At 43.7% G+C, this 105692-nt stretch overlaps 4 protein-coding genes across 13 annotated transcripts; 3 read left to right on the top strand and 1 right to left on the bottom strand.

Annotated features, from left to right (window-relative positions):
- The first annotated feature begins 653 nt into the window (after positions 1 to 653).
- GPR61 (G protein-coupled receptor 61) lies at positions 654 to 9243 on the top strand. Of its 4 annotated transcripts, none has more exons than XM_017666614.3 (4): positions 654 to 1013; positions 3524 to 3637; positions 3875 to 6102; positions 6734 to 9243. In XM_017666614.3, the coding sequence occupies exon 3, from the start codon at positions 4498 to 4500 to the stop codon at positions 5851 to 5853; it is 1356 nt and encodes a 451-aa protein (XP_017522103.1). In that variant the 5' UTR covers positions 654 to 1013; positions 3524 to 3637; positions 3875 to 4497; the 3' UTR covers positions 5854 to 6102; positions 6734 to 9243. The 4 variants fall into 4 exon arrangements, with proteins under 4 accessions (XP_017522103.1, XP_036860757.1, XP_017522104.1 ...); XM_037004862.2 differs by having other exon boundaries at positions 3875 to 6278; XM_017666615.3 differs by having other exon boundaries at positions 3429 to 3637.
- Positions 9244 to 9952: 709 nt separating this feature from the next.
- GNAI3 (G protein subunit alpha i3) lies at positions 9953 to 40187 on the top strand. Its single transcript, XM_017666629.3, has 9 exons — positions 9953 to 10204; positions 25285 to 25327; positions 25443 to 25584; positions 29418 to 29575; positions 31329 to 31457; positions 34525 to 34654; positions 34961 to 35114; positions 38741 to 38950; positions 39041 to 40187. The coding sequence occupies exons 1-8, from the start codon at positions 10087 to 10089 to the stop codon at positions 38929 to 38931; spliced, it is 1065 nt and encodes a 354-aa protein (XP_017522118.1). The 5' UTR covers positions 9953 to 10086; the 3' UTR covers positions 38932 to 38950; positions 39041 to 40187.
- An 8022-nt stretch (positions 40188 to 48209) lies between these two features.
- On the bottom strand, positions 48210 to 62660 carry GNAT2 (G protein subunit alpha transducin 2). The gene is made up of 9 exons (XM_017666630.3): positions 62529 to 62660; positions 56191 to 56371; positions 54460 to 54502; positions 54034 to 54175; positions 52975 to 53132; positions 50981 to 51109; positions 50634 to 50763; positions 48937 to 49090; positions 48210 to 48400 (listed from the first exon to the last, which is right to left on the bottom strand). Exons 2-9 carry the CDS (start codon positions 56306 to 56308, stop codon positions 48210 to 48212), a joined length of 1065 nt encoding a protein of 354 aa, XP_017522119.1. The 5' UTR covers positions 56309 to 56371; positions 62529 to 62660.
- Positions 62661 to 62687: 27 nt separating this feature from the next.
- AMPD2 (adenosine monophosphate deaminase 2) lies at positions 62688 to 74364 on the top strand. Of its 7 annotated transcripts, none has more exons than XM_037004845.2 (18): positions 62688 to 63094; positions 67814 to 67944; positions 68173 to 68303; positions 68804 to 68872; positions 68954 to 69065; positions 69308 to 69494; positions 69764 to 69905; positions 70013 to 70102; positions 70270 to 70399; positions 70566 to 70760; positions 70846 to 70977; positions 71186 to 71349; positions 71638 to 71764; positions 71854 to 72017; positions 72286 to 72412; positions 72687 to 72860; positions 73021 to 73131; positions 73284 to 74364. In XM_037004845.2, exons 1-18 carry the CDS (start codon positions 63085 to 63087, stop codon positions 73488 to 73490), a joined length of 2403 nt encoding a protein of 800 aa, XP_036860740.1. In that variant the 5' UTR covers positions 62688 to 63084; the 3' UTR covers positions 73491 to 74364. The 7 variants fall into 7 exon arrangements, with proteins under 7 accessions (XP_036860740.1, XP_036860738.1, XP_017522111.2 ...); XM_017666622.3 differs by lacking the exon at positions 62688 to 63094 and adding an exon at positions 63147 to 64041; XM_037004842.2 differs by lacking the exon at positions 62688 to 63094 and adding an exon at positions 63150 to 64041 and having other exon boundaries at positions 72286 to 72406.
- Positions 74365 to 105692: the final 31328 nt, after the last annotated feature.

Raw genomic sequence — 105692 nt, 5'->3', positions numbered from 1 at the left:
AATGTTAGGATCCTATCTGTGCATGTCAGTCATGTACCTGGGAGAACTGGCCACTTTCTTCCTGGTGAGTGGGAAGCCATGCCCCTTTATCTCAACTCCAAAGGCTCATCACATGGCCTTGGAGCCTCTGTGGGTGGTGTTCCTCAGCGCTGTCCAGCCCTACAGATCTGGGCCATTCTGAGCCCCCCAAGGTGCCTGGCCCCCGCTCTCCCCTCAGGGAGCAGTGTCGTGGCAGCTCCATGGGATGGCTGCTGGGGCTCCTCTATCTCCATCAACACTCCCAGCCCCATACCAAACAAACATACAGTCTAACAATAACAATATGCTTCCTAAGGGGTACAGGGTTAGGACAAGACCTTCAGCTCTGCTGACTCCCACTTGTAAACCTGTCCTCTATGTGCATTTGGCAGCTTCCAAAGGAACCAGACCGTGGATCATGCCCTGGAGCCTGGCCCCTGCCAGGCCTAACTCTGGGTGGGGCCCTGAGTCTCTACTGACTGGCCAGCTGCAAAAGCACCTTGCTTCTAATGTCACACAGAACCAGCAGCCTTAAGGATCATCTGTCCTATATTCTCTTTAACAAATAAGAAACCAAGGCCAGAAATGGGAAGTGACTTGCCCAAGGTCACATAGTTAGCACGTGCCAGAGCCAGGCCTTAAACCTTGATTTTTGACTCCACATGCTCTTTTTACTTCATCAGGCTGGCCAAGAAGGTCTCCCCTGCCTACCATCACCTGGCTCCACTAGCTTTTGAGATGCCACTCCAGCAACCTGAGAAAAGTGAGCAGGGCTGGGCATACTCCTGGGCCTTGCCTGGGTGCACTGGTGTCTGGCTCCTGGCTCCAAGGGGCTGGGTGGGAAGCAGGAGGCCATTAGGACCCAGAAGCTCTCAGAGCATCCTGCTTTGCCGGTTGCCTCTCACTGATCACTGCAGTAGTTCAGGCTTCAGCAGCCTTGGAGAAGCATCAGCTGAGAGGAGCTATCACATGGGAGCCAGAGCTGCTCAGCAAAGGTAGGAGTTGCCGACTAGGCCAGGAACCAGGGCCAGTCCCAGGGCCTGGTGCTGAGTCCTGACATACCCCACAGAAAGGTAGCTCCGCAGCCCAAGGACCAGTCCACCCTACCTTATGGTGGGCAGTTTTGTCAAGGGGTGGGCTCCCAGGTAACCCAAGGGCGGCACGGGGGTATGGGCATCTCGGAAGCCTAGAGATGGGGGTTGATCTCCTTCCAGCAGGAGTACCCACATCCAGCAGGCAGACAGTTCCCTGTCTTTCTCCATGTCATAGAGATGGGTCCCCCACATCCTAGGAATGAGTCCTTTGCCATCCAGGCTGATGGGCAACTCTGCGTTCCTGGGTGTGGGCAACTCTATTGGGGAGAGGAGTGGTAGCCCCTTGGAAATCTCCCCTAGCTTAGGAGGGGCATGCTCTTGTCTGAAGGAAGGCTGGGCTTGGGTCCTTGAGATGGAAGCTCTGTATCTGGGAAACAGGTGCATGTGAATCCCAGCGACACCTCTGTGATCTTGGGTTGGGCACTTACGTACACCTTGCATCCTGAAACAAGGATATTTGTAACTTGACTGTGCCTGTTAGTGGCCCATACCTTAGCCCCTATGGTGGCAAAACATTCAGGTACTGAGAGGTCCTGGAGGTGAGGGAGGGGTTGCTGGAAGGAAGCAGTGGGAGAACAAGAGCTTCTGAAAAGGAATGATGATGTGAGCTAGGAGTGGAGTCAGGCTCCCTGAGCTTCCCTCTGAAACCGCTGTACCACAGCCCTCCCCTTCATAATCCCAGTCCATCAGCACGGGAGTGCTGGGAAACAGGTATATTGTTCTGCCTGTTAGGAAGAAATTTGGAATTCTGGAATTAAGGAGTCAGTGTGGAGATACCGGGAAGGCTGAGGGGGCTATGGAAGAGAGAAACGTACAATGCCTCTTGCCTGGGGCTCCATCATGGCTGCAAAGTACCCCTTCCTTCTCCACGTGGAAACCATGTCTGCTTCCAACAGTCTGGGGCCCTGAGTGGGCCCTCCTGGTAGACTCTTGATGTCCACGCAGACATGGGGGGCCTTCACTCACTTAACTCGCCGGTCCTTGGAGCCACATCTTTGGAGGCCCTCTCCTGGCTAGAAAGGGTGGGAAAGTCATGGCATAGAAACTAAAGGGCAAGGATGCCTGACTAGTATTTCTCTCTGTATTTTTTGATAGACTGCTGATGTCTCCACTTTGGGGCCCTCTCTTCACCTTCTCTGCAGACCCTGAGTCTGTGTAGCCATTTTATCTGTGAAATGAGCTTTCTGTTATCACTGGGGAGAGGCACATCTCTAGACAGCTGTCCTACATCAGGGCTACCTGGAGTTCAGGAACCCAAGTTACCCTTTCCAGAAGAGATCCCCTGGCTGGCACCCAGCTGAGTGAGTGAGTGTTTTTGGAGTAAGGGGGCAGAAATTCAACGGATTAATTTCAGTTTGATTCAATTCACAAATTTGTATTGAGCACATATTGCATGCATGGCATGTTAAAAGTTAAATCAGTGCAAGTTTGGTGGTAATGCCAAAAACCAAGGGTGATCGTAAGGCTGTAACTATGGAGGAGGAATGGGGACTACCTGCCCCATGTAGTCTTCTTTATCACAGAAAATGATAATTTTTTAAAATTTAGCAAACCCCAGAGCCCATAGCCTAGAAACTCAGAGAATCATCAAATGTTATCACACGTGGAAAACTTGGAGGTTCTCCAGTCCAACTCTCCCATTTTACAGTCGAGGAAACTGACCCAGGGAACTGGTGATTTGCTTACAGAAAGCCCATCAGACCTGGCATGCCCACAGCTTGCCTCTAACTGGCATACCTTAGCACGCTGTACTGAGGGAATCTGGACTGCAAGAATAGTATACGGAAATGAAAAAAATTACTACACTGGGCAACTTACTTCAATTATGTGAAAACTCAGCACAGATAATGAGACACATAAAACAGATTTGATCTGCCATTTGATCAAGAGAAATGAGACACTGAGACTCCAGACTAATTTCTCTCCCAGTTTCTTCCAGTTTTCTTCTCTGCTTTATGCTCACCCACTTCCACAATCATAGTTACCTAACTACTCTTCACACCTACCCCATCTCTTGTATGGATGCCTAATCCTCCCTCCTCAGGGTGTGACTGTACTCACAGTCCAGGATCAAGAGGGCTCTGGGCCAGGGACCCTCCAGTCCCATGACCAGAGATTTGGGGAGAAGGGCAGTTTTCAAGTGACTTATGCCCTTCTGCCTTTGGGAGCAGTGGAGGCTGGATGAGCTGACCTCCCAGTTTCCTCTCATCAGGGACGTTGTTTTCACTGCTCCTTCTCAATACTGTCCCAGTGGCAGCTGTGTCTCTGGGGTGGTGATGTTGATGGAGACGACAGCAGAGTCTCTCCCGTTTTCAGGTGATATCTTCCCAGTGGCAGCCTCAGAGCACTGAGACACTCTTAGGAATGATTCAAATCCAACAACTCTTTACTGAATGCCTGTTATGTTCCAGCTGCTGTGGGGGGCTCCCTCAGGCATGGCACCAGGGGGCTGGAGGACCGGCCCTGGCGCCAGACCCCCCAGGTGTGTACCAGGACCTTGCCATGTACTAGCTGTGTGACCTCTGGTAAGTTAACCTCTTTAGACCTCAGTTTTATCAATTGCAAAATGGGGATTAGAATAATATCTACCTCATGGGGTTGTGTGAGGATTAAAATGAGTTAATGTATGTAGAGTGCTTGAAACAGGGCCTGGCATGTGAAAAGTGCCATATAAATATTATTATTACTAGTATTGTTATTAATAAATCTCACAGGATCCTCTGGACAGTTGTGAAGTAGGTATTGTTCCCTTCATCTTACAGATGATTTTACGAGGAAACTGAAGTTCAGAGGACTTGTGGAGTTAATAATTCCCAGACCTGGGACTGGAAACCAAATCTTGTGTTCCTTCTACACCCTGACAGCTCTTACCATTCTGAGGAGACAAGAAATCAGGAAATTTATATAAGCAACTTTAAAACTGGGGTGCTATCCCAGAGCCCAGCAGGACTCTGGGAAAGGGAAGACAGAGGATTTAGAATCTCTGGGTAACAGTCCTTGAGAGAGGAGAAGGGTATGGAGAACAGAGAAAAGGAAGTGGAAAAGGAGCTGGAGACCATTCAGAAGGTGGGATGAATGGGCGAGGCACATGCACCTCTCTCTTCTGCTTCTTCGAAATCATCAAGGCAGAGCCCAGCAGCTTCCTGCCAGGAGAGATGAGCTCCTGAATCCTCCATTACTGGTCTGGTGCTCTGTTGAGAGCAATTCAGCCCCAACGGCTGGTGATAGGAGCCTGCCAGAAAGGCTGCAGCAGGAGGCACCATCTTCCCCCACCTCTCGGCCCCCACAAAATTGCGAAGCCTGGGCTCGCCATCCCAGGGTCACTGGACTAGGATGGGGGATGGGCCTGTGACAGGAGGTGCCCTGGGTGTCCTCTTTTGGCCCCATGGAGTCCTCACCCATCCCCCAGTCATCAGGAAACTCTTCCACTCTGGGGAGGGCCCCTCAAACCCCAGGTCCCCCTACTGCCAGTGGGGTCCCGGAGGTGGGGCTTCAGGATGTGGCTTCAGAATCTGTGGCCCTCTTCTTCATGCTCCTGCTGGATTTGATCGCTGTGGCTGGCAATGCAGCTGTGATGGCTGTTATCGCCAAGACACCTGCCCTCCGAAAATTTGTCTTTGTCTTCCACCTCTGCCTCGTGGACTTGCTGGCTGCCCTAACCCTCATGCCCCTGGCCATGCTCTCCAGCTCTGCCCTCTTTGACCATGACCTCTTTGGGGAGGTTGCCTGCCGCCTCTACTTGTTCCTGAGCATATGCTTTGTCAGCTTGGCCATTCTCTCGGTGTCCGCCATCAACGTGGAGCGCTACTATTATGTGGTCCACCCCATGCGCTACGAGGTGCGCATGACGCTGGGGCTGATGGCCTCTGTGCTGGTGGGTGTGTGGGTAAAGGCCTTAGCCATGGCTTCTGTGCCAGTATTGGGAAGGGTCTCCCGGGAGGAGGGAGCTCCCAGCATCTCCCCAGGCTGCTCACTCCAATGGAGCAACAGTGCCTACTGTCAGCTTTTTGTGGTGGTCTTTGCGGCCCTTTACTTCCTGTCGCCCCTGCTCCTCATCCTTGTGGTCTACTGCAGCATGTTCCGAGTAGCCCGGGTGGCTGCCATGCAGCACGGACCACTGCCCACATGGATGGAGACACCTCGGCAACGCTCTGAGTCCCTCAGCAGCCGCTCCACTATGGTCACCAGCTCAGGGGCCCCCCAGACCACCCCGCACCGGACGTTTGGGGGAGGGAAGGCAGCAGTGGTCCTCCTGGCTGTGGGGGGACAGTTCCTGCTTTGTTGGTTGCCCTACTTTTCTTTCCATCTCTATGTTGCCCTGAGTGCCCAACCCATTTCAACTGGGCAGGTGGAGAATGTGGTAACCTGGATTGGCTACTTCTGCTTCACTTCCAACCCTTTCTTCTATGGATGTCTCAACCGGCAGATCCGGGGAGAGCTCAGCAAGCAGTTTGTCTGCTTCTTCAAGCAGACGCCAGAGGAGGAGCTGAGGCTACCGAGCCGGGAGGGCTCCATTGAGGAGAACTTCCTGCAGTTCCTTCAGGGTACTGGCTGTCCTACAGAGTCCTGGGCTTCCCAGCCCCTACCCAGCCCCAAGCAGGAACCACCTGCTGTTGACTTTCGAATTCCAGGTCAGATAGCTGAAGAGACTTCTGAGTTCCTGGAGCAACAACTCACCAGCGACATCATAATGTCGGACAGCTACCTCTGTCCTGCCCCCTCACCTCGGCTGGATTCGTGATGGGCTGCTGGACACTTGGAGGGAGATGGGCTTGGGGCTGGTTATGACTGCAGGGAACACCTTGTGGAATTACCTTTCCCAGCCAGCTGGGGCTGGGGCTGGGGTCTCTGCACACAGCTTTTACTTAGTGTTTTCTGGGTCAGGAGCCAACAGGATGGATGTGTGCCAAAGCCTTGGACATGGCTGTGATCCTTGACTACTGGGGGAGGGAACCTGGTGAGATGATAACGAGAGTAAAGGATCATGAAGGTGAGATGATGCCTTTCAACCAGTGAACTTTCCATGCATCAGGGATCAGGGAAATTCTCAGGATAGAAGTTGGAGGATATAGGGCAGCAGGCCAGGTTTGGAGTTATTCTGTGGACCCTTTAAGATATTTCATTTTTCAGTGTTGTTGTCCAGGGCAGTAATTTCACCCAAACAAGGTAAGAAAATGACCAGTGTCTTCTTATTTCTTTGCTAGGTTTAAAAAGAACTAAATTATAATCAAGTGTTTCCATTTGAGTTCCTAGATCTTTTTCTAGTTTTAGATCTGAGATTTCCATAATGTGAGATCAGCTAGGTATATTCCTGAGTTTGACCAGAAGCAAGGGGATAGCAATAAGGGTACACAGAGTAGAAGGCAGGAGAGCCAACTGCAGCTCTCTCACTCTTCAAGAATAGCCGTTCTGTTGTATTTTCCTGCCTCCTGCATATGGGAGGTCTGCTTGGGGCTTGATCCCAGCAGAGGCAAGAATAAGATAGGATGGTTCTTTCTGCTTGTTTAGGATGAAGTGGAAAGGCTGGGGTTGGAGGGAAGGGGGGGTTAGTATTTGAATTGCTAAGGTGGTTGAATACAGAGGCACCCTAACCAATAATATTGTCAATCTTTTTTTTCTAGGATTGGCCTCCCTGATCTCTCTCCTCATGGCAGTGACCCACCTCCAGCCCCCTGGACAACCGGGTACAAAGACTAAGGTTGGGATGGGAATGGTGGGGTTTCCATAGTCCATTAAATGCCTCTCTACTCCCATTCACAGTTCTCAAAATTTAGCTTCAATAACAAAGACTCAACTCTCTCTCCTATCTGCAGCCCTGGGTTGGAGAGAGGGCATAGGAGTTGGGCTCAGCTGTTCATTGAGACTGTAGGAACTGTCTTGGTCTTGGTGGTGGTATTTTCAAGGGAGGGGTAATAATTGCAAACTGGATAGGACACCCACCTGGGACTACCTGTCCATCCACTTCCCCCACTTGAATCAGGTAACATTAAAATAAGGTCAAGGCAGGACCAGAGGGTGGTGTGGTCTATATTTGAACACATTCCCAGCTCTTTGGGTATCAAAGGGGAAGACGGGCTGGTGGGAGTGGGATAGTTTCCCCTTTGAACAGCCAATAAATAATTTTTATTATAAAAGCTACACTGATATTAACATTGACTCCTTCAGTTCAATGAAGTATATAATAGCTGGATGGCCAATATTCTCTGGGATCCACACAGAGGATGAGGCATCACTGCCTTCAAGGAGTTCATAGTCTAATCTGATCAGGCATCTTGTACTTTTAGAGCATTTACATCTGGTAATGCACTATAGAATATGTGTTGAGAAATATACTGGAGAATGTTTATGCTTCTATCTTCTGAGTTCAGTACATTGCAGCAAGATACCTACATGGAGGCTTCCTACAGATTGTGGAAAGTGTGGGGGTTGTAAATGAAACTCTAGTTGAAGAAAATATTAACTGAAGCTGGGCAAATAGCTTTCCACCTTTAGATCTAGGAAACTTTCCAGGTTTCTGTCTTCCCACTAGACTTACTCTAGTCCAGGACCTATTACGTTGAGGAAATCTCTTAGCATATAACCCAGGAGAGTCTTTGTGACTGAAAAATGTTTTCTCTCCCCTCCCCTTGTAAGAGGAATGTCATTCCTAGATAGGGGAAAACTTCCAAACATCACTCATCAGCTAGCAGGTCTTAAGCATTGCCAGCAGATGGCAGTTGAATCCAGTAGAAATAGGGAAGGAGAAGGTTTGAGACAGGGGAAAGGGGAGAGGGGAGGGCATTAAACATTGCTTGGCAGCCATTTTGTTAATTTATTTTGCCTTTTCCTTGACTTTGCCCTCCAACCCTTCCTTTTTAAGTGCAAGGATATCTCTGATTCAGGCTGAAATTTCCTGATTATATGATCTCAGGATTTTATTACAGAATTGACATTTGCTGGTTCATTTGCCATTTATTTTTCCCTGTGCAGATCATGAAGGAAATAAAATTTTTTCTTGTTGAGAACTTTGCCAACAATTTCTGCCTTGACCACCTTTCAGGAGTTCTCTAGGTACCAGGATCACTTGGTAAAGTTCAGCATGTAACTTTTAGCTGTGAAAGCTGTTCCTGGACAAAATCTGACCTAATTTTCCCTCTCACTGAAGAATCAACAGGCTTAGACAACCATGTTGCCAGTTACTTCTTTCCTGCACCCTAGTGGTGATGGTGTAACTTTCAATCTTAAGACGTGTCAGGTCTCCCCAGGGAACATCTTATAGTGCCAAGGTAGAAAAGGGGTGAATTTGGAGTCAGACATCTACTTACTCACTGTGTGAACTTGGAAAAGTTGCTTAATTTCTCCAAGCCTATTTCCTCATCTTAAAAACAGGGCTAATATTACCTACCCAAGGGTTATTGTGAGGATTAAAAGACATGATACATGGCAGCACCTAGCCATACCTGGCAAATGGGTACTCAATAAATATTGATTTTTCTTTCCTTTCCTCTTGCCCTTTCCCCCCCATAAGTACCGACTATGGAAAAGCAGTCTCTTTTATTCTGTCATTTGGGAATGAGTAGGAGAGTTTTCAAACTTTTAAGAACTGGCATTGATAAGTTATGGTGGATGAGGCTGTCTAAAGGAGCTTCTAGATTTCTCTCAAGAGATCTAATTAATGAATTACTATACAGACTTTTTGTTGGGACCTTACATTTTATTAGATTTTATTAGGGAAATAATTTTTAATCACAGGTAAAGGTTTTTGGCACTACAAGAGTTCCCCTGGGATGTATGGTGAGAGTATTTGTGTAGCTGTCTGGCAGTAAAGGTAATTTAGGGCCACCTATACTACATGTAGTCCCCAGAATTATTAGTCAAAAAGGCTATCAATCCGGCATTTTCATAAAAGATTTATTTTCAAGTGATGCTAGAGCTGAGGCAAATTTTACTAGAATTTTCCTTTTGTATGGTACCACAACAGGAAATTTTAGGAGATTCACAGGATGCACTGGTTTGTATTGGGGTGTGGGACTGAGGCTGACTAATCCTGGTAGAAGTCCTAAGTCTAAGACAGGGCGATCTATAAGCGCTGAAACTGACTTATATTGGAGAAAGGTAACATGGAAATTTTATGGAGGAACTACATGATTACCTTTCTAACTCACACTCAGTTACCTATTTCAAGTGGCCCTCTGCTGGCATAGTAGCTGGGCAACTCTCAAGCCCACAGAAATTCGCACATTAACTGCACAAGGACCAGAGTACATTTTGAGAGCAGTAGGCGGTGGGCCAGAAGAGAGGGCAGAAAGGGATCGCTTAAGTCCTAGGCACGGTAGGTCTTAGAGATCGCAGACGTGAAACGTGGCCAGGGCCCAGGCTCTGTAGTTTGTTCCCGTCCGATAGATCTGAGACGATCCCAGCAGAAAGAGGGTCCTACACTTAGGGGGCAAGGGTCCCAGAGCTCCACAGCCAGAGATCAAAGGGACTTTCTGGCCAGTGAGACATTTCCAGCAGAAATTCCCGTGCGGACTGTGGGCTGTCAGTTGGAAATCCCCACCCACTCACCTCCCCATCCAAGACCGGCTATGTGACTGCGGCAGGGCGCCTTGAACTGGAGAAGCCAGTCCCTGGTTTTTCTAAGTTTATCCAAATAAGGCAGCCGAAAGGTGAAAAAGGACTAAGGTTGAGCGGCGCGCAGGGAGCTCGACAGAACCTCGTTACTCCGCGAGAGCGCTTCTTCGCCTCATCAACCCTCTCTCGCGAACTTCCGCTTTCGATCTCACCTCTTCTACCCCGACTGGCGAGGATCTAAGAGTAACCGCCGCGGGGCGTTGCCGGAAGTGTCGTAACGCCGGATATCCGGGTTCTTCCGCCGCTCCTGAAGCTGACGGAGAGGGCCGCCGCCCAGCAGTAGGAGCTGTCTCAATCAGCCCTGCTGCACAGTCTCAGCGCTGTGTAAGTGAGCCCGGGCCCGGTCCGCTGTCCCGCCGCCGCCATGGGCTGCACGTTGAGCGCCGAAGACAAGGCGGCGGTGGAGCGAAGTAAGATGATCGACCGCAACTTGCGGGAGGACGGAGAGAAAGCGGCCAAAGAAGTGAAGCTCCTGCTACTCGGTGAGGGGTCTGGGGGCGGGGCTGACGGGGAAATATGGAGGGCCTAGGCCCTTGGGAGCCCTGAGGGGGTTCCGCCGACTGGGCGGGAAGGACCCCGAAGGGATCTGGAGGACGTGACGGGCACGCGGCGGGGTGTTGGGTTAGTGGCTGAGGCCGTGGAGAGCGTGATGAGGGGGTGGGGTTTTGGGGTTGTAGGAATTAGGCTGGAGAGAGGGTGTGACTCCACCTTGGAATTGGGTTTAGCGGGGAAAGCTTGGGCAGCAAGACATGGAGACTATGTTAGAAATATGGGGAAAACTCATAAAGAAAGAACTGATCTTAGGTAAGGTTTTCTAAGAGATTGGAATGTGTTGGTAGCAAGGAGGACGGGATAGTGTGTTCGGCTTTTATAATGGCTTGTGAGTTTGGAGCGTGGTGATAGTGTGTGACAGGATAGAGCTGGGAGACTTGAAGATTAATATAAATAGAAGGGCTGGGACAATGGCCACATAAGGACCCTGTCATCTGTTAGAGAGTGGGCATTTTGAACTATTCGTCATGTGGAGGAACCCTGGATTATCCAGAAACATGAAGGTGTGTGGTTAAGATAAATGACAAGTTCTCAGGTATAAAGGAAAAGAGCATGGCTGCAGTAACTAGACTTCTCCACTCTTCTCTAGTATTTTTAATCCCTTAAGGTTTTATAACTCCTTTCTTTGTTTTTGTCGAGAGATGGGGTGAGCTGTGGGAATTTAAGGACTGGCTTGTTTGAGGTTTGTGGCCAAAGTCTTAGTGGATAATAGAGTACACATTGAGAGTTACTGAATAGTTGCTAGGGATGATAGTGCAGTGGGAATGGAGTTATTTTAGGATACATTAACAAAATTGGGCATACTTACTGTAAAAGCTGTGACAGACTTCTGGGGAGCTGTTTTGTTTTTTTTGGTCCCATTAAACTAAAAATACTGTCTTCAAGAATTACTGTTTATTTTACCTGATACTCGTTTTAAGTGGCTTTTGCATACAGTCTACATTTTACTCAGCATGATTTGTTTCAAAAATTTTGAAAGACTGGCTTATAGAGGCTAGTAAATTATATGAAGTATGCTGGCATCAGCTAACCAATAAATCAAGTCACATTTTTCAATCCTGGTATTTTCTAGGGATTTGTTAGAGAAGAATAAATAGGAGTAATGGATTCTGTAACCAATAGAACTTTACTTTATAAAATGAGAAAAAGAAGTTGTTTTAAGAAAAGTGCCAAATTTCCATGTGTAAAGCTCCAGAGAACAGACTGCATCATCATAATCCGAGGTTTATTTTGTTCTCCAGAATGTTCTGGGTGCCCAGGTAGTCTCTTGAAATTACTTGGTTTGTAGATTGCAGGAGCACTGTTAACAGCACTTTGGCTGTAGGGGGGAAAGTTAGGCGTTGGAGCTTGAGCTTTCAGTTTGAATACCTGGTCTTGCATAATGCATGAATTCAGGTTGTAGTTGTAGACTGCCACTCTCTGTGTAACAGGTATTATTTGTGGATGATCATGGTCTCTGGTACATAGTAAAACATTCTTGAATACTTACTGTTAACCAGCATGAGCCAGCCAATGTTGGACATTGCTCCTTGTGGCCTTTCAGATGTTTGATATAAACTGTAATACTCAAAGCATTAGCACTGTCTGTATTGATTGATTGGTATCACATCAAAGGGGTGTTTTCATTTTCTGAGTGTTTGATTTACACTGACCATCAGTTATAAATTCCGAGGCTTTCTTCCAATTGGCAGGATTTGGCAGGCAGAATTTAGGCTAGAACTTGTCCAAATGTCTAGAAAAATCTTTATTCAGGACTTTATAATAGTGCATTTACATTAAAACAAAATTAAATACATGGTGACTTAGAGAACTTCAAAAGCAGTAAGTGAAAACCAAAGAACTAAAGCATTTGCTTTTAATTTTTATCAATTTTATTGTTTTAAGATTTTAAAAATATTCTTGACCAAGTTAAATCAACAAATTTAATTAGGTTGTGGAGACAGATGCTCTTGCTTGAGCCATTTCATAATGCACATATTAAATTAAGGCTATCTTCCTCGCTATGTCTGTAAACAGAATTGCACCCATCACAGTATACAATTTCTTTTTGCTGTGGAATATCTTTGATGTACATGCAAGTCATTTTTACTTCATCACTGTGAAACTATAGAACTTAGTCTTAAGTTGAGATGTTTACTTACCCTTGTCTCTCCTGGCACAGAATAGGTATTCATTAAATATTACTGTATTTTCTTCTCTGCAGGGATGTAGTTTAGCATGGTGATAAACAACATGGGCTCTGAAGTCAGACTGTTTCAAATTATTATTCCCATTCCCATATACCACCAAATAACCTTGGGAAAGTTACTCAATTTCTCTCTGCCTCAGTTTCCTTATCTTTAAAATGAAGAAAATAGAGGTACCTAACAGGAGTGCCATGAGGATTAAATAAGATAATAATGTAAAGTACAACTTAGCCTCGTGCATAATATTAGCTCAATGAATATTAGCTGCTATTATTACTAAATCAAAATGAATGTTACAGATTATAGGTACTACAGAAATTCAAATTAAGAAGCTAGTGTGGGCTGAATTATTAAGGAATTATTATAATTCTCTGATACCTTTGACTTGAATTTCCTCTAAATATGTTATTGGGAAAATCTTCATATACTAAATCTGTGTTTAATCAGAATATCTCCTTTCCCAACCAGAATGCATTGCATAGGATGATGTACAAATGTGTTGTTTGCAAGTTTTTTATAGTTTTGAAATTTCAAATTATTTTTATACTTCAGAATTTTACAACTGAAATAATGTTTGAATATTTTTGTTATGATTCCTCTGTAAACTTTCTGAATTTGGCAATTGAAAATATTTCATTTATGCCAATTAGTATTTAATGTCATCTGTAATACTTTGTATTTTATTATTCATGCCATGATTTTATAATGTAAAGAAAAAAATACCATTTTCACTAAACCCCTCCAGCTCACCTCAGTAAGCCTTACAAATATTATCATTTGTAGTACATGTCGTGATGTGTTAAAAGTTGGGAAATACTGACGTAATGGATAAGAGCACTGCTTTTGGAGTCACACGACACTAAATTCAATTCCCTCCTCCACTTACTAGCTGCGAGACCCAGAGCATGTGACTTAACTATATGAATCTTAATTTTCACATACCTAAAGTGGGGATGATGATGCCTGTTTTATAATATGACATGAGATTATGTATAATGCTTAACAAATAAATGTTCAGCACATGGTAACATATGATTACACTGATGTTTGTGAAGCTTATCTTTTTAGCTACTTTTTTAAAGGGTGTTTCAAATATGTTTGATTATTTTTAAAATGAATAGACCCTTTTCAAAGCTCTGCAAGGAATTTTAATAGTTACCATTTTCTGTGATAAAAGAAATTAAGTATCATTTAGTTTTGTAAGTTATTGAATGATCTCCTGTGCTACGTCTAGTTTTCCATTTCTTGTTTAATTTCCATTTCTTGATAGTTCCCTTCTTGATAGTCCCCTTATCAGATCTTGAGAAAACATTATTATACAAAGTAAGATTAATGCTTTGTTTTTAGGATTTTCCTGGTGGTGGTATGGCAAAAGTTTAATTGTATGTAGAGAATTGGTATCATCTAATTGACTTGCACACTGTATTGTGCAAGTGATTATTTTCATTTAAATATCTGCAGTATTACTGGATGGATAAGCTTACTATTAAAAATGAGACTGTTCTTTGGTAAATATGCTACTACATTATATTCTTGTAGAATGATATTCTTTCTAAGTTTGCCATTTATCTGTCATAAGATTCATACTTGTTAAATTTCTTGTGAAGATACATCTTGTGTCTGGGCAAGAAAAAAGAAACTGGCATAAAAAAGATATTCAAATTGCAAAAATAGGTTTGTTCTTTATAAGGACTTATTATTATTTGTGTATTTTATTTAAATGCCTTCATCACTTCTGCAGTCTGAAAATACGGTCCTTTCAGAAATTACAATATTATAAACTTCCTTGACTATGCGAATTCTATAGTAAGTACAGTGATGACCATAGAATAGGAGATTAGTACTCACTCGATTTGACAGGGCATATAACCTTTCAATCAGGGCTGCAACTATCCATGCTCGGTCTTATCCTTATGTTTATAGCCTAGTCTAGTTTTGTTTATTAGGGAGTGGGTCTTGTTGGGGGAAGTGGGGAGGAAGAGATGATTTAAGTATTTAGGAACTAGAATATTAGCAGTAAAACCCAAAAAATAAAAATACAGGTCTCTAAAGAAATGTCTAGAGCAGTGGACATTACATTTAGATTACTGAAGTTTTTTTAAAAAAAAAATGTTTTCTAATCAACAGATACAATAGACTAGCACTAATAAATACATCTCTTTAAACTGGTAACTCAGTTCAGAGATAGGAGACAACCATGTAATGTAGGGTGAAGCGCAAAGAGACTGAAAATTGTGAGATTAGTCCTAATCTCTGAGCATCATTTTCCTTTTTCTGTACAGTGAGGTGTGACTTCAGGGTCCCTTGTCTGAAAAGTTAGTATTACCAGATGGAATATTTTAGTAAATTATAATGAGGGCTGTTGTCATTTCTCTTATTCTTGACTTTGATGGAAATTAGTTTAACATAATAAGGCTGTTTAGGTAGGTAGTTAAAAACTGAAGTTAAAAATCTGAAAGACATAAATTCATAAAGTACCCATAATGTAAATGTTCAGGAAAATATAAAGAAATTGCCCTATTATTTGATATCCCCTCAGATTTTAACTATTTTCATTTTGGAGTAATTCTTTTTCAGTGTTTAGCACGTCAGAGTTATCTTTAAGCCTCCATCTATCCAGGCTATCTTGTTACCTGCTTAGCAATCATCTATATCATTTCTGTAATTCAAGCTGCTTGAACTGAATAACATTGTGTTCGGATCACTGTTTAATTCTTCCAGTTTTGATATAGTGGTCTACATAAAAGAAATATCCTATTTTCCGTGTCTTGCTGTTAAGTTGTAGTAGAAATGAATGTATCTGATATGAACAAAGCAAAGAAGGATACCGAAAGACCAACTTTACTTGACTTGTTCCTGAATGATGGCCTAGTGATTTTAGAAACAATTTTTAGGAGGGTATAGTCTTTAGACATGAATTTCCTTTGAGTTCCTAGTTAGACTTGGAAGATACTTAAAAAGTTTAAGAAAGATTGTTAAGGATTAGCTGAGATGGTATAGCGTTCATTGTTCCATTACTGTTTCACTGCTGTGGGCCTCTTTTTGTCATCAAGTCTAATTCTGTGCCTGAAATAGGAGGTAGGTCTGTAAAGGTATACAGGGAATTTGGAGAACGTTGATAGGAATTTTTAGTAGCTGTAGTTTAGGCCATATTTTATTTTATAGATAGAGATAAATACAGATATAGCTTGAGGAAAATCATCTAGAGACTGCATTTTCCTCCCTCTTATTACCTGACTTTTTTTGCTATCCCCCCACTAATTCATGCTGTAACCAAAAGGTGAGTAGAAGTAAAACATATGCAAAACCCAAGCTCTTTTGGGTTTTCACTACAGCATTAGTGAGCATTTATATGGTAAAGGAAATTGAAATCGTAGGCATCCTTATGGTCTGCAACTCAAATTATATTTTGCTAGTGGTGAATTTTTAAAGTGTGGCATTAATTTACATTTGATTAAATAGGATGTAGAAGTACTGGATGCTGCCATCAGTGTTTGAGAGCCTTAGGTAGGGATATGATTCTAACATTTCTAGATGTAAAATTTTGGGATATATGGGTTTTGGTGAATAGATTTAATATTACAGTTAACTTTAGGGGATATATCTAGTACATATGAATAATTATTTGTATGGATTAAAATTCATATTTTACATGACCATCTCAGAAGGAAATTTTGAGGCAGAGCTGAAAAAAATACACCTTTGCAAAAATCGTTTTCAGTCATGTCATACATACATACCATATGATTTAGCTTTAATACCAAAATGGCCTTTTGTTGCCCTATTTTCAAAGAAGTGAAAAACTTATTCACAAGCAGCAATTAGAACATTGAGGCAGCCAGAGGATAATCCCCCTCCTTGCTCAAAAATGACTGCTCGTCTAAACTTTCATTTTATGTTCAGCAAAAGTGCAAAAGAATCCCCATTTCTCTCTCTTAATTGGCTGGTTACCCAAAGAGAACACATGATCTTTAGCACCCTTAAAGTTAACTTACTCATATTCTCAAGTGATAACATTTTGAGAAGAACTGTTTGGCTAAGTGAACCGCCTTTTTCCCTCTTAATCTAGGTTTTCACACATTGCGATATAGTTTAGAATGACTTTGAATCTCCTAGTGCAGAATCCTCAGGTATTCTGATTGGTTCTATTCATTTTTTGGAGCTAGGCTGCACAAGGTATAAGCTCTTTGGCAGCCAGCAACTAATGACTCTTGTGTCATGTATTTACTCCTGATCCCATCACGGAGAGGGGCATGATCCATATCGCCAGGAGGCTAAGCAGAGATTTTTCTGGAAGGGGTCACAGGCAGGCAGATATTTTGAAGTTCTGTCTAATAGATCAGATAAATTTAATCAAAAATTTATTCTATGTGCTTTAAGCCTTTTTAGTGATTGGTATGTAATTACATCCTAGAATAATCTTTTTTAGAGAAGAGCTCCATTATCATTGTCCCACTAGCAACTTATTTCCATCTTCTGCCCTCACATACTCATTCTTTGATTTCACTGAACAAATATTTGAGCATTCGCTGTTTCATGCATCTCTTTTACATGTTGGGTTCCAGGGTGGACACCATAAATTTAGAGCAGTTATGCCACTGAAATGGATAGTGGGTGCATGGGAGCTGGGACAGAGTTTGAGAGTAAGGTTTAGAGGGGTAATAGGGAGAATAGGAGGCTTGTGAGTCCAATTTATTGTTAGGTGTAGTTGTGGGGTGAGAGTTGATGTCCAGGAATGGGTGTGGGACTGAGTAAAGAGAGCAGAGGAATGGAAATCTGCTTCTGTTAACTGCCCACATTGAAAATTCCATCCATTGCAACAGGCATTTGCCAAATATGATTAGGCAACTACTAAGCCTCATAGAAACTCAAGCCATTCATCCCACAGTTGTTATGTGCCTACTCTGTCCTAGATTGTGCTCTCGATGGGATTGGAGGAGGGGTTAGAGACACAAAAAGAGGCACTGTTGTGTTGTGCTTTCGAGAAGTGTGCTTTTTTCCCCCCCTTTTAAAAAAAATTTTGGTATCATTAATTTACAATTACATCAAGAACATTATGTTTACTAGGCTTCCCCCATCACAAAGTCCTCCCCACAAATGCCATTACAGTCACTGTCCATCAGTGTAGTAAGATGCTGTAGAATCACTACTTGTCTTCTCTGTGTTGCACAGCCCTCCCTGTGCCCACCCCCCACATTACACATGCTAATTGCAATGCCCCCTTTCTTTTTCCCCCGCCCTTATCCCTCCCTTCCCACCCATCCTCCCCAGTCCCTTTCCCTTTGGTAACTGTTAGTCCATTTCTGAGTTCTGTGATTCTGCTGCTGCTTTGTTCCTTCAGTTTTTCTTTGTTTTTATACTCCACATATGAGTGAAATCATTTGGTACTTGTCTTTCTCCACCTGGCTTATTTCACTGAGCATAGTACCCTCTAGCTCCATCCATGTTGTTGCAAATGGTAGGATTTGTTTTCTTCTTATGGCTGAATAATATTCCATTGTGTATGTGTACCACATCTTCTTTATCCATTCATCTACTGATGGACACATAGGTTACTTTCATTTCTTGGCTATTGTAAATAGTGCTGCAATAAACATAGGGGTGCATCTGTCTTTTTCAAACTGTGCTGCTGTATTCTTAGGGTAAATTCCTAGAAGTGGAATTCCTGGGTCAAATGGTATTTCTGTTTTGAACTCTGAGGAATCTCCATATTGCTTTCCACAATGGTTGAACTAATTTATATTCCCACCAGCAGTATAGGAAGGCTCCCCTTTCTCTACAACCTCACCAAAATTTGTTGTTGTTTGTGAGAAGTGTGCTTTTGAGTTTAGGACTAGTGGAGTCCTAAATAGGCACAAACCCAAATAATTAGAATATTTAACCAAGTGTTAGTGTTACAGTGTTTGACACTAACTTGCAGGGCCAGGTTGAGTCTGGACAGAAGTACAAAGGTGTGGAAGGGTTTTTAGATTGTACCAAAAAGAGGTTCATTACCATTTTAATGAAATCAACTAGTAGTTTATGAAAAAACCAGATAAAGAACTGGAAAGATAGTCGAATAGTTGTTTTTTAAGAGTAGCTACAGCTAGCCAGAGATAAAAGGAGGTGAGGTGGCTGGGAAGGACTGTTTGGCATTTAATCTTGACCTCTGGGATTTATGCTGAAAGGGAATAATCTATGCCAGCCATCATTGGGGGGTAATAACTTTTCCAGAGGGAATGGTGAGGGCTTCAACCAAGAGTTGAAGTTTGAGTTGAACAGGATTTTCAAGGATGTTCACATGCAGAGGCTTGGCAAGTTTAGAGGGACAGTGGGCTGGGTAAAGAAATTACTCTGATATTTTAGGCTGTGGATACTTGCTAATTTCACAAGAGAAATAGACTAACTTCTCCCTTGAGACCATAAATTCCTAAACTTACTTGTATATGAAGTCTCAGTGTCCAGCAGCTCCAGGCACATATGAGATATGTTGGTTTAAAAAAAGAATGAATAACAGTTTGTATTTGCTGCATGACATTTTTCACATCTGTAATTGTGCTAATCTTTTCATTCACTGAATTAGCAAGCAGCTGGGGTTTTCTCTATTAAATATGGTACTTTGAAAAACATTTTCAATGAAATGTAATTTTTAACCTTAATCTGAATTTTTACTCTGTTAGTTGCTTAAGCTTGTCAATAATAAGTACTCAGTGGCAGCAATAGATGATCTTATTATTGGAAATAGCATGAACTGTGCTGCTGTGATCTTTAGTTATAGATACTCACGTTTTTTTTTTTTTAAGAATAGCAGTCTAACTCCAGTGTTCTGCTAGTTTGAGACTATACCATTATAGGATATCCTTGAGCATGAATATAGGAGGCTGGTTGCTAGACAACTGCTCCTTCCTTGCTGCCCTCTAATTCTTTCTACTCTGTCCCTTCTTGATCAGGAGGGCATAATTGGAGATTTTGATTCACTGTATTATGGTAGCTATTTTGAATGGTTGGGTTAATAGGAAGATGTGGAGCCACGGTTTGATTTGAAGCCTCTGTGTGCCAGAATTAGAGATTTAGTCTGCTTTTAGTGTTGTAATAATTACAGTAATAGAATTTTAGAGTGCAGTCATAGAGCACATCTAGACCAAAGCTGCTTACATGACATTAGTTGACTTGCCCAAGGTCACACAGCTAGTCATGGTAGAGCTAGGACTACACTTTACTCTTCCACAGAGTTTGTTATCATTGACAAAACTTTTTTTTTTTTTTGAGAGGGCATCTCTTATATTTATTGATCAAATGGTTGTTAACAACAATAAAATGCTGTATAGGGGACTCAATGCACAGTCATTAATCAACCCCAAGCCTATATCTCAACAGTCTCCAATCTTCTGAAGCATAACAAACAAGTTCTTACATGGTGAACAAGGTCTTACATAGTGAGTAAGTTCTTACATGGTGCAAGGGCAGTCATATCACAGAAACTTTTGGTTTTGATCACGCATCATGAACTATAAACAATCAAGTCAGATATGATAATTCGTTTGATTTTTATACTTGATTTATATGTGAATCCCACATTTCTCCCTTATTATTATTATTATTATTTTTTAAATAAAATGCTGAAGTGGTAGGTAGATGTAAGATAAAGGTAGAAAACATAATTTAGTGCTGTAAGAGGGCAAATATAGATGATCAGGTCTGTGCCTATAGACTAAGTATTAATCCAAGCTAGACAAGGGCAACAAAACATCCACGGATGCAGAAGATTTCTCTCAAAACAGGGGGGTGAGGTTCTAAGTCTCCCCTCTGTTGGTCCCCAATTTCTCTCCTGATGGCCCCCCTGCGACTGTGCCTGTCTTAGGTTGTTCCTCCCTTGAGGAATCTTACCCGCATTGACAAAACTTTTTAAGTGAAGTTAGAAAAATCAAATTTAGAGAAAAATCAAATTTATTTGCTGACCAGGCTTTCAAACTGCTATGGGAGAGAGGCTGTCTATGCCTATTCTAGTCATATCTTCCCATATGTCTGATAAGGAGTTCCTGTAGAGAGACCAAGAAAGTGACTTGTTTTAGTACTGACAGGGTTACCCAAAAATAGTGCTGTAAATTTTCTTTGTCAAAATGAAAGAGAAAAAAGGCATCAGTGATGACAGTGTTTTTGGGGATCAGCCATCTCTTAGAGTTAATTTTTAAAATCTGTGTGTGTATATAAGCTGAATATGTTTACTCATATATGATAATATGATAATGATTTGTTTATAATTAGCTGCTCACTTGCCTTTAAAAAAGAGTCATCACCATCTCTCATTTTTCATACCCATAATGAATTATATATTATGGGAGGAAAAAGGGGGGCATGTGATAATGGTTCCTGCTCTCAAGGAGCTCCTTAAAAACAAAATTGAGAATGTACTTAGGTAAATATAATGATTCTACAGTGGAGTATGTACTGGTAAATTGTTTTTCATCTGAAACAGTGTTGGTGATTATGTATGCTAATGTGTACACACGTCTTGTTCTATTAGATGTTTATAAGAAGATTTTCTAAATTGATTCTACCCTTTTATCTTTGCAGATTGCCTTCTTTTATTGAAAATGAGACCATCTAACTTAACTATTTCTCTCCTTTTCTCGCAGAAACCTCTATAGATTCACCCCTCATTCTTTCTTCCTTTTTATATAGGATGTCCTTTAGATATATATCGTTTTAAGGATAAATCTTCTAAGTTGAACTGGTCCCATTCCCTCCTGTCTCTGGGACCTTCAGACGTTTCTCCCCTGTCTTTCTATCCCCTATCCAATTCCATCCCTTCTGCCTATAGAGTCATCTTCAGTTCCTCCCTCTCCAAGTCATAGATCGGTGTCTTTGCAGTTCCTCTGTGTCTATCCCATTCTTTATATCCTTACAATTAACTACTGTGGTAGACTGAAGATGGGCAAATGAATCTCCCCTTAAACTTGTGATGAATTTTTAAGGAAGATAGGTAAAAAGATGCAGGTAAAATTAGGAAGTTCCAAACACCACATATGTATTGGGTGAGGGAGGTGAGACATGGGAAGCAGTATGGGGAAAACCTAAGAGACCTAAGAGTGAGATGTTATTAAGAGGGAATTTACTACTGAAGCAATGGAACACAGGATTGAGGTAAAAATGAAGAGTTCAGGCCTAAGAAGAAGGGGTTATAAAAAAATTGTTAGAAGAAGTTAAAGAATTACTAGATGAACAGATGCTCTTTTAATAGTGCCATTTGGAAATGATGAGAAGGAAGAAGGGGCTTTGAGCTAGAAGTTTGAGAAAATTATAGCTCTAACAATAGGGGCAGTGTCAGGCTCAGCTATGTGGGGAGTAGAAAGGATTAATTTGAGAAATGCATAAAAGAGAGAAGATGTTGTTATAGCTTGATGATGTAAGGAGAAAAGAGTGAGTGGGTTCCAGATGATTCTTAGATTTCCTCCTTGGAGGAAAGGTAAGATGGTGGCACTTTTCATGGTGATCTAGAAGCTGTGAATGGGTCAAAGACTTTGGGTATAAAGCAGTTCATTCTTTATTTGTGTAAAATGCCCTGGAGCACCCACTGAAGCAAATCCTGTATTTAGTTTGGTGGTCAGTAAGACATGCCTTTTAAGAGATTGAGCTAGATGCCAGATAAAAGCTTGGGGGAATATATAAGCTGTGATAATAAAGAGAAGAGCAAACTCACATTTTATCAGGGAGTCTTGGAAAAACATGAGAGAGGTAGGGCAACATAGTTTCTAAAAAGTAAGTACCTTTATAGGGTAGAACTTAATGAGATGGGTAGAAATTAATTCTGAGATTAATAGACTTATTATTTTACTCAAAATAATTCAGCATAAATGGTAAAAGTGTTTTCAATGTATAAAAAAATGGTGTACATTACTTCATTGATTTCTACTTATTTAATTTAGTAGCTGTTGCTAACATGGAATAATCTGGGAATTCTGTGTTTTAAACTAGTATTTAAGTATCAGTGACTTGCTTTTGTATTCTCTTCTCCAGAACTGAATTGTAAGGGGTGTTTTTTTTTTTTTTTTTTTGATATGCTTGGGAGAACTCAGTACTTTCTAATAATGTCATTAGAAAAGTTGTTTTTGTGCTACATGAGTATTAACTATATTTTAGTGCTACTCCTGAGGATCAGTTAGGTGATACGAGCAAAGATAAAGTCAAATACAAATGCCCCTCTTAATTCTATGTAGATGTTTGGAATTTTTTAATTACTTGAATTTTATTTTAACATTTTTAGTTGATAGAATTGAGAAATATTTATTAAAGGATCATGCTTATTAAACTCATTCATCTGTTCAACAATAATTGTATAACCAGTTTATGTCAGTCCTAGTTCTAGGCCTTGGGAATGAATAAATCTTTGTGGAGCTTATATTTTAGTGGAGAAACAGGAAATGAACAAATCTGTAATGTGAAGAAATGATAAAGGCTTTGAAAAAATAGAACACAAAGTAAGGGGAGTGAGTGTGATGGGGCAGGGACTATTTAGATAGATTAGTCAGGAAAGGCTGTTCTGAGGGAAGCAGAACCCTGAGTGAAGAAGAAAATCTTGCAGAAACTTAATCCAAGCAGAGGGAATAGTAAATGTAAAGACAATGAGTCAGGATCTAGTGCATTGAGAACCAGTTTGGTATGTTGGAAGAAAAGCAAGAAAGCTGGTCTGACAAGAGCAGAGAGAACAAAGTAGAAAATAATATGAATTCAGGGGGAGGAGGTAGGCAGGGGGCCAGGGCATATTGGTTCTTATTGTCCATGGATTTCATTTTTTGAGTGTAATTGGACTCTGTAGAGTTTGGGGGCAGAGTTGAGACACGATCTGATTTACATTTTATAAAGTTCATTCCAGCTACCAAGTGGAAAACTGACTATAGGAAAGGTGAGGTCTGGAGTATCGGCCCATTTTAGGAAATTTTGGCAGTGATCTAGGCCTGTGCTTTCCAGTGTCCTCATGATCCATTGTAGTATAAGAAGAAACTGTTAAAATTATATTTATCTTTATTTTTAAAATTAAGCTTTACTGATATTTAATATACATGTTGGTACTGGCACCCACATTCCATCTGTGTGTTAATTACATGTCACCATTTTTGGCTTGAACAGTTGGATGAATGCTTGTCTCATTTACTGAGATAAGAAAACAGGATGGAGCAGGGTTTGTTTGGGAATAAGGATGGGGAAGCAGAAACTAAGCTTTGGTCATTTTAAGTTTGAGATGCTTATTAGAAATCTAATGAGATTTATCAGGGGTTGGTTTAGATATATGATGCTGGAGCCACAGTTAGAAGCCAAGATTAGGGATCTAAATTTGGAAATTATTAACATAGAGGCAGTGTACAACAACTTTGGAGCCAGACTGTGTGAATGCATATTTCCACTCTGCCAGTTATTGTCTGTGTATTCGTGGACAAGTTAACTTGACATCTCTCTGTTTCATTTATTTACCTGATCGATAAAATGGGGTTAATAATAGCATCTATTTTATCAGGTTATTGTGAGGATTAAAAGAGTTAATACAAGCAAAGTTCTTAGAACAGTTATGTAGTGCCCACTAGACGCTATTATTAACGGCTTATGAGTGGTGTTTAAAACTGTAAGATGAGATGACCTAGAGAATGAATGTAGGGAGAGAAGAGGGCCAAAGAAGAAGCACTCAAGCAGCATAACCTTTACAATTCAGAGACAGGAGGGAAGACTGAGAAGTAGTGGGGTAGGAGTCAGACCAGGAGGATATCTAGAAGCCTAGCTAGTGAAGAAAATATATCAAGGGGAGAAGTCATCAACTTGGACAAATTCTGCTTGAGAGGTTGAATAAGATAAGGACTGAGAATTGACCACTGACCACGGTTTTATTAAGGGAGAAGTTGTTTGAGACTTTGAGAAGTGGTTTCAGTAGAGTGGTAGGTATGAACGCCTGACTGGAGTGGATTAAGGAGAGAATTGGTGGTATAGACAGCTCAGAGGGGTTTTGCTATGCAGAGGAAGAGAGAAAACGGAGTGGTAGCTAGAGGAAGAAGTGGAGTCAAGGAAAGGCAGGAGTGGGGTGTGGGTGTGTTGATTTTAAGATGGAAGATTGTACACTGATCAAAGTGTCCTGGTGAAGAGAAAACTCGATATTTGAGTGACATGGGATAATTGCAGCAGCCAAGACCTTGAGTATATAAAATGAGGTGGATAAGTGCACAGTTGGAGGGGTTAGTCTTAGACATTGGCAGAGATAGTTCATTTACTGATGAAGGTAGGGAATATTAATGTAGGTGCAGATAGATGGGTGGATTTGGTTATGAGAAATGAGAATTTTTTCTGAGTGCTTCAATTTTTCCAGTAAAAGACAGGCATTATCATCAACTGGGAGTCGTAAGTGGGAAAGGGTTTTTAAATTTTGAAAGAGGAAGTGGTGTGAAATAGGCATTCCTCAGTTGTGGTGGTTTGGTTGCTGACAGAGGAATTAATAAGAACAAATGAACCAAAAAGTAATTAATAATTTGTTCAATGTTTATATCATAAAGTTTCATGTAGAGGATGAATTCCTGGAGGTATTTTATGTTGCTACATCTTGAGAATGCCTGCTTTACACAAATGTATCAAGTAGGCCATTTGACACTTGCAGTGAATTACGTTTGGTTGCTGAGTTATGTAAAACTTTAATGGAGAAGCTCTGTTGTCTTTCCTGATAGAAAGCAAGCCTTGCCAAAGTTTTTCCTGGACCTGTAGTTTCCATTAATTATGAGAATTATCATTCATGTTGATCTCACTCATGTTTTTGTGTTTGATTACAAATGAAGTAATCAAAAATCAAAGTCTGGTTTCTTTTCTTTCAGGTGCTGGAGAATCTGGTAAAAGCACTATTGTGAAACAGATGAAGTAAGTTGGAACATGGCCTTTTGAAAGACTACATTTCCTTACAGTGCATAAAAGCCTATAGTATCTTTTCATTTTAGGTCCCTCGTAATGATTTGTGGTTTCCTTTTTTTTAAAGAATCATTCATGAGGATGGCTATTCAGAGGAAGAATGTAAACAGTATAAAGTAGTTGTCTACAGCAATACCATACAGTCCATCATTGCAATCATAAGAGCCATGGGACGGCTAAAGATTGACTTTGGGGAAGCTGCCAGAGCAGTAAGTGTTTCTCATTTCCTCTTTACTTGCTCTTTTTCAATAGATGCAGTTAAGCAAAATTTGCTTTGTGTTTTAGGGAAATGAATTTAAGCAACAAGGTAAGATGTAGCAAAGTACTATGTGCTTTTTGAGAAATGTTGGCAATCTGCTTTAGGAGATAATTAGATGATTACCATAAGAAAGAGTTTAGGAGATGGGATTCTGTGCATATACTGTAGGTTTCTGTGATAATGTTTTTTTTTTTATTCACTCGCTTCTTTCATGGCATCATTGACTTTAATTTTATAGTAGCAAATGATAGTAAATTGGAGTAATATAGAGGAGGTTGCCTTAATTTGTAGCTCTGCTTTCTGAGATGTAGAGATTAAAGGCAAATACCAGTCTTCCAGAATAAACTTGGTAAGGACATGAACACTAAGTCCAAATTTCAGAGGTCATTTTTAGGTATTCAGGAATACTGAACCCCTATACTACATTGAACTCCAGGCTATAGAATTGGATTATACTGTGTCCTAGTATAATTCGTAAACATGTCAGATATTCAAAAGTTGTGTTGATTAATTATGATTCTTAGTGGATTTGGAAAGTCTAGTTTGTAAATTAGGATATTTGATGCAGTGGGGAGAGGATCAAAATGAAGGCAGGGGATCTTTTATATCATCATCAGCTAAATTCCAAGAGAAGGTTGGAAATGTATAGAATGACTTCCTAGAACTCATGGAATCATCATCTCTGTTCAGAGTGTCATATTTACCCTGATATGGGTGATGGAATGCAGTAGTAACTTGGGGAGGCTGCCTGGAAAGACAAGGTCTATATGTCTGGGAAGTAGCTTAGGAACTCTTCCAAGCATCTCTTAATTACTAAATGCAAATTAAGATTCAGTAATGGTGGAAGGATGGTTATAATTGGATGGTACTAGACTAGGAAGTCTTAGAAATGGTGAAAGGAAGATGAGCTAGAGCGAGGGTTGTTGAATGACTGGAGAGGAGGTTAGCAAAAGAAGAGGGAAAGAAATGTGTGCAGGACTTTACATAAAGAGGTAGCATATCCCAGAAATTAGAGACTCTGAGCAGAGAAAACATAAGAGCTAAGTCAAGAATAGGCAAAGTCTGTATTTTTGTCTCACTCCTTTCTGTCCCTTCTTCACCTCCTGCTTTTCTATCCTTTTCCTTTTCTTCCTTTTCCTACCAGCTCTCTTGTATTATTTTCTCCCTCTTCTCATTCCTTCTGTCACCTAACTACTCTGTTGTATTTGGTGTATCCTATGACTGGTCAGTTATACTGTATTTATTCTCTTCCCTGTCTTTGTTGTTTTTTTCTTCCATTTCAGTTATTTACAACTCTTAGTTTCTTCCTTTTTTGTTCCTCACCCTCTGTCTGTCCTCCTTTATATTTCTTGATCATCCCACCTTCTCCTTTAATTTCTTTCCATTATCAAATCAGTTGTGATTAACTGCTTTGTCACCACATGCAGTTGACATTTTCTGTCTTAGTCCTTTTGGGTTGCTATAACAAAATTCCACAGACTTGGTAGCTTACAAACAACGCATTTATTTCTCACACTTCAGAGTCTGGAAGTACGAAATCAGAGCCACTGCATGACTGGGTGAAGGCCGTCTTCCAGGTTGCAGACTTGTGTCCTCACATGGCAGAAGGGGCAGGGAGCTTTCTCTTCGGTCTCTTTTATAAAGGCATTAATAATCCTATTCATGAGGGCTCTACCTCACCTCAGCACCTTTCAAAACCCATCTCCTGATGCCATGACATTGGACATTAGGATTTCAACATACAACCTTGGGGGAACAAACATTCAGACCATAGAAGCCTTCCTCCTTTGATGTCTCTCCTTTATCAAATAAGGATCATTTATCTCCTTTATCAAATAAGGATCATTCCTGTGTCACCAGATGGCAGTTGACATCGTTAATTCCTCTCAGGTATCCTGAGTCATTTAGCTTTCCAATATCCACCCATTCTAATTTATAATCTTGTATAAATTTTTGAAGTTTTTCTTTTTCCCTTCATTTGTAAGAATTTATATTTATAGCTCCTTTCTTATCCTCTTGGTTTTTTTAATGGTTGGTCAGAGAGTGAATGGAAAAGAATAGAGCTGGGTGTGAGATAGGTTGCTTTTTCATATGTGCTTAAGGTGGAGGTATGAAGTTCATTGTAAAGAGGGGCCTCTTTATAGGCCTGTAAAGAGGGTTTATTGTGGGGAAGCAATAGGTAGCCAGTGGAAGAGATTAAGTGGAAAGGGAAAAGTGTTTCCTTCTGAAACAGTGTTTACAAAGTCAGGACAGCAAAAATATGTAGCAATAGCTCTGTCTCTTATATTTTCTAAAAGGAGAATGATGGTATTTAAAAACAAATAATGCTTAAGGAAGTTTTTGAATACTTGCATGTGTGTAGGTCAAATTTCAGAACCAAGGAACCATAAAGTCTTGAGATGTTCAATAAAGCTCTGTACCGTACACATAGAAGGACATGCTCATTGTTGAGTATGTTTGCCAATTTGTATAATTTTTCAACGTTTCTCACTCTGGTTCCTTTATTTAAAATTGTTATCTTTATATAGATGTTAGATAAAGTTTCTTAGAGAAGGTTGGTCTTAAAGTATTACTAGAAAGAATGCAGGTAAGATCTTCAAGGAGTGTTACTCTGCAAAAGCCATTAAGGTAGAACACCCTGAGTTTGGCAGAATTAATTGGTGTGCACTGTGGTCAGTGCTGTGTTGCTGAGGTGGAGGCACAGGTTTTGGGTGTACACAAGTCCTAGGAGTTTTTGGTTGTGATTTCACTGAAGGTCTGAAATACTTTTTTGCTTGCTGGTTTGTCCTATGACTACTTGTGATATGATTGATTGCTTCCCTTCTCCTTTTACTTTTTCTTTACCCAGTATATGCTGTTTTTATTATCTGCATTTTCATAGTTATTTGGAAATCTCCTGAAGCAGATAAATACTAGGTTTGAGGTGGGGCAAGCATTTAGTAAGCCCTTTGTTTATTTTTAAACTATCTGGGTAGATTGAAGAAAAACAACCACAGTTCTCAGAGCCCTTTTCTGTCCTTTCTACCTCTCACATATTTTAGGTGTAAAAACTATACCACTTACAAAGCTATGTCTGTGACTCATGAAATTTTGATCAAATCTGTCTTTATAACTTAGTTTTCTTCCTGCTGCCTTTCCCCCTCTTATTTGGAGGGTTATTATTCCTGTGGGGAAATCTGGAGTTGGTCTGAATTTTTCCCTGGGAGACTTATTTCCCGCACTAGGCTCCCAGACTTCTGAAATGCCTCAGTCTCTTCTTCTGGTTCGTCTGAACTGAAGTGGGGAGAAGAGAATCCTTTTTTTTTTTTCCCTTAAGCTTGATTAATGCTATACTTCCTTTGACGTGTTTAGCCTTTACCTCCTACTTGCTAGTGTTTTTTTCATTTCTATTTTTACTGTAGGCTTCCTTTAGCAGAATGGGAATGTATTACGCAGGCCTGTTTCACACACCAGTTTTTATCTGTCAAAAATCATGAGTAAACAGTGGAGATGAGTAGGCTAATCAGAAGAGATCTTTCCTAGGGGATGGTGGCCTATGAAATGGTAGGGGGAGTGAAGTCTTTGCTTAGCTCAGGTCTGCACTTCTAACTGGTGAGAAGGGAAAAGGACCTTGTTTAGATTCTCAGACCACTGTGCCAGGAAAGGTCTCTTTAATACCTCTTTTAAAATAATATAACAGATATTGTATGTGTGTGTGTGTGTGTGTGTGTTTTAAAGAGACTGTTGTCAAGTCTTTATGAAATGGAGAATCATTTGTCTCTCTTTCTTAACTGCTTTCTTCAGGATGATGCCCGGCAGTTATTTGTTTTAGCTGGCAGTGCTGAAGAAGGAGTCATGACTCTAGAACTAGCAGGAGTGATAAAACGGTTATGGCGAGATGGTGGGGTGCAAGCTTGCTTCAGCAGATCCAGAGAATATCAGCTCAATGATTCTGCTTCTTAGTAAGTTTCTTTGCTTCATTTTAAGTTTCTCTGTGAAACTATAACAGAAAATAACTTGGTGACCCTAGAGAAAGTTCAGTGCCCATTCTTAAGGAAATGTGAGTGACAGACACTCTTAGAAGTCTATAGGGTCTTTCCTGAAGATTGTTTCAGTTGAGGTATAGAGCCACTGGTTGTTAGGACTTGGGGAAAAATGTTTTCTCTTGGAATGTAAATGGGAGACTTGGCACCATGAACACAGCTCGATGTTAATTTATAATAAGCAAGTCAAAGAGGAGAGAAATCTATTGTAGTTGGATCCTGGATCTCTTCCACCTCAGTAAATTCCCTCTGCATAAGGGCTTTGCATTGATTGCCAGCTAGTGGGGAAATCAGAATTGTTATATCCCTTTTTATGAACCAACTGTCTGTGGCTTTCTCTGCACTGTGGATTTCTCTGGGACTAGTCACCACTTACAAATCTTTTGCCAGATGACGAAGTAGACTTTGTATAGAAAAATGTTGAGTCTTAGAACACAGTTGGAACATCTATTTGTTAAGGAAGTCCTCTTGAGTGTTACATAGTTTTAGACATTCATAGTCAGTACTTCTGTTAAGCTATTACATGCTATCCTATTTTGCTTCTTTTATAAGATGTCTATTTATAAGATGTATGTTCAGAATATATTTTTTATAAATGTGCTTTTTGGGAGCTTGTTAATTCTTACCACCTTTATCCATCTCTGTGCCAAGTGAAAGCATTTTTAAGCATTAAGAGATCTTTTCCTATTTTGAAAAACTTGCTTAATCTTTAAATGAAAATTTGACTTCAGAAACATTTAAGAATTTTGCCCATCTTTTAATAATACTCTTTAGTTGCAAATATTAACAGTTTGAATAATCCTCTCAGTAGTCATCAAGGCTAGATTTTAATTTTTTTCATCATGCATTCAGTAAGCTCTGAACTTCCTAACTACACCTGAAGATAATAAGATTTGTGGTTTTTTCCCCCATAATTGTTGACCTAATCTTAACTGGTTCCTTAACATTAATGATACTACTTATTTTTATATAAAATCATTAATGATTCACCTATAATAGTGCCAACTGTTCTTCAGTTTTCTAGCAAAAAAAAAATCTTTAGGAACCCTGAAATCATGAAGAATTTAATTTAGCTTTGAAACAGTCTTTTAATTATTTCAATGAACAAATTAAATTTGTTTGGGAGTATTTACAGTTTTTTTATTTGGCTTAGCTTTAACCCCATTATCCCCCAGCTTTTACATTTCATGAATGAGAACAGCAAATACTCCTTGAGCATAGTTCTCTTTAGTTTTAATACTTTGAACAACATTTGCTAATGTCCTGTCAAATGTTTAAATATATAAATGACCCATTTACTTTAAACATCTAAGGGCTTTGGTTCAGATTGGCTTTGTACTGTGCAGTGCAGTTGATTTAGTATTAAATTAGAGGAATTTCTTTAAAATGAATAACATTTTCATGTTTGTTTTTTAATTGGCTTTCACAGTTTAATTTTGGCAGAGTTAAAACCACTTTTGTGTAGTATATGTAGAATCTACTTTAATTGTCCTATGTTAGGTTCCCATTTTTCTTATTGTCATTTCTATGATACTGAAGATCTGACTACTCTGCCACTTTAGTCACAGGTTCAGAATCTACTTTTGGCAAGGAACTAGTTTAGTCTGTTGACTTGCTGTGCACATGGTTAATTTCTCCAGGTAAAAATAAATTACCGGTGTGTTTTATTTAGTTACCTAAATGATTTGGATAGGATATCCCAAACCAACTACATTCCAACTCAGCAAGATGTTCTGCGGACAAGAGTAAAGACCACAGGCATTGTGGAAACTCATTTTACATTCAAAGACCTATACTTCAAGTAAGTCATTAACCTTTTTACTACATGGGCCAAACTCAAATATCTTTCCTTCAGTTAGTGTCTCTTAATGTTATAATTTCTCTAGGCAATATTCCTTCGTTTAGAAAGTTAACTATAATATTCATCAGCTAGTATTTGAAAGTTTCTAACTGAACGGGGTCCTCAACATTTCTTTCTCCAAGCAGCATCAAGTATTTTTGTCTATTTGGAGGAGTTTAAATTCAAAATTAAATTGTAAGTTAGGTATCAATAGAAGTAATCACATGGTTTCCAATTTATTTTATTTTTAATTTTATTTTTTTCAGCTACTTTTTTGTTAGAACTGCCAAAACAGGTATTGAAAGTTTGCTGTTTAGGATGGTAAAACAATACTAAATGGACAGAAAACCAATGTTGTGCTCTAGTTATGTGTTTGTTCTGTCATTTTAATACTAAAATAGAAATGCTTTTCTCACACTGTTATTTTTCTTACTGCATTGCATTTCCCTTTAACTTCAATGGGGCTCTTGGACTGATTTCTGCCCAGTATTATGCACAACTAAGTTCTTATTATAGTGCACAGTGGAAAATCAATGTGGGGATAGAGGTATTTTGGGGAGGTATGATGACACATAAAGTGATATTTTAGAAAGAGAAAATTCTAGTATTCTAATCCAAAGGATTTTCTGAAGCTTCAGCTTGTCTTCTGTGTTAATTGTCTTTTGCAAATATTAGAACTGTCTTTTTGGTTCCTTGTTTCTCCTTTTGTGACTTTTGAGATTAGGAGTAAACTTTTCCCTTTCAATAAATGATGTCCTTTTTAGCTACCTCATTACGTTTGTATGTAGAATGTGTTATTTAGCATTCTTGCATGCAAATTAACTTCTAGCTCTGATCCTCACAGTTTTCTTTTTTCTGATAACAATTGCTTCACAGGATTTATGAAATCCACAGTTTAATTACTACTAGATAGATACCAGCTGAGTTCTTCAAATCTTAATACTCAAAACAGATTTGGAAGCTGGTGCAGGAAAACAGCAGTTCAGCTGAATATTTTTAGAATGGAAGAGCTGCTTATCTTTAGTACTGATAAATTTACTTAACAAGAGTAGCAAAGGCCACATGGACTTTTCATCTATGAAACCATAAGAATGAGAGTCTCATTGTGTACTATGAAATTAGTAATCATTAAATGTTTTGACTTTATTTAGTGTGGGAAGTTTTCTTGTGGATGTCATAGATTGATCTTTAGTTAGGTAAATCTTGCTGGTTGTCTTATTCAGTATCAATAGCCAATGAAATTAAGGTGCTGCTCCCACTTTATCGTTGGCATGTAGATATCTTATTATGAAGTACTATCATTTCTTCCTTTTCCTCTTCTCTTTAGGCAAAAACCACTATCCATTTATTCAAACATTTGCTGAGCATCTACTATATGCAAGGCAGTGTGTAATTGCTTACTTGCCTCTCAGTTATGAGGTAATGTTTATAAAATGTTGATCTGTTAGTGAATGATACTGTAAATGTTAATATAGTATGTGCTAAGAGCCCCCCTTGAGAGCTTAAAGTGTTCTACCAGTTTTATGGACTTTGTAGAAGAAAATGGAGGAGTAAACAAATTTTTGACGTACCAGTGTGTATCTCCCTTTGAATGACTTCCATGGTGAAGTATATGTTAGCTTTACTAAAGCCTGCAAGATGATCATGTATTAAGGCCAGCTTGTGATTGCATCATTCCAGGTGACATGACCAAAGGTTGAAAAGAACTGTGCATGTTCAGCCAAAAGGAAAACCTGGGTCATGAAGAGATAAGATGACTTTTCTCTCTCAAACATGCACTAAGAAGTTACTCAACTGTCTTATTCCTCTCAATCTCTGGGGGAAGAATTTTCTAGAAAGAACCCTGGTCACTGTAGATCTGGCACCGTCAACCAGTGTGGCAGAGCTTAACTTTAAAAATGCTGTTGTCGTCAAACATATATCTTAAGAGTATCTAACCATTTGTATGTATACCTCCTTTGACCCTAGTAAAAGCCAAAGCAAGGCAGGTGTTCCTTTACTGTAGGGGTACTGGGACAGTGTTGACAGAAGTTGAACAGTTGACTCAGGATATCAGGTAACCCCCCAGAAGGGAGTAGTGCATTAAAACTAGTCTGGAGTGAACAGAGAGTGTGTGAGCAATTGAGGCTTCATTGTTATAATTAGGTTCAAATAAGACTTGGAGTTGGGAAGTACTAGTTAAGTTTTGTTTTTAAGATACTGCATTATTAGAGTCCTATCATAAAATATAATTTACTTTTTTCCATAATTAATCCTTAAACTATTTTTCCTTAAAGTAAGGAAAACATATCTCAATTATACCTCAATTTTAAAAAAAAGAAGAAAAAGGTAAGGAAAACAAACTTTTTAATCAGTAGGGAGAAGTTATGGAAGCAGATTGCAATTTGGGGAATTACATTTTTTCATTGCTCACTTTTAACTAAAGAAGTAAACCATTTTGAGAGGTTGAGTTTGTAGATAAGAGTTTGGGTGCTGGAATTAGAATACCTGGGCTCAGATCTCTAGCACCCACTTGCTAGTACTGTGCCCTTGAGCAAATTTTTCATATCTGTGCCTCAATGTCTATCTGTAAAATGGAGATAATAGTATAGGAGTGTTATGAGGGTTTAATTAGTTAATGTACTGAAGATGTTAAGTAGATGCTCATGAACAAGAGTTATTGTTACCTTAAACTACATTATTTAGGTGTTCATTTTTCCTGTCTTTTCCCCTTCTTCCTTTAATCCATTTCAGTGCTTATTCTGCTGACTTTTGGCACGTCTGATACAAGCTTTGATAGAGAGGAGGCTCAACTACTTATCTACAATGAGAATTTTGATTATTCCTAGATCTTATTTTCTCATGTTCTCTTTTACTTTTAACCACAGATAGTTATTTTGACTACATTTTATCTGCTCCTTGTTTGTCTTTTCTATTATAAATGGGGTTTTGAATATGCAATAGTGGGAAGTTCCCTAATCATTTCAGTTTAGGGAGAGGTGTGTGTGTGACCTTGCTTTTAATTCCTGCTTTCTTTTCCCTTACTCAGGATGTTTGATGTAGGCGGCCAAAGATCAGAAAGAAAAAAGTGGATTCACTGTTTTGAGGGAGTGACAGCAATTATCTTCTGTGTGGCCCTCAGTGATTATGACCTTGTTCTGGCTGAGGATGAGGAGATGGTATGTTGGAGCGTCTGATAAAAAAGTCTAATAAAGACAGGAAATGGAAAAGTAACTCTTAGGAAGACTTTGTGCATCCATTTGCCCATTGAACCAAAACTTTATATCCTTAATTTTTCTCCTTTCAGTGAGATTAGATTTTTAAAATATGGATATATGGACTCAGCTTTTGTGTTACCAGTGTCTGACTTATTTCCACTAATGGCATTTAGTGCTTCTAAAACTTGTCGGTGTGTTTTTTTTTACTAACAGTTAATCTACTTATGCTTTTTGCTACTGACATATCATCCTTTATTTGTTTTTCAGAACCGAATGCATGAAAGCATGAAACTGTTTGACAGCATTTGTAACAACAAATGGTTTACAGACACTTCAATCATTCTCTTCCTTAACAAGAAAGACCTTTTTGAGGAAAAAATAAAGAGAAGTTCATTAACTATCTGTTATCCAGAATATACAGGTAAGGTGGTCATGAAAGGTTTTGTACACATCTTAGATCAATACTTCAGTGACATTCCTTACTGCCTTTTATTTGAACAGTGTTTGTGTATCTTTATGGAGAGTACTCACTGATAGTGGTATCAACATTAAGTGTTTGATGAAGAATCTTAAGTCCAAAATGCTATTCCAGACATAATCGAGTTTACTGTGTTTATTTTATATTTCTGTCTTCTTATTTGAGGAAAATAAAGATAAAATGAAAATTTGATATAAATATGTTTAAGAAAATACAAAGATAAGTTGCAGTTATTGTACTCAATAAACATTATTAATGTTCATTAATGGAAAAACAGAAGACCCCTATGGGCTCAATGTAATCTTTTTTTACAGAACAGTGACACTTGGAATTCCATACTAAGAGGATGAATTAGAAATTGCCAGGCAATAGGGAAATAAAAGCATTTTAAGAAGAGGGAATAGCATATGTTAAAATATGGGGGTAAAAAAATGACATGATATCTTTTGGAACCTAGAAGGAATTTGGTATTGTTGGAGCTTAGAGAAGTGGGAAGGAATGGTTGGAGAGATGGGCAGGGGTGCTTATGGAGGGCCTGGTGTCTTGTGCTGAGATAGTGGGGAGTTGTTGAAGGATTTTAATTGGGATATAAGATGTAGTAGAAACTGTGCTTTATGAAGATTATGCAATAAATTACAATATAGATAGGTAGTAGGGGAGTTGAATTAGGACTCTCATAGTATGCAAATAATTTTTGGTAAATATGTAAGAATATATACCATAGAAGCCAAGGGTAAGAGTGCAGACATGTTTTAAGAATGCAGTTAGAAATAGGAAATTTTTGTCAAGATCCCTCCTGAAAGCACTTCTCTCCCAGTCTCTTTTCTCTCCTCCCTGTGTGTCTTCTTTATTCTTCTCTTTCTCCTTACCAACTTTCTGCTACTCAGTTTATATGATAAAAGATGGCCCTGCCATAGTTTCTGTGTCTCCTCCACTTGAAAGACCAGGCTAGACTGGGATTGGTTGGGCTCAGGTTCAGATTCCTAGGAAAGAGATTCTGGCCAAGGTTAAGTCAAGCAGAAATCTTTAGCCCAGTCAGTCAGTCAAGGTCAGAGATGCAAACATAACATCCCGGGCTGCATACTATGTATGACCTTTAGGCCAAGGTTGGATATTTCCAGAGCAGAGAAAACTCTTGTTAGCTGAGCAGACACTGTAAATGCTTTTCAAAATAAAGTGAAAGGGTGTAGCTAGGGTAAAGAAGGGGGAAGAGTCAGAGGTACTCCCAGAGTTCTGCCTTGACTGGATTCATATTTAGGAATGTTGATTTTGAAGTATCTGTGGAACATCCAGATGGAGAAATCTACTAGGCAGTTATATATGTTACTTTGGAGCTCTGGGAGAGGTTATGTATTAAATATATTGTTTTGAAATCATGTGTAAATAAAACATGGAAGTGGATGAGATGATTTAGGGTGATGACACAGAATTAAGAGAGAAAAGGATCTGGGTAGAATGAGAGAATACTAGCCTGTACAGACTCTGTTGGCAGAGGACAAAGAAAAGCTTGCATAGGATCCAAAGGGAGGAAGAACCAAAGCATCAAAAACTGGAGAGTTTAAAAGTGAGGGGTCTTGGTTAACAGTGTCTTGTGCAGATAAAGTAAGATACACATTGAAAAGTGGCCCTGGAGTTAGCAGTCAGGCGATTGTGCTGTCATTGAGCGCAGTGCTGGGAGAATGATGAGAGTAGAACCAGGTTCAGTGAGTTGTTGAGTGGGAAGTAAAGGAGAGAAGACAATTGTAGCCTTCTCTTGAGCAGTTTGGATTATAGGGGAAGGAGAGATTGAAGAATATTCACAGGCTTAGAGGTAAAATCCTGTAGCAAAAAATAAGTTATAAAAAGTGAATGTCAGTGAAAGAAGCCAAACACAAAAGGTCACATTTATGTGAGTTCCTTTGATATGATATGTCCCAAAAAGGCAGATCATAGAGACAGAAGCAAATTAGTTGATAGTTATCAGGAGATAGGGGGTGGTGCAGAGGAAATAGGCAGTGATTACTTAATGAGAATGTGAAGTTTTTCTGGAGTGGTGGAAAAGTTTTGAAACTAGAAAGGTGGTGGTTACATAACATTGTGACTATACTAAATGCTACCATCTTGTACACTTTATAATGGTTTATAGTATGTTACGTGACTTTCACCTCAGCTTTTAAAAAAAAATCTTGGTAGAGCAATTGAATTTTGAATTGGAAGAAAGACATCTCTAAGACCAAAGGTACAAATATGTGCAGATATAAGCAACTTTTTAAGCAAGGTGGGCTAAAAAGTTGACATGTAGTTTAAGTCCCATGGCTTTCTCAGAGAAGTTGGAAATGTGGTCATCTGTTCAGGGTGAGGAGGGAGATAAGAGTTAGCGGACTTTAAGAAAGTAGCCACGTTTTAGGACAGGAGAGAAATCTTAAGACAAATAAAAAGAATTGTCATTAATGCTCTAGCAGGGAATCTTCACACATAACAAATATCCCTCAGTATCATATACTTTTTTTGTGTGTGTGGTGGTGGTGGTGGTGGGGTAAACTTGCAAGTCTATCTTCCACTGACTTGATTCTTCATAAAGATTTTCAAAAGTCCTAATTTCCCAAGTATCACTATCTGTTCCTACCAGATGAATTTGTCTGACAGACAATTATCTGTCTCCTTTACTGTGTAGAAGTTCTGCAGATCTCAGGAAACCTATTTCGAACACCTCCCAAGCTGTCTTCCTTCAGTTCATTACTATTCTGCCTAAATAACATTCCTCTCTTTCTTAAGCTTTTCTTTGTTATTTAGTCTTCCTGTGTACTTAGTTGTTGGTATTTTTTCTTGTGCTTAATGTCACTGGAAATAGCCCTTTGTTCACAGGAATAAACTCTGTGTGTTGCCTTTATTGAGCCTCCCTGGCTCTGCAGCCAATTTCTAGGCTATTCTAAAGGCTCACAGGTAGACAGGATGGTACAGGAAACTGGTGATTAAGAGTGTTAATTACAAATGTTTTGAAAATAGGGTTTACTTTGGCTCCTCCCCTCTTTTAAAAAAATAACAGTTTTATTGAGATAAATTCACATATCATAAAATTCATTTCAAAATGTGTAATTCAGGTCCCTTGTTGCATATACTATTTGGCTATTTAAATTACTGGCATAAGCCCTCGTAAAACTGGAATGATTTTGGAAAGAAGCATGACTTATCCTTTTGAATTGTTTATTTCAAGATTACTCCAAGGAACAGAGGCTCTCTGACCTTTTAAACAATTGTGTTCTTCTAGAAATGCATACTCCTAATAGCCTAGTTTCCTTTTAATACCTTTTAGATTTTTTAATAAAAAATCTAAATGAAAGGGGAAAGAGAAAGTTTTGTTTTCCTGGATTTTTGTGTACGATGATTTTGTTTTACTTACAATAAGAGTCTGCTCTCAAGAAAAATCTAATAATTATTAAAAAAACTAATGATTATAGCAATATAGAAATCTGTCTATATTCTATTGGGTCATATTTCCTCTCTTCATAAGTAAATGGTAGTGGCCTGACTCAAGTTGAGTTCAGGCAGCTATTATAATTTGAACTGACAATATTGAGTGTCTGCTTCAGGTTCCAATACATATGAAGAAGCAGCTGCTTATATTCAGTGCCAGTTTGAGGATCTGAACAGAAGAAAAGATACCAAGGAGATCTACACCCACTTCACTTGTGCCACAGACACCAAAAACGTGCAGTTTGTTTTTGATGCTGTTACAGATGTCATCATTAAGAACAACTTAAAGGAATGTGGACTTTATTGAAGAGGGTGGTTATTAAAAGGTAAAATCTTGAACAATTTAGTAATCATGCTATAGTGATATCTCTTGACATTGTAAGCTTCTTCTAATTAAGAATATTCTTCTTTTCTAGTTATTACAATATGGAGTGTTGAGACCAGACTTCTTTTGCTGTCTCATGGGGCAGCTTCAAGCATGAACGGGACCAGGGAATGACAGCAGCATGCAAAACCTTAGTACTCTAGCACAATCTTCTGTATTAGGGAACTCGTAATTGACACAGAGGCTAAAGTCAGACATTGGAATTGGAACAACTGTATAGTATGATTTGATCATCAAGACATCGCTTGGATTTCATAATCTCAAAAGTGTAGGACAAATATGAAATTGAGGTGCTGCATTCCAGATCTTCAATATGTAGCTTATTCTTTTTTCCCCCTCTTCTTAACAAACCACCAGTAGTTCATTTTTAAAGTTCTTTTTCATCAAGAGAAGAATAACTTTACTAAATTTTATTTCTTTGTTTGCAAAAGAATCTTTATTAAAACACAGTCTTAACTATGCACATGATGTGACCAGATCATCTTGAAAATATTCCTCTTAGTAGGAACTCTTTGTTTTTAACTCTTGGTATGGTCAGAATATAATATTTCCATAATTAGAGCTTTTTTGGATGAAGTTTATGTTACTGTCCTGTTCAGAGTATAATTGTGGTTTCTAAATTGTAATTACTTTGGAGAGCATAGTCTATAATAAGAGTCTAGCTCTCTTTTTTTTTTTTTTAGTTTATGGTTGAAGGTTAACCTGTTTCATGCTGATTACCAAATTATTAGATAAATGCTGATGTGGTTATGGTAAAGTCAGCTTCTTAGATACAGACACACCCAGGGCACCTGCCAGTTAGAAATGCAGATTGCTAAATTCTAAACAGAACCAATGATTTGCTGCTACACATCTGCTAAATTGACCACTTTGACTCTTGCTTGTCTGTCTTGGTCATAGGGAGTTATGTGAAAGATGCCCCTTGTTTTCCATCTTCCATGGCCTTTTCTGTTGGGGAACATCTAATGTATAAACAGTGCATGCTTTTACTTTGTAAATGTGGTGCCAAATCCCTGTTTACCATTGTTTTTATTGTAGCAATGTTAATTATAGTAATCCTTAGTACCTTCTTTTGCCGAAACAATTGCATTTTGGGACTTTCTTCCACTTTGTTGTGTGTTGTATAGATTTTAATCTGTTGTAGTTGGCAGCAGTATTAAAATGGTGAGTAAAGAGTCCAGGTTTGTTCCTGTTTGTAACTAGTCCTTTCTGGAAATATGTTCTTCTGTTTCTTTTCCCTGCCTTGGCTCTTGTCTAAGAATGGGTTTAAGTAGAAGGGTTCCCTGAAAGCCTAGTCTTTGGTGTAACAGTACTGTTGAATCTTGGCCCGACATGGTTTTATGTCATATCTGAGTAAGTGATACACAGTCACAATTCATTTTCCAGGTTTACGTTGTTGTTGCGTGGAGAGCTGTATTCACCTCAGCCTGCAGGTCCTTTTGTACAATGAACAGCAAATATCGTTAAATATTGAATGGTCCCTTGGGGGAAGGCAACCGAGGAGAATGCATTTTGAGCATTCTACTAGATGAGTAGTTTGAGCAGTGCCTTTTGGGGTCCAGTCTTTTGGATTGGATTTGATTTCATCTTTTGATAGAGCCTTTCATTAGTTAAATAAGTTGGTGACCATTGAAGCTAGTTCAGAGGGCAAGCTACGGCAGCTCAGTGCCTTTATTTGTAGTTTTTTTTCTTCTTCTTACTCTCTTTGGAAAAGTATAACTATGCAGATGGTATAATTGTATTATCTAGCCAGTTTATTTTTAGGGTTGGGAAAACTGGATCTAAAAGAAAATTATCACTTTCAGTTGGTTATTGACTTAGGCCCACAGTGAAACTGGGTTGATAGTTCTTACTTGATCATTTTGAAAATTTCTTTACCTTATTGTATTCTGTAATATAGGATCATCTGGAAGTGAGAACTGGTGGAATGTTGTTTTAACTGAAGTCTTTCTATATAGCCCGGGCTAATGGGTTGGTGGTGTTGATAACCCAAAATGCCAGATAATCAAAAAAAAAATCATTTTGCTTTGAAATGCATTTTGTATTTTCATTTGAATATGTCTATCTGATATGTTCAGTTTCTAATGAAAAGTAGTTTTCCGCTTTTCTGCCTCTACACCATTTATATTTGTTCTATATTTACATGAAGACTCCCCCTTCCTCCAAACCCCAAATAGCTTATCTAAATGCTCATTTCGTGAGTACACAGGAGCACAATTTAAGTCAGTGGCTTTCCAGTATGCCTTAAATCAAAATCACCTGGATACATTTTAGAGGTTGACTGTTAGTTGGTGAGCTGGCAATCTGTAATTTTAAAAAAGATAACCCTGATTGTTAGCCTTGCAAATTGCTTTTATATTTTGAAATAAAATATCTTTTCTTATGGTAAAGCTAGAAGGTGGGTATAAAACATCCTATCTACTAGCCTGGAGAAAAACAATTGATATTTGTAATCATTGAAACTAAAAGTTGCCTTGTGTCTTTTCTGTGGAGACATTTGTGATAGAACATGTTACAGAATTCGGATGGCCCGTCTTTTGGATTAAGAAGTCAGCACATTTAAGAAAATTTAGAATGAATAAAGAACAAGAAATAGGTCCCAGCAGGAAGGACTACAATACGTTTATTCTGTTGACAGTCATATCTTCTCCACTGTTATTAAAACCTTGGGTGTAGAATTGCCATCCATTAGGTTGTGTAAAGAGGAAGTATTCTGTTCCTTAATGGCCAGTCTTCTGTAACCTTATAAATTCAGCCTTGCAACAGATTTCACCTCATGGCATGAAAATTTCAAGAACTTTTACTGTTATTTATAAGTGGATCTTGAGATTATATTTTCATCTTGGACAGTTCAAATTCTAAATCTCTAGTTCAGTGTATCTTTTTTAAATATTATTTTCGCTGATGGATTGTTACTTTTCACAAGGTGCTGCATTCTAAGAATAGATGGACCAAATTTTTGAAAACTGTTTTCTTGCCTTGTTTGTTTTATATTCTCATATATTCTATTTGTGTTTTATTATGTGCACATTTTGGAGTATTTAAAAGTAACTGCTGGTTCTTCTAATTCATTTGCCCACCATATATCCTTAAATCCTGGCCACTGTTCTCTGATTAGTAGATCTGACTTTCTTTGGACATTGTTTGACTGGCCTGACAAATTCCTTCATATATTTATTTTTGATTAACATAGTTCTGGAGTTTCCTGTTGCAGAGCTCCTTGCTGTATGGCAGTTATATATATAAGGTAAAGTCAGTCTCATTCTCAAGTAAAACCTTTCTTGGATTGGTATTTCCTTTCTAGATGTTCAAAAAAATCACAGTCATCTACTCATTTGTATAAACCTAAAATAGCATTAATTCACTCTTATTCTTTGTGAACTCTTTCCTATGTGATACTGACTTTAAGAACAAAGATATCTCAGTTTCCCAGTGTTGCTAGGTAATATTTGTGTTCTTCAGGCGTCATGTACATCACAGATGAGACCAGGACTGGCCACAGCTCTCCACATAGCTTTATGGCCCTCCAAGCCCAAGAGAAGCCGGCTGCTTATAGGCCTGAGATTGAAAGTTGATTTTGCTATGAGCTATAGAAAGTAAAAGATTTAAGTGAGGTACTGGAGAACTAACTTCCAGAATGGTCAAGATCTTTGTTCCTTTACTTTTGTTTAGGTTATTTCACCCCAGCCCCCTGTGACCTCCATTTTCTCATGACCTTTTTTGAGTTACTTCAGCTGAGGAGAGCATACTGCAAACAACTCAGGGCAGGACAGTTTTTTCTGGCACTGTCAGGCCTAGATGTGGCCTGACTCAAGTCTTAGCAGAAGTAAGAGGTAGTAAGGAATGTTACACAGCAGTAGATACCTTAGGTGCAAGATTAACATACAGATTCCCTGGCTGTCCTGGTCCAGGGAATTAAGATGAGACTGGTCCTGGGAATGTGTATTTTAAAAGAAATTACCCAGGTAGTTCTGGTATAGCTAACATGGGCCAACAATTGGGAATGACTGAATAGGACCTAGATTAAAGATCAGCACAAATAGTAGATAACCTCAAAATCACTAGGGAATGAATGACTTATTTTTTATTTGCCAGTAAGTAGGAAACATCTTTTGTACATGACATAAAAGTGCCTTCCATGACTTTAGTGAGTATGAGGACTGTGGCCAAAGGAAACACTCATACATTTAGATACAGAGTATTTTGTTTTTATAAAAAATTAAGACAAAACAAGAAACTTGAAGTTTCCAAATATTTGTTTATTTCACTGCATCTATTTATGCAGTGAAAATGGAAAGATACACACCAAAGTAAAGATAAAATACTGCGACCAAAGTAACTATATGTAATAACATGAATATTCATTTATGGTTGGATAAGGAGCAAAGCTAGCTAGCTCTAAATTATAGAACTAAAATCTTTGAGGGTTTGGGGAAGGGCAGGTAAAGGGAATGATTGAGGAGTCAAATACAGAAGTCTAAAGTGCTTAGTGCTAATGTTTTCCTGAAATCTAGTGGGAATCAACAAGGTATCAGAAATGATGAGATAGTATTAAAGAAACATTGCTGGGATACACCATCTCAAGTGTATTGGCATTCACTAAACTAAGATATTTGGCAGGTGAAATATTAAATTCTGTACAATCTGGTTTATCTATCTTCTGTCCTCTACAATCTTCCCTCTGCCCACCTTTTGAGTAAATACTCCTTTGGGTTATCCAAACATTTTTACCAAGAGGCTTATTAATATGTTAGAGAGATTGCCAGTAGATGTAACGAATTGCAAGAAATTACCTGTTCTTTCTAAACTTCATCCTTGCTTATGTAAGATATAAGTCCCAAGACCTCTTGTGAGATCTTAAGAGGTTGGAGAGTTTGTTTGACATACCAGGTTTTGACCCTTTCCCTGCTTCCAACTAGCTATGAAATCTTTCAGTCTTAATATTCTCTTCTGTTACCTAAAGATGAACTAAATTATTCCTCCCAGCTATGATGTTCTGTGGTTCTGATCAGATAGAAATAACATATTTAAAAGTGCTTTGTGACTATTCTTTATGATACTCAGGATTACACTGCACTGCAAAAAAGTAATCTAAGGCAACACCAGCAAATGGATTTGCTGTAGCTTGTTATCTTTTCTCAGCATCACTTTGCCCATACTTTGAAGATCCAAAATGAAGTTCAGATATACCTTGCTCTGAAATTTGGAAGCAGAGTGAAAAAGTCTTTGCTTTACACTTAAATCCATTTATTTATTTTCTGTCCATACTAGTGCTTACCTTTTCGTAGCCAAAAGGCTGAAAAGTACCCTTCCTCAGTCTGCAGTGTGGCTATCTGACCTCCCAGAAAAGTCTTCATGCTTTTACCTAGCAGGATCACCAGAGGCTCTGGCCAGATTGCAGTCCCTGGCCCAGCACTGAAGGCCTACTGGAATCTGTGCTCTGGGGGCTGTGCCAGGTAGAGAGGGCAGTGGGAGGTAAGAGCTCTTTGCCCTTCACCACCTTCTCCACCCAGCATGGCCAGCACATTTTGGTCTACAGGACATCTCCAAGTATAGAATGGGTTTTGAATGCCACTATTTCTCACCATTGGTCTGGGGCTACCCTGGTTTGAACTGTTTGGGGTACCTGTAAGTGACTTTTTGATCAGAGTAGAACTATTACAAGTAAATGTGTTTTATTTTGCTTCTAAGACTGAATTTTGTACTTCCTCTTAACCATCCTTTTATCCACAAGACCATAAAAGCACATTTCTAATTATATTGTATTTTTTCCATTTTTTTATTGTGGTAAAATATACATAACATAAACTTTACCATTTTAACTATTTGAAAGTATATAGTTCATTGGTATTAAGTACATACAAACTGTTGCACAGCCATCCCCACCATTCATCTCCAGAACTGTTTTCATCTCCCCAAACTGAAGCTCTGTGCTCATTAACCAATAACTCTCCACTCCCCTTCCTTGGTAACCATCATTCTACTTTCTCTCTTTATAAATGTAACTATATTAGATACGTCATGTAAGTGGAATCCTATAGTATTTTCTTTTGTGTCAATCCTGTATTTTTGTAAAGAAGGGAAAAGCAACTGTCAATCAGACAATGTGAAATGGAATCTAATTTATGTTTAGTTTACTGTCATTGGTGTCTAATCACACAATGCAAAAGCTGCTCTCTAAGGATATGAACAGGAATTTATACCATCAGCAAACAAATTTAAAGCTCTTTGTTATTTTACGCTAATTTCACATTCCATTTTGAGACCAATTTGTATTTAGTTCGGAGATGATTTTGTTGTGTATCTAGGAGTTGGAGAAGACATAATTTAAAACTAAGCAAGAATTTGGCTGGGATTGGGATGAGCATAGGGGAATGAGAAGATTGCTTTACCTCCAGGTGGCCTGTCAGTAGCACAGTACACACAGAAAGACGACTGGCTTTGGATTCAGAAACCCTGTTTCAGAGGGGTAGTTCCGCCGCTTCCTGGCAGTGTGATCTTAAGACACTCCACCTCACTGGGCCTCAGTTTCTTACCCATAAATTGCTAGTAATGGGTCTGGAGTATCTTTTTAAGTTCCTTCTAGCTTTATTATTATAAGAATTAGGATTGCAGTTTAGGAAAATAGGGTTGAATATTTGTTTCTGATCTACCTTGTTAAAAAGAATTTCTGATGACGTTACATAGTTCAGCAGCAGAATGTAAATTTAAATGAAGTAAAAGAAGACAGTAAAGACATCAGAGTGAATATATGGCTTAATTTTGGTTTTAAGTTTTTTAACACCTATTTTATGCAAAGAGAACTTTACACACACACAGTCAAAATGTCCATGAGATAAAAATAAGCCAGTTATAAAGGAGAATTACCAATGCATTTTGTCTCTATCTCTAATAGAGTTAAGATTTGGGAACCATCTCTAAGCCTGACAGTTAAGCTGGTTAAGGATTAATGCCTTTTTTGGAAGCCCCTCCAGAGCATTTGAGGGGAAGTCCTCTTACCTTTACTCAGAGGAGAGCCCAGTGTTGGCCAAGACTTTGAGGATTATTTTGATTTTGTAGTTACAGATGAATGGACAACCAAGGCAACAAACTTTTATGCCATGTAGACTCACCAGAAGAGTTTCATCTTGAAAACATTGTAAGATAAATAACTAGATCCTAACTTCGGCAAGGAAGCTGTAGAATAATACATTGCTTTACTAGTACTTCCCCATCCAACCGTCAGACTTTTTATGAAGTGGTCATACAAGGTGGCATGTGTGAATTTGTTCATGAACCAGCTAAAAGGCTATGTACCAAGCAAAAGAAGAGAACTAAAGTACATCCTGTTTTACCCTGTTAGTCGTTGTTCTGCCATAGGAACTGTCTGCTGGCTCTATTTTCATGCTAGTACTGTAGGGCAGGTTCTGTATGAACATCAATAACCAAGAAGTCTGGGTTAGGCCTTTATAGTTTGGCTTATAACCAATTCCTATGTAGAGTCGAAGATCAGAAAAGATAATAAAAGAAGCTAATTGGTATGATTTGGGGGAAGATGGGAGCTACCCTAATTTGAATATGGAATAAATGAGTTAAGTTACATTTGGGGCCCAAATAGAAAAGATAATAGCTGAAGTGAGCATTCTTAACCTGGGGCTTCAGAGCTCCAAGAGAACTGTATTCAGTATGTTGGTTTCCTTTGTAATTCTCTATTTTATGCATTTAAAAATAATTAAGTCCACAGGTTTTTATCAGACTGACGGAGCAATCCATGATACAAAAAAAGACCCAGAACCCCTGTTTGTTGAGTTAAAGGTTAGTTGCTTTGGAGCTTGGAGCATGCCATTTAGAATAGTCCCTGAACAGCTCTTGGATACAAGAAATCTTGCCCAGGTTTTTTTTCTTTGGCTTTAAGTTTTTAAATCAGCAGTTGGCAGAGTAGTTTCCCTTATTTCTCTGGTAATTCTCCTAAGTTGATTTCTTCTCAAGGAATCAGAAAGACTATTAAATGAATCCAATTTTAGCTGCTACACATTTATTCTTCAGTGTATTTCAAGCTCCTACGGCTCTCTAGTATTCAGTATTGCTTGTAACAGCCTAAGTGTGGATGTGTGCTTCTGGCAAGGAGCAGGCTTTCATTTTAATTGACTCTTTTATATACTAGATCTTGGATGCCAAGAGCTTTTCTCATTAGTGGTTGTAAGTGCTGTATCTGTACTTGACTTCACCACCTCCTGTCAAGATAAATGCAAGGTTCATTTTCCCTACAATGAGTTCAAAGAAATAATTTACTTGGCCTATTTGAGGAGATGTTTTCAGCCAGGCATCCCAGGGACCCAATTGCAAAGATTTTCAGTTCCTAAAGCAAGGTCAGCTGCCTTTCTTGTTGTCCTGAAACATGTAGCAGTTGAAATGAGACTTTTAGGATTGCTCACTTATTCTAAATTCTCTGATAGAGAAGTGGCAGCAATAAAATCATTAATACTTCAAGTAGGAGTGTGTTGATATCCTCCAAGTTCATTCAGAAAGTATAGTGTCTTGTATAACTGAGAAGCAGTTACTTATAAAGGAAACAGTCTTTCGGGCAGCTCGTGAGGCAGAGGGATAGTCTATGCTTAATAAGGATGATCATTTTTAGATATGTGCCTTAGAAACTAACAAACACATCTATTCAGCATTCCAGATTACTGAGCCGAGGCATATAGTGGTCTCAGTAAAAAGAAGTGGTAGGTTTATCGAGTTTTGTTTTCAGGTTTGCTGTTTTGCTTGGAACAGTTCATCTAAAAACCTGATGTTGAATTTCATAAATGGCAGCTTTTATATAGGATTTCTTTCTGTAACTACATAGCCTCTCTGTGCCTTACCTTCAGTTATGTTTGTGATCATCAGAATAACCCTGTGAAGTGGAGGAGTTAATCTTCATTTTATAGATGAAGGAACTCAAGGCTCAGAGAAATGAAATATTTACATTTTTGTAGTAAGTTGTAGAGTCAGTACTGGAAGCTGGGTTTCTGACTCCTGGTCTGGCATTTGTTAAACTGTACTGTCTATCCCACTTGGAAAAGAACATGAGAGACACAACTGGAATCATGCATATACTCCATCGCCCAGGGAAAAAGGATTCACTCTTCATGACATGATAATATTGACCTAATTTTCTGCTTGAATTTACCCAGATTCCAATCCTATTTATAGATGGTATACTTGAGGAATGGTCAGGATTAGAAGAGTCCACAGTCCTTGAGATTTTCTTTGATGATGATATCTGTAACTGCATCAAATACAAATTTGACATTCTGTGTGTCTGTAGCACAGGTCATATGACTGTAGATTTCTTTAATGTCTTTTTGCATGTTGAGGTCAAGGAACTGACTCTTGATATAATTTCCTGCGTCTTCAAAAGAGTTGTTTCCTGGTTTTCCAGAAAAGTAGTGAAGAAGTGGGATAAATTAACCCTTCTTAGTTGCTTGCTTACTTTTTAGGTGACCAGCTTGATCCTTGAAGCCTTGTGTTAGCTGCAGTTGGGGGCCTGTTTCTAAAGGGAAGGTTCTCTCTATTGTACCCCAGTGTTTCTCACTTGAGCAAAGAAATTGAGGAGAGAGGTCTCTCTGTGTCTCTACCCTCAGTTTCTTGTAAGTATCATTTCAGCAGTCAGTGGCTCTCCTGCATCTAATGGCTGCTCTATCCCCAAGACATCTGAATTTAAACCTGTAACTGAATGCCCAGGTTTCTCAGATTAGACATCAAATACCACTTGGACATCACAAAGCTCCTGAGAGGAACTGAGCATTAAAGGGAAAACGGATCATCCACTCAGCAAAGCAAAGGAGTTAACACTTGGTATTCCTTAAAGACAAGTTCTTTTATGTCTCCTTTGCATAGGAAATGAGGCAGTTGCCAGTCATCACTAAGAAAGCATTACTGTTGTCTCCAGCCCATTACACTTACCATCATACTCTGGAAAACAAATGCTGAGGTGGACTTTCTTGATTTTTTCCTCAAAGAGGTCCTTCTTGTTGAGAAAGAGGACAATGGAAGTAGCCGCAAAGAACTTGTGGTTACATAGGCTGTTGAACAGGTGCAGTGACTCATGCATACGATTCTATTAAGAGGAAACACCATCAGAAAGATCAGATTGGGCTTACGGTGTGTCTGCCTACCCTCTTGTTCACCTTGGAGAGACTAGTGCTCCAAATGTAGAAGGAAAGATAGGGAACAGCTCTCTCTTTGAATGTGGTAGAGTCAAAGAGATCTGGTTTCCCTCGAATCTTCTTTTTATCATAGCTGTGTGACTTGGGGGAAATTCCTGAGCTTCTCTGAGTCTCAGTTTCCCTATCTCCTAAGGTTATGAATGTTAAAGAAGTTCACGTATGTATAGTATGCACGATAGTGACTGGCATATCAAAGTCCTTAGCTGTGTGTGCCCTGGCTGCCAAGACCTTCATGACACTTACAACTTTGATATAAGTAATAGGAATTCTTTGGCCCAGGTGCCAAGTGGTGAAGGCTAGAGAATTTCTTGATGCCACACCACAAGCACCTGATTTCCTTCTCTGATTGCCACTTTGAGCAAGTGAGAAGCACTAAGTATCTGTAGAGTCCAGATGTCCATCACCCCAGAACAACTTGTTTTTAGGGAGCAGGTCTTTAGGGTCTTAAAGTACACAACTGATTTGGGCTCAGTCTTTTCATCTAATAAAGAAGAAAACAAATCTAATTTGTAGCCTTTTCTCTTAGCTAAAAACCCTTTGCTAAACTGCATACCCTTTAAGACCTCAGACTTCAGGGTTAAAGATGGAAGAGATATTAGAAAATGAATGCCCCAGTAAGACATTTGGGCTAGAAGGTACTCAGTGTGCTGTAATGTGTGTGAACTTCAAATACTAAGGAGAAGGGAGATGAATTGCAAGGGAAACGGAGGACAGAAGCTTTGTCTTCATTTATGAAGCAGCTACTTATGTGAAATAAGTGTTTTCTATGCGTTTGACACCCTCCTATCTCAAAATAAGAACTTAACTGGCTGGGCTGATTCTTGTCCTGCAGAGTTTCTGTCATAAAACTACAGGCTCAAGAGAATCATCCTCAGGTAGTCCTCCAGTTGCCAGTTTAAGTGGCATGTGAGTAACCTGGTTTGCCAGTCACTCCTTAGTCCTGTTGACACTTAATACAGATTTAGTCCTCCAAGTAATGTTAGTGGTTCAGCTCCTCCATCATGCTGCATAAACATACATATCATATACTGTTTGTTTCTGCTCTATCATTTTGATCTCCTTTACTTCCATAGATAGTCTGGGAGAGTATTAGATATAACTCCTTTGCTTTGCTGAGTTGATGATCCCTTTTCCCTTTAACACTCAGTTCCTCTTAGGAGCTTTGTCATGTCTGAGTGGTTCTTGGATGGTAATCTGAGACCAAGATAATGCTCAGTAAATCTGGGGCTCCAAAGTACTAACCTAGAACTGACAGAAGAAGAGGCTTTTTTTCTAGAATTATTTGCTTGAGACATTGGTTGATACACTAGAGGACTGAAATTATCCAGGTATTAGCTGGAGTCACCCAAGTTGGGGCAGTGGAGTGACACAAAGCTTAGCGGAAAGGTCATGAGGGGACTATCTGTCAAAACTGCTGGTGTGAAGGGCACTCACCACTTCGTCATCTTCCACCAGCACCATATCATAGGCACTGAGAGCTGCACAGAAAATAATGCAAGTGACCCCCTCGAAGCAGTGGATCCACTTCTTTCTCTCTGATCTCTGCCCTCCCACATCAAACATCCTAAGGGAAGAAATAGCTGTTCTCATAGGTACACCTAGCTTATGACCCACCACCCCCTTGGTTTTTACCCCAGAGAGTTGGGCACTTTGGGGCCAGTTAGCAGTAAGATGGAAAGGGGGAGACATAGGATAGTAATTCAGATTGGGCTTTCATGAAGGCCAAGAAGCATGCCCATGCTTTTTTGGTATTTGATGCACCTTGGGAGCCGTGTACTCACCTGAAGTTCAAGTCTTTTACAGAAAACTTGGTCTCAATGATGCCTGTGGTTTTGACTCTGGATCGTAGCACATCTTGCTCATTAGGCAGGTAGTCAGGGGCTGTAATACGGTCTAATTGGTTCAGGTAGCTGTGATTGGCATTAATGACATTAAATTTTCCACAGCCAAGGCCAAGATAGATAAAAGGTCTTAGCCAAAGTCAGACAGCTAGCTTGGTGATAGAACCAGGACTAGAATTCATATTGTTAAATCTAGGATTCTTTCCTGCAAACTCTTATGTGCCCTTACAGAAGGAATTGTGGGATGGGCTGAGAGACAAGCCCATTTGAGGCAGGGGTTCCGTCCCATTTAAGTCAAGTCAGACAATTTTTCTTTGCAGTTCGCCTGACTACAGGTTTTCTAGATCCTTGAGTGAGATTTGGTGGTTTAAATGGGTGCAAAAAGTTCCATCAAGAAGCAAGAATAGATTAAAAGAGACCTTAGGGACACAGGAAACAATCAGTGTAATGCACCGACCTTGTTTAAAGGTGAATCAAGTTGGGGGAAAAACAGTTGAGATAATGGGACATTTGAATGAGCACCAACATGGATATCTGATGATATTAAGGGGTCATTAAATATTTAGGTGTGATGATTATGTTGTGATTTCTTTTTTTAAAGAGTCCTTATTTTTTAGAGATACATAATGAAATTTTAGGATGAAATCATCTGATATCTGAGATTTATTTCAAAATAATGCAATGGGGGAAGGAGGTACAATGAAATAAGAATGGCCATGAGTGGACAACAGTTGAAGCAAGGTGATCACTGTATTTATTATTCTACTTTTGTATATGTTATTATAAAAATTTTGTTTTAAAAAAAGGCAAGAGGAAGGTAGATGTAAAGTGAAATGACTAAGAGGGAAGGAAAATTAACATAAGTGCCCACTGGATGCCCTGCAGTTTCTTATTTAAATTCTCATTAGCCTCATATGCCTTCAAGTTTCATATTCCATTTTACAGGTGAAAGAAAAAGTCAGAAGAGTTAACCTGTCCAAGATCAAGAGGCATCGTGGTGTATCGTAAAAATATTCAACTTTGTGGTCGAATACACCTGGATTCAAATCCAGCCTCTGCTGTTTATGTGACTTTGGGCAAATCGATTGAATTCTCTGAATCTCAGTTTTTCATCTTTAAATGGAACTAATTAAAAAGCACTATCTACCTTTAAGCCTTATAGTGCAGATTAAACGAGATGGTGTACCTAACGTACCTAGCAGGGCCTGCACCTGAGTGAGGGAGTGAGTCTCTAGTGGTAGTAAATGATAACCTTTCTACAAGATCAGGTGAAAGAATAGGTGTTAAACCCAGATCTATTTGACTCTGAAGCTCATGCATGCTGTTTGAGGATTGATACTCTGTGTACCTTGTCTTTTTGGAACCAGCTTTGCAAAGTTGGTTTTCTCTAATCCCTGACCAACTTGCCTTGTTTTGCCCTGGCAGTTTCTGTGTCCCATCCCTGGACATAAGATGCTATGGGTGAAGGAGACTTTAATTTCTGATTAGTGGTCTAAGTAGTGCCTGAGTTCAGCTAGAAAATTCAGCCCTGAAGGGGCCATCATGAATCACATGCCTCCTGGGACAGTGTGTGGCAAAACTGCAGGAATGTCTTAATATAGTGTTCATGATTCTGAAAGCAGTGGTTGCATTTTTGACTTAAGAGGACAGGCTGAAGACTGCTCAACAGAGGACCTCTGTTTTGAATTCAGGTTTTCAGCTTTATAGGTGCAGTGAGCCAGTGTAAAGCAATACAGAGTGGTGTGAACCGTGGGCAAATATCTCTATTGAGAGACAATAAATTCAAAGCATAGTAAAACACTGCTCAAGGCTAACAAAACACACGTACAGGTTGAATTCAGTCCTTGGGTCTCCAGCTTTCAGTGTCTGAAATTTTAGGCTGGGTGTGACTTCTAGAAAGTTGCTTTTCCTACCCCTTCCCCAATCAGTCTTACTATGATGCTGAGTCATTGAGCTGGTATTCTGCAGCTCTATCGAGGCAGGTTTGCACCCCACCATCCTTCCACAGCTTCCTGATGACCTCCACCAGCTCAGGAGGCATGGTGCCCTCCTCAATGGAGTCAGCCAGGCTGTTGAGCTGTCGGCCATCATCCTGTAAGGCAAAAACCTTGCTGAGAACTACATAGGAGCAATGGCTTTCCAGGAGGCTTCTGGGAATACTGTTGGAAGGGAAGCATTTGTATTGCTACCAAAGCCTAAGGTGGAGACAGTGTCCAGTAAAGATTCTAAGAAAGCATGCTGATTAATTTTTGAGTGTGCTGAGATGTAAAGGGTAGCTATATATCCAGGCCTGGGATGCCTAGCGGATGGCAGAGGTCCCAGGGGCTTCCTCTGCTATCTCTACCTTCTACCCTCAGTCCAAAAGAATGCTGCAGGGAGATTGAAACTTTAAAGACCAGATTGACCATGAGATAGACAAGATGGTAGACAGAACCCATCACTTTCATTCTTTCAATGATTCAGACCTAGGAAAAAGGCCAAACTTTAGGGATTAACTTATAAAAGTTCTACGGCCAGGACAAGGAGCCCAAGGGGAACAATTTAAATGGTAAAATAAGACAGAAAGGCAGAGGAAGCTGAGCACACATTTCTGTAAACATTAATTATTAAGATAGGGACTGCATACTGTTAGGGGGTGGGCACAGGGAGGGCTGTACAACAGAGAAGACAAGTAGTGATTCTATAGCATCTTACTATGCTGATGGACAGCGACTGTAATGGGGTATGTGGGGGGGACTTGGTGATGGGGGGAGTCTAGTAAACATAATGTTGCTCATGTAATTGTAGATTAATGATAACAACAACAACAAAAAAGATAGGGACTACATTCTTCTCCAGGCCTGAAGTAAAAGATTTGAAGCTCAGCAGGTGGGGTTTTAGTTACATGAGACCATTTTTCTGACCCATGTCTCCTCATAGTCTGTTGGTTGCTGGTCTGTTTGTTCTCACTGGCCTTTCCTTCTACCCGTAACCACATACCATTAACCACGTACCGCACAGCTTGATTCAGCATAGTCAATGCCCAGTGTGGACATGGCCCTGATGATAGCCAGAATGGACTGCAGCACATTCCCATAGATGATGGACTTGTACTCCAGGCATTCTTCTGGTGAGTAGCCATCCTGGTGAATGATTCTGCAAGGAGAAGACATACCCAGCCTTTAGTTGGACCTGAATAACCAAACCTAAAGGGATCGGGAATCTGGAAGGCTCCACAGGGGTAATAAGAACCTGATCTCTAATCCTATTGTTGTCCCTAAGTGGAGAATAAGGGGCATGCAGATGAGGGGTACTGGGAACCAGGTTGTTTCTATTCTTTACATGTGGGATCCTTAAGGCGAAAGAGTCCATCCTCCAGGCCTGCACCAACTACTGACTTCTTCACCCAACCTCAGTCCTTTGGCTTTGTTCGTACTCACTTCATCTGTTTGACAATAGTGCTCTTTCCCGACTCTCCGGCACCTGCAGGGAGAAATGCTTGTGTTTCAGGTTTCTGCCTGTCGGCCCCAGCCCTCCGCTAGATGGCTTGTGAGAAGTATATAGTTCACTGCTTGCTTGCGAGTTTTGTTAGGGGAGAGCACATAAGAGATGATTGCTGCCCTCAATTTCTGCCAACCCTGAGCTCAGGGCATTCAATCTGGATTTAGAGCAGAGTTGCTCACCTTCTGCGCTACTGACATTTTTAGGTGGATGCTTATTTTTGGTAGGGGGGCCTGTCCTGTGCATTCTGGGGTGTTTAGCATTCCTGGCCTCCACCCCTACAGGCCAATAGTATTCCACTCTTCAATTGTGACAACCAAAAATGTCTCCAGACAGTTCTAAGTGTCTCCTTGGGTGGGGGGTAGAGGCAAAAACTCATTTGAGCACCAGTGACAGATTCAAGGGAATTCCTTTAATGTTTCTCCTCTCTGCCCATTTTTACTCAGAATGATCTTGGGGCAGATTGAAGAACTGGACACTTCACTGACATGCTTTTTTTTATCACCTTTATTGACTAAGATGTTGGCATATCCTCATTCATATTCTGCTCTCCCTCCATCAAAAACTCACATACCCTTCAATCCACTCCCCCCATCTCTATCACCCTAATACCTTAACCCCCTCCAACCTAACCTGTGCTTGTTCCCTCTGAGCTTCTTATTCTGAATGAAGAAGAAAGCTGCATAGGCTTAAAAGATCTCTCAGCCTTGCCATCACTGTCTCCCATTTTGCAGCCTCTGGGGCTCCTTGGAGTCTGGGTCCAGCTTGCAGAGGCACGTTCCTTTAGTGTGTTCTCAGGGCCATGCCACAGATCAGCTGGAGAAAGGAGGTGCCTTAACCTGGGGCTCCAGTTCCCAGGTTCATGGCTTGGAAACCCAGTCCAGCCAGCTAGTCTTCTACATGGACCCCCACTTGCTCTACCTCTATAGTACCACTGTGGTCTTCTTCTAAGCCAGGTGTTCCAAACTCTTATTCTGTTTACAGCCATAATCAATTTCTCTGACTGATCCACTGAAGTGCTTTTCTCTTTTTAGCACAGACCTGTGATCTGCTTAGCAACTCATCAAATTGATGAACCTTCCATCTGGCAGGGGCTTTAGAGGCAGCTACTAAAGAGAAGCCAGGAAGGACTGCTATAGACAAAGAGTCCATTTCTCCCCCACAGGGCTCCCTACTTCTAATATTTTTACTGAAAGCAAAGAGAAGGAACCAGTATAGTTGGCAAGAACCAGTGAGCCTATCCTTGGGACTACATGACGCTGATTCTATGGCAGGACTTCTGAGTCCACTGCCTGCCTCTGAGTTCTTGATTCAGAGTTCTCCTACTGCTGATTGGGTAAGTGTTTGCAAGCCCAGGGTTCATGGTATTTACGAAGCTGTGAGGTGTTAGGTTTGGTTAGATTTGGAGATGGGTGGGTTCATCTTGGCCCTTGCACCATTCTCAGTTCAAGGAATTGCAGAACAGTTCAAGTTGCTTTGGCATTCTGCATTTTGTTGGGGCATGTGGGCTCAGCCCTAGAGTTCTGGATCTAGCTTGAGACTGGGTGGGGAGAGGAAAAATAACCTGCCATCCCTCCTCCCCATGGGGTGAGCTGAACCCACCTACCATCCAGGATAAGAAGGATGGATCAGTTCCTTCTCCTTCTCTGGCTCATATTCTCATAACTCACCCAGCAATAGCAGCTTGACAGTCTTGGCTTCCTTATCAGCATCTTCCTGCAGCTTTTTTTCTAGTTCCTTGGACCTCTTGGCCAGTTCTTTGTCCTCAGCACTGACTCCACTCCCCATTTTTCTTCAGTCACCTCTGGCTGCTTCCTCCTGTCCACAAGCTTCTTCTCTAGGGTTTCCTATCTGTGAGATGGAAGATAAATAAGGAAGAAGTAAGACTGCACCAAGTGTCAGTTTCTTAGTCCTCCCAGAAAGCTGGTCTGTAGGGGGCTGGATGAGGGAGCGGGCTCTAGGTTCTTGTGTGCTGCCTGTCTTGGCTGAGACTCCCTACCCCAGCTAGAGTCCTACTTAATCTAGGAATAGTAGTTTTTATGTCTGGCAATGTGATAGGTCAAGCCAATTAAGAGCTCAGTATGACAAAGGGCAAAGACTCAAGTGTTTCTGTAATTAAGGAAATGATTTGTTGGACTCTGACACGAGGACAGGATGTGAGTACTGGAGCTCTCTGGAATAAGACCATGGCTGCCTCATCCTTTCTGAGGGGCTGATCCCCCAGAAGTCTCTTCCTTCCTTGGATTCACGTGTGTCTTAGAGCTAGAGACCGGAGGCACAAATGTAGGACCTTCCTCATGTTGAGACTGCAGATGATTGGGTCTTGGTTTCAAGGCATCAAAGCACACTTCTCCATTGTATCAGGCCAGTCCTGGCAAGGAATTTTTTTTTTGTTTGGGGTGGTGCCCTTCCTTGGAAGGATTAGAAATGTTCCCTCCAGCTTCTGCCGTGGCTGTTGCACCAGGCAGCTATAGCACTGTCCCGTTATGTTGGCTTATCTCTTTGTATATACTTCTGTGATTAGCACTCATCATTTCATATTGTACTTTGTTTTACAAATGGGTCTCCCACAGATTGAATTCCCTCCCCTGGAGATCAGGGACAAATCTGATTCTTCTTTGAATCCTTCAGACCTTGTGACTTATTATTGGATCCTCAGTAAAGGTTTGGTGAATGAGTGAATGACTGATGGAAAAAACATGTGTTAGAGAGAATGGGGTTGCTTCCCCTTGACCCACGAAAGCCACCTGAGGTCCAACTTCACTTGGTGAGTGAACTTCACTTGTATTTAGTGGCGTTTGTGCTGCTCACATAATAAACTGCTTCCTTGGGAAATTGGACTCTAGCCTCCAGCTTTTCTCAAAGGTTGGGGCAGCCTAGCCTCTGGCCCTCATCCCAGCTGCCCCTTCCTGGGGAGAAATGAGAATGCAGTCTAGCAGTTGCCTCACAGACATCCCCAAGACTCTCTACATTGTGCCAATGATTGCAGTTTACTTGGATGAGTTGCTGGTAGAGCCTCTTCAGAAGATACTTTTAAGAAAAATGCTACCCAAAATGTGGTGCATAGGCCCAGCACAGATCTCCTAGGAGCTTCTTAGACTTCATCTTGGGCCTTAACCCAGACCTTCTGATTCAGAAGCTGTGTTGCAACAGGATCACAGGCGACTCTAAGGACATTTAAAGTTCAAAAGCACTGCCCCAGGGGGTACTAGGGAACTAGGACTTTTCCTCAGGCCTCCTTAATCATAAGAATCACCTGGGATGCTTATTTCTGTATTTCATCAAATCTTAGCTGCCACTGATTGGAAGATTACACTGATTTCAAAGATGTTAAAATACATGTTTTTAAAAGGGTGTGTTTTCGAATCAGTAAGTTCCAGTAGTAGTGCTAATTCCAAAGGAACTCTTTTAAACTAACATAGGTGGTTATCATCATCTGGCAAGTTTAAAAAACTGATGATTGAGAACAGTGGTTTCTCAACTTTTGGTGTACATTGAATCTACCTAGAGAGCTTTTTAAGAAAATACTGATTTGATTGTTCTGGAATAGTCTCAGCATGAAGATTTTTAAGTTTCCCAGGTGATTCAATGTGCAGCCAAGGTAGAGAACCACTGAGCTGGAAGGATTTAACTTGCTCTTTCCTTTTGTAGTGGGATTGTGCAGCAGTGGCCAGTCAGACTGAGTGGGAAGTAGACCTAGGTCTCCCACCTGCCATTGTGTCATCCTCCCCCTCCCCACTGCCTTTCAGCTGCATATCTGGGTTGGGTACCTGACTGAGAAGCCATGGTCCTGGACCCCGACTCCCAGGGCTGCCAAGGTGCTTCCCATGGGGATCATGTTTTCCCAGTCAGATACTGGCAAGTGCTTATTGACTTAAGGGAAAACAGGAGAATGTCTTTGAAATTGTGACTGTCTTGGAATCTTGGCTCTAAGGTTTCAGTAATTATACCTCACCAGCCCTGCCCTCACCTACCCACAATACCGGTAACTTACACCTAGCCAGAGCTGCACCAAAGCCTGAACTGTCCACACTGAGGGACTGCCAGCAACTGTGCTAGACAATTGATGGGGCTCATATCAGTTAATTCTCACACTAACGTCAAGGTGAGTGCTCTTGTCCCCAATTTACAGACCAGATAACTGAGACTTGAGGGATAATAACTTGTTCAAGGTCATATTACTTAGTAAACACACAAGCCAAGTGATCTTTCCACTCCCCTCCCACAGTGGCCAGTGAAAGAACATCTGGGCAGAAAAAATGAGCAAATGCATGGGCTCAATGCCAGCAGCACTTGTGGTGGTGAAGGAACACTGGCTTGTTTCACACATGGGGAGATGTTTCAGCTTGTTCCTTTTCCAGCTACCACCTCTGCAAACCTCTGTGCTGCTCTGCTTATTTCCTAGCTTGTGGGCTCCCCATTCCCACTGCTAAGCTGAGTAAGGGAACTTCTGGTCCTCCCCTGGCCTCTGACTGCACATTCACTACTGTGCACAGAGATGTCCTGGTACCAGTGACCCCCTGCCTCCCACTCTCAGCTCCCGGGCCTTTCCTATGGCTGTTCTACATTATTAATGCATTTGGGTTCAGGTCCTGCTGGAGTAGGTAAAGCATGTAGGTGCTATGCCCATTTTAGAGGTGAGAGAACTGAAGCACAGAAAGGGGATCTTCATATTAACTGGTTATTTTATTACTAACAGCCAAAGCTCAGGAATCCTAGTTTACAGCCTTGTAACTCAAACATTTTCCCATGAATTTAGTCCTGTTTCCTGAGTTAAGGGGAGATCTCAGGATTTGTCTTAGATGCAGTGATAGGGCTTGTGGTAAAGCCTTGTTCCAGCTGGAGTTGGAGGGTCATGAAGAATGAGGAACTGTTTTCAGGACTTTCTGGTCTAAAGGAGGAGGTGGGGTAAACTTAGAATTTAATTAAAGGAACACTGGGCTAGTATTGGAGACTTCAGAGCTGTTTAAAACTTAGCCTCCACCCCTGAAAGGAAAGTCAATTACACATCTAACTGTCAGACTGATAAACTCTATAGTAGAAGAAAGGAAGAAATGATTGTAAAATGAACAGATTTTCAACAGAGAAGCAGAACAACAACAGAAATGGGGGACTAGGCATTTTGGGGAGAGGAAAGAGCATGAGAAAAGGCATGGAGGCAAGAGGTATAAAGTGCTCAGAGAAGAGTGGGAAGTTTGATGTGACTGGCCTGGAGTCACATCAGAAAGAGTGCAAGGTGCCCAGAGGGAGGCCTGGGAGAGGAGGACTGGAAAGGGAAATGGGGCTAGCCAATGAAGGGCCTTGAATTACAAAGGGTTTGGCTACAACCTCTTGAAGACTTACAAATACAGATGGATACAGCTGCATGGTGCTGTGAACAATGCTGTGTGGCTGGGATGGGGGTGGTAGAGCTGGCTGCTTGGACCAGCTGAGAGATAAGAGTTGAACAGCTTGGTTTTCGATGGATCTAGGCACAGGGATTGGTTTGGGAAATTGTCCTGGCCAAGGATCTTTTTGAGGCTGCACATGGTTTTGCCCAGGTCAAATATCTGCAGAGAGTGGTTTGGCCTAGGTAGAAGGCTGACATCACAAGTAAGCTGCAGGCCAGAAGCGAAAAGATGCAGATCTCAGAGAATTAAACAGTGTGCCCTCAGTAAGGAGCTGGGGTTCCAGGAGGGTCTTTTGAGGAACCATCTGGCAAATAGGCTATGAGGGGAAGAAGCTGTGTTTAGATAGAGCTAGGAAATGTCCTAGAGGCTTAAAGACAACATTAAAGCCCCAAGATGAAAAAAGCTGGAGTCATAGGGAATGACTCACTCCCGTTTCCCAAACACTGTTCTACACAGACAATGAAATCCCACTGAGATTGCTGGTGGTGTGTGGGTGGGGAGATTGGAGCTGAGCTGTAGTCAGGGCAGACTTCTTAGCAGCATTACCAAGTAGCCTGGAAGCAGGAGGGGGTTACTGGTTGAAGGGTGTGTTGCGGATGGGTCTAGGGAGGAGCAGGAAGGAACTAGTGAACCAGTTTGCCTGAGTAGGGTGGAGGGCAGGGATTGCCACCTATGGGCTGGTTACTCACGATACGGGTAAACAGGTAGGTAGTCTGAATTAATGGGGATTCCTGAAGAGACCTGGCCCAGTGCAAGACACCACCCCTTAAAACTATGTTGAAGTTTGCATTTTATCAGAATATAGATGACATTTTACATTGTTATCTGGTGCTTGATTTATAATTTTGAGATTTAAAAAGATTTTTCATTGTTAAAGCTCAATTAATTTTAAGCTCAAAATTCTTAAGGGACCCAAGACCAATTTAGTCTGGGGTTAAGACCCAGGAGAATTTTTTGGGGGTAGGGGAGGCCATTACAAATTCTTAGACTTTTGTTGCTTTCCATTCCCTTGATTATAAAAGTAATGGATGTGCATTGTAGACAACTTTTGAAATGTAGGTTAAGTATAAAGTAAATATAACCCACAATTCTACCACTCACAGGTAATCATTTGTAAATTTTTTGATATATCTATTTTCAGTACATATATTTCATATAATTAGGGCCATACTGTATGTACAGATTTTTGCATCCATTTTTTCTCCCTAACTTTACACTGTAAACATTCTTTAAGTACAGTTTTTAATGACCATTATTTCATTGTATGCAGATGACATAATTTAAACATTCTTATGCTGGATGTTTACATTTCCAACTTTTCTATGTGATACACATTTGTAGTGGTGAACAACTTTGTGTATATTTTTCTGGAAGCTCTTTTTGGAAGAGTTTCCTAGAAGTGGGATTACTGGATGAAATAATAACATTTTTATAACTCTTGATTATATATTATTAAATGGCTTTTAGAAATACTATATCAATGTTTATGCCCTCCAGTAGTATATGTGTAATAACTGCATCCTTGTGTGCATTAGGATTTTTTCCTCTTAATCTTTGCAATTTGATGGGTAAATGTGGCATCTCTTTGTTCTCTTAGTTTTACTGATTCTTTGTGAGTTGAACTTTTTTACCCACCCCATGTTCATGGAGGCCATAGTTTTTTGAGTTTGTCCAGGGTGAGGAGCAGTAGGCAGGGATGAATGGAGGCGACACTAGATGCAGGTAAAGAACAGAGTTCAGGGTCCAGAATCCAGCTTGGGAAGAGATGGGGGAGGCAACATCTGAGAAGGAATTTGGCTGTGGGGGTGGTGGGAGGAGCTGGACAAACAGCATTAGTACAACTGGGTGTGGGGGACAAAGGGCTCCCACAAGGTAGAGAAATAGGAAAAACTCTAATTGCTGCTAATACACTTAATTATGTTCAGTGAAGTCTTAGGGACTTCCCCCAGGTTCCCTTTAGGTAGGTTTCTCTGTCAGGAGGCAATGGGGCTGCCGGTTGGGTAGGGGTGTCTGCAGCCCCCAGACAGCCAAACTCCACATCTTTATAGATTACAAGATGAATCGACCTTATGAGTGTGTCAATAGGGAACCAAGGCCAAGGACATGGCAACGATAAGGCAAGAACATTAACTGAGCAGTAACTACGAGCCAGGCATTGTTATAAGCACTTAATTTGTATTAGCTCATTTATCCTAACTACCACCATATAAAGCAGGGTCTGTTACACTCATTTTATAGAGGAAATGGAAGCACAGAGAACTTCTGTAGCTTTCCCAGTGTCAGTCAGGAAGTAGGTGGAGGATTCTGGAATTGACCCCAGGCATTCAGGCTATAGAGTTTTAAGTTCTTATCCAACAAATACAGAAACAAATGTGGGAAGGGGACCAAGAACTGCAGGGCACACCTGCCTACGTTTGCCTGTCAGAAGAAAACAGACGACGTGGTGTGATAATGGCGACATAGGACTTCTGCTAAAATTGAATCCTGCACAGTAATAATAGTTATGTTTATTGGGCACTGACTTTGTGCCAGGCACCAGAAAAAGGTGTTAACGTTCAATTCTCACAGTAACTCCTTGGAGTGATGTACTGTGATTACCCCCATCCCATTTTACTTACAAGGAAGCTGACGCACAGAACTTGCCCAAGACCCGGCAGGACCAACAGCGGACCGGCCGCTGCCCACTTGGCGCCGGGCCAAGGAACATGGCGGGGGCGGGGCCGGCTGGCGGGGCGGGGCCGCGGTCCTGGTGGGGCCAGGGGCCCGGGAGACGCGTGGCGCCGTCTTCGTGGGGTCGCACCTGTTGAGTGACTCCTCCACAGTCCAGCCGCAGGAGTCCGGCCCGGAATACCCGGAGAGCGTGGAGAGAAGCCCGGCCGAGTTCCGGGTCCCGCTCTCTGGGGACCACGTGGTCTGCCGGCTTCTCGAGCGCGGGGCTGAGGGACGGGACTCCGGGGTCTCCGAGGCCAGGGAGCCGCCGAGGTCGCCGGGGTCCCGCCTCCCGCCAGCCAGCAGTTTTGAAATACTACCTTACACTCCACTTCAGTGCTAGGAGAGAGACCCGCGGAGTGACTTGGCCGGGGTCTGGGCCACAGCCCTCCTCCCCTCCCCCGCCGCCCGGCTGTGCAGACCCTGGCGGGCAGACTCCGCGGCACCCCTCACGGCACGGGCAGCATGGCTTCAGGTGAGTGTACGCGCGTGTGTTGCTGGGAGGCTCTCTGGGACAGAGAAGTGCAGTGGCCATGATGAGTAAAGGATGGGGGGTCCCAGCACAACCAGTAGACCTAGGGAAGGAGGCCATCTCCTCCCGGGAGAGCCTGGGCGTGGAGAGACGGAAAAGTCAGAAGATGCTGGCGTCGCTTACTCAGAAGCCCCTGCCTCCTGGTCTTCCTGCCTTCCTGAAAGGTAGCTTCTGCTGGGCAGTAGAATTTTCCCAAGAGAGGCTCCTGCCTGCTGGGCCGGGATTCTCAGTTCTACCCCGTCCTCCCAGAGCTGGGTTACCCCTGGGGTGGGGGGTCAGAGAGGAAAAGGGAACTCTGCCCCAGAGGGACTGGGTTTTCACGGAGTACGCCTGCACTGAGGGAAAGGTGTTCCGAGCTTGGGGAGCCCTCATGGGATTCCTGTTTATTATTATTATTTTCTCCCAGGCTGGCTGGACCAGCTGGCCTGGACTTCGGCTCCTTTGCCCCAGAGCCCTGGCCAGGGGCGATGGCTCCTGAGGGGGTTAGTGGAGCATGAGGGCTGGGCTATACCCATCTCGTGGGCTCATCTCGACCCCCAAGCCCAGCTACCCTCTGTGCCGCACTCCAGGGATTGAAGAGGGGAGGGGAGGGATTAGAGGCGGGGATGGAGGCTCCCTTCCCAGAGGTTGCCTAGACAACATCAGAAATCGTGGCCAGGGCCTCTTCCGCCTGCGGGGCCTCTGCTTCCTGCATCAGTCACTCCCGCTGGGGGCGGGGCGGAGGAAGGGGTTGGATGTGGCAGAGCCAGGCCCAGCTAGTGCGGCTCAGACTCCCCCCGCCGTCCCCGCGGCCGGAGCCATGGCATCCTATCCATCCGGCCCCGGCAAACCCAAGGCCAAGTACCCCTTTAAGAAGCGGGCCACCCTGCAGGCCTCCTCTGCAGTACCAGGTGAGTGACTATGTGCTTCCTGGCCTCAGGCACTAGGGGCCCACCACCTCTAGTCTAGGCCACAGGTCCCCTGGGCCGGGCAGGCTTCCTCTGCACCGTCTCTGCAGTGGTGCCCCTTGTGCTCAGTCCGAGGGATGGCTGGCTTGGAAGGTGGTATGGAGAGGAAGGTGTGGTGGAAGGTGACAGTTTTCTGTTGCGGATGCTGTCCTCTGTAATGAAGAGTGGGTGTGGGTGTGGGTGTGGGTGAAGGTGCAGCAAGAGGTGTGTTTCCACACGTGTTAGCATGTGGATGTGCGCAGACTGTGTGTGGATGTGTGTGAATGGCGTGGGGGATGTGTGGGACTGGCTGGTTTGTGCGCTGGCCACACTGCTGGCAGCTGCACCTTTACCAGGCAGGCTCAGGCTCCTCCTGCAGCTCGTTCCTCATTCTAGGACCCCAGATCTAGGGCACACTCATTGCTGCTGGGCGTCCCGGGGCTGGCGGCTGAATTGTATCTGTTGTTTTTCGTTTGCTCATTCCTGGTCTGTCTTGTGAGCAGAAGTATTGGGTGTCCTTGGGCTTGGCCCATTTGGGGGCTCCAGCTGGATCTGCGGCCCCCTGGTGTGCTCCGGCAACCTTTGGTTTGGCTCCCACTCTGGTAGGCATCTCTGTATCATGTGGAGCAGATAGCATGGTGTGGCTGTACCCATTTCCCTGAGGGCTTGGCTGCCGGGGTCTGTGCTCACTGAGGGGTATCTGTCTGCCATCTGCTGCTCCCAGGCCTGTAATTAAGGAAAGACCACCCCCGTTTTTGTGACCTGATCAAGCCTGCCCCATACACATACCAAGCAGCTTTCTGTACCTTTAGCCTGATCATCCACATCCTGTATTTTCTTACTCCATTGAAGATGCTGATCTGAAGTCTATATTGTCCTGAGGGTCTGTGTTCTTTGTGCCCAGGCCTGTGTCATCCAGAGGGTGTGTCCCCTGGGGCTAGATCTGTATACCTTTGGGTGGTTACATGGTGGGGGAATCTGGTACTTGTGGGCCCAAGCCTTGAGCACCTTTCTATCTACTGGGACAGTTTTGGCACTGAGTGAGGGGGCTCCTGGTCAAGAGGTTGGAAGGGGTGGTGAGAATCTTGGAGTGGGTAGTAGTGGCAAAATACAGCCGCTCTGGCTTTGGCCGACTCCCCCGTGTGAATGTGGGGTGTGTGTGGTACGATGGCTAAAACTGGGAGAAGGGACCAGCAGGAAGCTGGGGCTTCTAGGCTTGGCCTCAGGGAGTGTGGAGGTACTGCCTGTCTGCTACCTCTGGTGAACCCCAGCAGCCCTGGTCAGTGGCCTGGCAGGCTGGGGGAATAGCATTGTCTGTTAGAACCTGTCCTGGTCACTCCAGCATTTCTGTGGGGGCTCTGGGCCACTCTGCTAGGAGAGGGAGTTGAGGCTTGGGGCCTTTTACTCAGCTCCTGCTGACCTGATACACATCCATCCTGGAAGTCTGTGGTTGGCCTCCCCCAGAGGGGCTGAGAAGTGGGACAGAGTCATGCAGAAGCAGGGTTCTTGGGCAAGTGAGGACCTAGGCTGTCTTACACTCTAGGGGGTGGGGCAGTTACCCATTTTTCCTTCCTCTTCCGGCTCTGCCCTCTTCCAAATAAGAGAGAGTATCACCCATCTATCTCTGGCCCTGCTGAGCTCCAGTCTCGTGGCTGCCCTTCCTGCTCAGTTGCCTGTGCTGGGCATGAGAACCTCTCACCTGCTCTGGTAGGTGGGACTACTTGTGAGAAGTGTTCGCAGGGGCCTGGGAGTTCACAATGCAGATCATGGTGTTTTACAGAATACTTGCAGAGCCCTTGGTAATTGTGGCTAACCCAGGGCAGAACCCGCTCATTGCCCTGTTATAGACAGGACTAGAAGTTTCCAGGAGGTAGAGACTTGTCAATAAGTGGGAACAGAGTCTGAGTCAAGTCCTCCAAATTCTAGTCCCCCTTCTCCCAAACCTCTCCTCCTGGGCAGTTTGACCCTGACAACAGGTGATAGGCTTGGAACGGGATGGAGGTCTAGGAGGCTATGAATCAATCCCCTGGGCAGCAGGGAAGCTCCATAACTGGTCCCTATCTAGATGGAGCCACTTCCCAGGCTGCTCACCAGCTCCTCTCTCCAGCAGTAGCCCTGTCTCTCCCGAGGGACCCTATAGGCAGGGGACCAGAGGACAATGGTGAGCAAAAAAAGGCCACTGGGCAGAAGAAGCTGATGCAGGGCTGTTGAGTATGGACATGAGGGCTAAGCAGCCCCTCTGTTTCCTCCCTCCTACCCTTTGGTCAGCTAGACCCCACCCACTCCCTGTTCCCCCCAGGGCAGTGCATTTTAAGGAGGCTCACCCTGCCCTGCTCCTATCAGCCTACCCTGCTCCCCACCCCTTGGGGGCCTCACTTTAACTGGGACTGTTGCAGTATAGAGGTTAAGGCCCTGTTCAGTCCTGGGATTCTTATCTCTCAACTCTGATGCTTCTTCCCTTGATTTCTGGGTCCCCCTGAGCTCTCCAGCCCCCTGTTCACTGGCATCCCAGGGTCTCCCCTGCAGGCAGCTGCACTTGGTACATCCCGTGCCGGCCCCTGAGCTGTCCTGGGGGACTGGCTGCCGCTCTGCTCAGCAAACAGGCGGGTAAGGGGCACAGGCTGCTGGCTGGCACTGCCTGAACTCTGCAGGTAGGACCCAGGCAGGCACCAGGATGAGACAGGGCTGGGGCCTGGGCCTGGGGCAGGTGCCTTCTCTTCCCTTTGTCCAGCCTTGGGACTGGACTCTGGGGTATCAGGAAGTAGGCCCAGAGACTTTAAGGTGCACACCTGGGCAGAGCCTCCACTTCATCCCTAAGTCACAGTGGAGAGGGGACATGAGGGTGCTGGGAGAGAGTACCCCCAGCACTGGCTGGGAGAGCCCAGTTGGGTGTTGAGAGCTTCCTGCTGGGGAGGGTGGGGGCTGGTGAGCCTGGGGATGGGCTGGCAGCTCAGGCAGCCCCTCTGTACCAGCAGCCTCAAGGCCTGTAGTGCGGCCTTCTGGCGGTGCAGCTGAGGAATTCAGCCCTCTGTGGAGTGAGACCCTGGCCTCTGATACTCCCTTCCCCAGGCCCTCCCTGGGGCCTCTGAGTGGCGCAGACTGTTTGTGGTGGCTCCCTTTTGGAGGGGTAGCCAGCAGTGGGAGGGGCAGGCTAGGGCCAGGCCACATCTTGGCAACCCTGGGGTCCTTGGGGAGAGGGCAGGCCTCCAGGGAGGAGGTAGGGCTTCTGCTGCCAACCAGGTCCCCCACCTCTCTCTTCCTCTTCCCTTGGGGGCTGGTCCCCAGGTCCGAGCCGAGTGGCAGCTGTGTCTTCCCCATGACAGCAGGCGCAGGGAGGCTTGGCAGGTCTGATCCTGGGCCACTGGTATGGCCACGGGTCCTTGAGCAACCTGTAGGTAGAGAGAGAAAGAGAGAGAGAGATGGCATGAAGAAATTTTCCCTTCCCTGGTTCAGGATTCAGATTCTTATCCCTGAAGTGAATGAACCACTTGTTCTGGGGGCAGACCTGGGCCCCCACCCCCAAGCCTGGAATGGGTGCCGAGTTCCTTGTTAGACTGTGAGGGTAAGGTCCCTTGGGAGCCATCTGCAGGCTCACTCTAGCCTCTGAGGAGGGACTGCCCACTTTTCAGGCCCTGGCCTCTCTCCGGGGCTAGCCTGGGGCAGGCAGGGGCCCAGAGCTTCCAGTGCACCCAGGCCCTGCCCTCCACCTCTCACGCTGGCATCACTGTCTCCACAGAGGCCCGGGGTGGGCTGGGGGCCCCTCCGCTGCAGTCGGCCCGGTCCCTGCCAGGCCCTGCCCCCTGCCTCAAGCACTTCCCGCTCGACCTACGCACGTCTATGGATGGCAAATGCAAAGAGATCGCCGAGGTATCACCTGGCACCCTTCCTCTGTCCCCCCACTGCTGTCTCCATGCCCTGTCCCTGCTCCTCGCACCTCTCCACCTCCACCGTCCCTTTACTCACACTGGGCCGTGCCTTGATCCCTAGCCTCTTGGAGGCCCCAGGCCCTGCTGCCCCACTCCACCTGCAGGCGCAGTGAGGGAGGGCCCAGGGCTGAGGGCAGGACCACACTGACCCTTCCTTCCCTCCCTTCAGGAGCTGTTCAGCCGCTCCCTGGCTGAGAGCGAGCTCCGCAGTGCCCCTTACGAGTTCCCTGAGGAGAGTCCTATTGAGCAGCTGGAGGAGCGGAGGCAGCGCCTGGAGCGGCAGATCAGCCAGGATGTCAAGTAAGCCCCTGGCCCCAGAGCCCAGCAGGCAGCCTCGTGGCAGCACATAGCCAAGCTGCCCTGGGGGTGCAGAGCAAGGCAGTCGTGAAAGGGCTCAGGTCAGATAGCATGGGGGTGGGAGGTATCACAGAGTGGTCTGCTCAGAGTCCCTGTCGCTATCCGGATTACCTCCACAGCCCCATCTCTGACCCTGCCCCTTCCCTTCCTCCCTCTGGGACCCACCTGGAGGTAGCGCGCAGATCCATGATGTGAGGCACAGGGGTAGGAGTCAGGCTGCTGGGTCTGGTCTGTCTTCTGCTCACCAGTGTAGCCTCAAACATGTTGCTTAACTTCTGAGTGTGCTTGCTTATCTCTAATGTGGGGCAGGAATGGCACCCACAGCTCAGCCCTCTGCAACCCTGTGAGGACCACACATGCACAGCACCTTGCACAGTGCAGGGACCTGGGAGCAAGGGCTGTCCCTTGTCATCTGCTTGACCTCTCACCTCTCTCATGTCTAGGCTGGAGCCGGACATCCTACTTCGGGCCAAGCAAGATTTCCTGAAGACAGACAGTGACTCGGACCTCCAGTGAGGAGGCGGGTGCAGGGGATGCGGGGCTGGGGCTGTTCTGTGGCTGACTCCAACCCCCTCCTTTGACCTCCCTGGTAGGCTCTACAAGGAGCAGGGTGATGGCCAGGGTGACTGGGGCCTGCGGGAGCGTGACATGGTGCTGGAACGGGAATTTCAGCGGGTCACCATCTCTGGAGAGGAGAAGTGTGGGGTGAGTGTGGGCAGGTCTCTGTATTAATGTCCCCAGTGTTCTAGTGGGTGCCCCCAGCCTGGGTTCCTGGGAGTAGGGGCTCAAGAGGGCTTTTCTCTTTCAAAAGCTGGAGGGGCAGAGGGTCTGTCTAGGAAGGTATTTGATGTCCTGGGGACAGAATGTTCTGACTGTGTCTGGGTCAAGGCCTCAGGAAAGAGCCTGGTCTGGATGTGAGACAAGGAGAGTGATGGCCTTGTATCCAGGTGCCATTCACAGACCTGCTGGACGCAGCCAAGAGTGTGGTGCGGGCACTCTTTATCCGGGAGAAGTACATGGCCCTGTCACTGCAGAGCTTCTGCCCCACCACCCGCCGGTACCTGCAGCAGCTGGCTGAGAAGCCTCTGGAGACTCGGAACTATGAGCAGGGCCCTGACACCCCTGTTTCTGCCGGTGGGACCCCCTATCCCTGCCCTACTGCAAGTGCTCTGGTGTCCCAGACTCCCTGAGCTTAGGGCCCAAGAGCTTCCACCCTGCCTGTTCTTCCCAGGCCCAGGCTCATTCTGGCCTCCTGGTGTGTGGGGTGGGGTGGAGCAAGGGCAGGGCCATGGGCTGACTGGCCCCAGCCTCTAATGTTCCTCATCCTCTGCGGGGCCTCTGGGCTGGGCAGCGGGGGGCCTGGGAGAGCCCTGGCCCTGACTCCACTCTCCACACCCCTGCAGATGCCCCGGTGCACCCCCCTGCACTGGAGCAGCACCCGTATGAGCACTGTGAGCCAAGCACCATGCCTGCGGACCTGGGCTTGGGTCTGCGCATGGTGCAGGGCGTGGTGCATGTCTACACCCGCAGGGAAGCTGACGCACAGTAAGTAGGCATTGGGTGGCTGGGGGAGCTGTGGCAAGGCTGCGTTGGCTTGGTAGGGTCCTTAGGGCCTGGCATGCTCTCTTACCCATGCTCTTCCTACATGCCAGTTGCTCAGAGGTGGAGCTGCCATACCCCAACCTGCAGGAATTTGTGGCTGATGTCAATGTGCTGATGGCCCTGATTATCAATGGCCCCATGTAAGTCCCTGCCCGCCCCAGACACCTGTCACCCAATCTCTTGTCCTTTCATAGTCACTGAGTCCTAGACTTCCCTCAGTCTGCTGCCCAGGCTCCGCTCTGCTCCCCAGGCTCTCCCCAGGCACCTCTCTGCAGGTCCTGAACCCTGCCTGTTCTTCCCTGACCAGAAAGTCTTTCTGCTACCGCCGACTACAGTATCTGAGCTCCAAGTTCCAGATGCATGTGCTGCTCAATGAGATGAAGGAGCTGGCTGCCCAGAAGAAGGTGCCACACCGAGATTTCTACAACATCCGCAAGGTGGGCCCTCACCCCCTGGCCTCACTCTGTACCCCTGTCCGGCCTCCCCGTCAAAGACCTGGGCCCCACACCTGACATCTAGTTTGGAGAGCCCTCTCCCTCCTTGCTGCCTAGGCTTTAACCTTCCCAAACTTGAGAGGACCCAGCAGACCCCCATTCCACCCAGGTGGACACGCACATCCACGCCTCGTCCTGCATGAACCAAAAACATCTGCTGCGCTTCATCAAACGGGCAATGAAGCGGCACCTGGAAGAGATCGTGCACGTAGAGCAGGGCCGGGAGCAGACGCTGCGGGAGGTCTTTGAGAGCATGAATCTCACTGCCTATGACCTGAGTGTGGACACGCTCGATGTGCACGCGGTCTGTCCCAGCAACATGGGTTGAAGGGCTGGGTCAGTGTGTGGGTGGAGATCAGGGGTGACCTGGGCCTTCCCATCTCCCCCAGGACAGGAACACCTTCCATCGCTTTGACAAGTTTAATGCCAAATACAACCCTATTGGGGAGTCTGTCCTCCGAGAGATCTTCATTAAGACCGACAACAGAGTTTCTGGGAAGTATTTTGCTCACATCATCAAGGTGAGAAGGAGTGGCTGCCAGGATCCATGTTCCAGGGCTCATGTCGGCCTTGGGCAGCCCTGCCCTGCCTGAGTGGGAGCCTGGTGTCTGGGGGGCATCTGTGGGTGGGTCAGAGGCATGGAGAGGATTGATTGAGCAACTTAGTGGGTGCAGAGGCGGAGTGGGTGAGAAGCCTGAGCGTGATGGTCACTGCATGTGTGTCTCTTAGGAGGTGATGTCGGACCTGGAGGAGAGCAAGTACCAGAACGCAGAGCTGCGGCTCTCCATCTATGGACGCTCAAGGGATGAGTGGGACAAGCTTGCACGCTGGGCCGTGATGCACCGTGTACACTCTCCCAATGTGCGCTGGCTCGTGCAGGTGCCCCGCCTCTTGTGAGTGTCCCTTGGAGTGGGAGGGAACAAGGGGGCCGGAGTTCAGGGGGCCAGGACCTACTTCCTGCCCTCCTGGGATGGCTCACTATCCCCTTTCCGAGCCAGGCCCTTTGAGTAGAAGGAGGGACCTCACTAGTTCCACTCATGGTCTATCCAAACTGGCCCACCCAGTGTGGTCCAAAAGTGCTGCTGTGATTTTGGGCCAAGCTCCAACCCTTACTGGCCTGCAGGGTGTCCTCACACTGGCCCTGACCTGCACGTACCTGTGTGTGCATGTCTTACCTGCAGTGATGTGTACCGTACCAAGGGCCAGCTAGCCAACTTCCAGGAGATGCTGAAGAACATCTTCCTGCCGCTGTTTGAGGCCACCGTGCACCCTGCCAGCCACCCAGAGCTGCACCTCTTCTTAGAGCACGTGAGGGGGCAGCGTGGGGCTGGGTCCTGGGTGGATAACCTGCCGCAGGCCCAGCTGCAGTCTGGGCCTGACCTGAGGGTCCTGTGCAGGTGGATGGCTTTGATAGCGTGGATGATGAGTCCAAGCCTGAGAACCACGTCTTCAACCTGGAGAGTCCCCTCCCTGAGGCTTGGGTGGAGGAGGACAACCCGCCCTACGCCTACTACCTATACTACACCTTTGCCAACATGGCCATGCTGAACCACCTGCGCAGGTGCCTGTCCCTCCAGTGCCGCGTCTGCTCACCTTGCTGTCACTCACCCGGCTGGCCTTGCCCTGGGCCTACCCTGGGCTGGGGCCCTGCCCACCTCTCGCCCCCATTCCTGGACCTGATGGGTTCCTTCTTTGCCCTTGGGGCTTCGTGGCTCACCCCTCCAAGCCAAGAATCTACCTCTGTGCTCTTGTCCCAGGCCCGCACAGCCACTGGGTGTGGGCCCAGGAACCCCTGCGAGCTGAGCTGATGCTGTCTTCATGCCCCCCAGGCAGAGGGGCTTCCACACATTTGTGCTGAGGCCACACTGTGGAGAGGCTGGGCCCATCCACCACCTGGTGTCCGCCTTCATGCTGGCTGAGAATATCTCTCATGGGCTGCTTCTGCGCAAGGTCAGGGTCTGTACCCCAGCCTCCCTTCACCGTTAATTCACCTTCCTCCAAACCCTCTGATCCTCTGTGGTGACTGATCCTCTTCCTCACCCAGCCCCCAGTTTGGGTCCCTCTACACCCCAGCCTCCACAGTGAGGCCCCACTTGGATGCTGGCTCCAATTGTCCCTCCACATGTCAGGCCCAGCCAGGACTCTGCTCCCTCCTACTGTGACCTCTACCTCCCAGAACCAGGTGTCTTTGAGGTGGTCTCCTAGCCCCTCCCTCCTGTTGCCTGTCCAGGCCCCGGTCCTGCAGTACCTGTATTACCTGGCCCAAATTGGCATCGCCATGTCCCCACTCAGCAACAACAGCCTCTTCCTCAGCTACCACCGGAACCCGCTACCCGAGTACCTGTCCCGTGGCCTCATGGTTTCGCTGTCCACTGATGATCCGCTGCAGTTCCACTTCACCAAGGTCATAACCCAGTGTTGGGGATGGGCTAAGGACATGAGGCCTGGGGTCCCAGGTGCTGACCCCTGCTGGTGGAACACCACCGGCCATGTGGCAAGTCCTGAGGGGAGGGACAGGGTGGCAGGCGGGGGTGTCCCTGTCTGAGGGTACCTGGCCTGTGCAGGAGCCACTAATGGAGGAGTACAGCATCGCCACCCAGGTGTGGAAGCTCAGCTCCTGTGACATGTGTGAGCTGGCACGCAACAGTGTGCTCATGAGCGGCTTCTCCCACAAGGTACCACACCTGCCTGCGCCTTGGGGTTCCCACCCTTCCCCACCTCTGCACTTGGGAAGGTCCCAGGGCTCCTGGCCCCGGGATGGTTCAGGGCCAAGGCATGACCCTTGGAGCTGGCTGCAGCCCTGTCCGTTTCCCCCACCCCCCTGCAGGTGAAGAGTCACTGGCTGGGACCCAACTATACCAAGGAGGGCCCCGAGGGCAACGACATCCGCCGCACCAACGTGCCAGACATCCGTGTGGGCTACCGCTATGAGACTCTGTGCCAGGAGCTGGCGCTCATCACTCAGGCTGTGCAAAGTGAGATGCTGGAGACCATCCCAGAGGAGGTGGGCATCATCACAAGCCCCGGGCCTTAGTGAGCCTGGCCCGTGACATGCACCCCGCATCTCAGCACCTTGGCCACGTTTTGTTCTCAGAGCCCCCACCTTGTGGTCTCTGCATGTGTCATTCTTTGTTCTGTCCTGCATGTCTCTGACCTGTACCTGTCCCTGGCACCCCAGGGAAAGTGGTGCTCAGGATCTGCTTTGCCCTAGTCTTGGCTCAGGTGTACTTGATGGCTCAGGTTTCAAGGCTGCCCTGCTGGTGGCACTGCCCCAGGATCCTCTGAAGCCTGGCTGTCTTACGGGCCTCTAAATGTCCACATGGGCTAGGGATGGTTGTGGGGGGCTGGCCCCTCTAGGCCTTGGGGTTCTACTTGGGCAAATCTGAGCTTTGGCCAAGGCTTGAGTTTAGACCCCTGTTTTATTTATGTGGCTGAGGGGCAGTCAGGCGGGGCCTGGACACATCTTCTGTGGGCACGGAGGTGGGCACAGGGGGGGCACATCTGCTGGGGGTCTGTGGAACTCTAGCAGCTCTGTGGTGGGTGCAGCTGGGCTGAGAGCTCAGCTGCAGTCCTGGCTGCCTTGGAGGTGCTGGACCACGCCTCTGCCAAGTCACTGCCAGTAGGCCTCTGTCCTTCCTCCTCTGCTCCTCTGGTGTCAACTTCCTGTGCCTGTGTGGGAGAGGGCAGCCGCCCCATCCTGTGTCTGGGGCCACTGCAGCCGGAGGGTCCTGGATCTGCCACCAGTCCCAGGGATGGTACCTGCACTATGGTTCCTGGAGTTTTGACCAGGCCTGGATCCTGGCCGGTCCCCTGTGTTATGTTCTGGACAGAGGCCTTTGCTGTGAAATGCAGTGTTTCATACAATCCTGTCTTTCCTAGTGCATGAGGAATAAAGATTATTTAAGTAATGAAGCAGGTTGGGTCTCTATTGGGAGAGGGAGAGCCGTGGTGGGTGGCGGCTGAGATGGGGCCCAGGGGCATTGTGCGTGTAGGTATAGCAGATCCCGAAGGGGGCACCTGGACCTGGCTTTCCGGGCGTGTGGAATCTGACAAGGAAAACCGGGTGGGAGGAGAGGCCTACCAGGGGCGCATCTTTAGTCCCTAGTCCCTCACCCAGCCTGTCCCCTCTGAGTGCACACAGGCCCCAGATCTGGGGCACATCCCTGTCACACCAGCTTGGGAGACAGCATCCCCTTGCCACCTACTTCCTCCTCACCTCTAGCCTCCTAGGGTGGCTGGGGAGATATGGGAATAGGCACTTAGAAGCAGACATTCTCAGACTCTGGAGACATCAGGCTCTCCTGGGGAGCTTGTTTAAAATGTTACTTCCAGGTCACACCCTCAGAGATTCTGATTCAGTTAGTGGTAAGTGTGCGGAAATCCACAAGCCATCCAGCAGATGTCATGCGAGGGGTTGGAGCAAGCTGTCTTCTGAATCTAGGCTTGACCAACTTGGCTTCAGTACTGTATTTAATACCCAATTTCTGAAGTGCCTCCTTGGGCACAGAGGTTGCTGGAGTCTGTTGCCATCTTAAAGGAGGAAAGTGGAATGCACTCTGTGCTGTGCAGGGGCTTGGGCTGGTGGCAGAGTAGTGTGTTGCTGCTGCTGCTGAGTGGGAGAGAAAGGTAGGCTGGCTGCTCCAATAACAGTTAGCCCCCAAGCAGTGTGAGCCTGGGTGACTGAAGGCCTGGTGAGGGAGCAGGAGGCGGGCTTTCTCCTCCCCTGCTGTCAGCCTGCTCTGCTGCAGCCCCGCCTCTCTCCCTGGCTCGCAGTGCGTCTGCACCTCACCCAGCACCTCTGGGCAGAAGCTCCCTGATGCCCCTGCCTCATGAGGGCCCCTACCCAGGCTTACTCATGCCCAAGACACAGAGTCTTTCATTCTCTAGAAGGCATCTCTTGTCAATTCGTCCTTGCCATTTACATACTGTAGAACTGAATGTTAAAGCTGTAGGATGAGCAAGAGATTGTGTAAGTTGGGCTGATGTCTGGTTGCAGAAACAGGTTCAGGAGGTACAAGGGGCCTATAGTAGAACCTGGACTGGATCCAGGGGAGCTCCATATCTGGGGCTCCTCCACTACTGCTAGGTCTCATCTGCCCAGGGAATGATAGTTTTCTAGGGAGAAAGGGACTTGTTTTTCAAGGAGGTGAATGTATTTAACAATAAAAATATGCTGTGCCTTTTCTTCATTTGTCAAAGGAAACAGGATTAGAAGATCTTTCTAGAAGGTTCCTTAAAGACCAGAACTGCCTGTCTCTTTTGCCATCCCTTAGGAGAGCAAGGACTCTGTATTTACTCACTCAATTTGTCATATAATAGAATCCTTTATTCCATCCCTTGTACATTCTTCTCAGTGTGTGCTGAGGTCTGGCCCTAAGAATATTACCACTTTAAACAGTCTCTTAGCAACCTCCCTGTTATTTTTTTTAAACAATTTACTCCTGGTTTCTTAGTTTCTCAGAAATTTCTCTTTTAAACATTTAAGAGCAAATAATTTTAAAGCAGTAAGGCCATAATACTTCCTCCTTTCTGAAAAGAAGATGTTTTCAATAAATAAATTTGGAAAATATAGGAAAATGGAAAGAAGAAAAAAAAGCCCACTGATAATTCACCAGTTTCAAAAAGTACTTGCTGATCATCTACTGTTTGAGATACATTTATATGTTTAAATATATTTGTATATACATTCCTTTTGGTTCTTTTTTAAAAAGGTGTTTTTTAGTTGAGATCATACATAATTTTGTGATTTTAAAATACCTTAAGACCACATTTTACTAGAATATTCTCTGTAAATATATTAATTACCGTACATTCTCCCATGGTTGTGTCTCTCCGTAATTTACCATCATGGCTCTTCCCTGTTCAGAATAACTATGGCCTGATACCACGGCTAATAGTGTTCTGGAGCCAGACCACCAGGGTTTGAACTGTGGCCTCACTGCTTTCTGGCTCTGTGACTTTGGGCCAGTTGTGTCCCTTCTGTGTGCTTCCAGGCCTCACCCATTCCTGTGGGGATAATAGCACTCTCCTCATGGGTAGATTTGGGATTCATTCAGTCAATCCATCTCTGGATAGAAAGCACTATGATATCCATATATAAAAATAATAGCTATTATTATCTTTGCATATAAGGCTTTACATTCCCATAGTCTAGATGCCCATGAATGAAATGACCAGGTCCAAGATACAATTTTTTTTTTAACCTGAATTGTGAGGGAAATTAATCTGTCTGAACTTTATTTACCTGCTACCTCTCCCTCTCCCACGTTGTCCCCATGTCCTTCCTTGCTTTGGAAACCATGTCATGCCCACACTGTGACCTGCTTGGGAGGTGCCTGTGGACATCTTCCCTCCTCTCTCCTCACTCTGATTGGTCAGGAGCCAAGGCTTCCGCCCCTAGCATGGAGAAGGGAGGAGAATGACAGTGGAGGGCAGAGGGAAATTAAAAAACTGCACTGCTTTCCGGACCCAAAGAGAGTGGAATAAAACAGGCAAACTTGCCTTGTCCATCTGCCCTGAGGAGCCAGCCCTGAATGAAGTCTACACTGTGACTGTCCCTTGTCAGTCACAAATCACTGGGCTGGGAGGTACAAGGCTGTGCCAGGCCACATCACACCCTGCCCTGCCGTGGCCCACCTCCCTGGCACCCCTCCTGGGGGAATTGAAGGAAGGGCAGGGAGCTGGCTGTGTCCCCCCGATGGGAGGGGTGGCAGGGCTTGGTTAGGATGATGGTGATCCCAATTTCCAAATCCTATGTTGGAGCATTCACCTCATCAAAGTATTGCCTCAATTGTAAATTTATTTATGTGAAACCCCAATAAAGGTTTAAGCATTAAATCACACTTAACCCAATGTTTGGCAAATCACTTTGTTTTCAAAAGGACAATAAAGTTGCCCAAATTAGGATGCCCTGGACAGTCTGGGGTGGGTGTTCTTGCGGATGGACTAGCAGAGGAGCCTCTGCATCTGGAGATGCAGAAGATCCCAGGGCCCTGGCTTCATGAGCAAGTCCATCCTGTTCAAGGGCCAGAGTGGACATTCAAAGGCACTGTTGGAGGCCTGAAAGAACTTTGGGGACTGCAAAAAATGAAAAAGACAGTGTCAGGATTGAAAAATGTTTAAATGCCTTCAAAAGGTAGCATGTAAACTTTAATATTTGTTAAGTTTGGTATCCATAAAAATGTCACTTTATTTGAAAACAATTTGCAAGTTGGATTTTTGGCAAGAGTTCCAGAACATGCAGGATGATTGAAGAGAAATCAAAGCCAATAGCAAATTAAGCGAGTTACTCATAGTCAAGTAACTTCAAAAGCATATTTATAACACCCGTTTACATTTCAAGAGAAGAAGCATTACATTCAAGGGGGATTGGTGTATTTTAATGTTTTCTATATGACCTTGGGCCTCCAAGAATCAGATGCAGGGTCTGTAAAGGCCTGAAAATGGCCTTGCCCTTGAAGTCCTGCTGTGGTTTGGGGGATCAGTTCAGTTTCTGGTCTAGCCTGGCCCTTTTTGCCCTCCTCCCTCCTTATCCACACCAAGCAGATTCAGGGCACCTACTCCTGCCACAGGTGTCTTTTCTAGATGTGTGCTGGACCATGTGTAGCTGGAGTTTCTGACTCCATTCTGAAGATAAGAAACCACCCTGGGTTTGAAATCAGAGTTCTTTATTAGCTGGGCAAGTCCCTCTCCCAACTTCCTAGGTTTGTGGGTAATACGCAAAGCAGGAGAGTACCAACCCCTTCCCAGCCTTGTGTGTCCACCATGCGTTTTGCTTGGTGGGGTGAACACCCGCTGGATGCCTGGCGCTAGGCAGGCACTTTAGTGATATGAATGTATTCAGTGCGCCTGAGGACTCTGATGCTGGTTATCATCAGGATTCCTCTCCTGGACAGAGGAAAATGAGGGTCAGTGAGGTTAAGTAACTTATCTAAGGTGACCCAGCTCACAAATGGCAGAGCTGGGATTTGAACCTAGAGCTGTCTGGCTGCAAAGGCCTTTTTCCAACCACTGTACAGTAGTCCCCAGAATGGGCCTGTGAGTGCTGTGTGTCTGGTGGGGTGAGTCTCTAGGACTGGGTGCTCAGGGAAGGGACAGTGTCTGGCTCTGGAGAGCAGATGGGCTGGTGTGGGCGAAGCTGGAAGCAGAAAGGCCATGGACGAGGCACCCACAGCATCGCTTGTGAGTGATGAGGGCCTGGTTGTGGCAGGGGGGATGGACAGGAGCTTTTGTGGGGAGGCAGCTAAGACTAGGGATTAGGACCAGGTGGCAGAACTGGTCACAGTGTCGTGGCTGGCCAGGTGCATACTCTGGTTGGCCACAAGCCCCACCCTTCTACATCACCTTATCCATACATTGGTGACATTGGATGGATTTTCATACACACAATCCTTATCCATATATTGCCAGGGAGGTACCTGAGTTTATGATCCCTGGGTTATGATCACTGTTTCATGGTACAGCTTTTTCATTTATTAGCTGTGAGATCTTGGGTAAGTTACATGAACTCTGAGCTTCAGTTCTCTTATCTATAAAATGGGGATAACAGGATGTACTGCACTGGTTTATTGTAGACATTAACTACTTTATACAAAGCTCTTAGCAGAGTGATTAGCACACAGAAAACTCTCAGTGCATGCAGGAAACTTTTGTGAAATGTCAATAGAAGTTAATGCTCAGTGTTGGAAGAGGAGGGGATCATACATTATGCCGAGTTTGGCCCAGCAAATGTGGAAAACTATGGAGTTACTTTCAGAGACTCCCCTGAGAGGCTAGAGAAGGGTAGGCTAATACTTTTTTGGAGAAAATGGCAATAATATCACATATGTTTTGTCCTTTGTAATTTTCCACATTTGACTTTTACAATGATTAAAAATGAGTTGGACAGTAAAGTGATTATTCCTACCAGCCTCCTAAAATTCTTCTGAAATAAGGTGGGATCCAAACAGAATTAATAAAATGTTATACATACATCATGGATAACGGTATGGGAGATCAGAGAAGTCCCATAACCTGCCTGTCACAGGGCTAGGTGCATACCCCTAGAGGACTGGCGAACTCAAGCACTTTGAAAGACCAAGCTGTCTCAGGGTATCTGAGTTCCACATCATCTGAGACACAGTGGCCTCCAGCAGGGATCTTGCCCAGCTGACAGGCCTTCGTCACAGGCAAACCTTGTGCAATACCACCAACAGCTCTGCCTGTGTTGTCACTTCTCTGGGTGGCCTTGACTCTCAGTCTGTGTCGTCTCTGTGGAGGGCAGCATCCTATGCACAGCGTCACCCACCCAGTGAGGGGAACCTGAATACCTTTGGGGAAATGGCTTGCACCTTCCTCATCAAACTCCCCTCATGCCACCCACCCCTGGGCTCCAGCCACTTCTCCCCGACTGTCGCCCCTGGGCTCCCCTTCCAAGGCCCATTCTTTCCATTGGGCTCCTTGGTCTTTCCCAGACACTGCAGCCCATCAACTGCTCCCTTTGGGGGAACATCTCTCTCCTCCTGATGTGGGTGACCCTGTTCCTACTAGCCCTTGATGCTTCCTCACTGTCTCTCCACCCACCCCTCTGTTCTCCCCACAGAAGCAGAGGCCAATTCCAGTGGCCGGTGCCTGGCCTGCAGCTGCTCTCTGCTCACCTCCTCAAGTCAGGAGAGACAGTTGCTGGGAGGGGCATGTGCTGAGGCATTGGAAAGGGGAATACTCATGTGGCCTCATGTGGGGAAATATATTAGCAGAGGTCAAGATGGAGATGGAGATGTGTTCAACAGGCTGCTGAGGGAGGCAGCCTGCCTCATCTGCCACTGTGCCCACAGGGACTGACTCCCTCCAACCCAGCTCATGTGAAGCAGAGCAGACAAACTAGTTACCAGCTTATAACAGGGAATCAAAACATCAAGTATAGGAGTTTTCCAAAAGTTAACCAGCAGTGGCTTGGTGAGCAGAGGTTTGCACAGCCTGTGTTGGCCCTGAGCTCCTTCATCTGTACCCATGTGCCTCCAGGCAGAGTCGTGTTAGGTCATAGAGTGCCTTTGTGGATCCACTCCTTCTTCGGGTAGACAGCCTCGTGCAGGGAAGCACAACTTGGAGAGCAGAAAACAGTCTGGCTTTCCATCCTTGATCACCCAGGGGCTCTTAGTGCATGTGTTGTTTGACGTGGGGCAGCCTGGCCTTGGGGTCCCTGGGCACCTGCTGGCTGAGGGTTTACATGCAGCTGCATTATCACTGATGCCACTGGCTCTTGCACCTGCTCTTGGACTGGGAGTTCCTAGCAGCATTCTTTGTGAACTTATAAATCAGAGGAAGCCAGTCCCCTCAGTTTGACCCCAATCCTATTCTGTAGCTGAGCAAGGACCAGTGCCCACAGAACTGCCTGGGTGCCTCCTGCTACTGCGGGAGTGCATTTATTCATCCCAAAGTATGTCCTGGGCAATCTGCCCTGCATGCTGGGGCCTCCACTGTGAATAATCGAGGTGCATGGTCCTCTCCCTCACTCCCTGCCACATCCTGTCCCTGCGCACCAGGCTCCCTGTGGGGCTTCTTGGACACCTGGGTCCTGAACAAGCCCCCGGGTGCTGCTTGCCCACAGGTCACCTTTGTGTGAGTTAGTCGTGTGGGCCCTCTGGGCAGACACAGCCATGATAGCACACAGAGCTGATGGCATCTTTGGGTAGAGGAAAGAGTATGGGTAGGCTAATACTTTTTTGGAGAAAATGGCAATAATATCACATATGTTTTGTCCTTTGTAATTTTCCACATTTGACTTTTACAATGATTAAAAATGAGTTGGACAGTAAAGTGATTATTCCTACCAGCCTCCTAAAATTCTTCTGAAATAAGGTGGGATCCAAACAGAATTAATAAAATGTTATACATACATCATGGATAACGGTATGGGAGATCAGAGAAGTCCCATAACCTGCCTGTCACAGGGCTAGGTGCATACCCCTAGAGGACTGGCGAACTCAAGCACTTTGAAAGACCAAGCTGTCTCAGGGTATCTGAGTTCCACATCATCTGAGACACAGTGGCCTCCAGCAGGGATCTTGCCCAGCTGACAGGCCTTCGTCACAGGCAAACCTTGTGCAATACCACCAACAGCTCTGCCTGTGTTGTCACTTCTCTGGGTGGCCTTGACTCTCAGTCTGTGTCGTCTCTGTGGAGGGCAGCATCCTATGCACAGCGTCACCCACCCAGTGAGGGGAACCTGAATACCTTTGGGGAAATGGCTTGCACCTTCCTCATCAAACTCCCCTCATGCCACCCACCCCTGGGCTCCAGCCACTTCTCCCCGACTGTCGCCCCTGGGCTCCCCTTCCAAGGCCCATTCTTTCCATTGGGCTCCTTGGTCTTTCCCAGACACTGCAGCCCATCAACTGCTCCCTTTGGGGGAACATCTCTCTCCTCCTGATGTGGGTGACCCTGTTCCTACTAGCCCTTGATGCTTCCTCACTGTCTCTCCACCCACCCCTCTGTTCTCCCCACAGAAGCAGAGGCCAATTCCAGTGGCCGGTGCCTGGCCTGCAGCTGCTCTCTGCTCACCTCCTCAAGTCAGGAGAGACAGTTGCTGGGAGGGGCATGTGCTGAGGCATTGGAAAGGGGAATACTCATGTGGCCTCATGTGGGGAAATATATTAGCAGAGGTCAAGATGGAGATGGAGATGTGTTCAACAGGCTGCTGAGGGAGGCAGCCTGCCTCATCTGCCACTGTGCCCACAGGGACTGACTCCCTCCAACCCAGCTCATGTGAAGCAGAGCAGACAAACTAGTTACCAGCTTATAACAGGGAATCAAAACATCAAGTATAGGAGTTTTCCAAAAGTTAACCAGCAGTGGCTTGGTGAGCAGAGGTTTGCACAGCCTGTGTTGGCCCTGAGCTCCTTCATCTGTACCCATGTGCCTCCAGGCAGAGTCGTGTTAGGTCATAGAGTGCCTTTGTGGATCCACTCCTTCTTCGGGTAGACAGCCTCGTGCAGGGAAGCACAACTTGGAGAGCAGAAAACAGTCTGGCTTTCCATCCTTGATCACCCAGGGGCTCTTAGTGCATGTGTTGTTTGACGTGGGGCAGCCTGGCCTTGGGGTCCCTGGGCACCTGCTGGCTGAGGGTTTACATGCAGCTGCATTATCACTGATGCCACTGGCTCTTGCACCTGCTCTTGGACTGGGAGTTCCTAGCAGCATTCTTTGTGAACTTATAAATCAGAGGAAGCCAGTCCCCTCAGTTTGACCCCAATCCTATTCTGTAGCTGAGCAAGGACCAGTGCCCACAGAACTGCCTGGGTGCCTCCTGCTACTGCGGGAGTGCATTTATTCATCCCAAAGTATGTCCTGGGCAATCTGCCCTGCATGCTGGGGCCTCCACTGTGAATAATCGAGGTGCATGGTCCTCTCCCTCACTCCCTGCCACATCCTGTCCCTGCGCACCAGGCTCCCTGTGGGGCTTCTTGGACACCTGGGTCCTGAACAAGCCCCCGGGTGCTGCTTGCCCACAGGTCACCTTTGTGTGAGTTAGTCGTGTGGGCCCTCTGGGCAGACACAGCCATGATAGCACACAGAGCTGATGGCATCTTTGGGTAGAGGAAAGAGTATCCCTCCCTTCGGGTGGTTGTAACTGCCAGGATGAGTTCCTTAGTGAGCCCAGTGCAGGATGGATTGTATGATGGGTTTTGGCTTCCCCTTGCCCCTTGACTGGAAGCCCTTTGCAGTTTCCAACTTGTCCACACAGTGGACGTACTGAGTTCCTTGTGAGAGCGGCTCTGGCTTCTGCCCTCAACTACTGGCTCTGAGGCTGGGTTAGGCTGGGGCACCCTCTCTAGGCACCCATGCCCACTAGCTCATTCAGTGGGCATCTGTGGGTCCCCATCCCACCAGTCCAGTAGATAGGCTGGCTCACATATGGATCCTGTCAGAGCTATGGCTTAGGCTAAAGCCAGGGATCCCCTAGGAGGAGGGCTTCCCAGGGCCAGCTGATGTGGACACCCTTTCCCCTGGATAAGGCTGGATGTGCTGGCTGGAAACGTACACTCTGGCCCTTTGGCTGTGCTGTTCTTAGACCCCTGCTTCACCTGCCATGATGCTTAGTCTAGTATTTTGCTCCACATGGATGTTCAGCAAATAGCACTGGCAGGGAATCTGGGGCCCTGAATTTAGCTATCAAGGGTAATGATAACAATGGTGAACATTTACTGAGCACTTACCATTTGCCAGGCTCTACTTTACAAACTTTACATGTATGATTCATTTAATCCTCACATCAGTCCTATAAACTAGACACTATTATCCTTGCCATTTCCAGAGAAGGAAACAAGCACAGTGAAGTTAGGTAACCTTTCCAGGGCCACAGAGCTATAAGTGGAGGACCCAGGAAGTTAATGCAGGACATCTGGCTCCAGAGGCAAGGCTCTACCTCTTGGGCCCCACTGCTTCTTCCTTTGGATTCTGTAAATGAGGTGGCCAAGGGGCCCATCATGGCTAGATGGGGTGGGGGGTGGGCCCTCAAATTGTGAAGGAAGGCTGGCCTATGTCCTGGACCTCACGAGCCCCTCTCAATGGATTTTCACATGATGTGACTGTGGTTGTAGCCCTGGGACCTGGTCCACAGCCCCTGCTCTCCGGGAAGGCCGCAGGAGCCCCGGGAGCTGCCCTGTCTCTATGACCCAGTCAATGTCAGAGCCGACTTTTGGTCCCCATTTTCTGTCTCACACCTGCCAAATCCAAAACCATCCCATGGACTGTGCATATCCTGCCTAAATACCCCTTCTGGTCCCTGGGGTCTTTGCTTGATTTCCTTATTGCCTCCTGGCACCTGGGCAGAATTATTTTTCTCCCAGGGACTACTTGTTACTTGTGTGGCTATGACAGATACAGCCCTGACTGCAACCCCCTTTCCAGACTTACAGACAGCAGAACACCCGCCATCTGCTCTTGCCCTGAGTCAGAGAGAAAAGACTATCATCACGTACCCCATGAAACCGGGGGTCGGGAAAGGATGGCTTTTTTAATAACCAGTGCTGGGGCAATGGATGTGCCTACAGAAAAAATGCCAGCTTCAAGCTCATACCACACACAAAAGTCAATCCCACATGTCCTGAAGATGTGCTTTTAGATGAAAACACAGAAGAACGTTTTGATGAGCCTGGAGTGCAAAGATTTCTTAAAGAGGATACAGAAAGCACTAATCATGAAGAAAAAAAATTGATAAATTAGATTTTATTAAGATTAAGAAATCCCATTTATCAGAAGCCACAGAATAAAAATAGATAATTAAGGGCTTGTATCCAGCATAGATCAAGAACTCCTACAAATCAATAAGAGAAAGACCACCAGGAGAAAATAAATGAGGTCTTAGTATTTTATAGAAGAGGATATCTCAATGACCAGTGAACACATGAAAAGGTGCACATCTTAATCTGTCATCAGGAAAAGGTACATTAGCACCTCAGATTGCTGCTGCCATATACCCACCACATGGCCAAAAGCAAAAAGCTTGATAACACCAAGTGTGGGTGGGGAGATGGAGCAGCAGGAGCTCCCCTGCTTTGCTGGTGGGAATATAAATTAGTGCAGCTATGGAACACTGGTAGTGTCTGCCAAAACAGAAGATAGGCATGGTCTGCTCCTCGGCAGACTGTCCCAGCAGCACTATCCATACAGTCCAATACTGGACACTACTCAGTGCCTGTTGACAGACAATCAGTAAATATATATGGTGCACAATATGCCACACAATGGAATGCCAGACAACAATGAATAGGAACAACCTACAATTATACACAACATGAAGTACATCATATAAACAATGCTGAAGGAAGAAGCCAGACACAGAAGAGTATATATGACACATGGTTCCATTTATGTAAACCTCAAGCCAGGCAAAACTAACCTATGGTATTAAAGATTAGGCTAGTGGTTAGTACAGACTTTTGGGATTGTTTGGGGGTGTTGATAATATTCCATTTTTATCTGGGTGCTAGTTATCCAAAGTGTTGATTTGTGAAAATATATCTAACTGCACACTTACAATGTATGTACATTGTACTCTGATAAGTTAAAAACCAAAACCACGGGAAGGATTGGGTTGGGGCTCACGCACAAACTGGGAACAGAGGATCCAGGTCAGGGGGTTCTGGTGCATGGGACCATGGTGGAGTCTACGAAGGAGACCTGGGCTCTGTAGTCAGGTGCCTGGCATTAAAGTGGGAAACACAACGAGGCCCTCTGACCCAGAGGAGAGTTGCCCAAACGTCCATTCACAGATGAATGGGTTAATAACATGGTGTAGCCATACAATGGATTAAAAAGGAATGACTAAAAAGGAAAGGATCCATACATGTTATCATATGGAAGAACCTTGAAAACATTACATTAAGTGAAAGAATCCAGACATGCTAGATCATATGCTGCATGTCTCCATTTATATAAATTATCCAAACAGGGAAATCCATAGAGACAGAATGCAGGCTGCTGGTTGCCAGGGGCTGCGGAAGAGGGTTACTGGGGTATCGGGGGGAACTGCTTAATGGGTGTGGAGTATCCTTTTGGGTGATGAAAACATTTTGGAACGACATAGATGTGGTGGTTGCACAATGTGCTAATTGCCACTGAATTGCTCACTTTAAAATGTTTAATTTTATGTTATGTGAATTTCACCTCAATATAAAAAATGTGAGAAGAAACAACCAGCCTCAGTTTTCTTAGTGTAAAAAGAAGCAAATACTACTACTCACCTCATGGGCGGTGGTAAGGAATAAATAACGTGCAAATAGCCTTCAGCTATTCATTCAATAAGGTATGGCTATTGCTCTTCTTCCTAGGGCAGTCTCCCTGCCGGCCACTGGGGTGTAGCCTAAGTCCCCGGGCAAAGATCCCGAAAAACCCGAAGAGCTGTAGCTTCGAGGTGGCGTCCGATGGGTTGTCCCCCTTACGCGGTCCTTGCCAGGCGCGGTAGAGCAGGCGGGGGCGCTGAGAGCACAGAGGCCCAGGGCTCTGCGGGAAACCTGGAGGTGGTCAGCGGCCTCAGGGGCTGAAGCTGGGCATCTCCCGGGCAGGTGGGGCCTTTCCCACCGGGAGCGGCACGCCTGGCCACGAGGGGGCGCTGCGGCGGCGTCCTGCCCAGGAATACGGCCTCGCCGAGTACCAGTTCGTAAACGCCACCTCACGGAAACCGCGCAGTCTACGGAATGTGGGCTATGTCGGGACTCACCACGTCTTCTCACGTTGCTGGCCCCTGGCCAGACGATCCTTTCCCGCCCTTCTCTGGTCTGCTCCCCTTCCCATAGAGTAGAAGGGTTGCTGCCCCTTGGGCTGCGGGGGAGCGCAGCGCGGACGGCAGGTCCGGCTGAGGCCCAGCCTCCCGCAGCCGCTGCACCAGTGGCCTTGCCTCTGCGGCCCAGTGTGAGGGTAGGCCGAGCATCAGAGGGTGAACTGGGGTTGGTCTCCTTGCTGAAGCTTTGGAATCGGAGATGTGGCCGGAGCCCTCTCAGCCGCAAAGCCACAGCCTTCCTCCCCTCCCAGCCACTTCTGTGGGAGCCTGCATTACCTCTGCTTCAGGTTAAATTGGGCAGTTCTCAGCCAGCCTGGAGTCAGCCTGGAATCCCAGGTTGCCCACTGAGACCCTTGCCCCCATTGCCCCTCCTTTGGGGGTCGTCCCCAACCCTGATGCCCCACCAGGACCACACCTCCACCACCATCTTTCCTGCTGCCTGGAGATCCCTGCTTCTTCCCCACCCCAGGTCAGACCTCCTTCCTGAATTCACACAAGGACGCTCCAGTCTCCTGGCGCCTGCCATCTCCACCTTATGGCCTCCCCCATATAGCCCTAGGCTTTCTCTGCACACCTTCTTTGTATTTCTTTGATTTAGAGGTTCACTGATCCTTTCATGTTGTCCAAAAGCCCAAAGAGTCAACACATTGCAGCCCAGTGATGTTTTTGCCCCACAATGCACTGTTCTGAAGTTTTCCACCACATTCTTTCTGGCTTATGGTCTCGCTCTGACGTATCTGTTATCTTGTTTACACCACTTGGAGTGTTTATAAGATACACATTACTGAAATATTCTGGCCTTGAGAAGTTGTGTTTCTTGCCAATAAGGAATGCAAAGGGTACATTCTAAGAAACATTCACCTGTGCTTGACTTTTGAGGGCCTCTCGCTCACTGCCAAGTTTGTCTAGTATCAGCTCCCATGGTGTTTGGAAACAGTCTTGGATTGTTGGATCTTCTGGTCTTGTGGTTTCACTCTGCAGCTTTTTGCAGTCAGTGTGGTGTCCTGGGTAGAGCCAGACCTTGGGGTTGACTGAACCGAGTTAAATACACCTTGGTGATTTACTAGCTGTGTGTCTTTGGACAAGTTACTTAATTTCTCTGAGCCTCAGTTTCTTCATCCATAAAATGGGGGAAGAAATGCATAATTCAAAGAGATGTTTTGAGAATTCAGTGAGAAAGTACGTGTCGTAGACCTGTAAGAGCACTCAGTAAATACTGGCTGGAGTATTAGTCAATGGAAATACCCCCTTCCTTAAAGAAGGACATAGCTCTTTCCTAAAAGGTTTCATTGTATTTAAATTGGCTCCTAAGCATTATTATTCTTCCAGATTTTCAGGAGAGACCCCGGGAAGGGGATATTCCAGGGTGCAGCACCTAGGGACCACCACCTGGTGCTAGGGATAGCCACCTGGTGCTAGGGTCCTGTGCCCTCAGGCAAAAAGCAGAAAGACTGCTGCCACTCCTTACAGGTTTGAGAAGCTGAGCCATCTGCTGGGCAGGGTGAAGCAAAGGCAGTATTGTTCTCAGAAGAATTACGTAATAGGCCTGCGGTCAAATGTGGAATTAAATCTCAGAGAATAGTAGAGCTTCTAGGCATCTTCCCTGAGAACTCTTAGGCCCAAAAGTCAGGAGGGCTGCTGAAGCCCCACAGCCAGAGAGTGGCAGAGCCTGGTGCGGACTGAAGGTGGCGCAATTTTATTGAGCATTTATAAAACCCAAGGCTCTGTTCTAAGTGCTTTCCACCTATGAATAGATTTAATCCCCCAAACAGCCCCGGCGAATGAAAGTATTGCGAAGCTAAACTTTGTTTATTTTGTTCCTGGCTGAATTTCACAAGAGTGCCTGGCACATATTAGAAGCCCAGTAAAAATTTGGTGAATAAACAAACCCAATAAAGTCTGTATGTACTATTGTAAACAGAGGAGGAAATTCAAGTACAGCTCCCAGCTCCCCCAGATGATAAAGGGGAGAGTTCAGGATATGAACCCAAGCCATGCCTGCTAGCCTCTGGATCTCAGTCTCCTCCTGCCTGTTTTCATAGAATGACCAGATTCTTTTCCTTCTTGTGATCAGCTTGCTTGGAGCTTTCCTCCCTTGCCCATTAGCAGATATTTGTGTAACTGGAACGAAATACCTTTGGGGAACTGAGCTCCGCTCACTATTGATCTCCTTCTTCACAGCATTCATGTATTTCAACAAAGGGTCTGATGTACCAGTTTTTAAACGCTAGTTTTTCATGGTGATCAGGGTGTCCAAGGGAATTATATTTGCAGGCTTGAAGGCTTGTGGATTGACCCCCAATTGGAAGCCTTCTGGGCACCCAGGTGTGTCCTGCATGTTTGTTTAGTTGGGGGTGTGAGAGGAGCACATGGTGGTGCCTGGATGTGCTCCTCTCTGGGCAGCCTGTGGGGGGGTCACTGTTTGAGAAGAACCTTGAAAAGAAGGCACAAGCCAGGAAGGAGCAGCCACCAGCGTGGCTGGCTCTCTGACTCAGGTTGATGCTCTTCTGGGCTCTGCTTGATTTTGTTTTCCAACCTTGGGGATTTCCACTTGTCTCTCTAATAATGATAGACACTCATTTTACTAGTACTGCTATTAAGGAACTCTGCAAAGTCCAAAAACCTTACTGTCCTTACCATCCACAGTCCATAGGAAAAATAGAATTAATGGGGAGTATGCACCTGCTTCTCACTATCCCCACTTCAGCCTCACCACCAGAGGTGCATTCTCTGGTTCTGGCGCCTGAAGGACTTGTGGTGCCCTGCGCAGCCTCGGGATGCTCTCTCCAGTCTGGGGCTCTCATTGCCAGTACTTAGGGAGCTGAAAAAATATATATGCAAGTGCCCTGTACCACCATCTTCCCAAGATTAAAAATTCAGCAGGTCTAGAGCAGAGCCCAGGAATCTGCATTAATAGCCTCTATTCAGATGATTCTGATGCGCAGCCTTGATTGGCAAACTGCCCTTCAGCCTTGCCATGTTTCCTTAATGTAGGGGTTTATGTGATAAAGAACTACGAGGATGTACTTAGAATGAATGTGCTGATTCTGTGAAAAGAACTAGCGCCCTGGAGATTTCTACCTCCAGGCTTATTGAGGTATAATTGACATATACCATTTCATAAGTTTACAGTGTACAACATGATGATTTGACATATGTAATATTGTGAAAGATTACCACAGTCAGGTTAGTTAACACATCTATACCTCACGTAGTTACCATTTTATTGTGTGTGGTGAGAAGGTTTAAAATCTACTCTTAGTGCCTTTCAAGTGTACAATGTCAGTATTGTTAACTGTGTTCTCCATGCTGTACAGTCCGTCCCTAGAACTTAATCTTATAGCTGTTAGTTTGTACCCTTTAACTGACCCCTCCTCATTTCCCCCATCTCCCAGCCTCTGGCAACCACCAATCTAGTCTCTGTTTCTATAAGTATGGTATTTTTAGGTTCTGCATATAAGTGAAACCACATAGTATTTGTCTTTTTCTGTCTGACTTATTTCACTTAGCATAATGGTCAAGGTCCACGTTATCACAAATGGCAGGATTTCCTTCTTTTTTATGGCTGAATAATGTTCCATTCTCTGAGTGTGTGTGTTTTCTTAATCCATCCGCCGACACTTAGGTTGTTTCCATGTCTTGGCTGTTACAAATAATGCTGCAGTGAACATGGGGGTGTACATATCTCTTTAACATAGGGATTTCATTTCTGTGGGATATATTCCCAGAAGTGGGATTGCTAGATCTTATGGTAGTTCTATTTTAAACTTCTTGAGGAGCCTCCATACAGTTTTCCACAGCAACTGTACCAATTTATGTTCCCACCAACACTGCGTGAGAGGTCCTCTTTCTCCACATTCTCACCAACATCTGTTCTCTCTTGTCTGGCTTATAATATCCATTCTAACATATCACTGTAGCTTTGGTTTGCCTTTCCCAGATGACTAGTGATGCTGGGCACCTTTCCATGTGCCTGTTGGGCATTTGATGTCTTCAGAAGATGTCTATACAGGTCCTTTGCCTATTTTTAAATCATATTTGTATGGGTGTGCCTGCTATTGAGTTGTGTTTTTTTGGATATTACCCTCTTATCATGTATGTGGTTTACAAATATTTTCTCCCATTCTGTAGGTTGCATTTTCATTTTGTTGATCGTTTCTTTTGCTGTGCAGAATGACTTATAACCTGTATGTCTCCATTCTGACTACCCCGAGATAACACTTCATTTTTATTTTTGAATGACAGGAGCCCTCCTTGACCCAAGCGTCAGATCACATACGCTCTACTTTGGCTGGCTGCCTGGAGCACTGCCCCGTGTGTGTCCTCTGCTCTCCTGCTCGGATCCCAGCTTGATGGCCTCCCTCCAGGCACAGCTGTCTCCTCTGGTGACAAACACACACCCCTGTCTGAGCCTGGCACTGAAAGCAGGTGAAAAGCAGTTAACAAGGCTTCCTCCAGGCATGAGGATAATGGAAGGAATTATCATCATTGTCACGCCCCTCCCCATCCTCCTCATCTTCACGGCTGTGTGCCAGGCAGCTCTGACTCTTCACCTCATCTTGTCCTCACCCTGCGAGGCAGGTACTGTGATAATCCCCATTTTACAGATAAGGAAACTAATTTCCCAACATCAGACAGCTAAGCTAAAGAAGCCAGTGTGCCCCTACAGGGGTTTACTATTAGTACCACAGGCACAGGTGGTACTGAGAGTCCCTTGTAACTTCCTGAACACCCCACACGGGAGATGTGAATCCAGCCTCTATCACCATGGACTTGGGGTTCCCCACACCTCAGAGTCCAGGCCAAATTGCCTCCCTTTCCACTTCATCCCTCACTCCCATCCTTCCCTTTCAGTTGGAGGCAAGCCTCTCTTACTGTTAGTGAGAACAAATATCCTCTTTGGGGAAATCCTGTACTTCTGCCCCTGCAAAGTGTGACCCCTAACACTCAGATTTGACAGGTGACATTGTTCACCATCACTTTTCTCAAGTTTTGGGTTGGAGGCCTAAGCAAGCACTAATGAGAGACATGCCAGCCCAGCTTTGAGGCCCTTACTCTGCCTGGGACCCAAAAACAAGCCAGATGATTAAAAAAAGCAAGTGCTTATTCATCCGCAAAGTATACAAACAAGGGTGTGGATAAAGTGAAGGTTCCTGTGGCCAGGATTCTCACCTGGCCCTGGTTGGCTAGCTCACTACACACATGTGGACCATACGTTGCTATTGACTCTATATAAAGAGCTCCACCCAGTGCTCTGGGCCATACGGCAACACAGTGGCATGGCTGCAGGGCTACAGGAGAGCAAAGGCTGGAGTGATGGCAGCGCTGAGGACACAGGCTGAGATGACTGCGGGGGCAGAGAGGCCCAGAGGCAGAGACCGGCTTGCTGCCTGCAGACTCGCTCTGAGTGGATGGGATTCTAGTGACTGACCTGCCACTGTGGGAATAAAGTTGGATATAAACCCTTTCACCCCAAGAATGTTCCATTGTCATTTCTTTGGTCTCACTGAATCCATAGTGAACTTGTCCGTGGCTGAAACCCATTGGCAAGACAGAAGGGCATGCTTCCCTCAATAAATAAAATGATTTCTTTAGACAAACAGGACAAACAATTCCTCAAGACAGTTGTTTTGTGTTTGGTCTTCAAAGTCTCTTTAAAATGCTTACCCAGGTGCTCAAGTTCATGCAGTGGGTGGTCTGCCAGTCTATTTTTGTTTACATTTTGGTGTTAAACCAGCAACAAAAGAGGGGAAGGGGCATTAGAATAAGATGAGAAGCCAATTCTGATTAATGGTTAAAGAGGATGATTAGGGAGATGTTTTTTTATGGTTTGTAATTGCTTAAGATAAAGAATATTTAGGGAGGCAATTTTTGAGCTGAAATTGTGTTTAGAAGCTAGCTTCCTATTACCCATTAAAGAAGATTGACTTTTGGATGGTTGGAGTTTTTTGTTTGTTTTATTTTAAGTGTCTCTCAAATGAACAATTTGTCAACCTTAACATTTCCCTTAAATAGCCAGTGTAATTTCACATAGTCATTGATGAAACTGTGCCAACTAGAAAGATATACAAAGGTGTTGGCATTGCCATGAGAAAGAATGAAGGAAGCAGATTTTTGGCTTGGAGTGAGTGCAGTTTCAGACTGAAAAGCCCCCATGAGAGCTGTTGTGTGATCACCATTAAGAACATTCTTTGGGGCCTGTGTCTCTGGGACTTGGTCAAAGACCAGGCATCAGGGACTGGACAAGACCTCCTGATTCTGGGCAGTTTCTAAGGGGGTGTTGTGGGTGGGAGAGATAAAAAACACTGGTTACTAAACATATTTTATTTATTTTTCTTCTACCCACCCAACCTATCCCCCATAGTAACCACCAGTCACTTTTCAGTGTCTATGAGTGTCTTGCCAATGGGTTTCAGCCCGGGCAAGTTCACTATGGATTCAATGTGACCAAAGAAATGACAGTAGAACTTGCTTGGGGTGAAAGGGTATGGATAAAATGAAGGTTCCTGTGGCCAGGATTCTCACCTGGCCCTGGTTGGCTAGCTAACTACACATGTGTGGGCAATATGTTGTTATTGACTCTATAAAAAGAGCCCTGCCCACTGCTCTGGGCAACACGGTGGCAGGGCTGCAAGGCTGCAGGAGAGCAGAGCAGAGGCTGGAGTGGTGGCAGCGCCGAGGACAGAGGCCCAGAGGACAGCTGTGTGGGTAAAGAGGCCCAGAGGCAGAGACTGGCTTACTGCATGCAGACTTGCTCAGAGTGAATGAGATTTTAGTGATAGACTTGCCACTGTGGAAATAAAGTTGGGTATAATCCTTTCACCCCAAGAACATTCTACTGTCATTTCTTTGGTCACACTGAATCCATAGTGAACTTGTTCAGGGCTGAAACCCTCAGGCAAGACAGTTTTGTTTATAGATCGCACATGTAAGTGGAATCATATGGTATTTGTTTTTCTCTGCCTGGCTTACTTCACTTATCACAATAACCTTGAGGTCCATCTGTGTTGTTGTAAATGGCAGGATTTCTTTCATTTTTATGGTTGAATAATATTCCATTGTAAATATGTACCACATCTTCTTTATCCATTCTTCTATTGATGGGCATGTTGGTTGCACTAAATGTAATTTTAGTTTGTCCTTATTTCTTTAAGTGCCAATACAGTAACAAAATATGCCAGTGTCTTTGGATGATAATGCAGATGTATTTGTGCTGGCCTCAAAATGTTTACATAATATAAGATAAATGCTCATAAAAAATAGCCAGACAGTTTTTAAACTTTCCTTTGAATTTCTTGAGTCTAAAGGAAGAAAAGATTGGTTACTTTAAGGATAATAGTGTAGGTGGCTGGTTATACTGGATACAGAGAGATACAGATGCACATATAGAATAAGATGCAATTTTCTGTTTATTTAGGAAAAATTATCATTAATTCAGATGATAAATTTGATACATATTGTTTTATTTAATATACTAATAAGTTAATTATATTTTAAATCTACAGTTAAGAGTTTTAAAATATTATCTATTTGTATATTTATATAACTGTATATGCATGTGTATATATATATATATATATACACACAAATAAAGGAATATTAATAGATCCTTTACTACAGTCTCTTACAAAAAAAAGTACCAAAGGGATAAACTTAGAATTTGGGTCTTTCAGGAAAAATGACTTCTTTCATGCACAGATTAGTAGAGTTTCCTTTTCTTTACCAAATGATTCTCATGTCTTTCAGTGATTTTCCCATACCCTTAAATCATTTTGTTAGAAATTCCCTTGAATAGCTCTGACTTAATTTTATTTGTTCATATTTTAAAATGCCATCACAGACTTAACTTCTCTCTTAAAGTATAAACCACTCCAGAAATTAAATCAGCTCCAAAGAGTAAAATAATTGCCCTTACCCAGGCTTGGCAACTGGTAAAATACAAAAGAGCATGCACATATACTACTAGTAGATATGTTTTGGGGTAGTCTGCAAATATGGAATGCTTTAGAAATGAAGAATTTTATAACTTCAACAAAACCTATGAAAATTAGACAAGTTAAAAAAAACCTTTCAGCCTATTTCCTGTTACCTAAGGAAATAGCCATAATAAAGGCAGAGCATCATTCAAAGCACCAAGACCCAGAACCGCATGGTAATGTGTTAGCTGACCACTCTGCCGCAGGGGCTGCTGAACAAGTGCTCCTCCAATCACATAGGAAAGGGAGGCCTTGGAGAAGCTTGAGGGGCCATTCTTAAATGTCAGAAACAAGTGTTCCAACTGATTTGGAAAAGTGGAAAGTAGAAAAATTCAGAATGTAGAAGAAGTTGCATAAGGGTAATTTTTGTTGTTCTCAGATAGCTAACTCATAATGCCAAAAATGTAAAACAGAATTTAGCAAACATGCTTCATGATATTACTAATATGGCAGAGATACACGGTCAACAATATTGAACCAACATTGGTGGGGCAACTCTAGAGGTATTGCCAAAGAGGTTTCACTAGTACCAGAAGAAGAAGAAGAGAAAAAGGGATAGAAAGTGCTTTGATGAAGTAATTGCTGAAAACTTCCCCATTCTGGAGAAGGAGATAGTTTCTCAGGCCATGGAGGTGCACAGATCTCCCAACACAAGAGACTCAGGAGGGCAACACCAAGACATATAATAATTAAAATGGCAAAGATCAAGGATAAGGACAGACTATTAAAAGCAGCCAGAGAGACAAATAAGATCACCTACAAAGGAAAACCCATCAGGCTATCATCAGACTTCTCAACAGAAACCTTACAGCCCAGAAGGGAGTGGCATGATGTATTTAATGCAATGAAGCAGAGGGGCCTCGAACCAAGAATACTTTATCTGGCAAGATTACCATTTAAATTTGAAGGAGGGATTAAACAATTTCCAGATAAGCAAAAGCTGAGAGAATTTAGCTGCCATAAACCACCTCTACAGTGTATTTTGGAGGGACTTCTATAGATGGAAGTATGCCTAAGGTTAAATAGCTGCCACCAGAGGTAATAAAAAGGGATAGACAAAGAGTACAGAATATGATACCCAATATATAAAGAATGGAGGAGGAAAAAAAGGAGAGTGAAAAAAAAGAACCTTTAGATTGTGTTTGTAATAGCATACTTAGTGAGATAAATTAGACTCTTAGATAGTAAGGAAGTTACCCTTGAACCTTTGGTAACCAAGAATCTAAAGCCTGCAATGGCAATAAGTGGATACCGATTGATAATCACCCTAAATGTAATTGTCTGAATGTACCCATCAAAAGACATAGAGTCACTGATTGGATTAAAAAAACAAAACCCAACTATATGTTGCCTACAAGAGACTCACTTCAAACCCAAAGACATATACAGACTGAAAGTGAAGGGTTGGAAAAAGATATTTCATGTAACTAATAGGGGGAAAAAAGCAGGAGTTGCAGTACTTCTATCAAACAAAATAGACTTTAAAACAAAGAAAGTCACAAGAGACAAAGACAGACATTACATAATGATAAAGGGGTCAATCCAACAAGAGGATATAACCATAATAAATATCTATGCACCCAATACAGGAGTACTTACATATGTGAAACAAATACTAACAGAATTAAAAGGGGAAATAGAATGCAATGCATTCATTCTAGGAGACTTCAACACTCCACTCACTCCAAAGGACAGATCAACCAGACAGAAAATAAGTAGGGAGAAAGAGGCACTGAACAATACATTAGAACAGATGGACCTAACAGACATCTACTGAACCCTCCACCCAAAAGCAGCAGGATACACATTCTTCTCAAGTGCACATGGAACATTTTCAAGAATATATAATATATTAGGCCACAAAAAGAGCCTCAGCAAATTCAAAATTATTGAAATTGTACCAACCAACTCTCAGACCACAAGGGTATGAAATTATAAATAAATTATGCAAAGAAAATGAAAAAGCCTACAAACACATGGAGGCTTAACAACTTGCTCCTATATCCAATGGACCAATGACCAAATAAAAGCATAGATCAAGCAATATATGGAGACAAAGGACAACAATAATTCAACAATGCAAAAATCGGTGGGATGCAGCGAAGGTGGTGCTAAGAGGGAAGTATATTGCAGTACAAGCCTACCTCAGGAAAGTAGAACAATCCTATATGAACAGTCTAAACTCACCATTAATGAAACTAGAAAAAGAAGAACAAGTGAGGCCCAAAGTCAGTATAAGGAGGGACATAATAAAGATTAGAGCAGAAGGAAATAAAATTGAGAAGAATAAAACAATAGGAAGAATTAATGAAAGCAGGAGCTGGTTCTTCAACAAAATAAACCCCTAGCCAGATTTATCAAGAAAAATAGAGAGTCTGCATACATAAACAGAATCAGAAATGAGAAAGGAAAAATCACTATGGACACCACAGAAATACAAAGAATTATTAGAGAATACTATGAAAAATTATGTTAACAAACTGGATAACGTAGAAGAAATGGACAACGTTCTAGAAAAATACAACCTTCCAAGGCTGACCCAGAAAGAAACAGAAAATCTGAACACACCAATTCCTAGCAATGAGATTGAACTGGTAATCAAAAAACTACCTAAGAACAAAACTGCTGGACCATATGGCTTCACCACTGAATTTTATCAAACATTTAGTGAAGATCTAATACCCATCCTCCTTAAAGTTTTCCAAAAAGTAGAAGAGGAAGGAATACTTCCAAACTCACTCTATGAAGCCAGCATCACCCTAATACCAAAACCAGGCAAAGACATCACAAAAAAAGAAAATTACAGACCAATATCCCTAATGAACATAGATGCAAAAATACTCAACAAAATATTGGCAAACCAAATTCAAAAATACATCAGAAAGATCATCCATCATGATCAAGTAGGATTTATTCCAGGGATGCAAGAATAGTACAATATTAGAAAATCCATCAACATCATCCACTACATCAACAAAAAGAAGGACAAAAACCACATGATCATCTCCATAGATGCTGAAAAAGCATTTGACAAAATTCAACATCCATTCATGACAAAAACTCTCAACAAAATGGGTATAAAGGGCAAGTACCTCAATATAGTAAAGGCCATATATGACAAACCCACAGCCAACATTATACTTTACAGCGAGAAGCTGAAAGCTTTCCTTTAAGATCGGTAACAACTATGTCCACTCTCTCCACTTTTATTTAATGTAGTTCTGGAGGCCCTAGCCATGGCAATTAGACAATACAAAGAAATAAAAGGCATCCAGATTGGTAAAGAAGAAGTTAAACTGCACTGTTTACTGATGACATGATATTGTACATAAAACCCTGAAGAATCCACTCCAAAACTACTAGATCTAATATCTGAATTCGTCAATGTTGCAGGATACAAAATTAATACACAGGAATCTGTGGCATTCCTATACACTAACAATAAACTAGCAGAAAGAAATCAGGAAAACAATTCCATTCACAATTGCATCAAAAAGAATAAAATGCCTAGAAATAAACCTAACGAAGGAAGTGAAAGACCTATACACTGGAAGCTACAAGACACTATTGAGAGAAATTAAAGAAGATATCAATAAATAGAAACACATCCTATGCTCATGGATAGGAAGAATTATATTGTCAAAATGGCCATCCTGCATAAAGCAATCTACAGATTCAATGCAATTCATACCAAAATATCAACAGCATTCCTCAATGAACTAGAGAAAATCATTCTAAAATTCATATGGAACCACAAAAGACCCTGAATAGCCAAAGCAATCCTGAAAATCCAGGAATAAAGCTGGGGGGATTACGCTCCCGGACTTCAAGCTCTACTACAAAGCCACAGTAATCAAGATAATTTGGTACTGGCACAAGAACAGAGCCATAGACCAATGGAACAGATTAGAGAGCACAGATATAAACCCAAGTATATATGGTCAGTTAATAAATGATAAAGGAGCCATGGACATACAATGGGGAAATGATAGCCTCTTCAACAACTGATGTTGGCAAAATTGGACAGCTACATGTAAGAGAATGAGACTGGATTCTTGTCTAACCCCATACACAAAAGTAAACTCAAAATGGATCAAAGACCTGAATGTAAATCATGAAACCATAAAAGTCTTAGAAGAAAACATAGGCAAAAATCTCCTGAATATAAACATGAGCCACTTTTTTCTGAATGCATCTCCTCAGGCAAGGGAAACAAAAGCAAAAATGATCACATGGGACTACATCAAACTTAAAAGCTTCTCTACAGCAAAGGATATCATCAACAGAACAAAAAGGCATCCTACAGTATGAGAGAATATATTTATAAATGACATATCTGACAAGGGGGTTAACATCCAAAATATATAAAGAACTCACACACCTCAATACCCAAAAAGCAAATAACCCTATTAAAAAGTGGGTGGAGGATATGAACAGACAATCCTCCAAAGAAGAAATTCAGATGGCCAACAGGCACATGAAAAGATGCTCCACATCACTAATTATCAGGGAAATGCAAATAAAAACCATAATGAGATATTACCTCACACCAGTAAGGATGGCCAGCACTGCAAAGACTAAGAACAACAGATTTTGGTGAGTATGTGGAGAAACCGAAACCCTCCTACACTGCCGGTGGGAATGTAAGCTAATTCACCCATTGTGGAAGGAAATATGGAGGTTCCTCAAAAAACTAAAAATGAAAATACCATTTGACCCAGGAATTCCAATCCTAGGAATTTACCCAAAGAATATAAATTTTCAGATTCAAAATGACATATGAATCCCTGTTTATTGCAGCACTATTTACAATAGCTAAGATATGGAAGCAACCTAAGTGTCCATCAGTAAATGAATGGACAAAGAAGAAGTGGCACATATACACAATGGAATACTACTCAGCCATAAGAAAGCAACAAATTCTACAATTTGCAACAACATGGATGGAGCTGGAGGACATTATGCTCAGTGAAATAAGCCAGGAGGAGAAAGACAAGTGCCGAATGATTTCCCTCATTTGTGGAGTATAACAACAAAGCAAAACTGAAGTAACAAAACAGCAACAGACTCACAGACTCCAAGAAGGGACTAGCAATTACCAAAGGGGAGGGGTGGGGGAGGGCGGATGGGGAGGGAGGGAGAAGGGGATTCAGAGGTATTATGATTGACACACATGGTGTGGGGGGGATCAGAGTGATGACAGTGTAGCACAGAGAAGGCAAATAGTGACTCTGTCGCATCTTACTATACTTTTGGGCAGTGACTGCAATGGGGTGTGGGAGAGGACATGATAACAGGGGTGAATGTAGTAACCACATTGTTTTTTCATGTGAAACCTTCATAAGAGTATATGTCAAGAATACTTACTAGAATAAAAAAAAACACACACAAAAAAGCATGCCCTAACTGCTGGTGGTGCTATCCTGGTAACAAGTACAGGTGGGATATGGACAAGAACCAAAGTCTTGAGGGTCATCAGATGGGCTTTATGTAAATTCCTCTTGCAGTGGAGTATAGATATGTTCTGGTTATTTTCTGTTTTCTTCTCAGAGTAAACTAAAGATTTTCCTTACTAGAGAGCATGGCTCTGTGGCAAAAAAATTTGCTTGATTTTGTTTTCTAGCCTTGGGGACTTCCACTTGTCTCGCTAATAATGACAAATACTCATTTTACTGGTACTTTTAAGGAACTCTGTAAAGTTTGCCTTTTACTCTTTTACTCAAAAACATTACCATCCACAGTCCTTAGAAAAAATTGAGCTAATGGAATTCTAAAAGATGAAATTAACAAAGCTCCCTTAAACGTCCATGGCCTAAATTATGACCATAGCTTTAATGGATATAAGGTCGACCTCTTTGGGACTCAAAGGCTATTTCCTTATGAATTAATAAAAGGCTGTTCCATGCATTTGAGAATGTCACCCCTAATCTTATATTCTACCCTATTACAAGGGGTTCATAGAACACCTCATCAACAGGTACGAGCTACATTTCCAAATCACTCGCTTATGATTTACACAGGAGATTTAGTGTTCTGGAAAAGACACCAGAGATGAATTACCCTTGAACTTCAATGAAAAGGACCTTATAAGTCACTGTTCGCCCAGTATCAAAAGTCCAGAGTATTGATCTTTAGATTAATGTTTACTAGCTCAAATGATATGCAACACTTTCTCCTGACTACGGGATGTCCTTTCCATTGGAAATGTTAAACTGAGATTCTCAGGAATCTTCCAGAATATGCTGATTTTAGAGGTGGGCAGCTTCTGCTCAAGACTTTGGATCAAGATTAACATTCTGATTCAATTTATATCAATTCAAAAACCAACAGCATCAATCCTCTTTAAGAGGACAATTTAATTACTTTGTTTTCCTAAGGAAATCAGCATTTTACCTTTTGGCTGGGAGACCTACTAGAAGGACCAATAGTAATTTTGTTTCTGATAATTGCCTATGTTGCAGTTGGCCTGTGTATCACATCCAGAATCTTAAAGGTCAGTCACGGCACAGCCATTGTCACATCAGATATGAGTTCAATGACTCATCCTATAACTAAAGGAGAAGGAGAAGAAAAGCTGAACTCTGGTTTAATTACAGTTTACACTCAATGCACACTCATCTGACCTTTGAAGAATCTCAGCAGTGGGAGAAATCTGGATTTCATCAATCAATGTCCTGTGGTCTAAAATTGTCCATCCTTGGCCCAAAGAGGGGGACTTCAAAATAAATAAAGTAGTCCCTAATGCCTGGGGCTGATCTGCCATTCAGAGCAAGACCCCAACGTTACTGCAAGCTGCTCTGGTGCCCACAGCAGGACTCCGTTCTCCTCTCACACGAGTAATCCCACAGAATATACCGACCTCATAGTTACTCTGAGACCATGATAAAATAAAACTAAACAAGACCACTTCATAATCTTACCTGATCACCAACAGAAACAAGGTCACTGTGCTACCCACAGAATACCCAGTGACAGAATTCTCTGCAACTTTCTGACAGCATCCAATCTAGAGCGAGCCCCTGCTTCCTGGGACCGCCCGCAAACCCCTCACCCAGAACCTAATTCTCTGATGGGCCTTTCGAGCTCTCTTCCTGAGACAGTCTGTGGTCCTCTGGATAAAGGGATCAATACACTGGCTTGTTTCCACAGCTGTGCACCTTGGAGGGCAGTGACAAGTGTCCACCACACTTACTTAGGTTCTTGGCCCATGTATTACAACAATTCTGCATCCGATGGTGTAGTTTACATTGTTGATTTCTCTTACAACAGCCGTACTTCTCAGGCGCCCATGTCTCTTTCTCTCCTGCTCTGGTCTCTTTTTCCAAAAGGCATTTCTAGAGACTTATAAAAAGACATACCAAAGTTTTAAATTTGAGCTAATTTAAAAAGTGAGCTAATTGGGGAAAATAAAAGGACAAGAAATAGAAAAAGTGTTAAGCCAGGAGTCAGATTCATACAGAATGAGCATCATCAGACCCTGTGTTTTTTGCAGATGACAAAATTTGGCTGTGACTTTTCTGGAACTCAAGGCAAAGAATGAAATACAATTTGTCATGCAACACCTGTGAGCCATTCTGTGAGGGGCCCCAAAGGTGTGGTCTAGGTTAAAATGGTGAACTTTATGTTATGTGTATTTTACCACATTTTTTAAAAGTGTGGTCTAAAGACTCACTTTCTGATGTCTGTTTTAACACAGGGTTACAACTTAAACTGTCTAAAGGAATGAATGGAGTGCAGAAATAATATCAGAAATAGTACTTCTTGCAGCTGAGCATTTGATAAGTATCAAGTGGCAGAGAGTTCAGACTTACATCTTCTGATAAAATCCTAGAGTGAAGATACTATTTCTGATAAGGAGGCAGCATATGCTGTAAAGCAGCTATTCCACCGTACCCACAAGAGAATCACCTAGGGAGCTTTTCAAATTAGAGATGCCCCCACCTTTGGGGGCTCTGACTTCATCGGTCTGTGATGGGGTCTGGGCATCAGTGTTTTTCTGAAGTTCTTCAGGTGATGCTGATGTGCAGACCACATCAAAAACTTACTTCTTTAAGTCAACAATGCTGCAGTAAAGACTGATATTTTTGTTTTTTAATAAAAGTTAAGCAACCCGACCAGGGTCTGTGCCTGAATGAGCAGCCAGGGATTGCCTGTGTCTTTCCAATATACAAATGGTCCCTGCTTTACAATGATTTGACTTAATGATTTTTCAACATTACAGTGGTGCAAAAGTGATACTCATTCAGTATAAAGTGTATTTCAAAATTTGAATTGTGATCTTTTCCCAGGCTAAGGATATGTGTTCTAATCCTCTCTCGTGCTGGGTGGTGGCTCCTGGCCAGCCGCACGACCACGAGGTGAACAACACTACTCTTCCAGCCATTTCGTACCCACGCAACCATTATGCTTTTCCCTTTTAGTACAGTATTCAGTCAGTTGCATGAGATACTCAGCATTGTATTATAAAGCAGGCATTGTGTTAGATGGTGCTGCCCAGCTCCGCACTAAGGTAAGTCTCCTGAGCACGTGTAAGGTGGGCTAAGCTAAGCCATGATGCTCGCAGGTTAGGTGTATTCAATGAATTTTTGACTTAGAATATTTTCAATTTACAGTGTGATTTTCAATTTACAGTGTTTATTTGGATGTAATCCCATCATCAGTTGAGGAAGTTCTGTAGTTTCCATCTTCTTGTTCTTAGTCTAATCCACATAAACAACAGCTTGCTTTTTTTTTTGTTTTTACTGTAATTATGATCCTCCTGAGAGGCTCACTGCCACTTGATCCACATAACCACTTTGTGAGAGAGAACAGGTATTATAACCCTTTGCCAGGTGAAGCTTTATTCAGTGTGAAGGGATTGAACAACTAGCCACCTGGTGTGGGAGAGAGGCAGGGTAGAGACACCTCACTGATGGGGCCACTGTCACTACCTTGGGTTGGTGTTCTCGGCATTGCTGAGGCCCTTGACCATCTGGTCCACTAAATGAGCTGTAGCTGCACTTCAGTGTTCTTCTAGATCTTTCACACACTTTGTATAACAAAATATTAATGGAATTATGCAAGTCTGCTTGGAGAAATAGACCATAACAGACATGCCATATTGGAGGAAAAAAGCACACAGACTATTCAATCAGTTGTGAGGTGCACCGTAAGTTTATGGCCAGATAAGAAATTTAAAAACCCTGCCATGTAAACTACAATTTGTTGTTGATTGTAAGACATCCTGTTTCTGAAATCACTTGATTTGATGATGCTAGAATGTGAAGAAAAAAAGAAGTGCACCTTAGAATCATTAAAATAGTTACTTTCAGCCATCTCTTCTTTTTGGCTCCGTAAAGAATGTGATCCCTATTTTCCCAGGGCAGAGGAGCCCAGAGTTAAAATAAGGCTGCTGGGACTCCAAGGACCTGTATTTTGTGAGCCCTGTTCCCTCCCCTTGGTCATAATTTCTGGAGTCTCCACAGTACCTTTGAGCTCCCACCTGGCTCTGATGCAGCCCCTGCTGGGAGGTGGCTGGCAAGTCTGAGAGATGCCCTCACCAGGCAGCCTCTGAGAAGGCCTCAGCTGAGCTTGCCTGGAAGCCCCACACTGGACTTTTCAATGCTTATCTCAAAATCCACATCTGAGAAGTGGAATTCAGCATCAGCAACTCTCCCTCTGATCAATAATAGTAAGAAAGTACATTGCCATTTTGATTAAGGTAAGCATTTTGGATTTTTAAAAAATCTCAGCAACCAGGATCCCTGCAAAGCATTTAGACATTGGGTGTTGTTAGATAGTAAAGTGCATGCAGAAATGTATATATGAACTCAGAACCCAGTGGTTTCTCTTGATTTTGGAGCCCAAGGAAACCAGCACAAACATGCCCTCAAATTAAGGGAGACCCCAATACACACGCTGCCTTTGCTATCTTCACCTGTGTTCTTGACCACAGGCTATGGCTGCCAGTGGATGAGTGGGCAGTGAGTCGGAGGGAATTGTCTGCTCTCTGACCATCAGCCCACACCCCATGCAGTTCCTGAAAGTGCCACTGCTTCATGCTTCTGTGACCTTCCTCCCTCTGCCTGGAGTGACCACTCCCACATCTGAGTGCACCTTCCAGGGTCTGGCTTCCTTAGATTTTCCTGACTTTTCCCTCCTGTGTGTCCTAGGCACATTCAGACCTCCCTCCTGGCACTGCCACGCTGGCTGGCTCTTCTTTGTTGATCTCTTCAGCTCTAGATCAGCAGTATCCAGTGGAAATACGATTCTAGTCTGTCCAATTTTAAGTGTTTTAGTAGCCACATTACCAAGTTTAAAAGAAATGTAATACATTTTATTTAACCCAATATATCAAAAAATGTAATTTCAACATGTAAACAATATAAAAATTCCTAATGAGCTATTTTACAAGCTCCTCCCTTCCCACTAAGTCTTTGAAATCTGATGTGTCTTATACTTAGAGCACATCTCATTTTGGACTTTAAATTTTCATTGGAAATGCTTGACCTATATCTAGATTTCAGAACATTTATAGTTGAGAAAATTGATTCACATACCCAACATGTCCCAAACATATCTAAAATTTTTTCAATAACTGAATCGAGTATCAGTTTTTAAAATTAAGTTAATTAAGATAAAATGAAATGAAGAAATGAGTTCCTCAGTAGCATTAGCCACATTTCAAGTTCTCAGAACCCATGTATGGCTGGTAACTACTGCATTGAAACACAATTCTAAACCTCAGGTTTCCTGAGGGTAGAGATTCTTTGCATTCTTAGAGTCAAACAGAGCCCAGCACAAAGAGGTACTGAAATGTTTGTTAAATGTCTATGTGGGGAAGTTGGGGTTCCTATGGTCAGGATTCTCACTGAACTTAAACCTCCTGATGATGTAACTGGCCTGTTGCTAGGCTACCGCTTCCACACCTTTAGGCAATAAGCTATTATTGCGCTATATAGAGAGCTCGGCCCAGTGCTCTGGGCAGAGGCAGAGATGCTAGTGCTCGACCTACCGCCAGGAG

This window comes from Manis javanica, chromosome 4, assembly GCF_040802235.1.
Source record: "Manis javanica isolate MJ-LG chromosome 4, MJ_LKY, whole genome shotgun sequence".
Lineage (NCBI taxonomy): Eukaryota > Metazoa > Chordata > Mammalia > Pholidota > Manidae > Manis > Manis javanica.
The sequence above is the reverse complement of the archived record's forward strand: the minus strand, read 5'-3'. Positions and strand labels throughout refer to the sequence as shown.

What these genes read in the sequence shown, in the direction of transcription:
- GPR61 (XM_017666616.3), top strand. Translation starts at nt 4,498, where the DNA reads ATGGAGTCCTCACCCATCCCCCAGTCATCAGGAAACTCTTCCACTCTG.
- AMPD2 (XM_017666622.3), top strand. Translation starts at nt 63,645, where the DNA reads ATGAGGGCTGGGCTATACCCATCTCGTGGGCTCATCTCGACCCCCAAG. An exon ending in ATTTCTACAACATCCGCAAG is followed by an intron (nt 70,400 to 70,565) that starts GTGGGCCCTCAC and finishes CATTCCACCCAG; the next exon opens with GTGGACACGCACATCCACGC. An exon ending in ATGCTGAACCACCTGCGCAG is followed by an intron (nt 72,018 to 72,285) that starts GTGCCTGTCCCT and finishes CATGCCCCCCAG; the next exon opens with GCAGAGGGGCTTCCACACAT.
- GNAT2 (XM_017666630.3), bottom strand. Translation starts at nt 56,308, where the DNA reads ATGGGGAGTGGAGTCAGTGCTGAGGACAAAGAACTGGCCAAGAGGTCC. An exon ending in ACTATTGTCAAACAGATGAA is followed by an intron (nt 54,176 to 54,459) that starts GTGAGTACGAAC and finishes TTCTCCTTGCAG; the next exon opens with AATCATTCACCAGGATGGCT. An exon ending in GTAAAAGACTTGAACTTCAG is followed by an intron (nt 50,764 to 50,980) that starts GTGAGTACACGG and finishes TTCTTCCCTTAG; the next exon opens with GATGTTTGATGTGGGAGGGC.
- GNAI3 (XM_017666629.3), top strand. Translation starts at nt 10,087, where the DNA reads ATGGGCTGCACGTTGAGCGCCGAAGACAAGGCGGCGGTGGAGCGAAGT. An exon ending in TTGGGGAAGCTGCCAGAGCA is followed by an intron (nt 25,585 to 29,417) that starts GTAAGTGTTTCT and finishes TGCTTTCTTCAG; the next exon opens with GATGATGCCCGGCAGTTATT. An exon ending in TTCAAAGACCTATACTTCAA is followed by an intron (nt 31,458 to 34,524) that starts GTAAGTCATTAA and finishes TCCCTTACTCAG; the next exon opens with GATGTTTGATGTAGGCGGCC.